This window comes from Carassius carassius, chromosome 28 (assembly GCF_963082965.1).
Source record: "Carassius carassius chromosome 28, fCarCar2.1, whole genome shotgun sequence".
NCBI lineage: Eukaryota > Metazoa > Chordata > Actinopteri > Cypriniformes > Cyprinidae > Carassius > Carassius carassius.
The window spans coordinates 14639817-14783995 of NC_081782.1; the positions used below are offsets into that span (position 1 = coordinate 14639817).

Below are 144179 nucleotides of genomic sequence, written 5' to 3' on the forward strand. Positions count from 1 at the left end.
GCCTTCTTTGCCGCCAAGAACAAAAGCAGGCAAGTACTGACATTCCTCTGCATTCTTTATTTGTTGATTTTTCATATTAGGCAGGTTCCGTCAAGCTTAAACCAACCACCCCGTCATGCAAAATAGAAAGGGAAAACTGATTTTTATTTTTTATTTTACATTATTAATGCACACATATATATATATATATATATTTCAGATATATATATATATATATATGTGTGCATTAATAATGCATGTATGCTAGGTGAGGAACTTGACCACATGGGATATCTGCGGCCATTTTGGGCTGAAATTTACCACCTCGTCACATACCACCCCGTCACATGTTTTATTGTGATGGGGTGGTATGTGACGAGGTGGTTCTGCTTCCCATTTGAATGTGTGGAAATCAAGGATTATAATATAGGCTAATCATATTTTTTCTGTTAACATAACCCTGTTCTGTTCATTCTCTCACTCACTATATCACTCAAACACTTATTACTCACTATCATCATCTCTTTAACTCACTCAATCACTGTCACTCAATCACTATCTCTTTCACTCACTCACTCACTCACTCACTCAATCACTGTTACTCACTCACTATCTCTCTCACTCACTTACTCACTCAACCATTGTCACTCAATCACTATCTCTAGCACTCACTTAATCAGTCACTCACTCACTCACTCACTGTTACTCACTCACTATATCTCTCTCTCACTCACTCACTCACTGTTACTCACTCACTATCTCTCTCACTCACTCACTGTTACTCACTCACTATCTCTCTCTCTCACTCACTCACTCACTGTTACTCACTATCTCTCTCACTCACTCACTCACTCACTCACTCACTCACTGTTACTCACTCACTATCTCTCTCACTCACTCACTCACTCACTCACTCAATCACTCTCTCTAGCACTCACTTAATCAGTCACTCACTCACTCACTCACTGTTACTCACTCACTATCTCTCTCACTCACTCACTCACTCACTCACTCACTCAATCACTCTCTCTAGCACTCACTTAATCAGTCACTCACTCACTCTCACTCACTCACTGTTACTCACTCACTATCTCTCTCTCACTCACTCACTCACTGTTACTCACTCACTCACTCACTATCTCTCTCTCTCACTCACTCACCATCTCTCAGTCACTCACTCACTCACTCACTCACTCACTCACACATTCTTGGTGTTAAATGAAGAATGTTACATTTTATAACGTGCAGATAGAAGCAGTGGAGCAGGCAATGGAAAAGATGCCAGGCCAGATTCCACCAGTGCCATCCACAATGAAAACCCACCAAGTGGTCACAATTACTCCAGGAGAAATCCTTTACCGGGAATTTAGTTGCATGTGCTCCACACAAAACTAAGATGTCAGTGCTTCCCCACACAGCATTTCTCTTTTAACAAAACGGTCCAAAAGGTGCAAACAGAAGCAATTGCTTGGGATAGTAAAGTTCTCATTGGGAAGTGGTGCGTGCTTAAATATGGTAATGACCTGTATCCTGGGATCATCATGGAAACAGACGAAACACATGCCCTTGTAAAGTGTATGCACCGTGTTGGTGCCAATAGGTTCTTCTGGCCTCCAAGAGATGACTTCCTCTGGTATCTCTTCGATGATGTGCTTGAAATCATTCAAGCACCACAGCTTGTGACTTCACGCCACATGGAAATACAGAGGGATGTGTGGATGCGACTCTCCCTGTCACTGATATGATGCTCTTTTTTTTTCAGAGCATCACCAATGTTTTCCATTAAATCTCTAAGTTTAATGTTTCCCTACCCCAGTTGTATAAAGTTTAAAACAAGCATATCATATAGATAAATGCATTGTCCATACCACCCTGTCACAGTGAACCACTCCGTGACATCAGTCACCACCCCGTCACAGGGTCATTTTGTTACAATTGTATGTAAAATAAGTGAAATTTTACAAAAATTAATGTTGAATGATGTTGTTGTTGTTTGAACTAATCAAATAAATGTAACTTTATTTGTATTTTTTAAGTGTATTCGTTTTTTCAGTATAAACAATGAGGCCATTGAAATGTCAAATTCATATTTCAAGATAAAAAAACTAAGAATAAAAAAATGGATTAACTTACAGACTTTCTATTGATGGCTTCCAAAAAAGGGACATTTTACTCAGAGGTGGGTAGAGTACCCAAAAACTGTACTCAAGTAAAAGTAAAAGTACTAGTCTTGAATAGTTACTTGAGTAAGAGTAAAAGAGTATCGGATAAAAAATCTACTCAAGTAGTTAGTTACTAGTTACTTTGGGTCATATATACTGAGCCTATTTTTATTTAGATATATAGATAAAATGTAGGTAATGTATGTGTGCGTGTATAAATGTATATATTTCATCAGCCTTTACTCCAATTTATGTAATTTATTATAAAACCCTGTCTGTTTACTTAAGTAACAGATATAGGTGTCATGCCATAACATATTTTTAATACGACTGACTTTATATTAAATGTGAATTTAACATTGAAAGTTAATGTGATATAAATATAGCTACTAATCTTTCATTGTTCAGAAAGAGAGCAAATAACATTTACATTATTAAAGATAATTTTCACTGACAGTCTAGATTTCAATCACTCTCAGAAACTCCCATTAAAATCACTGAAACTGTTAACACTGTGAAATAAATATCTTAATTAAAGATTTGTACACACATCTGCACTTTGTTGTTTCTGACGAGAGAATTCGCCAGAAAGAGGTATTCAGTCAGTGAGCGAGTGAAGGAAGCACCGGCATTTTTGCGATGACTCATCTGAACGCCTCTGATTGGCCAATGCTTTAATAAGCCCAAAAGAATCATGTGTGATTGGTTATAATGCGCATTGCTGTAAAAACGCATCTATCTCTGGCTCAGCGCCAGCAAGCAATCACAGATCTGAATTTAGCAGCTGATAATATGACTCGCTGAACGTACTTGCACCAGTGTGATTGTATTAAAATTAATAAAATCTTAATCGGCTATTTTCTGTCTTTTGGAAGCTGCATTCAACTTGACTCCCCTCTGTTATAAGCCACACACGTACAACAAACTAATGTCACAGTGGTATCGTGTACTGTAATCGAATGTAGCCCAAGTTATTACCTGTTAAACAGTAGACAGCACACGCGGTGTTCATCTAATAAGGATCTCCATCGCTAGCAAATAATAGCCTTTGCAGATTTCAATTCAGTGCAGTTCCAGCCACGTTTTCAACGCTCTTTCTGTTCTTAAACGTTACAACTCCCGAGTGAACCACTTCAGATGCTCAGCGCGTGCGGCAGGGAACAGAACGACTCATTCAAACTGATTCATGAACCTTCACTCGTTTGCCAATTGGTTTGATCAAGCCTTTGAACAGAATTGACTCAAAAGAATGAATCATTCGCGAATGGGCATCGCTCATTGCCCAGAGAAAAGTAGACGGCGCGCTTGGAATAAACTGAAGCATTTATAACATTTATTGCATTAAGATAAAGTAACGAGAGGAGCGTCGCCCACAGTAACGAAGTAAAAGTACAGATTTTCCCCCAAAAATTTACTCAAGTAAGAGTATAAAGTACCCATCTTTAAATATACTCCGAAAAGTATTCGTTACCCCCAAAAATTACTCAAGTAAATGTAACGAAGTAAATGTAACTCGTTACTACCCACCTCTGATTTTACTATTAGGAAAACATTAGATTTAAAAAATAAATTTCTTGTTTTACTACTCTACTGGCATACATATTGTCCGTGATGGGGTGGTAAAAGAAAGACTCCCTTGCCTCAATAAAAAGGATAATATTATCAAGGATTTTGTGCTTGAGGTGGGAAAATATGTTTTTTTGGAGGATTAACATATCTTTAAAGTTGTAAGAAAAAGAAAAAAAAGTTTGTTCTTCATGAAAATTTGGAAAACTGCTACATGGAAATGGCACCCGTTTCGTAGAATGACTCTGCTGCACGCAGAGCTGCAATTGAAAAAAAATAATTAAATAAGTAAATGAAAATCTAAAAATAAATAAACCGCAATGAGTCTTGAGTTATTTAAATAATATAAAGATATCGCTGTCCCTAACTTGCAACCTCCCACTTTATTCACTTCCTAAATTAAATGAAAAAAAAAAAAAAACCTTGGACGCTTACATCTATCTGGCAACACGACTGAGGCTGAGCTCGCGTCCTCAATCACAACTCGCTCAAAGGACGAGGCCATGTAACCTTTTCACAATAATAATATTTATTTATTTTTTAAAACCCAGATAGCTTGCTGAAATACATCTGCGGCTTCCTCATCTACCTCAGCCATTCTGATCAAGACCTCTCACGGTGAGCCTGATCGCGCCTAACCTGCCTTCCGTTTCAACTAAACGCCTTCCGTTTCCACTATACTCCTTCCGTTTCAACTAAACGCCTTCCGCTTCCACTATACTCCTTCCGTTTCAACTAAACGCCTTCCGTTTCCACTATAATCTCTCTCGCACATACATACATTCTTCTCTCTCTCTTGGGGGGGATTTCCAAGATGGCGGAGTGAACGGTTGTGTTTATGCAGGCTCTGAGGGAAGTAGCTTAAAATCGTCCTAATGTTATCTTTGACATAAAAAAACCAACCAATAGTAAACGATGGCAAACACCAACCAAGTAACATTAGATCGAGGGCTAGTGGAGCATGACTACAACTTAAATGCTCTTGCAGAGGCATGTGATGAAGAAGAAATTGAAGACATGATGGTGGAAACTGCCAAAACAAGACATGATCATACACCTCTGCCCAGCCCAAATCCTAAGAAAGTAAGATCAAAGGCTAAAGACAAAGTTAAAGAAACAGACGAAATAACAAATGAAGTGATTTTTGATGCAATTCAAACTCTAATTAAGAGATTTGACGAGCAGGATCAGAGACTGAAAATCATTGAAAAGACAATGGAGGAAAATGCTCACGCAGTTAAAAAGAATAAAGAAGACATTGGCGAACTGAAAAAGGAAGCAGCAGACTTGAGGAAAGAGAACATGTCATTGAGACAGCAGTGTTTAGTGCATGCCAGGTACAAAAGAAGATGGGATCTCAGACTGATCGGTCTTCCAGAAAAGAAAAATGAAGACCCAAGAGAAACGGTGATCGGAATTCTTACCCGGGTGATTCTGTGGTCAGTGGAGAAGCTCCGGCAATCGGTAGATACCGTACATCGCTTAGGAAAAAGAAACGACGCTGCTACTAATAAGTTACCCAGGCCAGTGATCATCCAGTTTGCAATGAGGACTGTGCGTGATGAAGTGTGGAAAAAATCAAGAGAGGCAAGGGTGTGTAAAGACATGAACATTCAATTTAAAGAAGACTTTTCAAAGGAAGATCGCGAAGCTCGTGCTAAGTTATGGCCAAAAGTGCAAGAAGCCAGGAAAAATGGGAAGAGAGCTTTCCTAAAAGAGGGCTATGCACTTGTTGATGGAATCAGAGTTGACCCTGACTGAGGTTCACAAGGTAACTAACACGTAGACTCGTTAAAGTATTCAGGATTGCCGCATACTAGATGAAAATAATCTGTTAAAACTGATTAAGAATGGTGTTTAACTAAAAGCAATACTACATGTTCAGTTTGTTTGGTTTGGTTATAGAGTTAAGGACAACATGTTCATTCCTGTGTATACTGTTGAGTGTGTGCTGAGAGTTGAGAACGTTATACATATAATTTAATTTATGTCTATTTCTTTTCTATCTTTGAATGCTAGGGGGTTAAAAAACAGTGTTAAGCGTAAAGCTATTTTTTTATTTTGCAAGGAACAAAAGGCAAGCTGTGTTTTCTTACAAGAGACTCATTCTAATTCAATTGATGAAAAATTCTGGAAAGTTCAGTGGGGTGATTTAGCCTTGTTTGCACATGGATCTTCACATTCGGCCGGAGTGATGGTATTATTTAACAGATTTGAAGGCTCTGTAATTGTTCATAAAGGGGACACAGAAGGCCACTGGTTAATGATAACAGTAGAAATACACGACAAATGTTATATATTACTCTGTATTTATGGTTATAATAACAAAGTGACTAATAGAGAAATGTTTGAGAAACTTGGTAAATTGGTAAATGAATGGAAAAAAAGTATAATGCAGAAAATGTGATAATAGGAGGTGACTTTAATATAGTCCCTGATTTATGGCTAGATAGAAGACCTCAAAGAGGTCCACATTCTGTGTATAATGATACTATATTGAATTTTTGTAAAACTGTCAATGTTGTTGATTATTGGAGGGTATCTAACCCAAACAGCACTCAGTTTACATGGTTTAACTCCTCAGGAAATGGTCAATGTTCGAGATTAGATTATTGGCTTATTTCTTGTGATCTATGTAAAATTGTCACAGAATGTGAAATAACAGCTGCCCCACTTACAGATCACTGTATGGTTACTCTGTCCTTATCAAGTTTTAAGAAACCTGATATTTCTCCTAATATTTGGAAGTTTAATAATGACTTGTTAAAGAATGATAGATTCTATGATGAGGTGTTGACTCTTATTGAGGAGATTGAAAATCTAGACATGTCTAACATAAATAAATAGGAATGGTTTAAATTTAGGGTTAAACAAATAGCAGTTGATATAGGCAAACATTTATCAGTGAGGAGGAAACAGAAACAAAGGGAACTGATTGGAGAAATAAACTCATTGGCAGTTAATACACAAGTAGAATCACCAGAAGATTCTGCAAAATTAAAGTCACTACAATCTCAACTAGATGAATTGTACTCAGAAAAAGCAAATGGCGCTTATATTCGATCAAGGGCGCGGTGGATTGAAAAAGGAGAAAAAAGTTCATCATATTTTTTCGGCCTGGAAAAACAAAGAAAATCAAAGAAAAACATTTGTAAGCTTAAGATTAATGAAACTATAACAGGTGATCAAAAAGAAATTCAAAATGAAATTTTGCTTTTCTATTCTAACCTTTATAAATCAAATTACCAAAAAGCTGACTGTGATTCTTTATTTGCGATTATAAGAGATAAAATATGTAAACTGAATGAAGAAGATAAATCCTTAACTGATGATGAGTTGACTTTAAAAGAAATGGATGTAGCTTTAAAACAGATGAATAATAATAAATCACCAGGTATAGATGGATTAACTACTGAATTCTTAAAACATTTTTGGAAAGATATTCGGAAATTATTATATAATGCATTTTTAGAATGCATTCAGGAAGGAAGCTTATCACCTACTATGAAAACAGGTTTGATAACCTTGCTACCTAAACCCAATAAACCTTTGATATTATTAGATAATTGGAGACCAATAACTTTATTATGTACAGATTATAAATGACTTGCCCTTGTGTATGCTAATCGTCTCAAACAGGTTCTTGGGAAACTGGTAGAGGAGTATCAATCAGCATTCATTAAAGGAAGATATATTCAAAACCATATTAGACTAATCCTGGATATGATAGACTATCAATCATTGATACAATCAGAGAGCTTAATTTTATTTATAGATTTTTTTAAAGCATTCGATACGGTGGAGCATGAATTTATATTTACAACACTTAGAATGTTTGGGTTTGGGGAAGGGTTTTGCAAGGTTATTAAAATGTTTTATAACAATATTTATAGTTATATATCCCTTAATCCAGGTATGACACCCAGAATTGAAATTCTGCGTGGAATTAGACAAGGATGTCCTATCTCTCCAAAATTGTGTATATTATGCACTCAAATGTTATCTTATTTAGTTGTCAACCAGCCCCAGTTAAAAGGAATAACCATTTCTGATTACGAATATCGAATTAGTCAATTTGCTGATGACACAGTAATATTTTTAAAAGATACATCTATAATTAAAAAAGCCCTGAACATTATTTCAGTATTTTCAAGAGCTTCAGGCTTATGCCTAAATTTAAAAAAATGTGAACTTTTTCCTTTGTTTTCATGTAATGAAGATAATATAGAATCCATTCCTGTTAAATCTGAAGTGAAATACTTAGGTTTAATAATGTCTAAGGAAATACAAACGCGAGAATTAGTAAACATTGATGAGAGAATTGACAGTATGAAAAAATCCCTTAATCATTGGCTTATGAGAGATCTGTCTATTATGGGCAGAATCCTCTTGACTAAAGCAGAAGGCATATCTAAACTAATTTACCCATGCTACTCCCTTTATGTTTCTCCTCAACTGATAAAAAAGGTTAACTCTATTGTGTTTAATTTTATATGGAAAAACAAAACTCATTATATTAAAAAATCTCAGATGATTAAAGAATATAAAAATGGAGGTCTAAAAGCCACTGAATTTGAATCAACGGTTGGAGTTCTTAAAATGAATCGGATTAAAATGTATTTAGCACAGCCCAACTCAATGTGGTTTCAGATACCAAAGTATGTATTCAAGGAAATTGGAGGGTTAGAATTTTTGTTGAAATGTGATTTTGAGGTTTCCAAATTGCCAATTAAGCTTTCAAAATTCCACAAACAGGTTTTGTTTTATTGGAAAATGTTATTCACACAAAATTTTACTCCGCATTGTTCTACCTTGTGGAATAACAGAACCATTACAATAAATAGAAAGACAGTATTCAAACAAGAGTGGTATGAGACAAATGTTTTATATGTTATAGACCTTTTAGATGGAACTGGGCAAATTATTCAACATAATTCATTCATGGAGAAGTTTGAAATAAAATGTTCCTTTAGAGAATTGAATACTTTGTGTAAAGCTATCCCTCTTGCTTTAAAACAATTAATACAAAACACTCTTACGTATTCAAGTGTGTCTGTTAAATTGCCTGAGTTAAAGATTGGAGACTTATATATTTGGGACAAAAACTGTAAGAACAAAGTAATAGGGAATGTATTAAAATGTAAATTATTTTCAGACTTCAATATACCTTCAAAATTAAAACAATTTGAAAATGAAATATTTAAAAACAAATTCAGTAATTATCTTAAATGGCCAGTTCTACCTAAAATGAAGGATATTCAGTTTAGGATTATTAATAATGTGTATCCAGCAGCTGAAATATTACGAAAAAGATTCCGTTTTGAGGTAGATCCTTGTGTTTTTTGTTTAGAAGAGCGTGAAACCATTGAACATTTATTTTTCTCTTGTCCAATCACATTAAAGTTCTGGCAGGAACTTTACAGCTGGCTAAATATTGATATCAACACTGGTATTCCATCAATAAATTTGTTTCAGGTTTTGTTTTTTGCCGATGTAGATGGTCTTTCGAAAAATATGTCATTGATGTTAAACATTATTATCACAATGGGTAAATATCATATACATAAAAGTAAGTGGAATAACAGTAAACCCTCTTTAAACTGCTTTAAAAATGAATGTCATAAATACTTAGAATCTTTGAAACTCTTATCCAAAGATAATCATTACCATGAAGATCCGTATAAAACCATGTATGAGTCTCTTTGCTTTTAAGACTGGTAAAAAAAATGTGCCTTTTTTTTTTTTTTTTTTTTTTGCAACCCCCTGAAATGTTTAAAGTATTTTTGTTTTGCTTATTGTTATATATATACACAGTCATTTATGTATGATGGAGATGTGACTGGAATAGTGTATATTTTGTCATATGCAAGTTACTGTTCCCCATTTGATATTGTTCTAATAAAAAAAAAAAAAAACATTCTTCTCTTACATACATCTATATATGTATGTGTGTATATGTATGTGAAAGGAGAATGTATGTGTGTGAGAGTAGAAATATATGTATAAGGAGAATGTATGAGTTTGAAAGCAAAAATATATGTATTTGTAAGGAGAATGTATGTGTGCGTGAAAGCAAAAATATATGCATATGAAAGGAGAATGTAAGTGTGTGTAAGAGTAGAAATGTATGCATGTGTAAGAAGAATGAAAGTGTGTGAAAGAAAAAATATATGTATCTGAAAGGAGAATGTAAGCGTGTGAAAGCAAGAATATATGTATGTGAAAGGAGAATGTAAGCGTGTAAGAGTGCCAGAATAAATTAAGTCTTGCACGGCCCCTCATAGCAGCCTGTAGTTTCTTACAATACCTTGGGAAATGTTGTTATATTTTAGCTCTGCTTTTTAATCATATTAAATTTATGATGCCCATTTTTTTTTATTTTGTGAAAGTGAAGTGAAAGTCATGACATTTGCCAAGTAGCCTATGGTATCTCATACTCGGAACTGGTGCTCTGCATTTAACCCACCCATCCAAGTGCACACACACAGCAGTGAACACACACCCGGAGCAATGGGCAGCTAGCTATATATCCTTCGCACAGGGAACAACTGGGGGTTCAATGCCTTGCTCAAGGGCACTTCAGCCATGGGTATTGAGGGTGGAAGAGAGCGCTGTTCATTCACTCCCACCCCCCCCCCCCCCCCCACTACAACTCCTGCCAGCACCGAGACTCGACCTGTGACATTCGCGTTTTATTTCATATGATTCAATGCAAGAGCCTGCAATAACGCGGTTTGACCAGTGTGGCGTAATTCAGTCATCCCAGATGCAATTCAAGAGAAGGAGACAGCGCTTCAGAGAAGAAAACGCAGCAGAGCGGAACTTGAGACTGCTGAGGGGCGTTTGGATGATTATGTAAACATGTGCTGCGCAATTTCATCTCAATAACATAATAAATACAACAAAAACTGATTGCAGTGTGAAAGCAGCAGTCTAAAACGCATCTGATTACAGCGATCTGGATGTTTGCACGAGCTCTTGCAGTACGGTAAAGTACTCCAGTTAAATCATGTCACGTTTATTATACTGTATCACGTTAGTACTTTACGCAATATATAGTGTTAAATCAAGCAGCTTTAGAGTCAGTGTTGCTTTCATTTAGAATTACAACTTGATTTTCTGTTATAAAGCAGCTCTGCAGTGTGAAGTTAGCTAATGATTAGGGCTGGTCCGAATACTATGGAAGCGTATGGGTAGCGTAATTCAATTTGGGATGTAGTATGCAAAATGACCATGCAATATGTAAAATGACAATGCATTTCTGTATTTACATTTACATTTTCCAATACATTGGTGCAACGTTTGGTGCAAAATGAAAATGAAATTACATAATTTTCATTTGCCATTTCATACACCAGTTTTAATATGTAAAATGAATACTAATTTTAACGCTTTATAAGTTGCAAAATTAAAATGAAAATGTATTACAGAAATGATTAGATATGTATAACATGTTCAAGCAAAAACTGTGGCAAAATTATCATTTAAATGCTATTTTTCTTAAATGCATTAACACTCACAGTCAAGACACTTCGATTGAATTTTCATTCAGTGTCCCGCGATGAATGTAGCAAAATTCAATGTGCACATTGAAAATGCATTCCGAGCCGACCACGTGTCCGCCCCCTTCCGCCATGTGAATCACTGCGTGAACAAGGCGGGGCTTGCAGAAGTTCTGAGACTCAAATCTCAAGAAGAGGATTCAACTGAGAGAACATGGACAAGACAGTTGGTCCGTGTACGTTTTGATCATTTCAGTTTATGGCTTTAATATTTCATTCGCACTGGTGGGCGGAGCTGAAACGCTGCTTTCATCTGATTGGTCGAATCGCTCCACCTTCAACTCGGTCTTTTCATTCTTTCAGGCAGAATAAGAGTCAGTGCGAGTGTGACACTGTAATAATGTCTGAAACCACCGCTCACTGTTAATTAGCATAATATTTGAATCAGATGTAGCTGTATAACTGGCCAGACTTACCTTCTCCTAGCATTTTTAGTCGTGACATTTGAATGGCCCCTTAGACATTTTTTATTTTCTCTATTGAGCGTAAAGTCGTTTACTTGGCTGATTGATCAAATAGCGCGCTTCTGCGTAGACAGGCAACAGAGTGGTGACGTCACGCACTCTAACTGTGCGTTCACACTGCCACCGTAGATAGCGTCAAAGTGGAAGTCAATAATTTTCTATCTGAGCCGGCGTCGAGCAGCGGTGCGGCGCGACTTGGTCATTGAGAGTGTCGAGGAGAGTTGAAATCAGGGCAACTTTATGGTAATGAGTTATGACGCGGTTTCGGAGGCAACAAATCGGAACGTAGAAGTCCACCACTTGAGAAGATTCCAGAGAACGCAGCTCCGACCACTTTAGTTCTCAAGCAAAATAGAGGACATGTTGATTATTGCTGTGGTGGGTTTGCAATAAAAATGATACGTGGAGCAATGTGTCTGAGATTGTTCATGTTCCTGCTGAGTTGCTGGTGCAGTAACGTTATAGGAATAATAATCTAATGATATAATAAATAATAGTACAGTAGTCCCAGTTTACTTTTAAACAAATTTCCCTGCTTATACTTACATAAAAAAAATGTTTATACTTGATTATATTTAAGTAACATTTTCAATGCAGGACTTTTACTTGTATCAGAGAGTATTTTTACAGTGCTTTATACATTATTAGGTAAAGGATCTTAATACTTCGTCCACAACAACATTTAATGAGGATAACTTATAACATTACCCTTATTGTGGTTAGTCTGCACAAGATCAACAAGCTTGTTTGACAATTTTTGACGCTCTCATCTGCGGCGGTGTGAACGCACATTAACAGCACTGTCTCCTGAGATGCCTTCGGCTGCCCGATGTAGGCAGCATAGATGTATCCTTTACTGCCTTTGATATCCCACAATCCTGTGCATTCCAATCTGTAACAGTTAAGACAAAAAAATAAAGATGGTGTCTGAAAGCTGTGGTCGGGGGTCCGTTTTTTTGTGTAAATATTTGTTTTTGGTCAATGTTATATTGCAGTAATTAAATATCCACTTAGTTATCACCAAAGTTCTCTGTATTTTTCTGTAGATCATTAAACCATTACACTGCCTCAGAAGCCTGTCCGAAATCAGTTTCATGAGGTGCCTTCGTGCAAAAATGCTGATGAAAAATGAATCTCAAAATTGAAAATCGAATGCCAACCCACTGAACGCATATTCGAATAATCGAATATTCTGATCCAACCCTGCTAATGATAAAATATTTTTATTAGTGGGAAAAAAAATATTATTTAATTAAAGTGAAAGTAAGGTAAGTTGTGGCCTAGTGGTTAGCCCTAGGGTTGTGGGTTCGAGTCTTGGGCTGGCAATACCACGACTTAGGTATCCTTGAGCAAGGCACTGAACCCCAAACTGTTCCCCTGGCACCGCAGCATAAATGGCCACTGTTCTGTGTGTGTGTTCACTGCTGTGTGTGTGTTCACTGCTGTGTGTGTGCACTTTGGATGGGTTAAATGCAGACTTGGCTGTATGTCACTTTTCACTTTAGTTTGGTTTGCAGAGATCAAAACTTGATCTAGCTCAGGATTGTTTTGATTATCATGTCCCTTTAAGGTATTTTAAGAGTAATTTTGTTGCGAAGGTTATGCTTGAATAAAATAGTTTATCCAAAAATAAAGCATCTCATCCCTTACCTCTATTTTGTTTCATATCTATATGACTTACAAAAGGAGATGTCAGGCAGAATAATGTCATTCAGTGACTTTTTCATATGTCTAACTAAATGGTGAATGAGAGAGTTTATCTGTTTATCATCTCATTTAGTGCCAAATACATTTATTTGTATTAATTAATTGTATAATAATTGTAATTACATAATATGATTTTCAAAAGCTAATTACCTTCATTTATTCATTACAGTAGGCTATGTATAACTCAATATTTTAACCAATTGCAAAAGCTGAATAATCAAATTCTACTGATTAATCAGTGAAATAATCAACGATTAGTCGATTAATCATAATCATTATATTGATCGATTATTAAAATAGTATTTTGTTGCAGCCCTAATCTTGAGTATTATCAGATTTAAAAAAATAAATAAATAATGAGCTGAGGTTTCAGAAGCTATATTAGAAGAGGTCAAAGGATTTGCAGATATGAAGAAACATTTACTCTGAGTGGGTGTAGGGGATTCTTGATCCTTGATTTCAGTATTGTATGTTGACTCTGGAAAGAGCCCTAGGAGTATTTTGTGTGTTTGTGTGTGTGTGTGTGTGTGTGTGTGTAGTTTGTTCAGATGATGATGATATGTTACCATTGAAAAACAATCTAAAATAAAATATAGATATAAATATAAATTTTCTCATATAATGGCAGCATAAATTCATTGTATAACTTTAAGTTGTTTCACTGTAAAATGTTTCTAAATATCTATATTTATAACATAATGTGTCATTTATATTTTGCTGCATAGATAATCATTTTAATATTTACTGTAGCACAGATGTATTTTTCAGGTTTTAGTAGTGCTTATATTGCACAGGTTTTCAAATGTTATTGCCTACATGGTTGAATCATTAATCAAATTATCAATATAAATATTTTTGATGGTCCACCTTTAGCATGCGACTCCTTTATAAGAGACGGCTCAGTTTATGTCAAGACCTGGATATCACTCGTCATCATGGATCTGAACATTAGCCCCTGTTGGAAACAGCTCCTTCTGTTCTCTCTCCTTCTTGTCTGTGTCAATGGACAAATGTCAGGGCCGTAAGTAGTGCTTCTATAAAAAAAAAAATAATAATATATAAATCATCTTGACGCTTTTTCTCATTTAAAAAATGGGCAACTAAATCAACTCATTAACTTTGATGTTTTGCAAAAAAATCCATTTCAGAATAAAAAAAACTTACTACTCAAAATGATTGAATGCCTTATCATATCTTTACAGATCTTTCACAGTGACGTTTCCTGCAGTGATCGAGTCAGGATCTGAGGCCAGACTGTGTGCAAGTCTTCTCAAGCCCAATGAAAGCCTTGTCATGAACATTTATCTGGTTGATGGTGATCAGAGCACTTTACTGCTGCAGGAGAAAGCTGAGGAAGAGTTTCACCGCTGCTTTAACTTCAAGGTCTGCCATCAGCACATTACAATAAATATATTTGTTTCATCATAATTAATCTAGTTTTTTGAGATGGTCTGTTTGCAGAGGTTGTGAATACATGATAATATTTCTCATCAGGCTCCTCTGATAGAAGCAGAATCTGTGCAGAAAATGAAGGTAGAACTTCAAGGAGAGTCTTTAAAGATGTCTGAAGAAAGAAAAGTCATGTTCAGACCTTACCATCCTCTGACCTTTATCCAGACTGATAAACCCATCTATATTCCAGGACAGACAGGTGAGGTGTGAATTGTTCAAAGTTTTAAAAAAGGTGAATGCTGATGTCATCATATGCCCTCCTTGACAAAGTGTCAAATGTGTACGGTGTAAAACGATGCAGTGCTTATAAAAAAAGGTGCCCAAATGCGTGCCTCTTTATTTACGAGCTTCGGACAGTCACTGATATACCGTGCATTGTATAAACAGTCGTTTTAGCTTTTGAGATAAAAAATGTCAAATGTTGATGGAAAACACGCAGGAAGAGTATGTTTTATTCTTATCTTTTTAGTCTCCATAAACGTCCATCCAGGAAAATGTACTCGGTTACTAACGTAACCTCGGTTCTCTCTAGAAGAGCGAACGAGTACTGCGTCTTAGCTAAGACGCTACGGGAAAAGTCTCTTTTCAGGAAATACTGAAGCAAAAAATTATCCTTAATTTTGTATTTTTGTAAAGCGCATTTGCAGCAGTACACAGCCATAGGCGAGACGGCTAACTCGCTCATTGGCTGTTCTGCGGCAACTGCACAGCCTATCGAGCGTAGGCTGATGCAACATCAGACCAATGAGGGCGCTCCATGCCACTTCCCGCCGAAACGGGTGTGGCCCAACCTATAAAAGGAGCTCGAAAAGGCTGACTCACCTGATTTATTTCATCGCCGAAGCGAACCAGAGTGAATCGTACGCACGGCAGAGAACGCAGTACTCGTTCGCTCTTCTAGAGAGAACCGAGGTTACGTTAGTAACCGAGTACGTTCTCTTACGAGAGCTCTCTCGTACTGCGTCTTAGCTAAGACGCTACGGGAACCCTATGTAAAACGCCGTGCGCGCAGGGATCACACACCAATAAACCTGAAGCAACGCCCAGGATTTACAGTGCACAGTCACCCGAGGGACTCACAGAGAGTCCAGGACAGGAAGGGGGAAAGCCCTCCATCCCATATCTAGCAGCATCCGCAGATGCGGCAATATGACATCACACAGCCGAGGCAAGGCCTGACCAATGTGGCAATGCGGGTCTTACGCAATACTGCCCATATAACAGTCGGCAGCGCATAACGCTCACAAACTCAGAGTTCCCCGCAGGGCCCTGATTCGACTATACCGACAGCAGCCTTGCTTGCAGGTTATAGAACCTTATAAATGTAGACGGCGAGGCCCAACCTGCCGCCATACATATATCCTGCAAGGAGATCCCAGTAGACCACGCCCACTACGAGGCGACGCCCCTTGTGGAGTGTGCTCTGACGCCCAATGGGCACTGAAGGCCCCTGGAAGCATAAGCTAATGCTATGGCGTCAACTATCCATCTGGATAGAGTCTGTCTCGAAACAGCCATTCCCTTTGAACGTCCACTGAACGAGACAAACAGCTGCTCAGTCTGTCTGAAGACAGCGGAGCGAGACACATAAGCTCTTAAAACCCTAACAGGGCAAAGAAGACTCGAGTCTCTATCCTCTCCTGACACCGACAGGGCAGACAGGGCAATAACCTGAGCCCGAAACGGCGTGTTGAGGGACTTCGGCACATAACCGTGCCTAGGTTTGAGTATGACCCTTGAGTCATTAGGCCCAAACTCCATGCACAACCGGCTCACCGAGAGCGCGTGCAGGTCACCCACACGCTTCACTGAAGCGAGAGCCAACAAGAATACTGTCTTGAACGACAGATGCTGGAGGCTAATTGATTGGATAGGCTCAAAAGGGGGACCCTTCATGGCCTCCAAAACCGCCGCGAGGTCCCACATAGGGACTGACGGAGGTCTGGGAGGATTCAGCCTCCTAGCTCCTCTAAGGAAGCGGATGACCAAATCGTTCCTTCCTATTGACTGACCGAGCGCTGTTTCAGAAAACGCTGCAATGGCCGCCACATAAACTTTGAGCGTGGATGGGGCTCTGCCCTTATCCAACAGCTCCTGTAGGAAGGAGAGAACCTCCGCCACCTCACAACTAAGGGGTGAACATCCCCGAGCTGTGCACCAGCTGGAGAACACCGACCTCTTCGAGGCATACAGTCGTCGTGTCGACGGAGCTCTGGCCTGAGTGATGGTATTTAGCACTCCCACTGCGAGATCAGCGGGTAACCGTTGAGCGCCCACACATGGAGGGACCACAACTCCGGTTGAGGGTGCCAAATCAAACCCCTGGCCTGCGAGAGGAGGTCCCTCCTCAACGGCACTGGCCACGGGGCGACATCTGCTAACTGCATCAAATCTGGGAACCATGGTTGGTTCTTCCAAAAAGGTGCTACAAGCAGTATTGAACATCTCGTTTCTCTCACCCGTTCTATCACCTGCGGAAGGAGGGAGACGGGAGGGAAAGCATAAAGCGGGCAGCACAGCCATTTCCGTGACAGCGTGCTTTTGTTCTTGGAAAAGAACGCGGGGCAGTGAGCGTTTTCGTGGGACGCGAAGAGGTCCACCTCCGCCCTGCCAAATCTCTCCCACAACAGCCGGACTGTTTGCGGGTGTAAAGACCATTCGCTCGTGGGAACATTGTCTCTGGACAGCCTGTCTGGACCCAGATTCTGTAGCCCAGGCACATGAACTGCCCTCAGCGAGCGCAAGTTGCGCTGAGCCCAAACCAGGAGGCGTTCCGCCAGCCTGTACAGGTTTCGGGACCCGAGACCGCCCTGGCGATTTATGTAGGACACCACAGACATGTTGTCCGAACGGACTAAGACGTGGTGGCCCTTGATTTGGGGACAAAAGCGCGTCAGCGCGTTCTCCACTGCCAGCATTTCCAGACAGTTGATATGATGGAGCTTTTCCCGTTCTGACCACAGGCCAAAGGACGGTCTGCCCTCGAGCAGCGCTCCCCATCCCGAAGTGGAGGCGTCCGTTGACACCATCTTCACATTCGAGGAAGTCCCCAGGCTTACACCTGATTGGTACCAGCCGTTTGCTGTCCAGGGTTTCAGGGCTGTGACGCAGCCCTGATCGACCTTGAGACGCAGTCGGCCAGATACCCACGCTCCGCGCGGTACCCGCGCTTTCAACCAGAGCTGCAGGGGGCGCATGCGGATAATTTTTTGCTTCAGTATTTCGTGAAAAGAGACTTTTCCCGTAGCGTCTTAGCTAAGACGCAGTACGAGAGAGCTCTCGTAAGAGAACCTGATAGTACAGTCTGCAATAAAACGAGGTTCAATAAGATTCAATTCAGGACAAACTGGATTGTGCAATCAGGATTAGCAGTCCATTAGATCTGAAATATTGGTTATCACAATAAAAAACATTATAATTATGTTTGTCACACATTTTTGTTTTTCACAGTGAATTTTAGAGTTGTTACCATGGATAAAAACTTTTCACCGCTTGATCAGAAGGTCGTGTTTTATTTATCTCATATTTTTAAATATGTTCAACACACAAACATGTTGGCTTTTAGTCATGTAAGTTCTACAAATTATTTAATTACACTTTGCTTTTCTTACAGTATAGTACAGTGATACTTGAGGTAAGAACACAAAACCTCCTTCTGTATTCATGACAAGCACAACACTGACTTTTATTTTTGCAGTTATTGTGTTTTCCGTAATTATCAATGTTGCCAAGTATTTTAACACTGTTGTGGGTTGTTTTTCTTTTTTGCGGGTTTAAGTGACACCAATACCTGACATAAAATAAAAAAAATTTGGCATGTGAATTTAACCCAGCCAAAAAAAATTATTTTATTTTTTAAAAATTATAATAATAATTTTAGTTTTATTGTGAAAACCTGGCTACCCTGGTAATTATGTATTTGTTATTTTTTGGGCAGAATATGTGTACTTGGCTGTTACTAACTTCACTTTGTGTTTGGTATTAAATAGGACTGTAAAGGTAACAGAATTGGTCAATGGACAAATGTTTCTTCAACAAGGTGGATTCTGCAGCGTTCTTATGAATTAAACCCGGAAGGCTGTCAAGGCATGTACGAACTGAAGGCTTACATTGGTGACAGGATGATCTCACATGATTTTGAGGTGAAAAAATATGGTAAGTCATAACAAATGATTTGCAGTATTTGCATGGGACAAGTTTCATAAAAAAATCATAATGCGATTAATAATAACTATAACTTTCGTCCTCTGTAGTTTTGCCTAAGTTTGAAGTTACTGTGACAGCACCGAAGACAGTGAGTATAGATGATGAGTCAATGGCAGTTGAAGTTTGTGCAAAGTAAGTAGCATCTTTACTTAAACATATTAAAAGCATAAAGTCCATCTTTGACTTGTACATGTTTTACAGATACACATATGGGCATCCTTTATCTGGTAAATCATGGGTGAAAGTGTGTCGTGATATTCAACGCTTCTCTTACTGGGGTGATATACACAGTCCAATATGTGTGAATGAAACCACTGAGGTTTGTCAGTGCAGTACCAAAAGTGGCATGTGACATTTATTTCTTAAATCCAGATTATTAAGTCACTCTAAAGTATTGTGTTTGTGTTCATTCATTTCCATTAGATGAAAAGGACAGGCTGTGCCATCCATACCTTAGATCTATCCGCCTTTTTAAATTCAACATATGAGGATCAGATGAAAAATTATCTTCATGTTGAAGCAACAGTGACAGAAGAAGGAACAGGTGAACTATTAATTACTGAAATGAGTTTTAAAATCTGATTTCATTAAAATGCAAGTTTCACACTCACCATCTATTTGTATTTCACAGAGATCACCATGACAAAATCTGGAACTATTTCTCTCACTTATGAAATCGGCAAATGCACACTTACTGACCTACCCAAAACATATGAACATGGATCAGTTATAGAAGGAAAAGTAAGTCTAAAATCAGGTTGTCTCCGTTTAACAGCATTAATTGATATGTACAGAATTATTTATTCCTTCAAAACCTTATTTTTTACAGATCAAACTCTCAAATTTCAAAGGCGCACCAATACAAAACAAAGTGGTTTATCTTTTGGAGGGAACCTGGCCCTCAAAACTGCTCCTAAATCTCACTACAGACAGTGATGGACTGGCCAGCTTCTCTCTTAATACATCTAGTCTTCCTAAAGAAGACATTACTCTGATGGTATGACAGTTGCTGCTCATCCAACAAGTGTTTGATCAGTTAATGTTTTCATTACATGAAAATATTGGCACATTCTTTTTCTTTTTTTCCAGGCAAGTGTGTATCCAACATTTCATTATCATGATTACAAAACACCATACTTCTCTACGGACAGAAAAACAGTTAATCTTTTCCGGCCTGCCACTCCATATACCCCATCATTAAGTGAACTGATTATAGAAAATATTGAGCAACCATTAAAGTGTGATGCTGAGTTTACAGTGACCATCAAGTATTATTTTATTGGAGAGACTGCTAAAGACTTCAAAACTGACATTGTCTATATGGTGAGAATGTGCAGTATGTTCATTGATACACTGTTGAAATCATTGTTTGTTAACAGTATTAACTGGCTGCACTGGTCAGTTTGTCATTGGAGTGTCATCTATCTGTCAGGTCTTGTCCAGAGGAGTGATCGTTCATCATGGATATGAGAAGGTTGAAGTCAAGTCTTCTAATGGAGCAGCAAGTGGTACAATGTCATTCAAACTGTCTGTTGGTGCAGATCTAGCTCCTGCAGTGCAGATTCTGGCCTACTATGTTCTGCCCAGTGAAAATGTTGTTGCTCATAGCACAAAATATGACATTGAAAAGTGTTTCAAAAACAAGGTATACATTTTTTTTTTTAAAGCACCCTGAAAAAAAATCTGCCTATTTACACAATCACGGTCATTCTGATTTAATACTGAAATGACTCACTCTACGGTTGTCATCACAGGTTTCTCTGCAGTTTTCTCCTGCTAGAGCAGTTCCTGGTGAGAAAAACACTCTCCAGCTCTCAGCTCAGCCTGGTTCACTGTGCGGCCTCAGTGCTGTCGATCAGAGCGTCCTGATCCTGAAGCCAGGAAAACATCTGGATACAGACAAGGTGTAAAGGCTTTACGATGCTATTGTCTACTATGTTCATCATCATTGTTTAAGGGTTTAAATTTTGATGCAAAATAAAGTGCATCCATTTCATCATAAAAAGTACTCCACATGGCTCCAGTGGGTTAACAAAGGCGTTCTGAAGGGAATTGATGCATTTGTATAAGAAAAATATCCATATTTACAACTTTATAAACCATAATTTCTAGCTTCTGCTGTTGTAAATGTGTTCAAAAAAAGAGTGGCGTTTTAGCGGATGATGTAGGTAAACACCAGAATGTGGAAGAACAGAGCAGAGCACAAAACAAAACACCGGTCACGGAATAGAAGATGGAGAATTTCGTTATAGGCCAAGAGATGACTGTTTTTCTTCTGCTATAATTAAAAACTAGACTAGCAGAGAGACTAGAATATTCTGGAATGCCACTCTCTCGTGAACATGTGTACAACAGTTAGTAGACTCTAGAGATGATGGTTATTTATTGTGGATGTGCTCTCATCACAGATCTTCAATATGCTGCCAGTACAATCAGTATCAGATTATCCTTACAGCGTTAAAGATAAGAAGGAGTGTCTGGGATGGCCGGTTGTGAATCCCCTTCAAGCTGTACTGACAGACCATGCCTTAAAGGTAACAAATGGATTAATATGTGTAACTGCAGTAGATTAGGTGAGTAACTACATGCATAAATATATCAATGCATGTGCTTAAAATTCCTCTTAATCTGAGAGCTACAACTATTTTTTATTTATTTTTTTCTGTTACATGTGATTCATCATTGTTGGATAGAGTGTGGGTCTGAAAATGGCAACAAATTTGGCTTTGCGAGTCTCTCTGTGTCTAACATATTTGGACACTGATTATAATTCAGGTAATATTTGTTACTGTATATATGTATGAGTTCATTCAGACATACATTTGCTCTCAATAATTTAATATGACTGGAATTCACCATTATTAAGCCCTTTTTCACTGCAAGAGCACATATGTATGGCTCTTTATTTGTTTTGTGATAATTGTGACAGTTGTCTGATCTGTAAAATCAGAAGTTTTCAAAATTTGTGACATCAAGGAACTGCTCGAAAGAGCTGCACCACCCAAATTGTAAAGGCCCATTTATTATGTGAGAAAAGTGTAAATGTATGAAGATAACATGTTTAAGTTTAGTTTACTGGCTTTTATATTCTTATTTTACTTATTATTATACTTTTGATTACAAATTACAGTGTATCTGTTTCTACACACTATTTTATGAGGGGCCGTACAAGCCATAATTCATTCTGGGACTCTCACACACATACATTCTCCATTCACATGCATATATTCTTGCTTTCACACACTAACATTCTCTTTTCACATACATAAAATTCTACTCTCTCTCACACACATATATTCTCCTTACACATACATACATTTCTACTCTCACACACATATATTCTCCTTTTACATACATATATTTTTACCTTTTTTGGTATCCATTATTTCCTGTTTAAGCAGGAAGTCACTCTCAGACCAGGAAATACATGTGCAAGACTCAGCTCTTCCTCACAATTTTACAGTTGTGCTATTCAAAGTCATCCTGTTTTCTTTTCAAGTACATATTTTAAGTTTTTAACTTTAAAATATCGTTATTTAACCTATGTGTTCTACAGATCTGTGTATAAGTGTTAAGACACTGATGGTATTAACAGGGCTTTAGGCTAAGGAAATGTACTACTGGTCCGGTTTGGTCAGTGGTTTGAATTTCTTTACTTGCCCTGACAAAATTTTCACAGTACTTGCCACAATCAATCAATCAATCAATAAATTAGAATTATTGTTTTCATTGTTGACTCCAACATTGTATTGTAATAAATAATAACCATTTTGCACAGATAGGTACAATAGTTCAAAGATAAAACTGAAATGAACCATGCTTTTTCAGGTCTTTCAGGTAGGTCTAACTATTCCAGTTAAGGATGCACTGATCAGGATTTTATTTATTTTACAATCAAATGAGCCGATTCTCATTCTTGTTGCCAATTTATTCTTTTTTTTTCTTTTTTTACATTTATTAAATGTTTATTTTGCTCTGTTACTGGCCAAACTAACCTTGAAAAAACTAACAAACAAAAATATATGCAACATGAAGCAAGTGCACAAAACAAAAACATCAGATGGGCTGAATGAATATTTTATTATTACTATTTATTATTATTAGTTTTATTACCTTAATTATATGTGTTTCTGCACTATGTTTGTACTTTCTGTACTGGAAGCTCCTGATAAAATTAATTAATAAAATTTATTCTGTGTGTAAACACTTGGCAATAAAGCTCTTTCTGATTCTGATGAAAATGCAAATTCAATCTCTGACAGCGGGTGTTGCTTATAGAACACTAGTCTAGCACTGAGTTATTGCTGCATGCAGAGCTGCGCTAATTAACACTCCTTTAATGTGTATTTAACAAATAAGAGGTGTATTGTATTTAAGAGTAAAAAGAAAATGCCATCTAAACTTTTCTGAAGACAGTCAGTTCTCCTCAGAAATACATCCATATTAACCTCACCCTAATTACATAATTATGATTTGAAATAATATAAAGATATCACTGTCCCTAACTTGCAACCTCCCATTTAATTCACTTCCTAAATTAAGTGAAAAAATAATTAAAAAAATAAAACACTTGGACGCTTAATTATAGTAAATCTATCTGGTAACACGACTGAGGCTGAGCCCGTGTCCTCAATCACAATTCGCTCAAAGGACGAGGCCATGTAACAATGATAATATTTATTTATTTATTTTTAAACCCAGATAGCTTGCTGAAATACTTCTGCGGCTGCCTCATCTACCTCAGCCATGCTGATCAAGACCTGTCCCGGTGACCCTGTTTCAACTAAACGTATTCCGTTTCATCTAAACGCCTTACGTTTCCACGATACTCCTTCTGTTTCCACTATACTCTCTCTGTTTCCACTATACTCTCTCTCTCGCATATACAAATTCTTCTCTTACATACATACATTATATACATGTATGTGTGCATATGTATGTATGTGAAAGGAGAATTTATGTGTGTGTGAGAGTAGAAATATATGTATGTGTAAGGAGAATGTATGTGTGTGAATGCAAGAATATATGTATTTGTACGGAGAATGTATGTGTGTGAATCCAAGAATATATAAATGTGAAAGGAGAATGTAAGTGTGTGAATGCAATTGGACTATAACCTAAGTATAAGTCGCATCAGTCCAAAAATACGTCATTACGAGGGAAAAAAACATATAAGTCGCACTGGACTATAAGTCGCATTTATTTATAACCAAGAGAAAAAAATTACCGTCTACAGTCGCGAGAGGGCGCTCTATGCTGCTCAGTGTAGATTACAGGAGCACTGGGCAGTATAGAGCGCCCTCTCGCGACTGTAGACAGTAATGTTTTCTCTTGTTTCATTTCTCTTGATTCATGTCAAATTAATTTTGATAAATAAGTCACACCTGACAATAAGTCGCATGACCAGCCAAACTATGAAAAAAAGTGTGAATTATAGTCCAGAAAATGCAGTATGTGAAAGGAGAATGTAAGTGTGAGAGTGCCAGAATGAATTATGGCTTGGATGGCCCCTCATACTATTTGATATGTTAGAATACAAACATAGTTTTTTTCTTTTTTTTACACTTTTTTCATTTACATTTTTGTTCGATTCAACTTCTTTATGTATAAATTATTAATAGGCCCCATGATTTAAAAAAGCAGATTTACAGTATAAACAATAAAAGGGAAAATGGTGTCTTTGTAAAATAACATATTGTAGGGTTTAATGTTGTGAACACAGAATATAGTTTAGATATTTCAGAAAGTATATAATGTGATTGCTACATGTCCTGATTCAAGTGTCACATCTTTACCTGTGCTTTATTTCAGTTGATAATTCTGAAATGGATTGGAATATGAATGAGGGAGACTCTTCAGTTGAAGTGACAGTTCGTACTGTCTTTCCTGAAACATGGATTTGGCAACTTGCTGCAATTGGGTTAGTGACAATATTGTCAACTGTCAACATAATTTAATATCATATTAAAACCCACAATAACTGTAATGCTTCTCTTGGCACTGCACATCCAATGAGTTTTTGTTACACTGTAAAAAATGTAATGAGCTAATTACTTTAAAAAATTTAAGGTAACAATGTTACACATAATATTTTTAAGTATTTTTTCAGACTTTGATTTTTTTTAATGGAATCTAACTGAATAAATAATTTGAAATCTCCTAAATTAATTAATCTATGACACAATGAATTTAATACAGTTAGGGAAATGTTTTCATTTATTTTAAGTTTATTCTGAAAAAAAGTCTGTGATTTTGAGTGAGGTCTGTTTGTATTTTGTTATTTTATACATTTACAATACTGCATACAGCAAAACAGCTCAAGCAGGAAAATACTTGAGAAATACTGGAAAAGTACTGCACTAGCACTAGCAAAGCTACTGCTCATTAAACAAGGATTGATGTCTTAGAGGAGTATTATCCATAACCATAAGCTCTACTCTTCTGCACAGTGGTAACGATTGCACTGTGCAATGGAAACTTCAATGTAACAGAAACTCTTACAATTGTCAAACATAACTGAACATTAAACAATAATAGATCCTTCCCTTCACTCAAAAACATAAAATAGCATTTAATTTCTAAATTTACTCTCCATATCCAGCCATATGCAAAGCATGCTGGGAACTAACAATCACCTAATTGAGCTAATTCTCTTAAAATAAATAAATGTATGCATTTAGCAGACGCTTTTATCCAAACCGACTTACAGTGCACAAATAGGTAGGTTTTATTAGTAAAAAGTCTTCAACATTTTCTATACAACACTGAATCACAATTTCTTTAATCAAATCCACACATTATTTTAAATTATCACCTTAATTTTTTTTTATGAAAATTACAAGACCGATGATTATTTTTTACAGTCTAAGAATATATAAATTCACGTGTAAACGAATGTGTGAATTGGACTGTTTCAGATTCATATAAACAGAACTTTCATTAGATTCATTCAGATTGATGAAAATTAGACAAACTAGAGACCTACTGTGAATCAGATTAACAGTGTTTTATATATGTGCTGAATGTTGTAAAAGCAAAACAGCATATTAAAAGGCCAATCAAATACTCGTGTAATATCAACACAGAGACTCTGGATCAGCTCAGGTTCCTGTGACAGTTCCTGACACCATCACCTCTTGGGAGACGGAGGCCTTCTGTCTGTCCTCCGAAGGTCTGGGTCTGGCTCCTCCTGCTCAACTGACAGTTTTCCAGCCCTTCTTCCTGGAGCTCTCTCTGCCTTACTCCATCATCCGTGGGGAGATCTTTGAGCTGAAGGCTACTGTCTTTAACTATCTGTCCAAGTGCATCATGGTGAGACTTCAGACTCAGTCTTATCCAATCATATCAAATATGCCACTAATCATGTGTGTTTGATTGACAGGTTAAAGTGACTCCAGCTCCTTCCTCAGACTACACTCTCAAAGCCTCCTCTGAGGAACAGTATTCTTCCTGTCTGTGTGCTAATGGAAGAAAAACCTTTAAATGGATCCTCACTCCTTCTGTTCTTGGTGAGTTTTCCAGTCTGAATCATTGTTTCTCTGTGTTTGTGTATGTTTGTATCTTCACAACATGTCTTGTGTTGTAGGAGTCTTGAATATTACAGTCAGTGCAGAGGCTGAGTCGTCCCAGACTGTGTGTGACAATGAGATTGTGAGCGTGCCAGAGAGAGGACGCATTGACACAGTCACACGAAGTCTGCTTGTACAGGTCAGCGCACGTCAAACAGCTCTCAGACGTCATTTCTCCATGATCCTAATGCTGCTCATGTCAGTATAATGTGTTGATGTTACTGTTTTATGCTGCAGGCTGAAGGAACTGAGAAGACAGAGACCTACAGCTGGTTACTGTGTCCAAAGGGTTTGTCTGCAGACAATATTTAGCATTATAGTGTTTCTCTGCTGATCACTGATATGTGTTTCTGTCTCTCTGGTTCATAGGCGACAGTCTCACAGAGGAAGTGGATCTGAATCTTCCTAAAGATGTTATAGAGGGATCAGCCAGATCTACTGTTTCAGTCATTGGTAACATTGACATACACAAGCAGAAATGAGGAGTTTGAGTCTGTGATTCTAAAATGTAATCAGTTTCATTGGTGTTTGGTTTTTAGGGGACATACTGGGTCGTGCACTGACAAATCTTCACGGATTACTACGGATGCCGTATGGCTGTGGAGAACAAAACATGGCTATTCTTTCTCCCAATATTTACATTCTGCAGTATCTGGAAAACACAGAGCAGCTCACTTCAGCCATCAGAGACAGAGCCACTGGCTTCCTTAAGAGTGGTGAGAGAAATTAGTCAGGTCAAGAAAATAAGTCTAGACACTTTTGACGTCAGACACACTTAATCAACCTAAACATTTAATAACTATCAAACTTAACAGGATACCAGAGACAACTGAACTACAGACATACTAGTGGTGGATACAGCACATTTGGACATGGAGATGAGAATACATGGTAAATATTTGTAACCTTTTACTCGCACTTTTTTCTAAATAGTTACAAAGTTAAAATAGTAAGCAGATAGGTGGTATTTTTAATATTTTATGTACAGATTTAATCAACTCAAACAACTAATGATATTATTTAATTTAAAACTTTAAAACACCAGGTTGACTGCCTTTGTCCTGAGGTCTTTTGGCAAAGCACAGAAATACATTTTTATTGATCCACAAATTATTCAGAGTGCAAAGGAATGGTTAATAAGCAGACGGGATTCAGACGGCTGTTTTATCCAACAGGGAAGACTGTTCAACAACAGAATGAAGGTGTGCTATTGGTCACTAAACATTATCACAGAAACAATCAATTATCACAATTATCACAAGTAAAACAAAAATTTTTTATTTAATGTTCCTCTAATATAAAATTGCAGGGTGGAGTGAATGATGATGTGACTATCACAGCCTACATTACTGCCTCACTACTTGAACTAGAAACTCCAGTCACAGTAAGTTCATCTACAGGAAACACAGTATAATCTCATAGTAAAATTACTCACAGCTGCTGTTTCTCTGTTTTTGTCTCAGGACCCTGTCGTCAGTAAAGGTTTGTCCTGCTTGAAGTCCGTCATTGAGGATGTCAAAAACACTTACACCACTGCTCTGCTCGCCTACACCTTCAGTCTGGCTAAAGACACAGACACTCGACAGCAGCTTTTCAAGAAACTGGAGGATGTTGCTATTTCAGAGGGTAAGAGATTTGTTATATATATGTGTGTGTGTACATTTTTTTTCTTTTTTTTTTGAGTTACCATGTCTCTTTTGTCCATGTGTCCTAAAGGGTCTCATCTCCACTGGTCTCAGTCTGCATCTGCTGATGACTCTGATTCTCTGGCAGTGGAGATCAGCTCATATGTGCTGCTAGCTGTTCTCTCTGCTGATTCACTCACTACAGCTGATCTGGGCTTTGCTAACAGGATTGTCAGCTGGCTTGTGAAGCAGCAGAATGCCTATGGAGGATTCTCCTCCACACAGGTGACTCAAGCTACTCAAATCAAACACTTGATTGCTGAATAATGGGTAAAAGACACATTACTGAACACATTTATTTCTCAGGACACAGTGGTGGCTCTTCAGGCTCTGTCTTTGTACGCTACCAAAGTGTTCAGCTCTGACGGCTCCAGCACAGTGACTGTACAGTCAGCAGCAGACACTCACCACTTTGATGTCAATCAGGACAATAAGTTACTGTACCAGGAGAAGCAGCTGCAGGACGTCCCAGCCAATTACAGCATTGAAGTGAAGGGCTCAGCCTGTGTGTCTGTGCAGGTCTGTAGTATATTCAGCTTCATTGACTCAATCTCTCTCTTTTCTTTCTTAGCATTTTGCTGCTGTTCTGTTGTGATATGATTCTTTTTTTTTTTTTTTTTTTCATGTTGACTCTCTCAGGTCGCTCAGTTCTACAACATCCCCACTCCTACTGAAGCTAAAACACTAAGCATTGATGCAAAGATTGAGGGAGATTCCAAAGCACTGGGACAAAATTTCCTTTTGAACTTCACTGTCAAGTAAAAACAGATTTAGATTTTTTCATAGCTACTGTTTCTTTTATTATATATAGATACCTCTTTATTTAATGCCAAAAAAATTTGACACTCTTAGTTTTAAAAGTCTAGAATTGCTTGGATAAAATTTAAATCATAATAAGCATTAAATCAGGGCAGTACATTTATCTTTTTTAAGATATCATGGTCCCCAGGAGACGACTAACATGCTCATTGTGGATATTAAACTTTTATCAGGATTCACAGCTGACACATCATCGGTAAGTTTAGGTGTATAAAGTTATTGTGCATTAAGAAGACACACATTTTTTACACATTTTTACTACTGTTTTTTTTTTTTCATGTTAGCTTTACTTTGCAAAAACTGAAAAAACACCTTGTCATCATCAGCATTTTTTCATATTAGTAATTCTATTTTCCCTATAGCTTACAACGTCAATTAGTTCGGCAGTCCTTGCTCAGAACTATGTGGAGCGGGTTGACACAAAAGAAGACCATGTCATAGTTTATTTAACAGAGGTAAGTAAATAATAACATTTATATAATTAACATGTATTCAATAATTTCCATGACTGGTACTGTATATATGTATTTTTTGTTTATCCTCCTGCAGATTCCAAAACATATTTCTATGAATTACAAGATGCAAATGAAACAGGTTCTTCCAGTGAAGAATCTCAAGCCAGCAGTGGTCAAAGTGTATGATTACTACCAAACAAGTAAGATTTTATTTTAACATTCAGAAAAATGTAAAGGTGATGGTGTGCAGTTTATTGCAATTTTTATTAGATAAATAACAAAACGTTTAATTCACAAACTTTTTGTTTTTATTAATATTTTATCTTGTTTTTTGTATGTTGTTGACACAAAGCCATGCTGTATTTTTTTGCCATCAATTGGCGTCCTCAATTCATTAATCATATTACTCACTATTGTCTAATTAAAGGTCATAGTAACCACTAACAAATGTTACAACTATTTTCATGATAGATGTATTGCATTTTCTAGTATATATATATATATATATATATATATATATATATATATATATATATATATATATATATATATATATATATATATATATAAACGCATGCATATAGAGTCGGGTCCATATATATTTGGACACTGACACAATTTTCTTAATTTTTGCTCTGTATGCTATCAGAATAGAACTAAAATGAAACAATCAAGATTTTATTGAAGTGCAGACTTTGAGCTTTCAATCAAAGGGTTGAACAAAAACATCAAATGCTTAGGAATTACAACCATTTTAATACACAAATGTAATTGGACAAACAAATATAATCATAAATAAAATGTAAAAAAAAATATATATATATATATTTTGTTGAGAATCCTTTGCTTAAAGGTACAGGTTGTAGGACCTGCCATGAGAGGGCGCAATATCAAAACCATAACAATCGCGTGGAATGATGGAATGTGTTGTTTTCTATCAAGCCGCTGACGGCCATCAATCAGACGGAAAGATAAATCATGGATTTAACGCGAGTTCAACGATTTGCGTGAGTAGATTACATACAAAGTCAGTGCAAAGACGCGATCAGACGATGGATCAGACGCGTCCTCGCGTGGGTCTAGAGATGCGATACCCTGCGTTTGGCGTATATGCCCCATAAAACTAATCTTGTTGATCGTTATAATAGCATATGTTTTGTGTAAAGATACGAATCAAAACAACTCACCTGTCGAGTAAAACACAAGCGAGATCGGCATCTCTTTCTAGTTGAAGTTTGTTGCGAAGCTACTTCCACATTTGTCCACGAAAACAGTTGTCATGTGGTTTCTACGTCAGTAAAGGCGGTAACAAAGGGTAACTAACGTCATTGACAGGTGACTACACTGTCCCGTGTCACTGTTCAGAATGGGAATTTTCTCATGATTTACAAGTAGTTGAAAACATTAGAGATATTGTTGATAACTTCAGTTGGTGTTTGTTTGTGGGTCTTTATGCCTTTAGTTTTGTCTTCAGCAAGTGAAAGGCATGCTTGATTGGGTTGACATCAGGAGATTTACTTGGCCATTGCAGAATATTTCACTTTTTTACCTTAAAAAACTCCTGGGATGCATTTGCTGTATGTTTTGGATCATCATCCATTTGTTCTATGAATGTCACAGTGTCTGGTCTGTCTATCCCTGGGTGTCCACTAGTGGTCTCACTTCCCCATATAGTCACCCCACTGCAGGTACTACATTTCCCACAAGCCTTTGTCTGGATTCATCACTGTTAATTGCACACCTGTTAATTGCACTCAGCTGTTCCCACTTTCATCGTTTTCACCTGTCCATATATACCCTTGTCTGTTTCTATCATTTTCATGGAGTCCTTGGTCTATGGCTACGTTCACACTGCAGGGCTTAATGCTCAATTCTGATTTTTTTGAAAAAAATCGATTTTTCTGCAAGGCCGTTCACATTTCCAATTAAATGCGACCTTTTGTGATCTCCTGTGTGAATGTGAAATGACCCAGAAGTGATCCGCATGCGCAGAAGAGTACTCAACGGCCAACGACGTCACTCGTTGTTTGCGGAAGTAGCTAAACATGGTTGTCATAACAACAGTGTAGTCAACAACGGAGCTCGTTTAGCAATATTAAAGTTATTTAAGAAGCATCGTCCGCCATGGTTGTTGTTTATCTTCTCATTCCCTTACTTCAACGCAGAATTATGACGTTTGTAGCGTATCAATGACGTACGGGTCGGATACATGTGACCTGGCCGTTCAGACGGAGGTCACATTTCAAAAGATCGGATTCGTATCGGATTTAGGACCACATACCCAAGTGGCCTGGGTCGCATTTGAAAAGATCGGATCTGTGTCGTTCAGACTGTCATGAAAAGATCAGATACAGGTCGCATAGGGGCAAAAAAATCGGAATTGGGTCATTTTAGCCTGCAGTGTGAACGTAGCCTAAGTCACCCTGCTTTTCTGTGTTCCTATTGTTTGTCGTGTTTCTTGTTTTGGACTGCTTTTCTGGATATTGACCTTTTGCCTGACTGGATTTTGATTCTTGGATTCCCCTAATAAAACACTGCATCTGGATCTCTCTGTTTGTGTTTGCGTTCGTGACAATGAAGCACTGCCCAATCAACTTTGCTGCATTTGTCTAAATCTGGGCAGACAGTATATCCCTTTACACTTTAGTATTCTTCTGGCTGCTTCTGTCCTCTTCGTGCATGCTCATGCCAGCACACTGCTCCACCATGTTTCACTGATGATGTTGTTTGCTTTGGATCATGAGCTGTTCCAAGCCTTCTCCATTCTTTTTTCTTCCTGTTATTCTGGTACAAGTTAATAGTTCTTAATTTCAGCCGTCCAAAGGATGATTTTCGAGAAGTTGGGATTTTTTGGAAGGGTTTTTTTTTTTTTTGACAAGTCTAATTCTGGCCTTGTTTGCACCTTGTGGTTAGCCCGCTGTATTTTTATCTGGTGAAGTCTTCTCTTAAGCATGTACCAAACTGTTGATTTGGCCTCTCTCTGGTGGATTTGTTTTGTTTTTGCAGCCTGACAATTGTCTGTCTCACCTGCATGGGGAGCTATTTGTCTGCATGATGGAAAGGCAAATGGCACACTTAAAATCATTTACAGACCTTTTACCTGGTTACCTGATGTATAAATAACTAAGAAATAGTCCACATCTGTCTGTGAAATAGCTTTTGAGTAAACTGTCCAATTACTTAAGCTCCCTTGTAAAAAACGAGGAGGTACATATTAAAGAGCTGTAATTACTTAACCTTTACTTCACTTTACTTTCACTACAGTTGTGATGAGAATACCCTCAAATTAAAGCACCGGGAGTACACTTTAAGCCCACATTTGTTATATAACTGTAACTTGAATATGTTTTGGTCAACAGCTAGAATAATAAAAATTGTGCCTGTGTACAAAATATTTATGGACCTGACTGTTTCTACATACATACACTATGTTTAATGAAAAAATGTTACAACTATGCATGTAAAGATTTACTACAGTGAGCAACTGTACAATGAACCAGACCAGAGCCTTCTATTAACTTGTGTCTTGATATTACCTTCTTTCTTTAGGTGATCAGTCGGAGACCGAGTACTCTTTCAACCAAGTGTGTAACTTTGGGTCTACCATTGGGGGGTTTAAACTCGCAGCATATTTATTAATTTATGTATTTCTTGAATAATTTTCTTGTGTAAAAGGTACCGTTCCTGTATTAGAAATACATTGTGATACTTTTACTGATTTAGGCTACTTAACATAAACGCAGCTATTCACTTGACTATTTATACCATAACCTGACTGTTTATGGCATGCCTTCCACTGTCAATAAGGTCAAGCATTTCAGTCCTACAGCTCATAGTATAATGACACAGAATACAAAATGTCTTTAATACTGTCTGAGTAGTTATTCTTAGTGGCATTGTTTGATTTCATTTGTAATTTTTATGTATTCTTTTATATGTGTACTCAGTAGCAGCAGCCCACTCACAATTTGTCATTTGTTCTTATCTTTTAAAATAACTTGTTTGAACTTATTATGGAAAATAAAGATTTTAAAGATGTTGCATGCATAAGGAGTCTGACAACAGCCTGCACTCCACATAGAGATCTTATCTCACCATCATCGAGTGTTGGTGGGGCAATGAGTGTTGGGTTGGTTGATTCAAGGTCCTGGACCTCTCTTTAGCATTAAGAGACCCCCATTGTGCCAAAAAAACCTTGGTTTTTCAATAAAGCTATAATAATTGAAACATGAAACTATTGAAAATGAAAATTACGTGAAAAGTGTGGTTTCTGTATTAAATTTAGAGCTGCTCACATATTTATTTTAATGTGATTTTACAGCATTGCACATTAGAACCAATCACACGTGATTCTATTGAGTTTATGAACACAATGGCCTATCAGAGGTGCTCAGATTAGTCATTGCGGAAATCTCAGTTTTGTTCAGTGCGCGCATCCTAAATTCGAATTCATCATAAGCAACAAAGTGCACGTGTATGAACTATATAAGTTATATAGGACATAAAAGAAATTAATTTACAGTGTGGACAGCTTCATTGATTATAATAGGAATTTTGAGTGCTTAAACTCTAGCTAAACTGAAATTAGTAATATTCTTTAATGTGAATGTTCTTTGCTTGCTTTCTCCATAATTTACCTTTGTTAATTAAAGATATTTTGTTTTCACCATAGAATGTTTGTATTGAGTTATGATCACTTTAAATAAAAAATCAGTTGTATTAAATATTTAAAAATAAATTACAAAGTTTAAAAAATTACCTTCTATTAACTAAATCAAATCAATAATTGAAATGATTGTTAATAGCTGACAAATCATTTGCACTAGATCTTCTGGAAAGCTTATTGCTTACATAAAGCAACATTAGCTCAGTCAAATTCTCTGATTGGGCCTGTCCAAATACCCACACTTATGATCCGCTCTTTAACTTAGCTACAAGAATACTTTTTGTATACACCAATAACAGCTTTATTAAACCATTCTTCTCCTGCAAATTACATATTCCAACATTATCAAAGAGTACCATGACACATGCACATGCAATTCCGGTTGTGGCTAGAAAGTGATAAAGCTGAAACAGGAAGCTAACAATAAATTAAATTTTCAACCCCAATAATTAATATGCTACTATTTCATTATATTTTTTTAGTCATGATTGTGCAAGAGGTTGCAGGTTTCAAAATTTCAAAATAATACAAAATATGCAGGGTTGGAATTAGTTTGCAATTTGGATTTTTATAAGATCCCTTGTTTCCTGATAAATGCCATCTCATCTATTTCTGAAGTGCTTCTTGTTGGAAAACAATCTTACCAGAATGTTTTTCTGTTGAAATTGTGTAGGTCCATGTGTCCATTTTTTTTATTTTTTTTATAAGCTGTTAAATTATTAAGCAGTGACTCATGTAAGTTTTTTTTTTCCGTGTTTTATGTGGTGCGCTGGGCATATATTTTTAATTCCTGATTTGTTCCCTGACATGAGGCTTGTTGCAAAGCAAAAGTTAAATTTTTGTAAAATAAAACACTTCTTTTACAAAGAACACCACTTTCTCACATAACAAACTGAAGCAGCTCCTGCATAGATTGCAATATCCATTCTCGATCCAACGATTTCAACTAATTCAGCACCACCCTCATGGACAGCACCTGGTAACATCACACATAAGAAGGTATACCTCTAAGCAATCTCCTAAGGTATAGTTCGTGGGAAAACACCTAGGAATGGTATACCTTTAGTTAAGATATACATTAAGAGTCTTCATAGTGCACTAAAAGGCAACCTTATCGGGAAATACACATCAGTGCAAATACACATTATTGTCATTGCATATAACAACGAAATTTAAATTGCACTTCCCATGGTGGTAACACATAATATAACAAAACTACTGTATATTAATACATAAATACATTATAAGAAAGAACAAACAACATGATAAAATAGCTAAAATATGTCATTAAAATGCTCTAAATGCTCATGAGTTCAGGTATTTTATAGCATTTGGATAAAAACTATTAAAAAGTCTTGAGGTGCGACCCCGGAAAGATCTGTAGCGCCTTCCAGATGGCAACAAAATGAAGAGGCCGTGACCTGGATGGGAACAGTCCTGAATTATATTTTTTGCCCGCTGCATGCATCTGGTGTAATATATGTCCATGAGTGAGGGGAGTTGTGTGTGAATTATATTTTGTGCTGATTTCCTTACTCTGTCCAGCGCTTTTTTGTCAGCAGCGGTGCAGCTACTAAACCACACCAGAATATCGTGTGAGATTATACTTTGGACAGAACAGTTGTAAAAGAATAAAAGCAATTTCTGGGAGAGGTTAATTTTGTTGAGTGACCTGAGAAAGTACAGTCGCTGCTGAGCCTTCTTCACAAGGGCTGTAGTGTTGGTTGCCCAGGTGATGTCCTGTGAAATGTATGTCCCTAGGAATTTGAAGTCCTTAACCCTCTCCACAATTTCTCCATTAATGTAGATGGGGGCAAGGTCAATCTTTTTCCTGCGGAAGTCTACCACCACCTCTTTGGTCTTAGAGGCGTTGAGAGACAGGTTGTTGGTGGAGCACCAGGCGGAGAGTTTTTGGATTTCATCCCTGTAGGCGGACTCATCATTATTGTGAATAAGTCCAACTACAGTGGTGTCATCGGCAAACTTGATAATAGTATTACTTTCATGAACTGGGGTGCAGTCGTGAGTGTATAAAATGTAGAGTAAGGGGCTCAACACACAACCCTGGGGTGCCCAGTCAAAGTTGACACGAACAGAGTCATGGTCATCCGGAAGAACAATGTATTGAATGTTTCATGTTAACTCTGAATTAATTTTTTTAAATGGCTGTTTAAATATAAAGAAATGCTCAATATAATAATGCATTTTGTCAGACCTTGAATTAAAAAAAAACTCTAAATTCTACAGTAAAACCCAGTGAAAGTTGACACAGACAGATTCTTGGGTGTCCTGAAGAATAATTTGTTGAAATTTTTATGTTAATTCTTAAGAAATTAAAAAAATGCATGTAGAAAAAGCAGGAAATAGTCAGTGTTCTGTATTTTAACACTATTTTTCTCCAAAACTACACAGTAAACTTTATATTTTATAATATGCAATATTAATATGCTTTCTTAAATTATTTTTTCTTGTTTTGGGGCACATTTTAATTAAAATCTGCTGAAATATTAGTCTTCCTCAGCTTTTTGGCCACTTCATGTATCCGTACCCTAATTTAACAAATAGGCCTTCAAAACATGTCCACGGTGGCAACAGTGAGAATAAAAGTTATGCCCTGAGATTTTCCTCTGAAATGCAACTAACACCTCAAAAATGCAGAACATGCCTCTGGTTCCACAGCAACCAAAGACAAATTGTCTGATAACACTAGTTTTATGGCTCAAATGAATGCGGGCAAAGCTAATCTTGCTCAATTGTCTCTTAAACAGATTAATTTATAGTAAAACCTTTCTTTGAATGAAAACACATATGTCAGGCTTCCACTGAAATTACCCAGAACAATTGGACCAGGAACTCCACCCCCCTCCCCCCCCCCCCCCCCCCCCCAGACCTGTTGCTTTCTGTGTTTCCACCATGGTCTGAAGTACCGTGAAGACTAGGCAAATACTCTGGTGACGTAGGTCTGCACGCGTTTCTCAATAAAAAGTATGCAAATTTCAGACTTGCATCCTCGGTAGTTCGAACTTTGCGCATTTGACTTGGGAGTGTGATGACGCAAATCTGGTAATTCTGCAAACAGCAGTGTACTTGGTAACATCAGTCAGCTCGCCTTGGCTACTGCAGTTTTCCTCACTGTATATTTACAATAAAACTAAATAGGATATCAAATACCAATGCCTCCTTTTGTTTTAATAATTATAATAATAATAATAATTCATTACATTTTATATAGCGCTTTTCTAGGCACTCAAAGCGCTTTACATAGTCTGGGGGTATCTCCTCATCCACCACCAGTGTGCAGCATCCACCTGGATGATGCGACGGCAGCCATAGTGTGCCAGAACGCCCACCACACACCAGCTTACTGGTGGAGAGGAGACAGAGTGATGAAGCCAATCAGTGGATATGGGGATTGTTAGGAGGCCATGATGGTCAGAGGCCAATGGGCGAATTTAGCCAGGATGCCGTGGTCAAACCTCTACTCTTTTCGAAAGACATCCTGGGATTTTTAATGACCACAGAGAGTCAGGACCTCGGTTTAACGTCTCATCCGAAGGACGGTGCTTGTTGACAGTATAGTGTCCCCATCACTACACTGGGGCGCTAGGACCCACACAGACCACAGGGTGAGCACCCCATGCTGGCCTCACTAGCACCTCTTCCAGCAACAACCTAGTTTTCTCAGGAGGTCTCCCATCCAGGTACTGACCAGGCTCAACCCTGCTTAGCTTCAGTGGGAAACTGGTCTTGGGCTCCAGGGTGATATGGCTGTTTTCATTTAAACATAATAATAGCCGTAGAAATTTACTTAGTTCAGTGAAATTTGTGTATATAGCCATTACAATGAAACAAAATATTATATCAATTGCCTCTTTTTATTTTCATTTAACATAAAGAGTCCCTTGGCTAGTCAGAAGGACTAGCCGAGTTGACACTGCTTTAGACAGATATATGAGCACTGAATATACTGGATATATGAGTCTCCAAAATCGGCGAAACATATTTTAAAATAGGTGCTGTCTTTATAAGTAAACCACAGATTTGAGTTTTAAACAACTATATTCTTGCCTGAAATACTTTTAAAACTACATTTCATGACACAATAACAGTAATATTTTGAAAATGATCCGAATAAATAGTGGTTGAAATCAAAATGCTGCGTGAACTCTACCAATCAGCATGTTTAGTGCCCAAGTCCCGCTCCCGAAAGCTCTGGACCTTTGAAAAAGTACTACCTCGCAAGCAGGGACTTTCTGAGGGGCATTTTTTTTTTTACCAGGAAGTTTATTTAGATCCTGGTTCCTGCGGTGGCAACACATCAAGTACCAGCCCATAGTCCCTAGTTCCTGGGTAAAGTTCCAGCAGTGGAAACGCGGCTATATACTTCAGGTCATTGTGTACTGTATGTTGTTACTCTTCTTGTATGTTGTCTTTTTGTATTGTAAACCGTTTTATGCATGCTTATGATAGAACCACTTGTTCATGTAATCTTATGTGTAATCTTACCATGCTTAATATCTATGAATTTGTCTTTTGATGATCTAAACAAAACTCTATATTATATGTTGGTACATAGACAATATATTAGTGTTCTAAGAGTGTTTGCATTAACACTCAATAGAGTTCCATATAAACTTTCAGCCAAAGGACCGTAAAACTAATATCTCCAACCTCCTGGTTGGAATTTCAGCCTTTCTCATTGGACAAGCCCATCCTGAGAGGCGTGAATCTTCTCAGACCTTAAAATGCTTACGCACAGTTCCGCCCATCTTTTTCTTCTTCTGCTAAGTTTTCTCTCTTAGCCTTTTTTTCACTTTCCACTGGAAAGAAATGATTACCATCAAGTCAGAACATCTTTGGAATTCATCACTCTTCAAACCCAAAAGAACATGATCACAAGTCCAAAAACCTTAAGGCTATCAAGACTTTCATCTGAGGCTGCATCCGGACACTTGTCAACAACCAAGGCAATGCAAGGATCATACATTTAACTAAACTAAACTTTCCCCCTTTTTCCTGACCTTAATTTGTTCATTTGTAAATTCTATGGCTCTAGCTTCTGGCCTCATTTGCGTCCAGCTATTTTTAGATGTACAAAACAGTTTGTTTTGCTGCTTGACATTGACAATTGATGTGTCCTGTCATTTTATTTTAATCTGTTATCTTAATTAAGAACACCTTTTACTCCAGTTTTACCGTTTACTGCACATTGTTATTCTCCTCGTTATTTTCCTATAGCGGCTAATGAAATGGAAGTCTCACCCATAGGCTTACTTCCTACTGAAGAAAAAGTGGATAGACCCCATTATAAATGGCGATGATGGTTTTACTCAGGTGGTTAACTGACTCTTTCCATGAATGCATTCTCTGTTTTTTCTAATGGCTTCATTCATCCACTTTACTCTCCTTTTGTATTTACGCGTGAGTGTATATACAGGTAATTCTCAATAAATTAGAACGTCATGGAAAAGTTTATTTCTTTCAGTACTTAAAATCATATAGTGAAACTCATGTATTAAAGTCAGTACACACATACTGAAGTTGTTTAAGTCTTTGGTTCTTTTAATTGTGATGATTTGGGCTCACATTTAACAGAAACTTTAAAAAATCTTAACAAATTAGAATACTTTATAACACCAATAAAGCATTTTAGTACATTGTTGTCCTTCTGGAAAGTATGTTAATTTATTGTACATACATTTACATTTATTCATTTTAGCTGACGCTTTTATCCAAAGCGACTTACAATTGCTATATATGTCAGAGGTCGCACGCCTCTGGAGCAACTAGGGGTTAAGTGTCTTGCTCAGGGACACACTGGCGGTTCACAGTGGATTCGAACCCGGGTCTCCCACACCACAGGCATGCGTCTTATCCACTGCGCTAACACCACCCCTTAACATGTACTCAATACTACAGTCGTGGCCAAAAGTTTTGAGAATTACATAAATATTAGTTTTCAAAAAGTTGCTGCTAAATTGCTTTTAGATCTTTGTTTCAGTTGTTTCTGTGATGTACTGAAATATAATTACAAGCACTTCATACGTTTCAAAGGCTTTTATCGATAATTACATGACATTTATGCAAAGAGTCAGTATTTGCAGTGTTGGCCCTTCTTTTTCAGGACCTCTGCAATTCGACTGGGCATGCTCTCAATCAACTTCTGGGCCAAATCCTGACTGATAGCAACCCATTCTTTCATAATCACTTCTTGGAGTTTGTCAGAATTAGTGGGTTTTTGTTTGTCCACCCGCCTCTTGAGGACTGACCACAAGTTCTCAATGGGATTAAGATCTGGGGAGTTTCCACGCCATGGACCCAAAATTTCAACATTCTGGTCCCCGAGCTACTTAGTTATCACTTTTGCCTTATGGCATGGTGCTCCATTATGCTGGAAAATGCATTGTTCTTCACAAACTGTTGTTGGATTGTTGGAAGAAGTTGCTGTTGGAGGGTGTTTTGGTACCATTCTTTATTCATGGCTGTGTTTTTGGGCAGAAATGTGAGTGAGCCCACTCCCTTGGATGAGAAGCAACCCCACACATGAATGGTGTCAGGATGCTTTTGTCACGTACGGTGATACAAGAAACACAGGAGAGATCCAATTGCAGGTGTGAGATTTATTACAAGGGCAAATCCAAAGGGGTAAACAGTCCAGGCAGGGTCAAAACCAGAAAATCCAATAACATCAAAACAAACAAGAACACACGGGAAGAGCAGACTCTGGGAGGTATCATACATACGACAAGGACTCCGTGACAAAGACTCAGACAGATCGGGTTTAAATACACAGAAGGATAATGGGGAAACAGGAGACAGGTGGGGAACAATCAATTAACTAGAACAAGGAGGAAGGTGACCAAATAAGGGAACAGGAAGTGATGATATGATAGACACAGTGGGAACTGAGGACACCTAGTGGATACCCAGGGAACACAACCCAGACACTGTGACAGAACCCCCCCTCTACGGAGCGGCTTCCAGACGCTCCACGATAGACAAAACAGAGACCAGGAGGGAGGCGGACAGGTGGAGGCTCAGGGGGAGGGACGGAGGGCCAGAAAAGAAAAACATGGGGAACAGGCACCAGAATGTAAACACAAAACAGGAAGACCAGGAGGGAGGAGGACCGGAGGAGGTTCAGGGGAAGGGACGGAGGGCCAAATTAACAGAAAGGAACGGGGACAGAAGTGAAGAAAAAAAAAAAAAAGGCAAAAACAACAACATGAAGCCCCCCAGGGCGGAGCAGAAGACCACCACATCCTTGTGGTCGACGCCAGAGTCCTCCAGGGCGAAGCGGAAGACCACCACAACCGTGTAGTCAGGGCAAGCGCCCCCCAGGGCGGAGCAGAAGACCACCATGTCCGTGTGGTCAGAGCGGAAGCCCCCCAGGGCGGAGCAGAAGACCACCACGTCCGTGTGGTCAGAGCGGAAGCCCCCCAGGGCGGAGCAGAGGACCACCACGTCCTCGTGGTCGACGCCAGAGTCCCCCAGGGCGGAGCAGAGGACCACCACGTCCTCGTGGTCGACGCCAGAGTCCCCCAGGGCGGAGCAGATGACCACCACGCCCCTGTGGTCGATGCCGGAGTCCAACAGGGCGGAGCAGCAGACCACCCAGTGACTTGACTTGACTCTGAAAGTTCAACGGTGACCCGCCTTGTCTCTGGAAGGTCCCTGGTGACTAGTCCTGACTCTGGAAGGTCAGCAGTGACTGGCCCTGACTCTGGAGGGTCAGCGGTGACTGGCCCTGACTCTGGAGGGTCAGCGGTGACTGGCCCTGACTCTGGAGGGTCAACTGGAAACTGACTCAACTCTGGAGGGTCAACTGGAACCTGACTCGACTCTGGAGGGTCAACTGGAACCTGACTCGACTCTGGAGGGTCAACTGGACCCTGACTCGACTCAGGAGGGTCAACTGGAACCTGACTCGACTCTGGAGGGTCAACTGGAACCTGACTCGACTCTGGAGGGTCAACTGGAACCTGACTGGACTCTGGAGGGTCAACTGGAACCTGACTGGACTCTGGAGGGTCAACTGGAACCTGACTGGACTCTGGAGGGTCAACTGGAATCTGACTCGACTCTGGAGAGTTCAATGGAACCTGACTCGACTCTGGAAGGTCAACAGGAGCTAGCCCTGACTCTGGATGGTCGACGGTGACTAACCCTGACTCAGGAGGGTCCATGAACACCTGACTCGACTCTGGAGGGTCAACCGGGAACTGACTCAACTCTGGAAAGTCAATGGGCCCCTGACCTGACTTTGGACTGCCTGTGGAGACGTGAGACGCCTCGGCTTCGGGCACCGCCTCTGGAAGGGCCTCGGTAACAGCCTCGGGCACCGCCTCGGCCTCCAGAACAGCAACGGACACTGCCTCGGCATCCGGAACAGCATCGGGCACCGCCTCGGCCTCCGGAACAGCTTCGGTCACCGCCTCGGCCTCCGGAACAGCTTCGGTCACCGCCTCGGCCTCCGGAACAGCTTCGGTCACCGCCTCGGCATCGGTCACCACCTCGGCCTCTGGAAACAGCCTCGGGCACCGCCTCGGCCTCCGGAACAGCATCGGGCACCACCTCGGGAACGGCCTCCGGAACGGCATTGGGCACCGCCTCGGCCTCCGGAACAGCATCGGTCACCGCCTCGGGGGGGGGGGGGGGGACGGCCTGCTCGGGAACGTCCTCCTGGACGGCAGTGGCCCGCTCGGGAACGTTCTCCGGACCTTGAGGAACGGTAGACGCCTGTCTCCTCCTCCTCCGCCCTCTATGATGGCGAGGCGGTGGCACCTTGTCTGGAGACTCAGGCGTTGAGTCGGCCATCTTGTGCTGTGGCGCTGGGCTGGCGGCCATCTTGTGCTGTGGCTCTAAGCTGCTGGCTATCTTGTGCTGTGGCGCTGGGCTGGTGGCCATCTTGTGCTGTGGCTCTGGATTGGCGGCCATTTTGTGCTGTGGCCATTTTGTGCTGTGGCGCTGGGCTGGCGGCCATCTTCTCTGGAGACTCAGGTGTGGTTGCTGCATCCCACTGAGCACGATGGCGCAGGTAATGGGTAAACCCCCAAAAGTCCAGGATCTCCAACCCCTTCATCTCCCATTGAGGTAAAGGGTCATCCAGGCAATTATTAAATAAGTCTTTCAGTGCCACGTCATTATACCCTAATCCGACTGCCATGGTCCAAAACAATTGTGCCAGGCCACCCACCTCACTCCCCCTTTGACGAAGGGTGGTTGTTACATCCATAAATATTCCTGTGAGTGCCTGCTCTCTCTCGCTCCTTCCCTCCTTGGCTGTCAATCTCTTAGGCCCTACTCCTTTTACCCCTAGACCATTTTTAAGAGGGTCGTAACATTTAATGGGGGCTCGTCCGAGATCAATTAATACCAAAAGAGTATGTTAATTGTGGTAACTTTGTAAATGTGTTGGTGGCAAAGCAATGGACATTGCGTTGTTTGTACTGTGACAGTATAGGATTTTCTCATGTGGTGTAGTAGTGTAATTCTTATTGGTTGGTTATTAATTATGGAAGTGTTTAAGTTGCAAGATTTTGTTACCAGTCCATCTGTACAGCAAATTAATTCATGCAGGAAGCAGGATTTATTGCAGATTGCAGACCATTTTCAGATTGTCGTAAGTAAACAGTCTCTTAAAGAAGAAATAAAACAAATACTGATCTTGCGTTTGAATGAGTTGCAGGTGTTGCCTATGTCAAACGTTGGGGGCAGTGAAACAGGTGGAGATGTTAACGTGGATGGTGTGGCTCTGGCGCAATTCAGTTCTGGGGAGGAGGACAAGCGTAGTGGTGGAGATGATGCTGACGTGGAGGCCGAGGTCAAAGCCAAGGCTGGCTTACCACCGTTTGAGCCGTTTTCACCCAGTTCTGTTGATTCACGGGATGGATCGCGACTGAAGGTCCGCCTTGCCCGTTTGCATTATGAAGTGCAAGAGAGAGCCCAGGTACGCCAAGCAGAACTGAATTTGCAGTTGGAAGTACGTAAGCTGGAAATTGAGGCTGAGACGCAGGTGAAGCTGAGGCAGCTTGAGCTAGGTGCATCAAATGTTGCTACCAGCTCAGCTGTACAGCCAGTCCCCGCTCAAGTCTCTTTATTATCGTTAGAAGAGAGTCTGAAATATGAGTCTGTGAAGTCTGCTATCCTGCGAGCATATGAGTTGGTTCCGGAAGCTTATAGGCAACGTTTTAGGAAACACAAAAAGAGTCCTACACAAACATTTGTGGAATTTGCTAGGGAGAAGGGAGTGTTGTTTGATAAATGGTGCGCTGCCAGTAAAGTGAGTGATTTTGACTCCTTAAGAGAGTTGATATTGCTAGAGGAATTTAATGGATGCTTATCTGAACGCGTAGTAGTATACCTTAGTGAACAGAAGGTGACCACTTTGTCACACGCAGCGGTACTTGCAGATGAGTTTATTTTAACCCACAAGAATGTATTTGCCTGTACACGTCCTGAAAAGTTACAGATTGACAGTTCGCAATCTCAAACGTCACATTCCAGATTTAGTCCACCTCATAATAAAGAGGAGCGTGAATGTTTTTACTGTCACAAAAAAGGGCACGTGATCGCGGATTGCTTGGCGTTGAAGTGCAAGCAGCAACCACAACCAAAGAGTGTGGGGTTTGTGAAGGCTCTTAAATCTGCAGTCGCTGTGCATACTGAGGAAAGAATTGATGAGAGTTATCGGCCCTTTGTGTCGAAAGGGTTAATCTCACTGAGTGGGATAAGAGAGGACCAGGAAGAAGTAAGAATACTTAGGGACACTGGTGCCATGCAATCATTTATTTTGGCAGGTAAATTACAGCTGTCTGACAACACTTTTTGTGGCTCTAGCGTGATTGTCGTACTTGTCATAGCTGTCAGATTGTCGGGAAACCGAACCAGAGAATTCCACCTGCTCCTTTGTCTCCTATACCTGCGATTGGAGAACCGTTTGAACATGTGATGGTAGACTGCGTTGGTCCATTACCTAAGACTAAGTCTGGTAACCAATTTTTATTAACCATGATGTGTGTGGCTACCAGATTCCCAGAGGCAATTCCACTACGAAAAATCACTGCGCCTGTCATCATAAAAGCATTGGTGAAGTTCTTTTCCACGTTTGGACTTCCAAAAGTAGTGCAAACGGATCAAGGTACAAACTTTTTATCAAAACTTTTTAAACAAGTACTTGAATCACTGGCAATCTCTCACAGAGTCTCAAGTGCATACCATCCGCAGAGTCAGGGTGCACTTGAGCATTTTCACCAAACTCTTAAATCAATGCTTAAGAAATACTGCCAGGACACTGCTAAAGACTGGGATGAGGGGGTTCCCTTAGTTTTATTTGCTGTCAGAGAGACCAGTCAAGAATCTCTTGGTTTTAGCCCAGCCAAACTTGTGTTCGGACACCAAGTTAGAGGTCCACTCAAAATTCTTAAAGAACAGATTTTAGAACCCAAGTTGAGTTCAAACACTAATGTATTAGATTTTGTATGCAAAATTGTCTTCATACTGCTTGGTCGCTAGCTAGAGAATCGCTTGCTAATGCTCAGAAAGACATGAAGAGTAAATACGATAAGCAAGCGGTAGTGCGATCATTTCAACCAGGTGATGAAGTGCTTGTGCTGTTACCTGTCCCAGGATCATCTTTGTCTGCTCGTTTCTTTGGTCCTTATGTTGTGAAAAAGAGAATGAGTGAAACTGATTACATGTTGTACACACCTGATCGAAAACGAAAAACCCGTGTTTGTCACCTAAACATGTTAAAAGCTTATCATACTAGAGAGTCGTCAATCTCAAGTGCTGTGGGACAGACTGCAGGGCCCGCGGTCTCTTCTGTTGCGATAGCTGTGGATTTGGCGCCATCTCCTAGTATCTTGGGTGTGGACACAGATGGTGTGGTGCTTCGCCAGGCTTTTCAGCAGGGTACAAGGTTAGCAAATTCAGAGATTTTAGAAGATCTACGCTCCTATCTTGATCATTTGACTGTGGATCAGAGGATAGACATTGTAACATTACTTTCTGATTTCAAATGTCTGTTTGGTGATGTTCCTACACAAACAAATGTCCTGAAACATGATATTAAGGTGAATGGAGCTCGTCCTATTAAGCAACTTTCTTATCGTGTTAACTCCGTAAAAAGATCTGTTATGCGTCAAGAGGTAGAGTATTTGCTGGAAAATGATTTAGCCAAGCCCAGTTGCAGTCCCTGGATCTCTGTGCCTGCTTGTTCCCAAACCCGATGGCACCTTCAGATTCTGCACTGATTACCGTAAGGTAAATGCTGTGACTGTGCCAGACAGTTACCCGTTACCTCGATTGGAGGATTGTATAGATAACATCGGTTCTGCACGTTTCGTTACAAAACTTGATATGCTGAAAGGATATTGGCAAGTTCCACTCACCCAACAAGCTTCGGAGATTTCAGCCTTTGTAACCCCAGATAACTTCCTCCAGTATACAGCGATGTCTTTCGGGCTTAGAAATGCCCCAGCAACATTCCAGCGCCTCGTTGATATAGTTTTACGTGATGTACCAAATTGCAATGCATATCTTGACGATCTGGTGTTGTATTCGTTGAGTTGGACAGAACACATTGGACTGTTAAGAACAGTATTTGAACGACTGGTTAAAGCAAATTTAACGCTTAACCTAGCAAAATGTGAATTTGGCAAAGCAACGGTCACTTACCTGGGTAAGGAAGTTGGTCAAGGCCAAGTATGACCAGTAGAGGCCAAGGTCACGGCAATAACGGAATTTCTGGTTCCTACTACCCGTAGAGAGTTGCGGAGGTTCTTGGGTATGGCAGGCTATTATCGTAGCTTCTGTAAGAATTTATCTACTGTCGTGAGTCCACTTACTTCATTACTCAGCCCTTCTAAAACTTATGAGTGGTCTGCTGAGAGTCAGCATGCTTTTGATTCAGTCAAAACTTTGATGTGTAATGCCCCTGTTTTAATGGCACCTGATTGTACTCGCGTTTTTAGATTGGAGGTTGATGCCAGCGCCGTGGGTGCTGGTGCCGTTCTTATTCAGGAGGATGAGAATGGGATAGAACATCCCATTAGTTATTTTTCTCGTAAGTTTAATAAACATCAGCTAAATTACTCAACAATTGAAAAAGAAGCTCTTGCTTTATTGTTCGCATTACAACACTTTGTCTACCTTGGTTCCAGTAGTCTTCCGATTGTGGTTTATACAGATCACAATCCTCTTGTGTTTTTAACTCGAATGTGCAACCACAATCAGCGTTTAATGCGCTGGGCTCTTATTGTCCAGAGCTACAATTTAGAAATCAGACATAAGAAGGGTTCAGAGAATGTCTTAGCTGATGCTCTCTCAAGAGCATAGTTGGGTATGGTGTTTATTTTTACAAATGAGTTTGTTCTTAAGGATGGGAGTGTTACATCCATAAATATTCCTGTGAGTGCCTGCTCGCTCTCGCTCCTTCCCTCCTTGGCTGTCAATCTCTTAGGCGCCTCCCTTGTCTGCTGATTGGCTCTGGAAGCTGTCCGTCTGCATTAATCAATGTGACACCGACCTATCCAGTGCCAGTAAAGTTTCCACCATCAGATAAAAGGACCTGCAAGGAAGTGAACTGGAGACCTTTTTTGCTTCCTGGGGTTTTGTTGTTACTTGTTTCTTGATTTGATTTGTTTCTTTGTTTATGCCAAATTTCAATTTGTTTGTTTTAACCATTTTTCTTTTGAACCTTTCCTCTTTTTGATTTGCCATTTTGTTTGTTTTTGTCACTTTGTGACTTGGATGGTGTTGCTCTTTGAGCTTTGCTGAGCTTAGGCTCTAGGACGTTTACTCCTTACCCAAGAGGAAGGTGGATAGAAAAGATGTCGTGCGACTTCCATTGTGCAACATTTAGGTAACTCGATCTGTTTAGACACCCTAGGTAAGAGGTGAACGCCACCCCTTGTTTGTTTGGTTTTTATTAGTTGAGAATAGGGAAGTTTATAGTGCTTGGCGCTCTTTAATGATTTATATTCTTTTTGGTAGTTATTTGGGTTTTCACGTTGTACAATAAATCACATTTGTTGGCAACTGGTGTCTCTGCATTGTATCTTGCTGCCTCCATCAGTTTTACAGGTTTACCGCAAAATTTTTGAATGTTACTCCTTTTACCCCTAGACCATTTTTAAGAGGGTCGTAACAGTGGTCAAGTTTCGGAATCTCCCCCTCCGTTCCTCCATGGTGGCTGGGGAACAGATTTCGAAATCCCACACCGCTGGATCTAGGCATGACGGAGTCCTTCTGTCACGTACGGTGATACAAGAAACACAGGAGAGATCCAATTGCAGGTGTGAGATTTATTACAAGGGCAAATCCAAAGGGGTAAACAGTCCAGGCAGGGTCAAAACCAGAAAATCCAATAACATCAAAACAAACAAGAACACACAGGAAGAGCAGACTTTGGGAGGTATCATACATACGACAAGGACTCCGTGACAAAGACTCAGACAGACCGGGTTTAAATACACAGAAGGATAATGGGGAAAAAGGAGACAGGTGGGGAACAATCAATTAACTAGAACAAGGAGGAAGGTGACCAAATAAGGGAACTGTCAGGGCTCAGGTTTGATCTGTCCCTCGCTCCTGCTGGAGCCTTTGTTTTTGTTTCTGTTTGCACGTGTCTGCCAAGATCAGCTGTTTGCTTTTTGCGATCGACGTGGTTGTGCACGTGTTGATTTGTTTTGTTTTTCACTTGCGCGTGCCAGCCGCATTCAGCTGATTGCGCTTTGCAATCAGTGCGGTTGTGTATGCGTTCTCAGCTGTTTGTCATTTCCTCAATTATTTTTTCCTTATTTAAATCTCATGTTTTCTCTTTGTCTTTGCCAGTGTGTTTTGTTGTTGACGCTTTTTATGCGTTTCTTGTTTTGATTCATCAGTTATAGTTTTGTATTTTTTTTCTCAGTTTCTCTTTTTTTTCTGCTCAGTTATTTCAACTGCTGTCTGGATTGTCTATGCTCCTTGACCAGTGGTCTGTTCATCGGGGCTTTTTGGATTGTTTGCTCTGGATTATTATCTAGATTTGTGGATCTCTCTGAATCTGCCTGGGCTATCATCTTTAATGACCATCGCCTGATACTGACTACCGCTCGCCTGGAACATATCTGTTTGGACTCTGATCTCCTCTATTGAGTTCTGGTATTGTGGATCTGGAATTCAGCAGTTCGAATTACCAATGAATAAAACTCTTGTTCCATTTCTACTGCATCTGGGTCCTTCATTTCAGCAACACCTGACAGGAACAGGAAGTGATGATATGATAGACACCGTGGGAACTGAGGACACCTAGTGGATACCCAGGGAACACAACCCAGACACTGTGATAGCTTTACTGTTGGCATGACACAGGACTGATGGTAGCGCTCACCTTTTCTTCTCCGGACAAGCCTTTTTCCAGATGCCCCAAACAATCAGAAAGGGGCTTCATCAGAGAATATGACTTTGCCCCAGTCCTCAGCAGTCCATTCACTGTACTTTCTGCAGAAGATCAATCTGTCCCTGATGTTTTTTTGGAGAGAAGTGGCTTCTTTGCTGACCTTCTTGACACCAGGCCATCTTCCGAAAGTCTTGGCCTCACTGTGCGTGCAGATGCGCTCACAACTGCCTGCTGCCATTCCTGAGCAAGCTCTGCACTGGTGGCACTCCGATCCAGCTTTAGGAGACGATCCTGGCGCTTGCTGGACTTTCTTGGACGCCCTGAAGCCTTCTTTACAAGAATTTAACCTCTTTCCTTGAAGTTCTTGATGATCCTATAAATTGTTGATTTAGGTGCAATCTTAGTAGCCACAATATCCTTGCCTGTGAAGCCATTTTTATGCAACGCAATGATGGCTGCACGCGTTTCTTTGCAACTTAACTTCTTTTGCAAACTTAACTTCATTTCCAATATTTATGTAATTCTCAAAACTTTTGGCCACGACTGTAGGTAGGGGCTCCTTTTGCTTCAATTACTGCCTCAATTCAGTGGGGCATGCAGGTGATGAGTTTGTGGCACTACTGAGGTGGTATTGAAGCCCAGGTTTCTTTGACAGTGGCTTTCAGCTTATCTGCATTTTTTGGTCTGTTTTTTCTCATTTTCCTCTTGACAATACCCCATAGATTCGCCAACTTTTGGTGCTTTTGGCAGTGTGGGCAGTTGCCAATTCCTGCTAGAAAATGAAATTAGCATCTTCAAACAGCTGGTTAGCAGAAGGAAGCATGAACTGCTCCAAAATGTATTGGTAAATTGGTGAAGTGACTTTGGTTTTCAAAAACACAATGGGCAAACACCAGCAGATGGCATTGCACCCCAAATCATCACAGACTGTGGAAACTCAACACTGGACTTCATGCAACTTGGGCTATGTTTTTCTCCACCCTTCCTCCAGACTCTAGGACCTTGGTTTCTAAATGAAATACAAAACTTGCTCTCATCTGAAAAGAGGACCACTGGGCAACAGTCCAGTTCTTCTTCTCCTTAGCCCAGGTAAGATGCCTCTGACATTGTCTGTGGTTAAGCAAATTCCTTGACACGTTTGTGTGTGGTGGCTCTTGATGCCTTGACCCCAGGCTCAGTCCATTTCTTAGGAAGTTCACTCAAATTCTTGAATCGATTTTGCTGGATAATCCTCATATGGTTCCAGTTCTCTCAGTTGGTTGTGCATCTTTTTCTTCCACACTTTTTCTGTTAACATGCTTGTTAATACAGCACTCGGTGAACAGCCAGCTTCTTTGGCAATGAATGTTGAATTACTGAAACAAACTAACTTTTCCACAACATTCTAATTATATGTTTGTTAGACTATCCATCCATCCATCCATCCATCTTCTTCCGCTTATCCGGGGCCGGGTCACGGAGGCAGCAGTCTAAGCAGAGAACCCCAGACTTCCCTCTCCCTAGACACTTCCTCCAGCTCTTCTGGGGGGACACCGAGGCGTTCCCAGGCCAGCCGGGAGACATAGTCTCTCCAGCGTGTCCTAGGTCTTCCCCGGGGTCTCCTCCCAGTGGGACACGCCCGGAACACCTTCCCGGGAAGGCGTCCAGGAAGCATCCGGAACAGATGCCCGAGCCACCTCAACTGACCCCTCTCTATGTGGAGGAGCAGCGGCTCTACTCTGAGCTCCTCCCGGGTGTCTGAGCTTCTCACCCTATCTCTAAGGGATCGCCCAGCCACCCTGCGGAAAAAGCTCATTTCGGCCGCCTGTATCCGGGATCTTGTCTTTTCGGTCATGACCCAAAGCTCATGACCATAGGTGAGAGTAGGAACGTAGATTGACCGGTAAATCGAGAGCTTCGCCTTGCGGCTCAGCTCTTTCTTCACCACGACAGACCGGTACATCGATCGCATTACTACAGAAGCTGCACCGATCCGTCTGTCAATCTCCCGTTCCATCCTTCCCTCACTCGTGAACAAGACCCCAAGATACTTAAACTCCTCCACTTGAGGCAGGAACTCTCCACCAACCTGAAGTGGGCAAGCCACCCTTTTCCGACTGAGGACCATGGCCTCGGATTTGGAGGTGCTGATTCTCATCCCAGCTGCTTCACACTCGGCTGCAAACCGTCCCAGTGCATGCTGAAGGTCCTGGCTTGATGAGGCCAACACGACAACATCATCCGCAAAGAGCAGAGACGAAATCATGTTGTCACCAAACCTGACCCCCTCCGGCCCCTGGCTGCGCCTAGAAATTCTGTCCATAAAAATCATGAACAGAACCGGCGACAAAGGGCAGCCCTGCCGGAGTCCAACACGCACCGGGAACAAGTCTGACTTACTGCTGGCAATACGAACCAAGCTCCTGCTCCGGTCGTACAGGGACCGGATAGCCCTTTGCAAAGGGACCAGGACCCCATACTCCCGGAGCACCCTCCACAGGCCGCCGCGAGGGACACAGTCGAATGCCTTCTCCAAATCCACAAAGCACATGTGGACTGGTTGGGCAAACTCCCATGAACCCTCCAGCACCCTGTAGAGGGTATAGAGCTGGTCCAGTGTTCTACGGCCTGGACGAAAACCACACTGTTCCTCCTGAATCCGAGGTTCTACTATTGGCCGGATTCTCCTCTCCAGTACCCTGGCATAGACTTTCCCAGGGAGGCTGAGAAGTGTGATCCCCCTGTAGTTGGAACACACCCTCCGGTCCCCCTTCTTAAAAAGAGGGACCACCACCCCGGTCTGCCATCCCAGAGGCACCGTCTCCGACTGCCACGCGATGCTGCAGAGGCGTGTCAGCCAAGACAGCCCCACAACATCCAGAGACTTGAGGTACTCAGGGCGGATCTCATCCACCCCCGGTGCCTTGCCACCAAGGAGTTTCTTGACTACCTTGGTGACTTCAGCTTGGGTGATGAACGAGTCCACATCTGAGCCCTCAGCCTCTGCTTCCTCAATGGAAGACGTGACAGCGGGATTGAGGAGATCCTCGAAGTATTCCTTCCACCGTCCAACGACATCCCCAGTTGAGGTCAACAGCTCCCCACCTCTACTGTAAACAGCGTTGGTAGGGCACTGCTTCCCTCTCCTGAGGCGCCGGACGGTTTGCCAGAATCTCTTCGAGGCCGACCGATAGTCCTTCTCCATGGCCTCACCGAACTCCTCCCAGGCCCGAGTTTTTGCCTCCCCAACCACCCGGGCTGCAGTCCGCTTGGCCTGCCGGTACCTGTCAGCTGCCTCAGGAGTCCCACAAGCCAACCAGGCCCGATAGGACTCCTTTTTCAGCTTGACGGCATCCCTTACTTCCGGTGTCCACCACCGGGTTCGGGGATTGCCGCCTCGACAGGCACCGGAGACCTTACGGCCACAGCTCCGAGCGGCCGCTTCGACAATGGAGGTGGAGAACATGGTCCACTCGGACTCAATATCTCCAGCCTCCCTCGGGATCCGGTCGAAGCTCTGCCGGAGGTGGGAGTTGAAGATCTTTCTGACAGGAGACTCGGCCAAACGTTCCTAGCAGACCCTCACAGTACGTTTGGGTCTGCTGAGTCTGTCCAGCTTCCTCCCCCGCCATTGGATCCAACTCACCACCAGGTGGTGATCAGTTGACAGCTCCACCCCTCTCTTCACCCGAGTGTCCAAGAGATACGGCCGGAGGTTGGATGAAACGACCACAAAGTCGATCATCGACCTACGGCCTAGGGTGTCCTGGTGCCACGTGTACTGATGGACACCCTTATGCTTGAACATGGTGTTCGTTATGGACAAGCTGTAACTAGACCAGAAGTCCAATAACTTAACACTGCTCGGGTTCAGATCAGGGGGGCCGTTCCTCCCAATCACGCCCCTCCAGGTGTCACTGTCGTTGCCCACGTGGGCGTTGAAGTCCCCCAGTAAAACGACGGAGTCCCCAGTCGGAGCACTTTCCAGCACCCCTCCCAGAGACTCCAAGAAGGCCGGGTACTCTGCACCGCCGTTCGGCCCGTAGGCACAAATGACAGTGAGAGACATATCCCCGACCCAAAGGCGCAGGGAAGCGACCCTCTCATTCACCGGGGTAAACTCCAACACATGGCAGCTGAGCTGGGGGGCTATAAGCAAACCCACACCCGCCCGCCGCCTCTCACCATGGGCAACTCCAGAGTGGTGAAGAGTCCATCCTCTCTCGAGGAGTGTGGTTCCAGAGCCCAAGCTGTGCGTAGAGGTGAGCCCGACTATCGCTAGTCGGAACCTCTCAACCTCACGCACAATCTCGGGCTCCTTCCCCGCCAGTGAGGTGATGTTCCACGTCCCTAGAGCTATTTCCATGTCCAGGGATCGGGCTGTCGAGGCCCCTGCCTTCGACTGCCGCCCGATTCTCTACGCACCGGCCCCTTATGGTCCCTCCTGTAGGTGGTGAGCCCACGGGAAGGCGACCCCACGTCGCTCCTTCGGGCTGAGCCCGGCCGGACCCCGTGGGGGGAGGCCCAGCCACCAGGCGCTCGCATACGAGCCCCAACCCCGGGCCTGGCTCCAGGGTGGGGCCCCAGCTGCACCATACCGGGCGACGTCACGGTCCTATGATTTAATTTCCTCATAAGGGGTTTCTGAACCGCTCTTAGTCTGACCCGTCGCCTAGGACCTGTTTGCCTTGGGAGACCCTACCAGGGGCATATAGCCCCGGACAACATAGCTCCTAGGGTCATTCGGGTACTCAAACCCCTCCACCACGTTAAGGTGGCAGTTCAAGGAGGGGTTTTTCTAGTGTTGTTAGACTAGTTTGTGTTATTGTTTAGTTAATAAAACTCTTGTGCATTTCTGATTCTGGCTTGCAAATCAATTGTCCCTTTATGATTTGATCCTTGCTATATGCTCTAATGCATTATTAGACTACTGTATGAAGGTTGTTTTCTGTGGCCACAAAAATATCCTTTCTTAGATTTTATATGAAATTACACTAAATGTTTACTGGACGAACAGATAAGTTGATGGCACTTTAATTCTGCTACTACTGGCAGCTCATATAAATAGTTGTAATTAATCATAATTAATTGTAATTATTTATATACATTTCCCTTTTGAGCTAATTTACTACAATCTCTTTGTATTTGAGACTTTAGTCTTTGCAACTTTACAGATCTTCATGCACCAAGAGCTTGTAACACTCCAAAGAGAAAGGAAAAATTAAATTGCATCATATGATCCCTTTAAACCCAATACAATTTCCATTACAGGCAGTAAAATCATTACAAATTATGTGATGCTTTCTATTTTTTTTTTTTTTTCATCAGAGGATCGAAATAAATGTATTTTTGTATGAAATAAAATACTTGAAATCTTCATAAAAAGAGCAGAATGCAAAAATATATAACAATAAAAAACATAAACATAGAATCTAGAAACCTGATACAACAGAAATTTTCAATTTGATTATGTATGTGTGTGTGTCTGTGTGTCTGTCAAACTAATCAGACTAATCACTTTATTGGCTACTTCTTTTACTGCATTTTCTTACTCAATAGCTCTCAAATGTAATCCAAATCTAGGATCGCTACTTTATGAAGGTATATTAATGCCAAATAGATTTGCATACGGAGGGTATGAGTTGTGGAAGTGTACAAAAAAACTTTGAGCGTAAATTAAATTTGCATGTGCAAAGGTAAGCTTTGTGAAGGTGTAAATTGCCTTTCAAGCCTGAGAAAAAAATTATTTGTTGTTTTCCCTAAAAATACAGTCAGAAGTACCGCAAGTCTGTGAACAGTGATTTGCAAGTGAAAACAACAGTGTGTGTGAAAAAACTTACTGTTGCAAATGTCTAAATGACGTGTTGTGCACGTGGGGCAAAAAGTTCCTTAAATAAACCGATATGTACACCTTTCTTTTCTCTGCACTTACAATTTTGGCATGGTTCTCTCACTGACTGAGTTTTGCAAGCGTGAGGCTCTCGCTGACTCTCCATTTACTCTTATCTGATTAGTAAATAAACATATCATATGCCAAAACATTAATCTTAATTTAGTTCCGGATCGTTTTCGCTGCCAGAATGGTACTTTTAATGGACACATAGGCGACATTAAAGGGATAGTTCACCCAATAAAAGAAAATTATGTCATTAATGACTCATCCTCATGTCGTTCCAAACTCGTAAGACCTCAGTTCATCTTCGGAACATATTTAAGATAAGATATTTTAGATTTAGTTCGAGAGCTCTCAGTCCCTCCTTTAAAGGGACTCTGCTTATCTATAGTTAGAAAGACAATAAAAACATCTTCAAAGTAGTCCATATGACATCAGAGGGTCAGTTAGAATTTTTTGAAGCATCAAAAATACATTTTGGTCCAAAAATACTTTTTGAACCAGTTCACCAAATCAAACTGAATCGTTTGAAACGGTTTGCGTCTCCAATACGCATTAATCCACAAATGACTTAAGCTGTTAACTTTTTTAATGTGGCTGACACTCCCTCTGAGTTCAAACAAACCAATATCCCGGAGTAATTCATGTACTCAAACAGTACACTGACTGAACTGCTGTGAAGAGAGAACTGAAGATGAACACTGAGCCGAGCCAGATAACGAATGAATGATTGACTCGAAGAATGCAGATCATATTTATTTTGCTTTAGCATGAAGCTGCAGTTTCACAATACTTTAATTACACTTATGAGTAACAGTAAAATGCTCCAGCCACTTTTATCTTCATGTCTTTTGCTTGCCATCACAAGCCCACTCTCCTTTGTGTCAGTTTTAGTTTCTTAAAAGCAATAAGTGCATTAGCCTTTTATCTGACACTTTTTCTTTGATGTTGAACCACTCCGCCCCTGCCCAGCAGTCAAAGCGGCATTTTGTTGCAAAAGTGTGGTCTCAGAAGAAGGCTGCAAGGGTTAAGGGTGACATTTGGTACAGGGCCATACAAGTGCTGCAAAATCCAGGTTGTGGCTCACTTGACCACAGTAGTTTTGCGGCACTGTTAAGCCTAAAAAAACATGGTTCAACAGTATTTTCCATATAAATGTTATCTTAAGCATTTTAGCACTTCGGGTTTTCTCTCAGAGTCAATGGTTTTTTTGAAAGTGAGTTTGGTTATTATTATATTGTACACTTAACTTTTTTAAGTGAAAGTGACGTGACATTCAGCCAAGTATGGTGACCCATACTCAGAATTTGTGCTCTGCATTTAACCCATCCGAAATGCACACACACAGAGCAGTGAACACACACACACACACCCGGAGCAGTGGGCAGCCATTTTTTTTATGCTGCGGCGCCCGGGGAGCAGTTGGGGGTTCGATGCCTTGCTCAAGGGCACCTAAGTCGTGGTTTATTGAAGGTGGAGAGAGAACTGTACATGCACTCCCCCAACCCACAATTCCTGCCAGCCCGGGACTCGAACTCACAACCTTTCGATTGGGAGTCCGACTCTCTAACCATTATGCCACATTCAAGGCGCCATCCAGATTGTCGGGAGCAGCTGGGGTTAGGTGTCAAGGTGCTCAAGGACACCTCGACACTTGGTCAGGTGGAGCCGGGGATTGAACCACCAACCTTCCAGTTTGTAGACAACCTACATGAACCACTGAGCCACTGCCGCCCAAATCCCCTAAATCCCCTAAATCCCCTAAAATAAGGTCCGGAGTTCACACAAGCTCAAGATACTTTCACGTTTTATTATATGACATAAAACACACCAGTTTCACCCCACTCATTATTTTTAAACTGATACATTTCTTTAAAAAAATCAGGTTGCTAATGAGTTGCTAAATGGGACTACAGGCACTGTCAGAGACATATATGGCTGTATCATACACCCGGTGCCAGGCACAATGTGAAGTGTTTTTTGATAGTTTCAGCCCGACGCAGTTATCATTTTCATGTCCTGTGTCACGTTGTTTAAATAGCAAATGCATTTGTGCGCTCATGGGCATGCTGGCCTGAAAACGAGGTGTGTTCAGGCGCATTATTAGCGTGTTGCTATTTTGAGGCAACTGAAAATGGACTTGGCTTTAGACCAGGTTTTAGTTAGTCAGTTGCACAGTCTATTTCAGTTGCCTTTCTTTTCTTTTTTTTGGTATTTAAAGAGTGCGTTCGTATAGGTGGGTCCACAACGCATCCACAACCATACACTCTGCTTATTACACACAGACCCACATGGAAAAAATACTATAGTAATTTATAGTAAATCCTTTAGTGTTTTTAAACCATTCTATAGTAAAGTACTTTAATTAATTTTTTGTGGTATTTCTATAGTTGCTGTGGTAATATAACAACTATAGTAATGTAAACAAATTACTTTACTTTTGAAACATTTAAAGCAGGCAGGGTTAATGTTACAGTGGTACTCAACACTGATTACTGTCAGTCCTTCTTCACTTGAATTAAGGTTATAATAATTTAATTGTAAAGTACAACCACCTCAGAATTGGACTTTAGCAGCTCTTTTTACTTTTTCTTTTACTTTTTAAGGTTAAATACATGTTTAAAATCATAAGATAAAGTTTAATAGCTTTTTTTTTTTTAATTAAATCTTTGCATAGTCATGACAGGAAACACTGGCATCTAACAATGCATTAAAGAATAATAATAATAATAATATACATAAACCAAAATAGGAAATGAAGCAGTTATCGAATAAGCATGTGTCCTATTCTGTGTCCTCAACTCCTGAAACATTGGTGTCTCATATTTTAAATATGTATGTGTGAAAATATTAAGATGCAACTCCCTTTGTAATCATTAAAATTTTCATAATTAACTGTGATTTAATTCCACATTTTTTTCTAAGTAACTGTAATAGATTACAGTTACATTCATTTCATAATTAAATTACGTAATTTAGTTACTCCTGTTTGCTGGGGAACACACCATCCAGAAGCGGTGCACTCATGGGGGTAGGGATAATATGATCCGAGAATGAAACTACACTCGTGATATAAAACACACAGGTCTGTTAAGAACAATACTTTTAATATAGACCGATTATTATTAGTATCATGTGTAAAATTACTGATTAACATGGCGGATAAAAGCAGCTTGTTTATAAATACTTGTTTATATATATATATATATATATATATATTTATACCAACATTATATTACTACAGAGCTCAGGTAATTTTTCAAAATTGTGGTTTGCCAGTTTCAATTCTCATATATGGCACACTGCCTTTGTCTTGTCCTCACTCAGTTTAAAGTGCTCCCACACAGCTGAGGTCTTCAGCATTTTTGTCTTCTCTTCCAGATGAACTTTATCATGACGTTCATGATTTTCCACTGTAATGCTTATAACGCAGCTCTTTGGAATGTAATACAAATGCATAATTTTAATGAGCTGAGGTTTCAGAAGCTATATTAGAAGAGGTCGAAGGATTTGCAGATATGAAGAAACATTTACTCTGAGTGGGTGTAGGGGATTCTTGATCCTTGATTTCAGTATTGTTTGTTGACTCTGGAAAGAGCCCTAGGAGTATTTTGTGTGTGTGTGTGTGTGTGTGTGTGTGGTTTGTTCATATGATGATGATGTGTATATTTTACAATTTTCTGTAGGGTGTGTTTGATAAAAACAATATAAAATAAAATCTAAAAATAAATAAAAACGTTCTCTTATAATGGCAACATAAATTCATCATAAACTTTGAGTTGTTAAACCGTCAAATGTTTTGTAAATATCTAGAGTTGTTCCGATTCCGATACTAGTATCGGAAATATCTCCGATACCACAACAAATTCTGGCATTGGCCTGGACATTGGAGTACATGAACCCATATACCGATCCGATACCATTTTCAAGACCTAGTTATGAACGCTAGCTTTGCCTAACCGCTGCACGGTTCTTCTTCGCTGCTCAGAATGCATTGCAAACACAGGACGATGTGCTGTAATGCCACAAGCAACCCCTGTTTAGAGCAGCGAAGAAGAAATGAAAACGCGTTAGCAGCACTGATCTATATATGACTGGATCGCTCATCGCGTTCTAAACTGCCAACAGACAGTGAAGCCGCTTCTATATTACAGATCAGTGGTTAGCAGTATGTCCGCTGTTTAGCAGTATTTCAGACTGGACCAACCAGACAGTAAAACGGCGACTAGGGATGCCACAAGTACTGGCACTTCACTACCAAGACGGTGCTGAAAATTTTAAAATGTGATGATACCAGCGTCTCTGTAGAACCGGTAGTAAGTTTGAGTATATTCGTTACCCGCAGCTGCGTTCAGTCGCTTCCGTGTTAGTCTAAGCGCAGGGCTCCAGACTGTAGCCGAATATATATACTAGTGTCTGTGAATATTAAACTGCAAAATACTATTTAAATATTACTCCTGCAAAGTCTACATCTCTGTGGGAGACGGGCGCAGATGCACGGGAGCTCGCTGTTTTGTGGCTTCTGCCGTGTGTCACTATATGAGGACATGAACGCATAAACCGTCACTTCATGAGAATTTAACGTTTCATTTGAGAAAACTGTCATATCATAAACACAGACACTCAAAGATCTTCATAGCGAGTAAATTGACGATATATTAAGCTACTGTTGTAGCCTACAGTAGATTTAGCTACGTCTCTATGTAGTAATAATACGTCTCTATTAATAATAATAATTATGCCTAGACGGTTGCTTGTTTTTTTACTTGTTTTGTTGTAAAGAGATTATCTGATTAATATAGAATTTTTTATATTCCTAGACTTATTTGTTGCAGTTTTTTATACACTAATATTGTAAAACTAAAATACTAAAATACCTTTTTTAGTTTGCGGTGTTAGATTTTTGGCTGCATTTGAAGTTCTTTTTCGCTTAAGAAATTAAATAATATTACTGTCAAATTCATGTCAGATAATAAAAATACTGTAATAAATACAGTAGTTAACCATGTATTTGTTCATGTTTTATCAAGGGATAAGTCTGGAGCACACCATAAAATAATTCTAGAAATTTACACAGGGCTAGTAGTATATACAGCTGTATATACAGATACACACCCAGGTATCGGATCAGTACTCGGTATCGGCCGATACCCTGAGCCCAGGTATCGGAATCGGTATCGGGAAGAGAAAAAGGGTATCGGAACATCTCTATAAATATCTGTATAAGTATTTATTACATAATGTGTCATTTATTTTTTACTGCATAAATAATTATTTTAATATTTACTGTAACACAGATGTATTTTTCAGGTTTTAGTAGTACTTATATTCCACAGGTTTTCAAACGTTATTGCCTACATGCATGGTTGAATCATTAATCAAGTGATCAATATAAATGTTTTGATGGCCCACCTTTAGCATGCGACTCCTTTTATAAGAGACGGCTCAGTTCATGTCAAGACCTGGATATCACTCGTCATCATGGATCTGAACATTAGCCCCTGTTGGAAACAGCTCCTTCTGTTCTCTCTCCTTCTTGTCTGTGTCAATGGACAAATGTCAGGGCCGTAAGTAGTGCTTCTATAAAAATTTTATATATAAAATAATATATAAATAAAAAAGAGTCAACTAGATCAACACATTAACTTTGATGTCTTGCGATAAAATCCATTTCAGAAAAAAAAATCATACTACTTAAAATGATTGAATGCCTTATCATATCTTTACAGATCTTTCACAGTGACGTTTCCTGCAGTGATCGAGTCAGGATCTGAGGCCAGACTGTGTGCAAGTGTTCTCAAGCCCAATGAAAGCCTTGTCATGAACATTTATCTGGTTGATGGTGATCAGAGCACTTTACTGCTGCAGGAGAAAGCTGAGGAAGAGTTTCACCGCTGCTTTAACTTCAAGGTCTGCCATCAGCACATTACAATAAATATATTTGTTTCATCATAATTAATCTAGTTTTTTGAGATGGTCTGTTTACAGAGGTTGTGAATACATGATAATATTTCTCATCAGGCTCCTCTGATAGAAGCAGAATCTGTGCAGAAAATGAAGGTAGAACTTCAAGGAGAGTCTTTAAAGATGTCTGAAGACAGAAAAGTCATGTTCAGATCTTACCATCCTCTGACCTTTATCCAGACTGATAAACCCATCTATATTCCAGGACAGACAGGTGAGCTGTGAATTGTTCAAAGTTTTAAAAAAGGTGAATGCTGATGTTGACAAAGTGTCAAATGTGTAGTGTAAAACGATGCAGTGCTTATAAAAAAAAAAGGTGCCCAATCGCGTGCCTCTTTATTTTCGAGCTTCGGACAGTCACTGATATACCGTGCATTGTATAAACAGTCGTTTTAGCTTTTGAGATAAAAAATGTCAAATGGTGTTTGAAAACACACAGGAAGAGTATGTTTTGTTCTTATCTTTTTAGTCACCATAAACGTCCATCCAGGAAAACATAGTACAGTCTGCAATAAAACGAGGATGTGCAGAGCGGGAGCCGTTGTGTAAACAGGTCGTCATGCTAGTGTATTCATGCAGTCAATGACACTGACTCCACAAAAAGGCAAATAGAACATTAAACTCAGGACTTAGAAATGCACAGTGTGAAACGTAAGATAATGAATATAATCTTGAGTGAATCATGAGCATCGAAACATTTTAAGCAAGATAAACCAAGATTCAATTCAGGACAAACTGGATTGTGCAATCAGGATTAGCAGATCTGAAATATTGGTTATCACAATAAAAAACATTATAATTATGTTTGTCACACATTTTTGTTTTCACAGTGAATTTTAGAGTTGTTACCATGGATAAAAACTTTTCACCGCTTGATCAGAAGGTCGTGTTTTATTTATCTCATATTTTTAAATATGTTCAACACACAAACATGTTGGCTTTTAGTCATGTAAATTCTACAAATTATTTAATTACACTTTGCTTTTCTTACAGTATAGTACAGTGATACTTGAGGTAAGAACACAAAACCTCCTTCTGTATTCATGACAAGCACAATACTGACTTTTATTTTTGCAGTTATTGTGTTTTCCGTAATTATCAATGTTGCAGAGTATTTTAACACTGTTGTGGGTTGTTTTTCTTTTTTGCGGGTTTAAGTGACACCAATACCTGACATAAAATACAAATATTTTGGCATGTGAATTTAACCCAGCCAAAAAAAAATATTTTATTTTATTTTTAAAAAATTATAATAATAATTTTAGTTTTATTGTGAAAACATAGCAACCCTGGTAATTATGTATTTTTTATTTTTTGGGCAGAATATGTGTACTTGGCTGTTACTAACTTCACTTTGTGTTTGGTATTAAATAGGACAGTAAAGGTAACAGAATTGGTCAATGGACAAATGTTTCTTCAACAAGGTGGATTCTGCAGCGTTCTTATGAATTAAACCCGGAAGGCTGTCAAGGCATGTACAAACTGAAGGCTTACATTGGTGACAGGATGATCTCCCATGATTTTGAGGTGAAAAAATATGGTAAGTCATAACAAATTATTTGCAGTATTTGCATGGGACAAATAATAGCGACTAATAATAACTATAACTTTCGTCCTCTGTAGTTTTGCCTAAGTTTGAAGTTACTGTGACAGCACCGAAGACAGTGAGTATAGATGATGAGTCAATGGCAGTTGAAGTTTGTGCAAAGTAAGTAGCATCTTTACTTAAACATATTAAAAGCATAAAGTCCATCTTTGACTTGTACATGTTTTACAGATACACATACGGGCAGCCTTTATCTGGTAAATCATGGGTGAAAGTGTGTCGTGATATACACAGTCCAATATGTGTGAATGAAACCACTGAGGTTTGTCAGTGCAGTACCAAAAGTGGCATGTGACATTTATTTCTTAAATCCAGATTATTAAATTACTCTAAGGTATTGTGTTTGTGTTCGTTCATTTCCATTAGATGAAAAGGACAGGCTGTGCCATCCATACCTTAGATCTATCTGCCTTTTTAAACTCTAAATATCATGATCAACTAGAAAATTATCTTCATGTTGAAGCAACAGTGACAGAAGAAGGAACAGGTGAACTATTAATTACTGAAATGAGTTTTAAAATCTGATTTCATTAAAATGCAAGTTTCACACTCACCATCTATTTGTATTTCACAGAGATCACCATGACAAAATCTGAAACTATTTCTCTCACTTATTAAAATCGGCAAATGCACTCTTACTGACCTGCCCAAAACATATGAACATGGATCAGTTATAGAAGGAAAAGTAAGTCTAAAATCAGGTTGTCTCCGTTTAACAGCATTAATTGATATGTACAGAATTATTTATTCCTTCAAAACCTTATTTTTTACAGATCAAACTCTCAAATTTCAAAGGCGCACCAATACAAAACAAAGTGGTTTATCTTTTGGAGGGAACCTGGCCCTCAAAACTGCTCCTAAATCTCACTACAGACAGTGATGGACTGGCCAGCTTCTCTCTTAATACATCTAGTCTTCCTAAAGAAGACATTACTCTGATGGTATGACAGTTGCTGCTCATCCAACAAGTGTTTGATCAGTTAATGTTTTCATTACATGAAAATATTGGCACATTCTTTTTCTTTTTTTCAGGCAAGTGTGTATCCAACATTTCATTATCATGATTACAAAACACCATACTTCTCTACGGACAGAAAAACAGTTAATCTTTTCCGGCCTGCCACTCCATACACCCCATCATTAAGTGAACTGATTATAGAAAATATTGAGCAACCATTAAAGTGTGATGCTGAGTTTACAGTGACCATCAAGTATTATTTTATTGGAGAGACTGCTAAAGACTTCAAAACTGACATTGTCTATATGGTGAGAATGTGCAGTATGTTCATTGATACACTGTTGAAATCATTGTTTGTTAACAGTATTAACTGGCTGCACTGGTCAGTTTGTCATTGGAGTGTCATCTATCTGTCAGGTCTTGTCCAGAGGAGTGATCGTTCATCATGGATATGAGAAGGTTGAAGTCAAGTCTTCTAATGGAGCAGCAAGTGGCACAATGTCATTCAAACTGTCTGTTGGTGCAGATCTAGCTCCTGCAGTGCAGATTCTGGCCTACTGTGTTCTGCCCAGTGAAAATGTTGTTGCTCATAGCACAAAATATGACATTGAAAAGTGTTTCAAAAACAAGGTATACATTTTTTTTTTTAAAGCACCCTGAAAAAAAATCTGCCTATTTACACAATCACGGTCATTCTGATTTAATACTGAAATGACTCACCCTACTGTTGTCATCACAGGTTTCTCTGCAGTTTTCTCCTGCTAGAGCAGTTCCTGGTGAGAAAAACACTCTCCAGCTCTCAGCTCAGCCTGGTTCACTGTGCGGCCTCAGTGCTGTCGATCAGAGCGTCCTGATCCTGAAGCCAGGAAAACGTCTGGATACAGACAAGGTGTAAAGGCTTTACGATGCTATTGTCTACTATGTTCATCATCATTGTTTAAGGGTTTAAATTTTGATGCAAATTAAAGTGCATCCATTTCATCATAAAAAGTACTCCACATGGCTCCAGTGGGTTAACAAAGACGTTCTGAAGTGAATTGATGCATTTGTATAAGAAAAATATCCGTATTTACAACTTTATAAACCATAATTTCTAGCTTCTGCTGTTGTAAATGTGTTCAAAAAAAGAGTGGCGTTTTAGCGGATGATGTAGGTAAACACCAGAATGTGGAAGAACAGAGCAGAGCACAAAACAAAACACCGGTCACGGAATAGAAGATGGAGAATTTCGTTATAGGCCAAGAGATGACTGTTTTTCTTCTGCTATAATTAAAAACTAGACTAGCAGAGAGACTAGAATATTCTGGAATGCCACTCTCTCGTGAACATGTGTACAACAGTTAGTAGACTCTAGAGATGATGGTTATTTATTGTGGATGTGCTCTCATCACAGATCTTCAATATGCTGCCAGTACAATCAGTATCAGATTATCCTTACAGCGTTGAAGATGATGAAGAGGAGTGTCTGGGGTGGCAGGTTGAGAGTCCCCATCAAGCTGACAAAGCCTATGAATCCTTAAAGGTAACAAATGGATTAATATGTGTAACTGCAGTAGATTAGGTGAGTAACTACATGCATAAATATATCAATGCATGTGCTTAAAATGCCTCTTAATCTGAGAGCTACAACTATTTTTTATTTATTTTTTTCTGTTACATGTGATTCATCATTGTTGTTGGATAGAGTGTGGGTCTGAAAATGGCAACAAATCTGGCTGTGCGAGTCTCTCTGTGTCTAATATATGTGGAAACTTATTATTATTCAGGTAATATTTGTTACTGTATATATGTATGAGTTCATTCAGACATACATTTGCTCTCAATAATTTAATATGACTGGAATTCACCATTATTAAGCCCTTTTTCACTGCAAGAGCACATATGTATAACTCTTTATTTGTTTTGTGATAATTGTGACAGTTGTCTGATCTGTAAAATCAGAAGTTTTCAAAATTTGTGACATCAAGGAACTGCTCGAAAGAGCTGCACCACCCAAATTGTAAAGGCCCATTTATTATGTGAGAAAAGTGTAAATGTATGAAGATAACATGTTTAAGTTTAGTTTACTGGCTTTTATATTCTTATTTTACTTATTATTATACTTTTGATTACAAATTACAGTGTATCTGTTTCTACACACTATTTTATGAGGGGCCGTACAAGCCATAATTCATTCTGGGACTCTCACACACATACATTCTCCATTCACATGCATATATTCTTGCTTTCACACACTAACATTCTCTTTTCACATACATAAAATTCTACTCTCTCTCACACACATATATTCTCCTTACACATACATACATTTCTACTCTCACACACATATATTCTCCTTTTACATACATATATTTTTACCTTTTTTGGTATCCATTATTTCCTGTTTAAGCAGGAAGTCACTCTCAGACCAGGAAATACATGTGCAAGACTCAGCTCTTCCTCACAATTTTACAGTTGTGCTATTCAAAGTCTTCCTGTTTTCTTTTCAAGTACATATTTTAAGTTTTTAACTTTAACTTTAAATGTGTTCTACAGATCTGTGTATAAGTGTTAAGACACTGATGGTATTAACAGGGCTTTAGGCTAAGGAAATGTACTACTGGTCCGGTTTGGTCAGTGGTTTGAATTTCTTTACTTGCCCTGACACAATTTTCACAGTACTTGCCACAATCAATCAATCAATCAATCAATCAATAAATTAGAATTATTGTTTTCATTGTTGACTCCAACATTGTATTGTAATAAATAATAACCATTTTGCACAGATAGGTACAATAGTTCAAAGATAAAACTGAAATGAACCATGCTTTTTCAGGTCTTTCAGGTAGGTCTAACTATTCCAGTTAAGGATGCACTGATCAGGATTTTATTTATTTTACAATCAAATGAGCCGATTCTCATTCTTGTTGCCAATTTATTCTTTTTTTTCTTTTTTTACATTTATTAAATGTTTATTTTGCTCTGTTACTGGCCAAACTAACCTTGAAAAAACTAACAAACAAAAATATATGCAACATGAAGCAAGTGCACAAAACAAAAACATCAGATGGGCTGAATGAATATTTTATTATTACTATTTATTATTATTAGTTTTATTACCTTAATTATATGTGTTTCTGCACTATGTTTGTACTTTCTGTACTGGAAGCTCCTGATAAAATTTATTCTGTGTGTAAACACTTGGCAATAAAGCTCTTTCTGATTCTGATGAAAATGCAAATTCAATCTCTGACAGCGGGTGTTGCTTATAGAACACTAGTCTAGCACTGAGTTATTGCTGCATGCAGAGCTGCGCTAATTAACACTCCTTTAATGTGTATTTAACAAATAAGAGGTGTATTGTATTTAAGAGTAAAAAGAAAATGCCATCGAAACTTTTCTGAAGACAGTCAGTTCTCCTCAGAAATACATCCATATTAACCTCACCCTAATTACATAATTATGATTTGAAATAATATAAAGATATCACTGTCCCTAACTTGCAACCTCCCATTTAATTCACTTCCTAAATTAAGTGAAAAAATAATTAAAAAAATAAAACACTTGGACGCTTAATTATAATAAGTCTATCTGGTAACACGACTGAGGCTGAGCCCGTGTCCTCAATCACAATTCGCTCAAAGGACGAGGCCATGTAACAATGATAATATTTATTTATTTATTTATTTATTTATTTATTTATTTTTAAACCCAGATAGCTTGCTGAAATACTTCTGCGGCTGCCTCATCTACCTCAGCCATGCTGATCAAGACCTGTCCCGGTGACCCTGTTTCAACTAAACGTATTCCGTTTCATCTAAACGCCTTACGTTTCCACGATACTCCTTCTGTTTCCACTATACTCTCTCTGTTTCCACTATACTCTCTCTCTCGCATATACAAATTCTTCTCTTACATACATACATTATATACATGTATGTGTGCATATGTATGTATGTGAAAGGAGAATTTATGTGTGTGTGAGAGTAGAAATATATGTATGTGTAAGGAGAATGTATGTGTGTGAATGCAAGAATATATGTATTTGTACGGAGAATGTATGTGTGTGAATCCAAGAATATATAAATGTGAAAGGAGAATGTAAGTGTGTGAATGCAATTGGACTATAACCTAAGTATAAGTCGCATCAGTCCAAAAATACGTCATTACGAGGGAAAAAAACATATAAGTCGCACTGGACTATAAGCCGCATTTATTTATAACCAAGAACCAAGAGAAAAAAATTACCGTCTACAGTCGCGAGAGGGCGCTCTATGCTGCTCAGTGTAGATTACAGGAGCACTGGGCAGCATAGAGCGCCCTCTCGCGACTGTAGACAGTAATGTTTTCTCTTGGTTCATTTCTCTTGGTTCATGTCAAATTAATTTTGATAAATAAGTCACACCTGACAATAAGTCGCATGACCAGCCAAACTATGAAAAAAAGTGTGAATTATAGTCCAGAAAATGCAGTATGTGAAAGGAGAATGTAAGTGTGAGAGTGCCAGAATGAATTATGGCTTGGATGGCCCCTCATACTATTTGATATGTTAGAATACAAACATAGTTTTTTTCTTTTTTTTACACTTTTTTCATTTACATTTTTGTTCGATTCAACTTCTTTATGTATAAATTATTAATAGACCCCATGATTTAAAAAAGCAGATTTACAGTATAAACAATAAAAGGGAAAATGGTGTCATTGTAAAATAACATATTGTAGGGTTTAATGTTGTGAACACAGAATATAGTTTAGATATTTCAGAAAGTATATAATGTGATTGCTACATGTCCTGATTTAAGTGTCACATCTTTACCTGTGCTTTATTTCAGTTGATAATTCTGAAATGGATTGGAATATGAATGAGGGAGACTCTTCAGTTGAAGTGACAGTTCGTACTGTCTTTCCTGAAACATGGATTTGGCAACTTGCTTCAATTGGGTTAGTGACAATATTGTCAACTGTCAACATAATTTAATATCATATTAAAACCCACAATAACTGTAATGCTTCTCTTGGCACTGCACATCCAATGAGTTTTTGTTACACTGTAAAAAATGTAATGAGCTAATTACTTTAAAAAATTTAAGGTAACAATGTTACACATAATATTTTTAAGTATTTTTTCAGACTTTGATTTTTTTTAATGGAATCTAACTGAATAAATAATTTGAAATCTCCTAAATTAATTAATCTATGACACAATGAATTTAATACAGTTAGGGAAATGTTTTCATTTATTTTAAGTTTATTCTGAAAAAAAGTCTGTGATTTTGAGTGAGGTCTGTTTGTATTTTGTTATTTTATACATTTACAATACTGCATACAGCAAAACAGCTCAAGCAGGAAAATACTTGAGAAATACTGGAAAAGTACTGCACTAGCACTAGCAAAGCTACTGCTCATTAAACAAGGATTGATGTCTTAGAGGAGTATTATCCATAACCATAAGCTCTACTCTTCTGCACAGTGGTAACGATTGCACTGTGCAATGGAAACTTCAATGTAACAGAAACTCTTACAATTGTCAAACATAACTGAACATTAAACAATAATAGATCCTTCCCTTCACTCAAAAACATAAAATAGCATTTAATTTCTAAATTTACTCTCCATATCCAGCCATATGCAAAGCATGCTGGGAACTAACAATCACCTAATTGAGCTAATTCTCTTAAAATAAATAAATGTATGTATTTAGCAGACGCTTTTATCCAAACCGACTTACAGTGCACAAATAGGTAGGTTTTATTAGTAAAAAGTCTTCAACATTTTCTATACAACACTGAATCACAATTTCTTTAATGAAATCCATTTTTTTAAATTATCACCTTAATTTTTTTTAATGAAAATTACAAGACCGATGATTAATTTTTTACAGTCTAAGAATATATAAATTCACGTGTAAACGAATGTGTGAATTGGACTGTTTCAGATTCATATAAACAGAACTTTCATTAGATTCATTCAGATTGATGAAAATTAGACAAACTAGAGACCTACTGTGAATCAGATTACCAGTGTTTTATATATGTGCTGAATTTTGTAAAAGCAAAACAGCATATTAAAAGGCCAATCAAATACTCGTGTAATATCAACACAGAGACTCTGGATCAGCTCAGGTTCCTGTGACAGTTCCTGACACCATCACCTCTTGGGAGACGGAGGCCTTCTGTCTGTCCTCCGAAGGTCTGGGTCTGGCTCCTCCTGCTCAGCTGACAGTTTTCCAGCCCTTCTTCCTGGAGCTCTCTCTGCCTTACTCCATCATCCGTGGGGAGATCTTTGAGCTGAAGGCTACTGTCTTTAACTATCTGTCCAAGTGCATCATGGTGAGACTTCAGACTCAGTCTTATCCAATCATATCAAATATGCCACTAATCATGTGTGTTTGATTGACAGGTTAAAGTGACTCCAGCTCCTTCCTCAGACTACACTCTCAAAGCCTCCTCTGAGGAACAGTATTCATCCTGTCTGTGTGCTAATGGAAGAAAAACCTTTAAATGGATCCTCACTCCTTCTGTTCTTGGTGAGTTTTCCAGTCTGAATCATTGTTTCTCGGTGTTTGTGTATGTTTGTATCTTCACACCATGTCTTGTGTTGTAGGAGTCTTGAATATTACAGTCAGTGCAGAGGCTGAGTCGTCCCAGACTGTGTGTGACAATGAGATTGTGAGCGTGCCAGAGAGAGGACGCATTGACACAGTCACACGAAGTCTGCTTGTACAGGTCAGCCCACGTCAAACAGCTCTCAGACGTCATTTCTTCATGATCCTAATGCTGCTCATGTCAGTATGATGTGTCGATGTTACTGTTTTATGCTGCAGGCTGAAGGAACTGAGAAGACAGAGACCTACAGCTGGTTACTGTGTCCAAAGGGTTTGTCTGCAGACAATATTTAGCATTATAGTGTTTCTCTGCTGATCACTGATATGTGTTTCTGTCTCTCTGGTTCATAGGCGACAGTCTCACAGAGGAAGTGGATCTGAATCTTCCTAAAGATGTTATAGAGGGATCAGCCAGATCTACTGTTTCAGTCATTGGTAACATTGACATACACAAGCAGAAATTATATGTTGGTGTTTGGGTTTTCAAAATGTAATAAGTTTCATTGGTGTTTGGTTTGTAGGGGACATATTGGGTCGTGCACTGACAAATCTTCACAGATTACTACAAATGCCGTACGGCTGTGGAGAACAAAACATGGCTATTCTTTCTCCCAATATTTACATTCTGCAGTATCTGGAAAACACAGAGCAGCTCACTTCAGCCATCAGAGACAGAGCCACTGGCTTCCTTAAGAGTGGTGAGAGAAATTAGTCAGGTCAAGAAAATAAGTCTAGACACTTTTGACGTCAGACACACTTAATCAACCTAAACATTTAATCACTATCAAACTTAACAGGATACCAGAGACAACTGAACTACAGACATACTAGTGGTGGATACAGCACATTTGGACATGGAGATGAGAATACATGGTAAATATTTGTAACCTTTTACTCTCACTTTTTTCTAAATAGTTACAAAGTTAAAATAGTAAGCAGATAGGTGGTATTTATTTTTAATATTTTATGTACAGATTTAATCAACTCAAACAACTAATGATATTATTTAATTTAAAACTTTAAACCACCAGGTTGACTGCCTTTGTCCTGAGGTCTTTTGGCAAAGCACAGAAATACATTTTTATTGATCCACAAATTACTCAGAGTGCAAAGAAATGGTTAATAAGCAGACGGGATTCAGACGGCTGTTTTATCCAACAGGGAAGACTGTTCCACAACAGAATGAAGGTGTGCTATTGGTCACTAAACATTATCACAGAAACAATCTATATGTAACAAAAATTTTTTATTTAATGTTCCTCTAATATAAAATTGCAGGGTGGAGTGAATGATGATGTGACTATCACAGCCTACATTACTGCATCACTACTTGAACTAGAAACTCCAGTCACAGTAAGTTCATCTACAGGAAACACAGTATAATCTCATAGTAAAATTACTCACAGCTGCTGTTTCTCTGTTTTTGTCTCAGGACCCTGTCGTCAGTAAAGGTTTGTCCTGCTTGAAGTCCGTCATTGAGGATGTCAAAAACACTTACACCACTGCTCTACTCGCCTACACCTTCAGTCTGGCTAAAGACACAGACACTCGACAGCAGCTTTTCAAGAAACTGGAGGATGTTGCTATTTCAGAGGGTAAGAGATTTGTTATATCTGTGTGTGTGTGTGTGTGTGTGTGTGTGTGTGTGTGTGTGTGTGTGTGAACATTTTTTTCTTTTTTTTTTTTTGAGTTACCATGTCTCTTTTGTCCATGTGTCCTAAAGGGTCTCGTCTCCACTGGTCTCAGTCTGCATCTGCTGATGACTCTGATTCTCTGGCAGTGGAGATCAGCTCATATGTGCTGCTAGCTGTTCTCTCTGCTGATTCACTCACTACAGCTGATCTGGGCTTTGCTAACAGGATTGTCAGCTGGCTTGTGAAGCAGCAGAATGCCTATGGAGGATTCTCCTCCACACAGGTGACTCAAGCTACTCAAATCAAACACATGATTGCTGAATAATGGGTAAAAGACACATTACTGAACACATTTATTTCTCAGGACACAGTGGTGGCTCTTCAGGCTCTGTCTTTGTACGCTACCAAAGTGTTCAGCTCTGACGGCTCCAGCACAGTGACTGTACAGTCAGCAGCAGACACTCACCACTTTGATGTCAATCAGGACAACAAGTTACTGTACCAGGAGAAGCAGCTGCAGGACGTCCCAGCCAAATACAGCATTGAAGTGAAGGGCTCAGCCTGTGTGTCTGTGCAGGTCTGTAGTATATTCAGCTTCATTGACTCAATCTCTCTCTTTTCTTTCTTAGCATTTTGCTGCTGTTCTGTTGTGATATGATTCTTTTTTTTTTTTGTTCATGTTGACTCTCTCAGGTCGCTCAGTTCTACAACATCCCCACTCCTACTGAAGCTAAAACACTAAGCATTGATGCAAAGATTGAGGGAGATTCCAAAGCACTGGGACAAAATTTCCTTTTGAACTTCACTGTCAAGTAAAAACAGATTTAGATTTTTTTATAGCTACTGTTTCTTTTATTATATATAGATACCTCTTTATTTAATGCCAAAAAATGTGACACTCTTAGTTGTAAAATTCTAGAATTGCTTGGATAAAATTTAAATCATAATAAGCATTAAATCAGGGCAGTACATTTATCTTTTTTAAGATATCATGGTCCCCAGGAGACGACTAACATGCTCATTGTGGATATTAAACTTTTATCAGGATTCACAGCTGACACATCATCGGTAAGTTTAGGTGTATAAAGTTATTGTGCATTAAGAAGACACACATTTTTTTACACATTTTTACTACTGTTTTTTTTTTTCATGTTAGCTTTACTTTGCAAAAACTGAAAAAACACCTTGTCATCATCAGCATTTTTTCATATTAGTAATTCTATTTTCCCTATAGCTTACAACGTCAATTAGTTCGGCAGTCCTTGCTCAGAACTATGTGGAGCGGGTTGACACAAAAGAAGACCATGTCATAGTTTATTTAACAGAGGTAAGTAAATAATAACATTTATATAATTAACATGTATTCAATAATTTCCATGACTGGTACTGTATATATGTATTTTTTGTTTATCCTCCTGCAGATTCGAAAACATATTTCTATGAATTACAAGATGCAAATGAAACAGGTTCTTCCAGTGAAGAATCTCAAGCCAGCAGTGGTCAAAGTGTATGATTACTACCAAACAAGTAAGATTTTATTTTAACATTCAGAAAAATGTAAAGGTGATGGTGTGCAGTTTAATGCAATTTTTATTAGATAAATAACAAAACGTATAATTCACAAACTTTTTGTTTTTATTAATATTTTATCTTGTTTTTTGTATGTTGTTGACACAAAGCCATGCTGTATTTTTTTGCCATCAATTGGCATCCTCAATTAATTAATCATATTACTCACTATTGTCTAATTAAAGGTCATAGTAACCACTAACAAATGTTACAACTATTTTCATGATGGATGTATTGCATTTTCTAGTAGATATATCTAGTAGTATATATATATATAAACGCATACATATAGAGTCGGGTCCATATATATTTGGACACTGACACAATTTTCTTAATTTTTGCTCTGTATGCTATCAGAATAGAACTAAAATGAAACAATCAAGATTTTATTGAAGTGCAGACTTTGAGCTTTCAATCAAGGGATTGAACAAAAATATCAAATGCTTAGGAATTACAACCATTTTAATACACAAATGTAATTGGACAAACAAATATAATCATAAATAAAATGTAAAAAAAAAAAAATATATATATATATTTTGTTGAGAATCCTTTGCTTAAAGGTACAGGTTGTAGGACCTGCCATGAGAGGGCGCAATATCAAAACCATAACAATCGCGTGGAATGATGGAATGTGTTGTTTTCTATCAAGCCGCTGACGGCCATCAATCAGACGGAAAGATAAATCATGGATTTAACGCGAGTTCAACGATTTGCGTGAGTAGATTACATACAAAGTCAGTGCAAAGACGCGATCAGACGATGGATCAGACGCGTCCTCGCGTGGGTCTAGAGATGCGATACCCTGCGTTTGGCATATATGCCCCATAAAACTAATCTTGTTGATCGTTATAATTGCATATGTTTTGTGTAAAGATACGAATCAAAACAACTCACCTGTCGAGTAAAACACAAGCGAGATCGGCATCTCTTTCTAGTTGAAGTTTGTCGCGAAGCTACTTCCACATTTGTCCACGAAAACAGTTGTCATGTGGTTTCTAAAGGCGGTAAAGGCGGTAACAAAGGGTAACTAACGTCATTGACAGGTGACTTCACTGTCCCGTGTCACTGTTCAGAATGGGAATTTTCTCATGATTTACAAGTAGTTGAAAACATTAGAGATATTATTGATAACTTCAGTTGGTATTTGTTTGTGGGTCTTTATGCCTTTAGTTTTGTCTTCAGCAAGTGAAAGGCATGCTTGATTGGGTTGACATTAGGAGATTTACTTGGCCATTGCAGAATATTTCACTTTTTTACCTTAAAAAACTCCTGGGATGCATTTGCTGTATGTTTTGGATCATCATCCATTTGTTCTATGAATGTCACAGTGTCTGGTCTGTCTATCCCTGGGTGTCCACTAGTGGTCTCACTTCCCCATATAGTCACCCCACTGCAGGTACTACATTTCCCACAAGCCTTTGTCTGGATTCATCACTGTTAATTGCACACCTGTTAATTGCACTCAGCTGTTCCCACTTTCATCGTTTTCACCTGTCCATATATACCCTTGTCTGTTTCTATCATTTTCATGGAGTCCTTGGTCTATGGCTACGTTCACACTGCAGGGCTTAATGCTCAATTCCGTTTTTTTTTTTAAAAATTCGATTTTTCTGCAAGGCCGTTCACATTTCCAATTAAATGCGACCTTTTGTGATCTCCTTTGTGAACGTGAAATGACCCAGAAGTGATCCGCATGCACAGAAGAGTACTCAACGGCCAACGACGTCACTCGTTGTTTGCGGAAGTAGCTAAACATGGTTGTCATAACAACAGTGTAGTCAACAACGGAGCTCGTTTAGCAATATTAAAGTTATTTAAGCAGCATCGTCCGCCATGGTTGTTGTTTATCTTCTCATTCCCGCCTACTTCAACGCAGGATTATGACGTTTGTAGTGTATCAATGACGTACGGGTCGGATACATGTGACCTGGCCGTTCAGACTGAGGTCACATTTCAAAAGATCGGATTCGTATCGGATTTAGGACCACATACCCAAGTGGCCTGGGTCGCATTTGAAAAGATCGGATCTGTGTCGTTCAGACTGTCATGAAAAGATCAGATACAGGTCGCATAGGGGCAAAAAAATCGGAATTGGGTCGTTTCAGCCTGCAGTGTGAACGTAGCCTAAGTCACCCTGCTTTTCCGTGTTCCTATTGTTTATCGTGTTTCTTGTTTTGGACTGCTTTTCTGGATATTGACCTTTTGCCTGACTGGATTTTGATTCTTGGATTCCCCTAATAAAACACTGCATCTGGATCTCTCTGTTTGTGTTTGCGTTCGTGACAATGAAGCACTGCCCAATCAACTTTGCTGCATTTGTCTAAATCTGGGCAGACAGTATATCCCTTTACACTTTAGTATTCTTCTGGCTGCTTCTGTCCTCTTCGTGCATGCTCATGCCAGCACACTGCTCCACTATGTTTCACTGATGATGTTGTTTGCTTTGGATCATGAGCTGTTCCAAGCCTTCTCCATTCTTTTTTCTTCCTGTTATTCTGGTACAAGTTAATAGTTCTTAATTTCAGCCGTCCAAAGGATGATTTTCGAGAAGTTGGGATTTTTTTTGGAAGGGTTTTTTTTTTTTTTTTGACAAGTCTAATTCTGGCCTTGTTTGCACCTTGTGGTTAGCCCGCTGTATTTTTATCTGGTGAAGTCTTCTCTTAAACATGTACCAAACTGTTGATTTGGCCTCTCTCTGGTGGATTTGTTTTGTTTTTGCAGCCTGACAATTGTCTGTCTCACCTGCATGGGGAGCTATTTGTCTGCATGATGGAAAGGCAAATGGCACACTTAAAATCATTTACAGACCTTTTTCCTGGTTAACTGATGTATAAATAACTAAGAAATAGTCCACATCTGTCTGTGAAATAGCTTTTGAGTAAACTGTCCAATTACTTAAGCTCCCTTGTAAAAAAAAGGAGGAGGTACATATTAAAGAGCTGTAATTACTTAACCTTTACTTCACTTTACTTTCACTACAGTTGTGATGAGAATACCCTCAAATTAAAGCACAGGGAGTACACTTTAAGCCCACATTTGTTATATAACTGTAACTTGAATATGTTTTGGTCAACAGCTAGAATAATAAAAATTGTGCCTGTGTACAAAATATTTATGGACCTGACTGTTTCTACATACATACACTATGTTCAATGAAAAAATGTTACAACTATGCATGTAAAGATTTGCTTTACTACAGTGAGCAACTGTACAATGAACCAGACCAGAGCCTTCTATTAACTTGTGTCTTGATATTACCTTCTTTCTTTAGGTGATCAGTCGGAGACCGAGTACTCTTTCAACCAAGTGTGTAACTTTGGGTCTACCATTGGGGGGTTTAAACTCGCAGCATATTTATTAATTTATGTATTTCTTGAATAATTTTCTTGTGTAAAAGGTACCGTTCCTGTATAAGAAATACATTGTGATACTTTTACTGATTTAGGCTACTTAACATAAACGCAGCTATTCACTTGACTATTTATACCATAACCTGACTGTTTATGGCATGCCTTCCACTGTCAATAAGGTCAAGCATTTCAGTCCTACAGCTCATAGTATAATGACACAGAATACAAAATGTCTTTAATACTGTCTGAGTAGTTATTCTTAGTGGCATTGTTTGATTTCATTTGTAATTTTTATGTATTCTTTTATATGTGTACTCAGTAGCAGCAGCCCACTCACAATTTGTCATTTGTTCTTATATTTTAAAATAACTTGTTTGAACTTATTATGGAAAATAAAGATTTTAAAGATGTTGCATGCATAAGGAGTCTGACAACAGCCTGCACTCCACATAGAGATCTTATCTCACCATCATCGAGTGTTGGTGGGGCAATGAGTGTTGGGTTGGTTGATTCAAGGTCCTGGACCTCTCTTTAGCATTAAGAGACCCCCATTGTGCCAAAAAAACCTTGGTTTTTCAATAAAGCTATAATAATTGAAACATGAAACTATTGAAAATGAAAATTACGTGAAAAGTGTGGTTTCTGTATTAAATTTAGAGCTGCTCACATATTTATTTTAATGTGATTTTACAGCATTGCACATTAGAACCAATCACACGTGATTCTATTGAGTTTATGAACACAATGGCCTATCAGAGGTGCTCAGATTAGTCATTGCGGAAATCTCAGTTTTGTTCAGTGCACGCATCCTAAATTCGAATTCATCATAAGCAACAAAGTGCACGTGTATGAACTATATAAGTTATATAGGACATAAAAGATATTAATTTACAGTGTGGACAGCTTCATTGATTATAATAGGAATTTTGAGTGCTTAAACTCTAGCTAAACTGAAATTAGTAATATTCTTTAATGTGAATGTTCTTTGCTTGCTTTCTCCATAATTTACCTTTGTTAATTAAAGATATTTTGTTTTCACCATAGAATGTTTGTATTGAGTTATGATCACTTTAAATAAAAAATCAGTTGTATTAAATATTTAAAAATAAATTACAAAGTTTAAAAAATTACCTTCTATTAAATAAATCAAATCAATAATTGAAATGATTGTTAATAGCTGACAAATCATTTGCACTAGATCTTCTGGAAAGCTTATTGCTTACATAAAGCAACATTAGCTCAATCAAATTCTCTGATTGGGCCTGTCCAAATACCCACACTTATGATCCGCTCTTTAACTTAGCTACAAGAATACTTTTTGTATACACCAATAACAGCTTTATTAAACAATTCTTCTCCTGCAAATTACATATTCCAACATTATCAAAGAGTACCATGACACATGCACATGCAATTCCGGTTGTGGCTAGAAAGTGATACAGCTGAAACAGGAAGCTAACAATAAATTAAATTTTCAACCCCAATAATTAATATGCTACTATTTCATTATATTTTTTTAGTCATGATTGTGCAAGAGGTTGCAGGTTTCAAAATAATACAAAATATCCAGGGTTGGAATTAGTTTGCAATTTGGATTTTTATAAGATCCCTTGTTTCCTGATAAATGCCATCTCAACTATTTCTGAAGTGCTTCTTGTTGGAAAACAATCTTACCAGAATGTTTTTCTGTTGAAATTGTGTAGGTCCATGTGTCCATTTGTTTTTTTGTTTTTTTATAAGCTGTTAAATTATTAAGCAGTGACTCATGTAGGTTTTCTTTTTCCGTGTTTTATGTGGTGCGCTGGGCATATATTTTTAATTCCTGATTTGTTCCCTGACATGAGGCTTGTTGCAAAGCAAAAGTAAAATTTTGATGTCCTGTGAAATGTATGTCCCTAGGAATTTGAAGTCCTTAACCCTCTCCACAATTTCTCCATTAATGTAGATGGGGGCAAGGTCAAACTTTTTCCTGCGGAAGTCTACCACCACCTCTTTGGTCTTAGAGGCGTTGAGAGACAGGTTGTTGGTGGAGCACCAGGCGGAGAGTTTTTGGATTTCATCCCTGTAGGCGGACTCATCATTATTGTGAATAAGTCCAACTACAGTGGTGTCATCGGCAAACTTGATAATAGTATTACTTTCATGAAATGGGGTGCAGTTGTGAGTGTATAAAATGTAGAGTAAGGGGCTCAACACACAACCCTGGGGTGCCCAGTCAAAGTTGACACGAACAGAGTTATGGTCATCCGGATGAACAATGTATTGAATGTTTCATGTTAACTCTGAATTATTTTTTTTAAATGGCTGTTTAAATATCAAGAAATGCTCAATATAATAATGCATTTTTACAGACTTCGAATTAAAAAAAACTCTAAATTCTACAGTAAAACCCAGTGAAAGTTGACACAGACAGACTCTTGGGTGTCCTGAAGAATAATTTGTTGAAATTTTTATGTTAATTCTTAAGAAATTAAAAAAATGCATGTAGAAAAAGCAGGAAATAGTCAGTGTTCTGTATTTTAACACTATTTTTCTCCAAAACTACACAGTAAACTTTATATTTTATAATATGCAATATTAATATGCTTTCTTAAATTATTTTTTCTTGTTTTGGGGCACACTTTAATTAAAATCTGCTGAAATATTAGTATTCCTCAGCTTTTTGGCCACTTCATGTATCCGTACCCTAATTTAACAAATAGGCCTTCAAAACATGTCCAAGGTTGGCAACAGTGAGAATAAAAGTTATGCCCTGAGATTTTCCTCTGAAATGCAACTAACACCTCAAAAATGCAGAACATGCCTTTGGTTCCACAGCAACCAAAGACAAATTGTCTGATAACACTAGTTTTATGGCTCAAATGAATGCGGGCAAAGCTAATCTTGCTCAAGTGTCTCTTAAACAGATTCATTTATAGTAAAACCTTTCTTTGAATGAAAACACATATGTCGGGCTTCCACTGAAATTACCCAGAACAATTGGACCAGGAACTCACCCCCCCCCCCCCCCCCCCCAAGACCTGTTAGATTTTATATAGCGCTTTTCTAGGCACTCAAAGCGCTTTACATAGTCTGGGGCTATCTCCTCATCCACCACCAGTGTGCAGCATCCACCTGGATGATGCGACGGCAGCCATAGTGTGCCAGAACGCCCACCACACACCAGCTTACTGGTGGAGAGGAGACAGAGTGATGAAGCCAATCAGTGGATATGGGGATTGTTAGGAGGCCATGATGGTCAGAGGCCAATGGGCGAATTTAGCCAGGATGCCGTGGTCACACCTCTACTCTTTTCGAAAGACATCCTGGGATTTTTAATGACCACAGAGAGTCAGGACCTCGGTTTAACGTCTCATCCGAAGGATGGTGCTTGTTGACAGTATAGTGTCCCCATCACTACACTGGGGCACTAGGACCCACACAGACCACAGGGTGAGCACCCCCTGCTGGCCTCACTAGCACCTCTTCCAGCAACAACCTAGTTTTCTCAGGAGGTCTCCCATCCAGGTACTGACCAGGCTCAACCCTGCTTAGCTTCAGTGGGAAACTGGTCTTGGGCTCCAGGGTGATATGGCTGTTTTCATTTAAACATAATAATAGCCGTAGAAATTTACTTAGTTCAGTGAAATTTGTGTATATAGCCATTACAATGAAACAAAATATTATATCAATTGCCTCTTTTTATTTTCATTTAACATAAAGAGTCCCTTGGCTAGTCAGAAGGACTAGCCGAGTTGACACTGCTTTAGACAGATATATGAGCACTGAATATACTGGATATATGAGTCTCCAAAATCGGCGAAACATATTTTAAAATAGGTGCTGTCTTTATAAGTAAACCACAGATTTGAGTTTTAAACAACTATATTCTTGCCTGAAATACTTTTAAAACTACATTTCATGACACAATAACAGTAATATTTTGAAAATGATCAGAATAAATGGTGGTTGAAATCACAATGCTGCGTGAACTCTACCAATCAGCATGTGTAGTGCCCAAGTCCCGCTCACGAAAGCTCTGGACCTTTGAAAAAGTACTAACTCGCAAGCAGGGACTTTCTGAGGGGCATTTTTTTTTTTACCAGGAAGTTTATTTAGATCCTGGTTCCTGCGGTGGCAACACATCAAGTACCAGCCCATAGTCCCTAGTTCCTGGGTAAAGTTCCAGCAGTGGAAACGCGGCTATATACTTCAGGTCATTGTGTACTGTATGTTGTTACTCTTCTTGTATGTTGTCTTTTTGTATTGTAAACCGTTTTATGCATGCTTATGATAGAACCACTTGTTCATGTAATCTTATGTGTAATCTTACCATGCTTAATATCTATGAATTTGTCTTTTGATGATCTAAACAAAACTCTATATTATATGTTGGTACATAGACAATATATTAGTGTTCTAAGAGTGTTTGCATTAACACTCAATAGAGTTCCATATAAACTTTCAGCCAAAGGACCGTAAAACTAATATCTCCAACCTCCTGGTTGGAATTTCAGCCTTTCTCATTGGACAAGCCCATCCTGAGAGGCGTGAATCTTCTCAGACCTTAAAATGCTTACGCACAGTTCCGCCCATCTTTTTCTTCTTCTGCTAAGTTTTCTCTCTTAGCCTTTTTTTTCACTTTCCACTGGGAAGAAATGATTACCATCAAGTCAGAACATCTTTGGAATTCATCACTCTTCAAACCCAAAAGAACATGATCACAAGTCCAAAAACCTTAAGGCTATCAAGACTTTCATCTGAGGCTGCATCCGGACACTTGTCAACAACCAAGGCAATGCAAGGATCATACATTTAACTAAACTAAACTTTCCCCCTTTTTCCTGACCTTAATTTGTTCATTTGTAAATTCTATGGCTCTAGCTTCTGGTCTCATTTGCGTCCAGCTATTTTTAGATGTACAAAACAGTTTGTTTTGCTGCTTGACATTGACAATTGATGTGTCCTGTCATTTTATTTTAATCTGTTATCTTAATTAAGAACACCTTTTACTGCAGTTTTACCGTTTACTGCACATTGTTATTCTCCTCGTTATTTTCCTATAGCGGCTAATGAAATGGAAGTCTCACCCATAGGCTTACTTCCTACTGAAGAAAAAGTGGATAGGCCCCATTATAAATGGCGATGATGGTTTTACTCAGGTGGTTAACTGACTCTTTCCATGAATGCATTCTCTGTTTTTTCTAATGGCTTCATTCATCCACTTTACTCTCTTTTTGTATTTACGCGTGAGTGTATATACAGGTAATTCTCAATAAATTAGAACGTCATGGAAAAGTTTATTTCTTTCAGTACTTAAAATCAAATAGTGAAACTCATGTATTAAAGTCAGTACACACATACTGAAGTTGTTTAAGTCTTTGGTTCTTTTAATTTTGATGATTTGGGCTCACATTTAACAGAAACCTTAAAAAATCTTAACAAATTAGAATACTTTATAACACCAATAAAACATTTTAGTACATTGTTGTCCTTCTGGAAAGTATGTTAATTTATTGTACATGTACTCAATACTACAGTCGTGGCCAAAAGATTTGAGAATTACATAAATATTAGTTTTCAAAAAGTTTGCTGCTAAATTGCTTTTAGATCTTTGTTTCAGTTGTTTCTGTGATGTACTGAAATATAATTACAAGCACTTCATACGTTTCAAAGGCTTTTATCGACAATTACATGACATTTATGCAAAGAGTCAGTATTTGCAGTGTTGGCCCTTCTTTTTCAGGACCTCTGCAATTCGACTGGGCATGCTCTCAATCAACTTCTGGGCCAAATCCTGACTGATAGCAACCCATTCTTTCATAATCACTTCTTGGAGTTTGTCAGAATTAGTGGGTTTTTGTTTGTCCACCCGCCTCTTGAGGATTGACCACAAGTTCTCAATGGGATTAAGATCTGGGGAGTTTCCAGGCCATGAACCCAAAATTTCAACATTATGGTCCCCGAGCCACTTAGTTATCACTTTTGCCTTATGGCACGGTGCTCCATCGTGCTGGAAAATGCATTGTTCTTCACAAACTGTTGTTGGATTGTTGGAAGAAGTTGCTGTTGGAGGGTGTTTTGGTACCATTCTTTATTCATGGCGTGTTTTTGGGCAGAAATGTGAGTGAGCCCACTCCCTTGGATGAGAAGCAACCCCACACATTAATGGTGTCAGTATGCTTTTGTCACGTACGGTGATACAAGAAACACAGGAGAGATCCAATTGCAGGTGTGAGATTTATTACAAGGGCAAATCCAAAGGGGTAAACAGTCCAGGCAGGGTCAAAACCAGAAAATCCAATAACATCAAAACAAACAAGAACACAAGGGAAGAGCAGACTCTGGGAGGTATCATACATACGACAAGGACTCCGTGACAAAGACTCAGACAGACCGGGTTTAAATACACAGAAGGATAATGGGGAAACAGGAGACAGGTGGGGAACAATCAATTAACTAGAACAAGGAGGAAGGTGACCAAATAAGGGAACAGGAAGTGATGATATGATAGACACCGTGGGAACTGAGGACACCTAGTGGATAACCAAGGGAACACAACCCAGACACTGTGACAGAACCCCCCCTCTACGGAGCGGCTTCCAGACACTCCACGATAGACAAAACAGAGACCAGGAGGGAGGCGGACAGGTGGAGGCTCAGGGGGAGGGACGGAGGGCCAGAAAAGAAAAACCTGGGGAACAGGCACCAGAATGTAAACACAAAACAGGAAGACCAGGAGGGAGGAGGACCGGAGGAGGTTCAGGGGGAGGGACGGAGGGCCAGACTAACAGAAAGGAACGGGGACAGAAGTGAAAAAAAAAAAAAAAAAGGGCAAAAACAACAACATGAAGCCCCCCAGGGCGGAGCAGAAGACCACCACATCCTTGTGGTCGACGCCAGAGTCCTCCAGGGCGGAGCGGAAGACCAACACAACCGTGTAGTCAGGGCAAGCGCCCCCCAGGGCGGAGCAGAAGACCACCATGTCCGTGTGGTCAGAGCGGAAGCCCCCAGGGCGGAGCAGAAGACCACCACGTCCGTGTGGTCAGAGCGGAAGCCCCCCAGGGCGGAGCAGAGGACCACCACGTCCTCGTGGTCGACGCCAGAGTCCCCCAGGGCGGAGCAGAGGACCACCACGTCCTCGTGGTCGACGCCAGAGTCCCCTAGGGCGGAGCAGATGACCACCACGCCCCTGTGGTCGATGCCGGAGTCCAACAGGGCGGAGCAGCAGACCACCCAGTGACTTGACTTGACTCTGAAAGTTCAACGGTGACCCGCCTTGTCTCTGGAAGGTCCCTGGTGACTAGCCCTGACTCTGGAAGGTCAGCGATGAATGGCCCTGACTCTGGAGGGTCAGCGGTGACTGGCCCTGACTCTGGAGGGTCAGCGGTGACTGGCCCTGACTCTGGAGGGTCAGCGGTGACTGGCCCTGACTCTGGAGGGTCAACTGGAAACTGACTCGACTCTGGAGGGTCAACTGAAACCTGACTCGACTCTGGAGGGTCAACTGGAACCTGACTCGACTCTGGAGGGTCAACTAGAACCTGACTCGACTCTGGAGGGTCAACTGGAACCTGACTCAACTCTGGAGGGTCAACTGGAACCTGACTCGACTCTGGAGGGTCAACTGGAACCTGACTGGACTCTGGAGGGTCAACTGGAACCTGACTGGACTCTGGAGGGTCAACTGGAACCTGACTCGACTCTGGAGAGTTCAATGGAACCTGACTCGACTCTGGAAGGTCAACAGGAACTAGCCCTGACTCTGGATGGTCGACGGTGACTAACCCTGACTCAGGAGGGTCCATGAACACCTGACTCGACTCTGGAGGGTCAACCGGGAACTGACTCAACTCTGGAAAGTCAATGGGCCCCTGATCTGACTTTGGACTGCCTGTGGAGACGTGAGACGCCTCGGCTTCGGGCACCGCCTCTGGAAGGGCCTCGGGCACCGCATCGGGAACAGCCTCGGGCACCGCCTCGGCCTCCAGAACAGCAACGGACACTGCCTCGGCATCGGGCACCACCTTGGCCTCTGGAACAGCATCGGGCACCGCCTCGGCCTCCGGAACAGCATCGGGCACCGTCTCGTCATCCGGAACAGCATCGGGCACCGCCTCGGCCTCCGGAACAGCTTCGGTCACCGCCTCGGCCTCCGGAACAGCCACGGTCACCGCCTCGGCCTACGGAACAGCCTCGATCACCGCCTCGGCCTCCGGAACAGCATCGGACACCGCCTCGGCCTCCAGAACAGCATCGGGCACCACCTCGGAAACGGCCTCCGGAACGGCATTGGGCACCGCCTCGGCCTCCGGAACAGCATCGGTCACCGCCTCGGGGACGGCGACGGCCTGCTCGGGAACGTCCTCCTGGATGGCAGCGGCCCGCTCGGGAACGTCCTCCTGGACGGCAGTGGCCCGCTCGGGAACGTTCTCCGGACCTTGAGGAGCGGTAGACGCCTGTCTCCTCCTCCTCCGCCCTCTATGATGGCGAGTCGGTGGCACCTTGTCTGGAGACTCAGGCGTTGAGTCGGCCATCTTGTGCTGTGGCGCTGGGCTGGCGGCCATCTTGTGCTGTGGCTCTAAGCTGCTGGCTATCTTGTGCTGTGGCGCTGGGCTGGCGGCCATCTTGTGCTGTGGCTCTGAGCTGGCGGCCATCTTGTGCTGTGGCTCTGGGTTGGCGGCCATTTTGTGCTGTGGCGCTGGGCTGGCGGCCATCTTCTCTGGAGACTCAGGTGTGGTTGCTGCATCCCACTGAGCACGATGGCGCAGGTAATGGGTAAACCCCCAAAAGTCCAGGATCTCCAACCCCTTCATCTCCCATTGAGGTAAAGGGTCATCCAGGCAATTATTAAATAAGTCTTTCAGTGCCGCGTCATTATACCCTAATCCGACTGCCATTGTCCAAAACAATTGTGCCAGGCCACCCACCTCACTCCCCCTTTGACGAAGGGTGGTTGTTACATCCATAAATATTCCTGTGAGTGCCTGCTCTCTCTCGCTCCTTCCCTCCTTGGCTGTCAATCTCTTAGGCGCCTCCCTTGTCTGCTGATTGGCTCTGGAAGCTGTCCGTCTTCATTAATCAATGTGACACCGACCTATCCAGTGCCAGTAAAGTTTCCACCATCAGATAAAAAGACGTGCAAGGAAGTGAACTGGAGACCTTTTTTGCTTCCTGGGGTTTTGTTATGTTACTTGTTTCTTGATTTGATTTGTTTCTTTGTTTATGCCAAATTTCAATTTGTTTGTTTTAACCATTTTTCTTTTGAACCTTACCTCTTTTTGATTTGCCATTTTGTTTGTTTTTGTCACTTTGTGTCTTGGATGGCGTTGCTCTTTGAACTTTGCTGAGCTTAGGCTCTAGGACATTTACTCCTTACCCAAGAGGAAGGTGGATAGGAAAGATGTCGTGCGACTTCCATTGTGCAACATTTAGGTAACTCGATCTGTTTAGACACCCTAGGTAAGAGGTGAACGCCACCCCCTGTATGTTTGGTTTTTATTAGTTGAGAATAGGGAAGTTTATAGTGCTTGGCGCTGAAGATTTGCTTTCTTTTCTTTAGTAAGGTTAGAGGTTTAAAATAAGTTAGAAGTGCTTTTGTTTTGTTTCTTTCTTTCGGCGTCACTAGCGTCCTCTTTCTCTTGGGTTTATTTGTATTGTTCTTTTGTTTTTGTTTTCTGAGTTGTAAAAATTTGTATATATTGGTTGTCTCTTTAATGATTTATATTCTTTTTGGTAGTTATTTGGGTTTTCACGTTGTACAATAAATCACATTTGTTTGCAACTGGTGTCTCTGCATTGTATCTTGCTGCCTCCATCAGTTTTACAGGTTTACCGCAAAATTTTTGAATGTTACTCCTTTTACCCCTAGACCATTTTTAAGAGGGTCGTAACATTTAATGGGGGCTCGTCCGAGATCAATTAATACCAAAAGAGTATGTTAATTGTGGTAACTTTGTAAATGTGTTGGTGGCAAAGCAATGGACATTGCGTTGTTTGTACTGTGACAGTATAGGATTTTCTCATGTGGTGTAGTAGTGTAATTCTTATTGGTTGGTTATTAATTATGGAAGTGTTTAAGTTGCAAGATTTTGTTACCAGTCCATTTGTACAGCAAATTAATTCATGCAGGAAGCAGGATTTATTGCAGATTGCAGACCATTTTCAGATTGTCGTAAGTAAACCGTCTCTTAAAGAAGAAATAAAACAAATACTGATCTTGCGTTTGAATGAGTTGCAGGTGTTGCCTATGTCAAACGTTGGGGGCAGTGAAACAGGTGGAGATGTTAACGTGGATGGTGTGGCTCTGGCGCAATTCAGTTCTGGGGAGAAGGACAAGCGTAGTGGTGGAGCTGATGCTGACGTGGAGGCCGAGGTCAAAGCCAAGGCTGGCTTACCACCGTTTGAGCCGTTTTCACCCAGTTCTGTTGATTCACGGGATGGATCGCGACTGAAGGTCCGCCTTGCCCGTTTGCATTATGAAGCGCAAGAGAGAGCCCAAGTACGCCAAGCAGAACTGAATTTGCAGTTGGAAGTACGTAAGCTGGAAATTGAGGCTGAGACGCAGGTGAAGCTGAGGCAGCTTGAGCTAGGTGCATCAAATGTTGCTACCAGCTCAGCTGTACAGCCAGTCCCCGCTCAAGTCTCTTCTACTCCTCCGCAGGTTGGTTTAGCCCCAGATGCTTTTGATGTGGGTAAACACATTGCACTTGTTCCTCAATTTAGAGAAACAGAGGTAGATACTTACTTCAGTGCGTTTGAACGCATCGCAACTTCTCTTCATTGGCCTAAGGAGGTTTGGTCTCTGCTTTTACAATGTAGATTGTTTGGTAAAGCGCAAGAGGTTTGTTCTACATTATCATTAGAAGAGAGTCTAAAATATGAGTCTGTGAAGTCTGCTATCCTGCAAGCATATGAGTTGGTTCCGGAAGCTTATAGGCAACGTTTTAGGAAACACAAAAAGAGTCCTACACAAACATTTGTGGAATTTGCTAGGGAGAAGGGAGTGTTGTTTGATAAATGGTGCGCTGCCAGTAAAGTGAGTGATATTGCTAGAGGAATTTAATGGATGCTTATCTGAACGCGTAGTAGTATACCTTAGTGAACAGAAGGTGACCACTTTGTCACATGCAGCGGTACTTGCAGATGAGTTTATTTTAACCCACAAGAATGTATTTGCCTGTACACGTCCTGAAAAGTTACAGATTGACAGTTCGCAATCTCAAACGTCACGTTCCAGATTTAGTCCACCTCATAATAAAGAGAAGCGTGAATGTTTTTACTGTCACAAAAAAGGGCACGTGATCGTGGATTGCTTGGCGTTGAAGCGCAAGCAGCAACCACAACCAAAGAGTGTGGGGTTTGTGAAGGCTCCTAAATCTGCAGTCGCTGTGCATACTGAGGAAAGAATTGATGAGATTTATCGGCCCTTTGTGTCGAAAGGGTTAATCTCACTGAGTGGGATAAGAGAGGACCAGGAAGAAGTAAGAATAGTTAGGGACACTGGTGCCATGCAATCATTTATTTTGGCAGGTAAATTACAGCTGTCTGACAACACTTTTTGTGGCTCTAGCATGATTGTTCAGGGCATTGATATGGGTTGTGTGAAATTCCCGCTTCATCGTTTGCACTTACAAAGCGAGTTGTGTACTGGTTTCGTGAGAGTTGCGGTGTGTCCTTCACTTCCTGTGAAGGGTGTTGATTTTATCCTTGGAAATGACCTGGCAGGTGGAAAGGTAATGCCTGTTATTGAAGTTGTTGATGAAGAGAATTATTGCTGCGCAGAAGGAGGATAAAACTCTTGTGACTTCTTTTAATTCCGCTCTTTCCCTTGATGCGGCTAAGGAAAATAAATTTGCTTATTTTATTGACAATAACTTATTGATGAGAAAGTGGTGTTCTCATGTTGACAAGAATTCAGACTGGAATGTTGTTTATCAAATTGTTGTTCCGTTTTCCTATCGTCAACATGTCTTGTGCTTGGCTCATGATCACCAGCTTGCTGGTCATTTAGGAGTTACGAAGACCTATAATAGGATTTTGAGCCATTTCTTTTGGCCAGGATTAAAAAAAGATGTCACTCATTATTGCCGTACTTGTCATACCTGTCAGATTGTCGGGAAACCGAACCAGAGAATTCCACCTGCTCCTTTGTCTCCTATACCTGCGATTGGAGAACCGTTTGAACATGTGATGGTAGACTGCGTTGGTCCATTACCTAAGACTAAGTCTGGTAACCAATTTTTATTAACCATGATGTGTGTGGCTACCAGATTCCCAGAGGCGATTCCACTACGAAAAATCACTGCGCCAGTCATCATAAAAGCATTGGTGAAGTTCTTTTCCACATTTGGACTTCCAAAAGTAGTGCAAACCGATCAAGGTACAAACTTTTTATCAAAACTTTTTAAACAAGTACTTGAATCACTGGCAATCTCTCACAGAGTCTCAAGTGCATACCATCCGCAGAGTCAGGGTGCACTTGAGCGTTTTCACCAAACTCTTAAATCAATGCTTAAAAAATATAACCAGGACACTGCTAAAGACTGGGATGAGGGGGTTCCCTTAGTTTTATTTGCTGTCAGAGAGACCAGTCAAGAATCTCTTGGTTTTAGCCCAGCCGAACTTGTGTTCGGACACCAAGTTAGAGGTCCACTCAAAATTCTTAAAGAACAGATTTTAGAACCCAAGTTGAGTTCAAACCCTAATGTATTAGATTTTGTATGCACATTTCGAGATCGTCTTCATACTGCTTGGTTGCTAGCTAGAGAATCGCTTGCTAATGCTCAGAAAGACATGAAGAGTAAATACGATAAGCAAGCGGTAGTGCGATCATTTCAACCAGGCGATGAAGTGCTTGTGCTGTTACCTGTCCCAGGATCATCTTTGTCTGCTCGTTTCTTTGGTCCTTATGTTGTGAAAAAGAGAATGAGTGAAACTGATTACATGTTGTACACACCTGATCGAAAACGAAAAACCTGTGTTTGTCACCTAAACATGTTAAAAGCTTATCATACTAGAGAGTCGTCAACCGCAAGTGCTGTGGTACAGACTGCAGGGCCCGCGGTCTCTTCTGTTGCGATAGCTGTGGATTTGGCGCCATCTCCTAGTATCTTGGGTGTGGACACAGATGGTGTGGTGTTTCGCCAGGCTTTTCAGCAGGGTACAAGGTTAGCAAATTCAGAGATTTTAGAAGATCTACGCTCCTATCTTGATCATTTGACTGTGGATCAGAGGATAGACATTGTAACATTACTTTCTGATTTCAAATGTCTGTTTGGTGATGTTCCTACACAAACAAATGTCCTGAAACATGATATTAAGGTGAATGGAGCTCGTCCTATTAAGCAACTTTCTTATCGTGTTAACTCCGTAAAAAGATCTGTTATGCGTCAAGAGGTAGAGTATTTGCTGGAAAATGATTTAGCCAAGCCCAGTTGCAGTCCCTGGAGCTCTCCGTGCCTGCTTGTTCCCAAACCCGATGGCACCTTCAGATTCTGCACTGATTACCGTAAGGTAAATGCTGTGACTGTGCCAGACAGTTACCCGTTACCTCGAATGGAGGATTGTATAGATAACATCGGTTCTGCACGTTTCGTTACAAAGCTTGATATGCTGAAAGGATATTGGCAAGTTCCACTCACCCAACAAGCTTCGGAGATTTCAACCTTTGTAACCCCAGATAACTTCCTCCAGTATACAGCGATGTCTTTCGGGCTTAGAAATGCCCCAGCAACATTCCAGCGCCTCGTTGATATAGTTTTACGTGATGTACCAAATTGCAATGCGTATCTTGACGATCTGGTGTTGTATTCGTTGAGTTGGACAGAACACATTGGACTGTTAAGAACAGTATTTGAATGACTGGTTAAAGCAAATTTAACGCTTAACCTAGCAAAATGTGAATTTGGCAAAGCAACGGTCACTTACCTGGGTAAGGAAGTTGGTCAAGGCCAAGTACGACCAGTAGAGGCCAAGGTCACGGCAATAACGGAATTTCTGGTTCCTACTACCCGTAGAGAGTTGCGGAGGTTCTTGGGTATGGCAGGCTATTATCGTAGCTTCTGTAAGAATTTCTCTACTGTCGTGAGTCCACTTACTTCATTACTCAGCCCTTCTAAAACTTATGAGTGGTCTGCTGAGAGTCAGCATGCTTTTGATTCAGTCAAAACTTTGATGTGTAATGCCCATGTTTTAATGGCACCTGATTGTACTCGCGTTTTTAGATTGGAGGTTGATGCAAGCGCCGTGGGTGCTGGTGCCGTTCTTATTCAGGAGGATGAGAATGGGATAGAACATCCTATTAGTTATTTTTCTCGTAAGTTTAATAAACATCAGCTAAATTACTCAACAATTGAAAAACTTGCTTTATTGTTCGCATTACAACACTTTGAAGTCTACCTTGGTTCCAGTAGTCTTCCGATTGTGGTTTATACAGATCACAATCCTCTTGTGTTTTTAACTCGAATGTGCAACCACAATCAGCGTTTAATGCGCTGGGCTCTTATTGTCCAGAGCTACAATTTAGAAATCAGACATAAGAAGGGTTCAGAGAATGTCTTAGCTGATGCTCTCTCAAGAGCATAGTTGGGTATGGTGTTTATTTTTACAAACGAGTTTGTTCTTAAGGGTGGGAGTGTTACATCCATAAATATTCCTGTGAGTGCCTGCTCTCTCTCGCTCCTTCCCTCCTTGGCTGTCAATCTCTTAGGCGCCTCCCTTGTCTGCTGATTGGCTCTGGAAGCTGTCCGTCTTCATTAATCAATGTGACACCGACCTATCCAGTGCCAGTAAAGTTTCCACCATCAGATAAAAGGACGTGCAAGGAAGTGAACCGGAGACCTTTTTTGCTTCCTGGGGTTTTGTTGTTACTTGTTTCTTGATTTGATTTGTTTCTTTGTTTATGCCAAATTTCAATTTGTTTGTTTTAACCATTTTTCTTTTGAACCTTACCTCTTTTTGATTTGCCATTTTGTTTGTTTTTGTCACTTTGTGACTTGGATGGCGTTGCTCTTTGAGCTTTGCTGAGCTTAGGCTCTAGGATGTTTACTCCTTACCCAAGAGGAAGGTGGATAGGAAAGATGTCGTGCGACTTCCATTGTGCGACATTTAGGTAACTCGATCTGTTTAGACACCCTAGGTAAGAGGTGAACACCACCCCCTCTATGTTTGGTTTTTATTAGTTGAGAATAGGGAAGTTTATAGTGCTTGGCGCTGAAGATTTGCTTTCTTTTCTTTAGTTAGGTTAGAGGTTTAAAATAAGTTAGAAGTGCTTTTGTTTTGTTTCTTTCTTTCTTTTGGCGTCACTAGCGTCCTCTTTCTCTTGGGTTTATTTGTATTGTTCTTTTGTTTTTGTTTTCTGAGTTGTAAAAATTTGTATATATTGGTTGTCTCTTTAATGATTTATATTCTTTTTGGTAGTTATTTGGGTTTTCACGTTGTACAATAAATCACATTTGTTGGCAACTGGTGTCTCTGCATTGTATCTTGCTGCCTCCATCAGTTTTACAGGTTTACCGCAAAATTTTTGAATGTTACTCCTTTTACCCCTAGACCATTTTTAAGAGGGTCCTTACAGTGGTCAAGTTTCGGAATTTCCCCCTCTGTTCCTCCATGGTGGCTGGGGAACAGATTCGAAATCCCACAACGCTGGATCTAGGCATGACGGAGTCCTTCTGTCACGTACGGTGATACAAGAAACACAGGAGAGATCCAATTGCCGGTGTGAGATTTATTACAAGGGCAAATCCAAAGGGGTAAACAGTCCAGGCAGGGTCAAAACCAGAAAATCCAATGACATCAACACAAACAAGAACACACAGGAAGAGCAGACTCTGGGAGGTATCATACATATGACAAGGACTCCGTGACAAAGACTCAGACAGACCGGGTTTAAATACACAGAAGGATAATGGGGAAAAAGGAGACAGGTGGGGAACAATCAATTAACTAGAACAAGGAGGAAGGTGACCAAATAAGGGAACTGTCAGGGCTCAGGTTTGATCTGTCTCTCGCTCCTGCTGGAGCCTTTGTTTTTGTTTCTGTTTGCACGTGTCTGCCAAGATCAGCTGTTTGCTTTTTGCGATCGACGTGGTTGTGCACGTGTTGATTTGTTTTGTTTTTCACTTGTGCGTGCCAGCCGCATTCAGCTGATTGCGCTTTGCAATCAGCGCGGTTGTGTATGCGTTCTCAGCTGTTTGTCATTTTCTCATTTATTTTTTCCTTATTTAAATCTCATGTTTTCTCTTTGTCTTTGCCAGTGTGTTTTGTTGTTGACGCTTTTTATGCGTTTCTTGTTTTGATTCATCAGTTATAGTTTTGTATTTTTTTTCTCAGTTTCTCTTTTTTTTCTGCTCAGTTATTTCAACTGCTGTCTGGATTGTCTATGCTCCTTGACCAGTGGTCTGTTCATTGGGACTTTTTGGATTGTTTGCTCTGGATTATTATCTAGATTTGTGGATCTCTCTGAATCTGCCTGGGCTATCATCTTTAATGACCATCGCCTGATACTGACTACCGCTCGCCTGGAACATATCTGTTTGGACTCTGATCTCCTCTATTGAGTTCTGGGATTGTGGATCTGGAATTCAGCAGTTCGAATTATCACTGAATAAAACTCTTGTTGCATTTCTACTGCATCTGGGTCCTTCATTTCAGCAACACCTGACAGGAACAGGAAGTGATGATATGATAGACACCGTGGGAACTGAGGACACCTAGTGGATACCCAGGGAACACAACCCAGACACTGTGATAGCTTTACTGTTGGCATGACACAGGACTGAGGGAAAGGGGCTTCATCAGAGAATATGACTTTGCCCCAGTCCTCAGCAGTCCATTCACTGTACTTTCTGCAGAAGATCAATCTGTCCCTGATGTTTTTTTTGGAGAGAAGTGGCTTCTTTGCTGACCTTCTTGACACCAGGCCATCTTCCGAAAGTCTTGGCCTCACTGTGCGTGCAGATGCGCTCACACCTGCCTGCTGCCATTCCTGAGCAAGCTCTGCACTGGTGGCACTCCGATCCAGCAGCTGAATCCTCTTTAGGAGACGATCCTGGCGCTTGCTGGACTTTCTTGGACGCCCTGAAGCCTTCTTTACAAGAATTTAACCTCTTTCCTTGAAGTTCTTGATGATCCTATAAATTGTTGATTTAGGTGCAATCTTAGTAGCCACAATATCCTTGCCTGTGAAGCCATTTTTATGCAACGCAATGATGGCTGCACGCGTTTCTTTGCAGGTCACCATGGTTAACAATGGAAGAACAATGATTTCAAGCATCACCCTCCTTTTAACATGTCAAGTCTGCCATTCTAACCCAATCAGCCTGACATAATGATCTCCAGCCTTGTGCTCGTCAACATTCTCACCTGAGTTCTCACCTCAGCAGGTCCTTTAATGACAGCAATGAAATGCAGTGGAAAGGTTTTTTTGGGATTAAGGTAATTTTCATGGCAAAGAAGGACTATGCAATTCATCTGATCACTCTCCATAACATTCTGGAGTATATGCAAATTGCTATTATAAAAACTTAAGCAGCAACTTTTCCAATTTCCAATATTTATGTAATTCTCAAAACTTTTGGCCACGACTGTAGGTAGGGGCTCCTTTTGCTTCAATTACTGCCTCAATTCAGTGGGGCATGCAGGTGATGAGTTTGTGGCACTACTGAGGTGGTATTGAAGCCCAGGTTTCTTTGACAGTGGCTTTCAGCTTATCTGCATTTTTTGGTCTGTTTTTTCTCATTTTCCTCTTGACAATACCCCATAGATTCGCCAACTTTTGGTGCTTTTGGCAGTGTGGGCAGTTGCCAATTCCTGCTAGAAAATGAAATTAGCATGTTCAAACAGCTGGTTAGCAGAAGGAAGCATGAACTGCTCCAAAATGTATTGGTAAATTAGTGAAGTGACTTTGGTTTTCAAAAACACAATGGACAAACACCAGCAGATGGCATTGCACCCCAAATCATCACAGACTGTGGAAACTCAACACTGGACTTCATGCAACTTGGGCTATGTTTTTCTCCACCCTTCCTCCAGACTCTAGGACCTTGGTTTCTAAATGAAATACAAAACTTGCTCTCATCTGAAAAGAGGACCACTGGGCAACAGTCCAGTTCTTCTTCTCCTTAGCCCAGGTAAGATGCCTCTGACATTGTCTGTGGTTAAGCAAATTCCTTGACACGTTTGTGTGTGGTGGCTCTTGATGCCTTGACCCCAGGCTCAGTCCATTTCTTGTGAAGTTCACTCAAATTCTTGAATCGATTTTGCTGGATAATCCTCATATGGTTCCAGTTCTCTCAGTTGGTTGTGTGTCTTTTTCTTCCACACTTTTTCTGTTAACATGCTTGTTAATACAGCACTCGGTGAACAGCCAGCTTCTTTGGCAATGAATGTTGAATTACTGAAACAAACTAACTTTTCCACAACATTCTAATTATATGTTTGTTAGACTATCCATCCATCCATCCATCTTCTTCCGCTTATCCGGGGCCGGGTCGCGGGGGCAGCAGTCTAAGCAGAGAACCCCAGACTTCCCTCTCCCTAGACACTTCCTCCAGCACTTCTGGGGGGACACCGAGGCGTTCCCAGGCCAGCCGGGAGACATAGTCTCTCCAGCGTGTCCTAGGTCTTCCCCGGGGTCTCCTCCCAGTGGGACGCGCCCGGAACACCTTCCCGGGAAGGCGTCCAGGAGGCATCCGGAACAGATGCCCGAGCCACCTCAACTGACCCCTCTCTATGTGGAGGAGCAGCGGCTCTACTCTGAGCTCCTCCCGGGTGACTGAGCTTCTCACCCTATCTCTAAGGGATCGCCCAGCCACCCTGCGGAGAAAGCTCATTTCGGCCGCCTGTATCCGGGATCTTGTCCTTTCGGTCATGACCCAAAGCTCATGACCATAGGTGAGAGCAGGAACGTAGATTGACCGGTAAATCGTAAATTTCTTCACCACGACAGACCGGTACATCGACCGCATTACTGCAGAAGCTGCACCGATCCGTCTGTCAATCTCCCGTTCCATCCTTCCCTCACTCGTGAACAAGACCCCAAGATACTTAAACTCCTCCACTTGAGGCAGGAACTCTCCACCAACCTGAAGTGGGCAAGCCACCCTTTTCAGACTGAGGACCATGGCCTCGGATTTGGAGGTGCTGATTCTCATCCCAGCCGCTTCACACTCGGCTGCAAACCGTCCCAGTGCATGCTGAAGGTCCTGGCTTGATGAGGCCAACACGACAACATCATTCGCAAAGAGCAGAGACGAAATCATGTTGTCACCAAACCTGACCCCCTCCGGCCCCTGGCTGCGCCTAGAAATTCTGTCCATAAAAATCATGAACAGAACCGGCGACAAAGGGCAGCCCTGCCGGAGTCCAACACGCACCGGGAACAAGTCTGACTTACTGCTGGCAATACGAACCAAGCTCCTGCTCCGGTCGTACAGGGACCGGATAGCCCTTAGCAAAGGGCCCCGGACCTCATACTCCTGGAGCACCCTCCACAGGCCGCCGCGAGGGACACAGTCGAATGCCTTCTCCAAATCCACAAAGCACATGTGGACTGGTTGGGCAAACTCCCATGAACCCTCCAGCACCCTGTAGAGGGTATAGAGCTGGTCCAGTGTTCTACGGCCTGGACGAAAACCACACTGTTCCTCCTGAATCCGAGGTTCTACTATTGGCTGGATTCTCCTCTCCAGTACCCTGGCATAGACTTTCCCAGGGAGGCTGAGAAGTGTGATCCCCCTGTAGTTGGAACACACCCTCCGGTCCCCCTTCTTAAAAAGAGGGACCACCACCCCGGTCTGCCATCCCAGAGGCACCGTCCCCGACTGCCACGCGATGCTACAGAAGACAGCCCCACAACATCCAGAGACTTGAGGTACTCAGGGCGGATATCATCCACCCCCGGTGCCTTGCCACCAAGGAGTTTCTTGACTACCTCGGTGACTTCAGCTTGGGTGATGAACGAGTCCACATCTGAGCCCTCAGCCTCTGCTTCCTCAATGGAAGACGTGACAGCGGGATTGAGGAGATCCTCGAAGTATTCCACCGTCCAACGACATCCCCAGTTGAGGTCAACAGCTCCCCACCTCTACTGTAAACAGCGTTGGTAGGGCACTGCTTCCCTCTCCTGAGGCGTCGGACGGTTTGCCAGAATCTCTTCGAGGCCGACCGATAGTCCTTCTCCATGGCCTCACCGAACTCCTCCCAGGCCCGAGTTTTTGCCTCCCCAACCACCCGGGCTGCAGTCCGCTTGGCCTGCCGGTACCTGTCAGCTGCCTCAGGAGTCCCACAAGCCAACCAGGCCCGATAGGACTCCTTTTTCAGCTTGACGGCATCCCTTACTTCCGGTGTCCACCACCGGGTTCAGGGATTGCCGCCTCGACAGGCACCGGAGACCTTAAGGCCACAGCTCCGAGCGGCCGCTTCGACAATGGAGGTGGAGAACATGGTCCACTCGGACTCAATATCTCCAGCCTCCCTCGGGATCCGGTCGAAGCTCTGCCGGAGGTGGGAGTTGAAGATCTCTCTGACAGGAGACTCGGCCAAACGTTCCCAGCAGACCCTCACAGTACGTTTGGGTCTGCCGAGTCTGTCCAGCTTCCTCCCCCGCCATCGGATCCAACTCACCACCAGGTGGTGATCAGTTGACAGCTCCGCCCCTCTCTTCACCCGAGTGTCCAAGACATACGGCCGGAGGTTGGATGAAACGACCACAAAGTCGATCATCAACCTACGGCCTAGAGTGTCCTGGTGCCACGTGTACTGATGGACACCCTTATGCTTGAACATGGTGTTCGTTATGGACAAGCTGTAACTAGCACAGAAGTCCAATAACTGAACACCGCTCGGGTTCAGATCAGGGGGGCCGTTCCTCCCAATCACGCCCCTCCAGGTGTCACTGTCGTTGCCCACGTGGGCGTTGAAGTCCCCCAGTAAAACGACGGAGTCTCCAGTCGGAGCACTTTCAAGCACCCTTCCCAGAGACTCCAAGAAGGCCGGGTACTCTGCACCGCCGTTCGGCCCGTAGGCACAAACGACAGTGAGAGACCTATCCCCGACCCGAAGGCGCAGGGAAGCGACCCTCTCATTCACCGGGGTAAACTCCAACACATGGCAGCTGAGCTGGGGGGCTATAAGCAAACCCACACCCGCCCGCCGCCTCTCACCATGGGCAACTCCAGAGTGGTAAAGAGTCCATCCTCTCTCGAGGAGTGTGGTTCCAGAGCCCAAGCTGTGCGTAGGGGTGAGCCCTACTATCGCTAGTCGGAACCTCTCAACCTCACGCACAATCTCGGGCTCCTTCCCCGCCAGTGAGGTGATGTTCCACGTCCCTAGAGCTAGTTTCCGTGTCCAGGGATCGGGCTGTCGAGGCCCCCGCCTTCGACTGCCGCCCGATTCTCTACACACCGGCCCCTTACAGTCCCTCCTGTAGGTGGTGAGCCCACGGGAAGGCGGCCCCACGTCGCTCCTTCGGGCTGAGCCCGGCCGGACCCCGTGGGGGGAGGCCCGGCCACCAGGCGCTCGCATACGAGCCCCAACCCCGGGCCTGGCTCCAGGGTGGGGCCCCGGCTGCGCCATACCGGGCGACGTCACGGTCCTATGATTTAATTTCCTCATAAGGGGTTTCTGAACCGCTCTTAGTCTGACCCGTCGCCTAGGACCTGTTTGCCTTGGGAGACCCTACCAGGGGCATATAGCCCCGGACAACATAGCTCCTGGGGTCATTCGGGTACTCAAACCCCTCCACCACGTTAAGGTGGCAGTTCAAGGAGGGGTTTTTCTAGTGTTGTTAGACTAGTTTGTGTTATTGTTTAGTTAATAAAACTCTTGTGCATTTCTGATTCTGGCTTGCAAATCAATTGTCCCTTTATGATTTGATCCTTGCTATATGCTCTAATGCATTATTAGACTACTGTATGAAGGTTGTTTTCTGTGGCCACAAAAATATCCTTTCTTAGATTTTATATGAAATTACACTAAATGTTTACTGGACGAACAGATAAGTTGATGGCACTTTAATTCTGCTACTACTGGCAGCTCATATAAAAAATTGTAATTAATCATAATTAATTGTAATTATTTATATACATTTCCCTTTTGAGCTAATTTACTACAATCTCTTTGTATTTGAGACTTTAGTCTTTGCAACTTTACAGATCTTCATGCACCAAGAGCTTGTAACACTCCAAAGAGAAAGGAAAAATTAAATTGCATCATATGATCCCTTTAAAACCAATACAATTTCCATTACAGGTAGTAAAATCATTACAAATTATGTGATGCTTTCTATTTTTTTTTTTTTTTCAACAGAGGATCGAAATAAATGTATTTTGTATGAAATAAAATACTTGAAATCTTCATAAAAAGAGCAGAATGCAAAAATATATAACAATAATAAACATAAACATAGAATCTAGAAACCTGATACAACAGAAATTTTCAATTTGATTATGTATGTGTGTGTGTCTGTGTGTCTGTCAAACTAATCAGACTAATCACCTTATTGGCTACTTCTTTTACTGCATTTTCTTACTCAATAGCTCTCAAATGTAATCCAAATCTAGGATCGCTGCTGTATGAAGGTATATTAATGCCAAATAGATTTGCATACGAAGGGTATGAGTTGTGGAAGTGTACAAAAAACTTTAAGCGTAAATTAAATTTGCATGTGCAAAGGTAAGCTTTGTGAAGGTGTAAATTGCCTTTCAAGCCTGAGAAAAAAATTATTTGTTGTTTTCCCTAAAAAAACAGTCAGAAGTACCGCAAGTCTGTGAACAGTGATTTGCAAGTGAAAACAACAGTGTGTGTGAAAAAACTTACTGTTGCAAATGTCTTAATGACGTGTTGTGCACGTGGGGCAAAAAGTTCCTTAAATAAACCGATATGTACACCTTTCTTTTCTCTGCTTTTACAATTTTGGCACGGTTCTCTCACTGACTGAGTTTTGCAAGCGTGAGGCTCTCGCTGACTCTCCATTTACTCTTATCTTTAGTTCCGGATCGTTTTCGCTGCCAGAATGGTACTTTTAATGGACACATAGGCTACATTAAAGGCATAGTTCACCCAATAAAAGAAAATTATGTCATTAATGACTCACCCTCATGTCGTTCCAAACTCGTAAGACCTCAGTTCATCTTCGGGAACATATTTAAGATAAGATATTTTAGATTTAGTCCGAGAGCTCTCAGTCCCTCCATTGAAAATGTGTGTACGGTATACTATCTATAGTTAGAAAGACAATAAAAACATCTTCAAAGTAGTCCATATGACATCAGAGGGTCAGTTAGAATTTTTTGAAGCATCAAAAATACATTTTGGTCCAAAAATACTTTTTGAACCAGTTCACCAAATCAAACTGAATCGTTTGAAACGGTTTGCGTCTCCAATACGCATTAATCCACAAATGACTTAAGCTGTTAACTTTTTTAATGTGGCTGACACTCCCTCTGAGTTCAAACAAACCAATATCCCGGAGTAAATCATTTACTCAAACAGTACACTGACTGAACTGCTGTGAAGAGAGAACTGAAGATGAACACTGAGCCGAGCCAGATAACGAATGAATAATTGACTCGAAGAATGCAGATCATATTTATTTTGCTTTAGCATGAAGCTGCAGTTTCACAATACTTTAATTACACTTATGAGTAACAGTAAAATGCTCCAGCCACTTTTATCTTCATGTCTTTTGCTTGCCATCACAAGCCCACTCTCCTTTGTGTCAGTTTTAGTTTCTTAAAAGCAATAAGTGCATTAGCCTTTTATCTGACACTTTTTCTTTGATGTTGAACCACTCCGCCCCTGCCCAGCAGTCAAAGCGGCATTTTGTTGCAAAAGTGTGGTCTCAGAAGAAGGCTGCAAGGGTTAAGGGTGACATTTGGTACAGGGCCATACAAGTGCTGCAAAATCCAGGTTGCGGCTCACTTGACCACAGTAGTTTTGCGGCACTGTTAAGCCTAAAAAAACATGGTTCAACAGTATTTTCCATATAAATGTTATCTTAAGCATTTTAGCACTTCGGGTTTTCTCTCAGAGTCAATGGTTTTTTTGAAAGTGAGTTTGGTTAAATCCCCTAAAATAAGGTCCGTGGTTCACACAAGCTCAAGATACTTTCACGTTTTATTATATGACATAAAACACACTAGTTTCACCCCACTCATTATTTTTAAACTGATACATTTCTTTAAAAAAATCAGGTTGCTAATGAGTTGCTAAATGGGACTACAGGCACTGTCAGAGACATATATGGCTGTATCATACACCCGGTGCCAGGCACAATGTGAAGTGTTTTTTGATAGTTTCAGCCCGACGCAGTTATCATTTTCATGTCCTGTGTCACGTTGTTTAAATAGCAAATGCATTTGTGCACTCATGGGCATGCTGGCCTGAAAACGAGGTGTGTTCAGGCGCATTATTAGCGTGTTGCTATTTTGAGGCAACTGAAAATGGACTTGGCTTTAGACCAGGTTTTAGTTAGTCAGTTGCACAGTCTATTTCAGTTGCCTTTCTTTTCTTTTTTTTTGGTATTTAAAGAGTGCGTTCGTATAGGTGGGTCCACAACGCATCCACAAAGATACACTCTGCTTATTACACACAGACCCACATGGAAAAAATACTATAGTAATTTATAGTAAATCCTTTAGTGTTTTTAAACCATTCTATAGTAAAGTACTTGAATTAATTTTTTGTGGTATTTCTATAGTTGCTGTGGTAATATAACAACTATAGTAATGTAAACAAATTACTTTACTTTTGAAACATTTAAAGCAGGCAGGGTTAATGTTACAGTGGTACTCAACACTGATTACTGTCAGTCCTTCTTCACTTGAATTAAGGTTATAATAATTTAATTGTAAAGTACAACCACCTCAGAATTGGACTTTAGCAGCTCTTTTTACTTTTTTTTTTTTACTTTTTAAGGTTAAATACATGTTTAAAATCATAAGATAAAGTTTAATAGCTTTTTTTTTTAATCAAATCTTTGCATAGTCATGACAGGAAACACTGGCATCTAACAATGCATTAAAGAATAATAATAATAATAATAATAATAATATAATACATAAACCAAAATAGGAAATGAAGCAGTTATCGAATAAGCATGTGTCCTATTCTGTGTCCTCAACTCCTGAAACATTGGTGTCTCATATTTTAAATATGTATGTGTGAAAATATTAAGATGCAACTCCCTTTGTAATCAATAAAATTTTCATAATTAACTGTGATTTAATTCCACATTTTTTTCTAAATAACTGTAATAGATTACAGTTACATTCATTTCATAATTAAATTAATTCATGGGGGTAGGGATAATATGCTCCGAGAATGAAACTACACTCGTGATATAAAACACACAGGTCTGTTAAGAACAATACTTTTAATATAGACCGATTATTATTAGGCTGGGATTTTTTTTTGGCTGGGAAGTATTTTCCAAGCAAATTAAGTGCAAGTTTTTATCATGTGTAAAATTACTGATTAACATGGCGGATAAAAGCAGCTTGTTTATATATACTTGTTTATATATATATATATATATATATATATATATACCAACATTATATTACTACAGAGCTCAGGTAATTTTTCAAAATTGTGGTTTGCCAGTTTCAATTCTCATATCTGGCACACTGCCTTTGTCTTGTCCTCACTCAGTTTAAAGTGCTCCCACGCAGCTGAGGTCTTCAGCATTTTTGTCTTCTCTTCCAGATGAACTTTATCATGACGTTCATGATTTTCCACTGTAATGCTTATAACGCAGCTCTTTGGAATGTAATACAAATGCATAATTTTAATGAGCTGAGGTTTCAGAAGCTATATTAGAAGAGGTCAAAGGATTTGCAGATATGAAGAAACATTTACTCTGAGTGGGTGTAGGGGATTCTTGATCCTTGATTTCAGTATTGTTTGTTGACTCTGGAAAGAGCCCTAGGTGTGTGTGTGTGTGTGTGTGTGTGTGTGTGTGTGTGTGTGTGTGTGTGTGTGTGTGTGTGTGTGTGTGTGTGTGTGTGTGTGGTTTGTTCATATGATGATGATGTGTATATTTTACCATTTTCTGTAGGGTGTGTTTGATAAAAACAATATAAAATAAAATCTAAAAATAAATAAAAATGTTCTCTTATAATGGCAACATAAATTCATCATAAACTTTGAGTTGTTAAACCGTCAAATGTTTTGTAAATATCTGTATAAGTATTTATTACATAATGTGTCATTTATATTTTACTGCATAAATAATTATTTTAATATTTACTGTAGCACAGATGTATATTTCAGGTTTTAGTAGTGCTTATATTCCACAGGTTTTCAAACGTTATTGCCTACATGCATGGTTGAATCATTAATCAAGTTATCAATATAAATGTTTTGATGGCCCACCTTTAGCATGCGACTCCTTTTATAAGAGACGGCTCAGTTTATGTCAAGACCTGGATATCACTCGTCATCATGGATCTGAACATTAGCCCCTGTTGGAAACAGCTCCTTCTGTTCTCTCTCCTTCTTGTCTGTGTCAATGGACAAATGTCAGGGCCGTAAGTAGTGCTTCTATAAAAATTAAAAAATTAATATATAAATCATCTTGACGCTTTTTCTCATTTAAAAAATGGGCAACTAAATCAACTCATTAACTTTGATGTTTTGCAATAAAATCCATTTCAGAATAAAAAAAACGTACTACTCAAAATGATTGAATGCCTTATCATATCTTTACAGATCTTTCACAGTGACGTTTCCTGCAGTGATCGAGTCAGGATCTGAGGCCAGACTGTGTGCAAGTCTTCTCAAGCCCAATGAAAGCCTTGTCATGAACATTTATCTGGTTGATGGTGATCAGAGCACTTTACTGCTGCAGGAGAAAGCTGAGGAAGAGTTTCACCGCTGCTTTAACTTCAAGGTCTGCCATCAGCACATTACAATAAATATATTTGTTTCATCATAATTAATCTAGTTTTTTGAGATGGTCTGTTTGCAGAGGTTGTGAATACATGATAATATTTCTCATCAGGCTCCTCTGATAGAAGCAGAATCTGTGCAGAAAATGAAGGTAGAACTTCAAGGAGAGTCTTTAAAGATGTCTGAAGAAAGAAAAGTCATGTTCAGACCTTACCATCCTCTGACCTTTATCCAGACTGATAAACCCATCTATATTCCAGGACAGACAGGTGAGCTGTGAATTGTTCAAAGTTTTAAAAAAGGTGAATGCTGATGTCATCATATGCCCTCCTTGACAAAGTGTCAAATGTGTACGGTGTAAAACGATGCAGTGCTTATAAAAAAAAAAGGTGCCCAATCGCGTGCCTCTTTATTTTCGAGCTTCGGACAGTCACTGATATACCGTGCATTGTATAAACAGTCGTTTTAGCTTTTGAGATAAAAAATGTCAAATGTTGATGGAAAACACGCAGGAAGAGTATGTTTTATTCTTATCTTTTTAGTCACCATAAACGTCCATCCAGGAAAACCTGATAGTACAGTCTGCAATAAAACGAGGATGTGCAGAGCGGGAGCCGTTGTGTAAACAGGTCGTCATGCTAGTGTATTCATGCAGTCAATGACACTGACTCCACAAAAAGGCAAATAGAACATTAAACTCAGGACTTAGAAATGCACAGTGTGAAACGTAAGATAATGAATATAATCTTGAGTGAATCATGAGCATCGAAACATTTTAAGCAAGATAAACCAAGATTCAATTCAGGACAAACTGGATTGTGCAATCAGGATTAGCAGTCCATTAGATCTGAAATATTGGTTATCACAATAAAAAACATTATAATTATGTTTGTCACACATTTTTGTTTTCACAGTGAATTTTAGAGTTGTTACCATGGATAAAAACTTTTCACCGCTTGATCAGAAGGTCGTGTTTTATTTATCTCATATTTTTAAATATGTTCAACACACAAACATGTTGGCTTTTAGTCATGTAAGTTCTACAAATTATTTAATTACACTTTGCTTTTCTTACAGTATAGTACAGTGATACTTGAGGTAAGAACACAAAACCTCCTTCTGTATTCATGACAAGCACAACACTGACTTTTATTTTTGCAGTTATTGTGTTTTCCGTAATTATCAATGTTGCAGAGTATTTTAACACTGTTGTGGGTTGTTTTTCTTTTTTGCGGGTTTAAGTGACACCAATACCTGACATAAAATACACATTTTTTGGCATGTGAGTTTAAACCAGCCAAAAATCTTTATTTTATTTAAAATAAAATATTATAATAATTTTAGTTTTATTGTGAAAACCTGGCAACCCTGGTAATTATGTATTTTTTATTTTTTGGGCAGAATATGTGTACTTGGCTGTTACTAACTTCACTTTGTGTTTGGTATTAAATAGGACAGTAAAGGTAACAGAATTGGTCAATGGACAAATGTTTCTTCAACAAGGTGGATTCTGCAGCGTTCTTATGAATTAAACCCGGAAGGCTGTCAAGGAATGTACAAACTGAAGACTTACATTGGTGACAGGATGATCTCACATGATTTTGAGGTGAAAAAATATGGTAAGTCATAACAAATCATTTGCAGTATTTGCATGGGACAAGTTTCATAAAAAAGGTAGCACTTTATTTTACAGTCCTGTTCCTCATGTACATACTATGTACTTATTATAGTAATTACAATAACTATGTAATAACTAGGTACTAACCCTGAACCTACCCCTAAACCTAACCCTACCCCATGTAGTTACCTTGTATTACCAGAACTTTCTTAGATAAATACACTGTAAGTATACTATAAGTACATGTTAGTACACGTACTGTAAAATAAAGTGCAACCAAAAAATCATAATGCGATTAATAATAACTATAACTTTCTTCCTCTGTAGTTTTGCCTAAGTTTGAAGTTACTGTGACAGCACCGAAGACAGTGAGTATAGATGATGAGTCAATGGCAGTTGAAGTTTGTGCAAAGTAAGTAGCATCTTTACTTAAACATATTAAAAGTAAAGATGCTATCTTTCCATCTTTGACTTGTACATGTTTTACAGATACACATACGGGCAGCCTTTATCTGGTAAATCATGGGTGAAAGTGTGTCGTGATATTCAACGCTTCTCTTACTGGGGTGATATACACAGTCCAATATGTGTGAATGAAACCACTGAGGTTTGTCAGTGCAGTACCAAAAGTGGCATGTGGCATTTATTTCCTACATCCAAATTATGAAATTACTCTAAGGTATTGTGTTTATGTTCATTCATTTCCATTAGATGAAAAGGACAGGCTGTGCCATCCATACCTTAGATCTATCTGCCTTTTTAAATTCAACATATGAGAATCAGCTGGAAAATTCTCTTCATGTTGAAGCAACAGTGACAGAAGAAGGAACAGGTGAACTATTAATTACTGAAATGAGTTTTAAAATCTGATTTCATTAAAATGCAAGTTTCACACTCACCATCTATTTGTATTTCACAGAGATCACCATGACAAAATCTGGAACTATTTCTCTCACTTATGAAATCGGCAAATGCACACTTACTGACCTGCCCAAAACATATGAACATGGATCAGTTATAGAAGGAAAAGTAAGTCTAAAATCAGGTTGTCTCAGTTTAACAGCATTAATTGATATGTACAGAATCATTTATTCCTTTAAAATCTTATTTTTAACAGATCAGACTCTCAAATTTCAAAGGCGCACCAATACAAAACAAAGTGGTTTATCTTTTGGAGGGAACCTGGTCCTCAAAACTGCTCCTAAATCTCACTACAGACAGTGATGGACTGGCCAGCTTCTCTCTTAATACATCTAGTCTTCCTAAAGAAGACATTACTCTGATGGTATGACAGTTGCTGCTCATCCAACAAGTTTTTGATCAGTTAATGTTTTGATTACATGAAAATATTGGCACATTCTTTTTCTTTTTTTTTTTCAGGCAAGTGTGTATCCAACGTTTCATTATCATGGTTACAAAACACCATACTTCTCTACGGACAGAAAAACAGTTAATCTTTTCCGGCCTGCCACTCCATACACCCCATCATTAAGTGAACTGATTATAGAAAATATTGAGCAACCATTAAAGTGTGATGCTGAGTTTACAGTGACCATCAAGTATTATTTTATTGGAGAGACTGCTAAAGACTTCAAAACTGACATTGTCTATATGGTGAGAATGTGCAGTATGTTCATTGATACACTGTTGAAATCATTGTTTGTTAACAGTATTAACTGGCTGCACTGGTCAGTTTGTCATTGGAGTGTCATCTATCTGTCAGGTCTTGTCCAGAGGAGTGATCGTTCATCATGGATATGAGAAGGTTGAAGTCAAGTCTTCTAATGGAGCAGCAAGTGGCACAATGTCATTCAAACTGTCTGTTGGTGCAGATCTAGCTCCTGCAGTGCAGCTTCTGGCCTACTGTGTTCTGCCCAGTGAAAATGTTGTTGCTCATAGCACAAAATTTGATGTGGAAAAATGTTTCAAAAACAAGGTATGAAAAAAAAGAAAAAGAAAACCCATCTGCCTATTTACACAATCACGGTCATTCTGATTTAATACTGAAATGACTCACCCTACTGTTGTCATCACAGGTTTCTCTGCAGTTTTCTCCTGCTAGAGCAGTTCCTGGTGAGAAAAACACTCTTCAGCTCTCAGCTCAGCCTGGTTCACTGTGCGGCCTCAGTGCTGTCGATCAGAGCGTCCTGATCCTGAAGCCAGGAAAACGTCTGGATACAGACAAGGTGTAAAGGCTTTACGATGCTATTGTCTACTATGTTCATCATCATTGTTTAAGGGTTTAAATTTTGATACAAAATAAAGTGCATCCATTTCATCATAAAAAGTACTCCACATGGCTCTGGGGGGTTAATAAAAGCCTTCTGAAGCAAATCGATGCATTTGTATTAGCAAAATATCCATATTTACAACTTTATAAACCGTAATCTCTAGCTTCCGCTGTCATACATGTCTTTACGAAAGAGTGGCGTTTTAGCGGATGATGTAGGATGTAGGTAAACACAGAACGTGGAAGCACAGAGTAGAGAGCAAAACAAAACACTGGTCACAAATTAGAAGATGGAGGATTTCGATATAAGCCAAGAGATGACTGTTTTTCTTCTGCTATAATTACAAACTAGACTAGCAGAGAGACTAGCATATTCTGGAATGCCACTCTCTCGTGAACATGTGTACAACAGTTAGTAGACTCTAGAGATGATGGTTATTTAGTGTGGATGTGCTCTCATCACAGATCTTCAATATGCTGCCAGTACAATCAGTATCAGATTATCCTTACAACGTTGAAGATAAGAAGGAGTGTCTGGGATGGCCGGTTGTGAATCCCCGTCAAGCTGTACTGACAGACAAAGCCTATGAATCCTTAAAGGTAACAAATGGATTAATATGTGTAACTGCAGTAGATTAGGTGAGTAACTACATGCATAAATATATCAATGCATGTGCTTAAAATGCCTCTTAATCTGAGAGCTACAACTATTTTTTATTTATTTTTTTCTGTTACATGTGGTTCATCATTGTTGTTGGACAGAGTGTGGGTCTGAAAATGGCAACAAATTTGGCTTTGCGAGTCTCTCTGTGTCAAATACATATTGTCTATAGTATGTCAGGTAATATTTGTTACTGTATATATGTATGAGTTCATTCAGACATCCATTTGCTATCAATAATTTAATATGACTGGAATTCACCATTATTAACCAATTTTTCACTGCAAAAGCACATATGTATAACTCTTTATTTGTTTTGTGATAATTGTGAAAGTTGTCTGATCTGTAAAATCAGAAGTTTTCAAAATTTGTGACATCAAGGAACTGCTCGAAAGAGCTGCACCACCCAAATTGTAAAGGCCCATTTATTATGTGAGAAAAGTGTAAATGTATGAAGATAACATGTTTAAGTTTAGTTTACTGGCTTTTATATTCTTATTTTACTTATTATTATACTTTGGATTATGTTGACAGTGTATCTGTTTCTTCACACTATTTGATATGTTAGATGTACAAAGCTCACTTACATTTTTGTTAAATTAAACTTTTTTATTTATAAATTATTAGGCCCCATGATTTAAATTAATAAGCATATAACAAAAGAAAACTTGAAATAAATAGTTACAGTATAAACAATAAAAGATATTGTAGGGTTAATGTTGTGAAAACAATACAGTTTAGATATTTCAGAAAGTATATAAGATACAAGATACAAAATTGTGATTTTGTACAGTATTTGTGTACAAAATTGCTATATGTCCTGATTCAAGTGTCACATCTTTACCTGTGCTTTATTTCAGTTGATAATTCTGAAATGGATTGGAATATGAAGGGAGGGAGAGGGAGAGGGAAGGAGGGAGAGGGAGACTCTTCAGTTGAAGTGACAGTTCGTACTGTCTTTCCTGAAACATGGATTTGGCAACTTGCTCCAGTTGGGTTAGTGACAATATTGTCAACTGTCAACATCATTTAATATCATATAAAAACCACAATAACTGTAATGCTTCTCTTGGCACTGCACATCTGAGTTTTTGTTAAGAATACATAAATTCAGTTGTAAACGAATATGTGAATTGGACTGTTTTGGATTCATATAAACAGAACTTTCATTGAATTCATTCAGATTGATGAAAATTAGACAAACTAGAGACCTACTGTGAATCAGATTACCAGTGTTTTATATCTGTGCTGAATGTTGTAAAAGCAAAACAGCATATTAAAAGGCCAATCAAATACTCGTGTAATATCAACACAGAGACTCTGGATCAGCTCAGGTTCCTGTCATGGTTCCTGACACCATCACCTCTTGGGAGACGGAGGCCTTCTGTCTGTCCTCCGAAGGTCTGGGTCTGGCTCCTCCTGCTCAGCTGACAGTTTTCCAGCCCTTCTTCCTGGAGCTCTCTCTGCCTTACTCCATCATCCGTGGGGAGATCTTTGAGCTGAAGGCTACTGTCTTTAACTATCTGTCCAAGTGCATCATGGTGAGACTTCAGACTCAGTCTTATCCAATCATATCAAATATGCCACTAATCATGTGTGTTTGATTGACAGGTTAAAGTGATTCCAGCTCCTTCCTCAGACTACACTCTCAAAGCCTTCTCTGAGGAACAGTATTCATCCTGTCTGTGTGCTAATGGAAGAAAAACCTTTAAATGGATCCTCACTCCTTCTGTTCTTGGTGAGTTTTCTAGTCTGAATCATTGTTTCTCGGTGTTTGTGTATGTTTGTATCTTCACAACATGTCTTGTGTTGTAGGAGTCTTGAATATTACAGTCAGTGCAGAGGCTGAGTCGTCCCAGACTGTGTGTGACAATGAGATTGTGAGCGTGCCAGAGAGAGGACGCATTGACACAGTCACACGAAGTCTGCTTGTACAGGTCAGCCCATGTCAAACAGCTCTCAGACGTCATTTCTTCATGATCCTAATGCTGCTCATGTCAGTATGATGTGTTGATGTTACTGTTTTATGCTGCAGGCTGAAGGAACTGAGAAGACAGAGACCTACAGCTGGTTACTGTGTCCAAAGGGTTTGTCTGCAGACAATATTTAGCATTATAGTGTTTCTCTGCTGATCACTGATATGTGTTTCTGTCTCTCTGGTTCATAGGCGACAGTCTCACAGAGGAAGTGGATCTGAATCTTCCTAAAGATGTTATAGAGGGATCAGCCAGATCTACTGTTTCAGTCATTGGTAACATTGACATACACAAGCAGAAATGAGGAGTTTGAGTTTGTGATTCTAAAATGTAATCAGTTTCATTGGTGTTTGGTTTTTAGGGGACATACTGGGTCATGCACTGACAAATCTTCACGGATTACTACGGATGCCGTATGGCTGTGGAGAACAAAACATGGCTATTCTTTCTCCCAATATTTACATTCTGCAGTATCTGGAAAACACAGAGCAGCTCACTTCAGCCATCAGAGACAGAGCCACTGGCTTCCTTAAGAGTGGTGAGAGAAATTAGTCAGGTCAAGAAAATAAGTCTAGACACTTTTGACGTCAGACACACTTAATCAACCTAAACATTTAATCACTATCAAACTTAACAGGATACCAGAGACAACTGAACTACAGACATACTAGTGGTGGATACAGCACATTTGGACATGGAGATGAAAATACATGGTAAATATTTGTAACTTTTTATTCTCACTTTTATCGAAATAGTTACAAAGTTAAAATAGTAAGCAGATAGGTGGTATTTATTTGTAATATTTTATGTACAGATTTAATCAACTAAAACAACTAATGATATTATTTAATTTATAACTTTAAAACACCAGGTTGACTGCCTTTGTCCTGAGGTCTTTTGGCAAGGCACAGAAATACATTTTTATTGATCCACAAATTACTCAGAGTGCAAAGAAATGGTTAATAAGCAGACGGGATTCAGACGGCTGTTTTATCCAACAGGGAAGACTGTTCAACAACAGAATGAAGGTGTGCTATTGGTCACTAAACATTATCACAGAAACAATCTATATGTAACAAAAATGTTTTACTTAATGTTCCTCTAATATAAAATTGCAGGGTGGAGTGAATGATGATGTGACTATCACAGCCTACATTACTGCCTCACTACTTGAACTAGAAACTCCAGTCACAGTAAGTTCATCTACAGGAAACACAGTATAAACTCAGAAAAATTACGCTCCCAGCTGCTGTTTCTCTGTTTTTGTTTCAGGACCCTGTCGTCAGTAAAGGTTTGTCCTGTTGTAAGTCCGTCATTGAGGATGTCAAAAACACTTACACCACTGCTCTACTCGCCTACACCTTCAGTCTGGCTAAAGACACAGACACTCGACAGCAGCTTTTCAAGAAACTGGAGGATGTTGCTATTTCAGATGGTAAGATATTTGTTTCTGATGACTTTCTGTTGTCCTATATGACTATACATTTTTATAGAGTTACTGGTGTCTCTTTTGTCCATGTGTCCTAAAGGGTCTCGTCTCCACTGGTCTCAGTCTGCATCTGCTGATGACTCTGATTCTCTGGCAGTGGAGATCAGCTCATATGTGCTGCTAGCTGTTCTCTCTGCTGATTCACTCACTTCAGCTGATCTGGGCTTTGCTAACAGGATTGTCAGCTGGCTTGTGAAGCAGCAGAATGCCTATGGAGGATTCTCCTCCACACAGGTGACTCAAACTACTCAAATCAAACACTTGATTGCTGAATAATGGGTAAAAGACACATTACTGAACACATTTATTTCTCAGGACACAGTGGTGGCTCTTCAGGCTCTGTCTTTGTACGCTACCAAAGTGTTCAGCTCTGACGGCTCCAGCACAGTGACTGTACAGTCAGCAGCAGACACTCACCACTTTGATGTCAATCAGGACAATAAGTTACTGTACCAGGAGAAGCAGCTGCAGGACGTCCCAGCCAAATACAGCATTGAAGTGAAGGGCTCAGCCTGTGTGTCTGTGCAGGTCTGTAGTATATTCAGCTTCATTGACTCAATCTCTCTCTTTTCTTTCTTAGCATTTTGCTGCTGTTCTGTTATGATATGATTCTTTTTTTTTTTTTATCATGTTGACTCTCTCAGGTCGCTCAGTTCTACAACATCCCCACTCCTACTGAAGCTAAAACACTAAGCATTGATGCAAAGATTGAGGGAGATTGCAAAACACTGGGACAAAATTTCCTTTTAAACTTCACTGTCAAGTAAAAACAGATTTAGATTTTTTTTATGGCTACTGTTTCTTTTATTATATATAGATACCTCTTTAGTGAATGCCTAAAATCATTGACAATCTGAGGTGTAAAATTCTGTTGTACAATTCTGTAATTGCTTGGATAACATTTTAATGCATTTGCTAGTTTAAGTGTATAAGTTGTTCTCTTGTTTCTTTGTGTTGTTAACATTAAATCAGGGCAGTACATTTATCTTTTTAAGATATCATGGTCCCCAGGAGACGACTAACATGCTCATTGTGGATATTAAACTTTTATCAGGATTCACAGCTGACACATCATCGGTAAGTTTAGGTGTATAAAGTTATTTTGCATTAAGAAGACACACACTTTTTACACATTTTTACTACTGCTATTTTCATTTTAGCTTTACTTTGCAAAAACTGAAAAAAAAACACTTAGTCATCATCGTCATATTTTCATATTAGTAATTCTATTTTCCCTATAGCTTACAACGTCAATTAGTTCGGCAGTCCTTGCTCAGAACTATGTGGAGCGAGTTGACACAAAAGAAGACCATGTCATAGTTTATTTAACAGAGGTAAGTAAATAATAACATTTATATAATTAACATGTATTCAATCATTTCCATGACTGGTCCTGTGTAAGTATTTTTTGTTTATCCTCCTGAAGATTCCAAAACATATTTCTATGAATTACAAGATGCAAATGAAACAGGTTCTTCCAGTGAAGAATCTCAAGCCAGCAGTGGTCAAAGTGTATGATTACTACCAAACAAGTAAGATTTTATTTTAACATTCAGAAAAATGGAAAGGTGATGGTGTGCCGTTTAAAGCACTTTTTATTAGATAAATAACAAAACGTGTAATTCCCAAACTTTTTGTTTTTATTAATATTATATCTTTTTTTTATGTTGTTGACACAAAGCCATGCTGTATTATTTTGCCATCAATTGGCGTCTTCAATTAATTAATCATATTACTCACTATTGTCTAATTAAAGGTCATAGTAACCACTAACAAATGTCATGACTATTTTCATGGTAGATGTATTGCACTGTCTAGTAAAATGTTTATTTATATATATATATATATATATATATATATATATATATGGGTTCATATATATTTGGACACTGACACAATTTTCTTAATTTTGAGAAATAAGCTTTCATTCAAGGGGTTGAAAACAAATATGAAATGCTTAGGAATTACAACCGTTTTGATACACAAATGTAATTGGACAAACAAATATAATCATAAATAATATGTAAAAAAAAAAAAAAAAAAAAGATATTGTATTTGTTGAGAATCCTTTGCTTAAGCCACCAGAGACTGGGTTTCCTCTTTGTGATGCCTTTACTGAAGCTGACTTCAGTTGGTGTTTGTTTGTGGGTCTTTATGACTTTGTTTTGTCTTCAGCAAGTGAAAGTATGCTTTATTGGGTTGACATCAGGAGATTGACTTGGCCGTTGCAGAATATTTCACTTTTTTACCTTCAAAAACTCCTAGGGATGCATTTGCTGTATGTTTTGGATCATCATCCATTTGTACTATGAAGCACTGCCCAATCAACTTTGCTGCATTTGTCTAAATCTGGGCAGACAGTATATCCCTTTACACTTTAGTATTCTTCTTCACACTGCTCCACCATGTTTCACTAATGATGTTGTTTGCTTTGGATCGTGAGCTGTTCCAAGCCTTCTCCATTCTTTTTTTCTACCTGTTATTCTGGTACAGGTTGTTCTTAATTTCAGCTGTCCAAAGGATGCTTTTCCAGAAGTTGGGCTTTTTTGGAAGTTATTTTTTTTATTTATTTTTTTATTTTATTTTGACAAGTCTAATTCTGGCCTTGTTTGCACCTTGTGGTGAGCCTGCTGTATTTGATCTGGTGAAGTCTTCTCTTCAAAATGTACCAAACTGTTGATTTGGCCACTCCGAATGTTCTTGCTATCTCTCTGGTGGATTTGTTTTGTTTTTGCAGCCTGACAATTGTCTGTCTCACCTGCATGGGGAGCTCATTTGTCTGGATGATGGAAATGCAAATGGCACACTTAAAATCATTTACAGACCTTTTACCTGGTTAACTGATGTAGAAATAACTAAGAAATAGCCCACATCTGTCTGTGAAATAGCTTTTGAGTAAACTGTCCAATTACTTAAGCTCCCTTGTAAAAAAGGAGGAGGTTCATATTAAAGAGCTGTAATTGCTTAACCTTCACTTAAGTTTACCTTCAATACAATTGTGATGAGAATACCCTCAAATTAAAGCACAGGGAGTGCACTTTAAGCCCAAATTCATTATATAACTGTAACTTGAATATGTTTTGGTCCACAGCTAAAATGATAAAAATTGTGCCTGTGTACAAAATATATGGACCTGACTGTATCTACATACATACACTATGTTTAATGAAAATCTGTTGCAATTATGCATGTGAAGATTTGCTTTACTACAGTGAGAAACTGTACAATGAACCAGACCAGAGCCTTCTATTAACTTGTGTCTTGAAATTACCTTCTTTCTTTAGGTGATCAGTCGGAGACAGAGTACTCCTTCCACTGTCAATAAGGTCAAGCATTTCAGTCCTGCAGCTCATAGTATAATGACACAGAATACAAAATATCTTTTTAATACTGTATGAGTAGTTATTCTTAGTGGCATTGTTTGATTTCAGTTGCAATTTTATGTATGCTTTTATATGTGTACTCAGTGGCAGCAGGCCAGTCACAATTTTATTTGTAATTTGTTCTTATCTTTTAAAATAACTTGTTTGAACTTATTATGGAAAATAAAGATTTTAGAGATTTTTCATGCATAAGGAGTCTGACAACAGCCTGCACTCCACATAGAGATCTTATCTCACCATCATCGAGTGTGGGGGGGGGGGGGGGGGGGGGGTTGATTCAAGGTCCTGGACCTCTCTTGAGCATTAAGAGACCCCCGTTAAGGCCCAAAAAGTGAACTTGGGGAGTTTTCCCCTGGTTTTTCAATAAAACCATCATAATTGAATTGAATAATTGATAAATGCAATTTCAACTATTTCTGAAGTGCTTCTTGTTGGAAAGCAATCTTAACAGAATGTTTTTCTGTTGGACTTTTTTTGTTTTTATTTTTTGGTAAAACTTGTTAAATTATTAAGCAGTGACTCATGTAAAAAAAAATAATTATTTGTGTTTTATGTGGTGACCACTGGAAGGTGCGCTGGACATATATTTTAAATTCCTGATTTGTTCCCTGACATGATGCTTGTTGCAAAGCAAAAGAACAATTTTCACGCAAGTTTGTTGCATTCAAGGATTTTTGTGTCTATATTTAAAATCAACACTTCTTTTACAAAGAACACAACTTTCTCATATAACACACTGAAGCAGTTCCTGCATAGATTGCAATATCCATTCTCGATCCATCGATTTCAACTAATTCAGCACCACCCTCATGGACAGCACCTGGTAACATCACACGTAAGAAGGTATAGTTTGTGGGAAACACGTAACCTCCAAAGGTATAGTTTGAGGGAAAACGCCTAAAAAAGGTATACCTTTTTTAGGATATACCTTAAGAGTCTTCGTAGTGCACTAAAAGGCAACGTTATGGGGAAACACACACCAGTGATAAAATGTATTGTGACAGACTTTGTCTTCAATTTTCTCCAAAAACTCTAAAGTAAAACCCAGTTAAAGTTGACACAAACAGAGTCATGGTCATCTGGAAGAACAACGTATTGAAAGATTCATGTTAACTCTGAATTAATTGGCTGTTTAATTATCAAGAAATGCTCAATATAATAATGCTTTTTGTCAGACATTACATTTAAAAAAAATTCTAAATTCTACAGTAAAACCCAGTGAAAGTTGACACAGACAGTGTCTTGGGTGTCCTGAAGAATAATTTGTTGAAATGTTCATGTAAATTCTCAAGACATTTTTAATCTGTGTAAATAATCAGTGTTATAATGTATCTTAACACTTTATTTTTTCTCCAAAACGACACAGTAAACTGTATATTTTATCATATGCAATATTAATATGCTTTTTCTTGTTTTGGGGCACATTTAATTAATTACAGCTGAAATATATGTCTTCCTCAGCTTTTTGGCCATTTCATGTATCTGTACCCTTATTTCACAAATAGGCCCTGTCCCAAATGGAACACTTTATGTGCACTTGCTGTCTGCCAGACTTGGACAATGGCCGCTGGGTGCCCATGAGACCGTAGGGTGTCCCGTTTCTCATTTAAGCTTTCAGAAGGGTGCTCACAAGTGCCCCCTTTGCGACTTTTATGCACTCTTGATCCACACTTCTGGCAGACTTCTACCTGACAGCAAGAACAGACTGGGACCTACAAACAGTCACTACTGTTTCACAATATTACAGCAGTCCTATCACATTTATGGCAAATAATATTACAAAACCCATGATGACCCTGCTGAAAGACAATAGAAACAATCACAGGAATTTGAATGATTTCCACTACTAATACCACTAAAAACATTACAAACCAACTTTTAAAGCATTAAAACTATTAAATGGTTTCCTGTAGTATGTTTTGGGACATGTTACATTATGATTTAGTGGCTTTAACAAAAGAATAATCACCAGTAGAGACCAACAGGCTCCATTACAGTTTCCATTAAAGGGGTCATATGTTGTTGATAAAAAAATTAAAAACATTATTTGGTGTAATGCAATGTGTTTATGTGGTTTAAAGTAAAAAAATAAATAAATATATATATATTCTATATAATAAAAATTATTGTTGCAATTATGTGGCAAATTAACTGTTTACCAATAAAAGACTTTATTGGTAAACAGGGGATTAATCTGAATTTCCGCTATGTACATTAGTCTAAGTAGAAGCGACCCGGCCCGCCGCTCCTTAAATGTGTACTAAACGATTTTTGAAAAGACACTTTTGACCGCAGTGTCTGACCGAGTCCCAAAACACACTTGTAGCCAATCAGCGGTAAGGGGGCGTGTCTTGTCCTGATAGCGAGAAGACAGCGCTCAATTTGAGTGCACAGGACGCATATTACATTACATTTACACTTAGCAGACACTTTTATTCAAAATGTGCATATTAGCAGATCGACTACAGATTGAGAGAGATGGCAGATAAAAAAGAGGGTTTACAATCAGGCAAGAGGCAGGACCCGTGTAAATATCGGGCAGCTTTCCAGCGGTGGAGAGAAACATCTCGGTTACGTATGTAACCTTGGTTCCCTGAATAGGGAACGAGATGCTGCGGTGACGTCACCACGTATGGGAACACCTTCGGTGTGACGAATGTCTGAAGCCCTATACCATCCCGCCAATCCTATTGGCCAAATAGCGCGTGGCACCGCCCAGTCATGCGTAGGCATATATATACCTGGTGCCGCGCGCCATTTACCTCAGATTTCATGACGAGAAGGGAAGAAAACTATCAAGGTACGGCACGGCCAGAACCGCAGCATCTCGTTCCCTATTCAGGGAACCAAGGTTACATACGTAACCGAGATGTTCCCTTTCATAGGTCACTTCGATGCTGCGGTGACGTCACCACGTATGGGAACGCTATACCATCACGCCTGACGTACCTGATAGCTTGGATCCAAGGAAGCATCTGCTCAAGCGGAGAGAACCCGGGAGCCAGGGGCCATCCTCACATCCAGACTGTAAGACCTGATAAAAGTGCTCGGTGAGGACCAGCCTGCCGCAGCACAGATATCATCCATAGAAGATCCACTGAGAAAGGCTTGAGAAGAAGCCACTGCTCTTGTGGAATGACCTTTTACTCCTAAGGGCGAAGCGAGCCCGCGCGCCTCATAGGCCAAGGAAATAGCCTCCACCAGCCAATGGGACATGCGCTGTTTCGTAACTGCATGGCCCTTATTCTTATGTCCAAAACAGACAAACAGCTGGTCAGACTCACGCCATGGGGCAGTGCGATCCACATAAGTCCTCAACGCCCTCACAGGGCAAAGACTTAGATCTCCAGACTCTGTCGCAGCAGGAGAAAAGGCCTCCAGGACCACCTGCTGAAAATGAAAAGGATTAGACGCGACCTTAGGAACATAATTAGGCCTAGGTCGCAACAACACTTTCACAGAGCCTGGTGCAAACTCCATGCACGAGGGTGAGACAGAGAGAGCCTGTAAATCCCCAACTCTTTTAAGGGAGGATAAAGCCATGAGAAGAAGTGTCTTCAGAGACAGGAGCTTATCCGATACAGTTTCCAGGGGCTCAAACGGATGCCCTGACAAACCCAGTAACACAATGGATAAATCCCATGAAGGAACTCGCACAGGGCGGAAAGGCCTCAACCGTCGCGCACCCTGTATAAAGCGAGAAACCAGTGGATGACGACCCACTGAAACACCACCTATATGCTCATGGTGAGCTGAGATAGCTGCCACATAAACCTTCAGGGTGGCTGGTGTCAATCCCTCCGAAAAACGGTCTTGAAGAAACTCCAGTACTGAAGCCACAGGGCAGTAAACTGGATCCACATCATGAGTTTCACACCATGTCATAAACAGTTTCCACTTGAAAGCATATAAGCGTCTCGTAGAAACTGCTCTAGAGTTCAATATAGTCTCGGTAGTTTCAGCAGAAAGACCGGGACATATCAACTCACTCCGCTCAGAGGCCACGCCCACAGGTTCCACAGATCTGGTCTGGGATGCCAGATCCGTCCCTGTGCTTGCGATAATAAATCCCGTCTGAGGGGAATCTCCACCGGAGAGCCCGCTAACAGATTGATGAGATCCGCAAACCACGGCTGTGTGTGCCATCGCGGAGCCACCAGCAACAGCTGTCCCACTCTGTCCCGCCGTATTCTGCATAATACCGCTGGGACTAGCCGAATCGGAGGAAACGCATACAAGCTGGTCCTGGGCCAGCTGTGAGCTAGCGCATCCAGACCCAGGGGTGATGGAGGGCTTAGGGAGAACCATAGCGGGCAATGCGTAGTCGTGCTCGACGCGAATAAATCCACTTCCGCTTCCCCGAAAATATGCCATAGGTGATTCACCGTTTGGGGGTGTAATCTCCATTCCCCTTGTTCCAGAGTCTGCCTGGATAATAAATCCGCTCCGAAGTTCAGTCGTCCGGGGATGTGAACAGCCCGGATCGACAGAAATTTGTCGTGAGACCAAAGAAGAATCCGCCTCGCCAGTCTGCACAGAGGGCGAGAACGTAATCCTCCCTGATGGTTCAGATAAGCCACGACCGCAGTGTTGTCCGTTCTGAGAAGCACATGACGGCCGGTCAGTAGACTCGAAAAATACTGGAGAGCCAGAAAAACCGCCAGTAATTCCAATTTGTTTATGTGCCAGCTGCGTTGTGCCGCTGTCCACACTCCGTGGGCTGGGCGCCCCTGACAAACAGCTCCCCACCCGGTCAAAGACGCGTCTGTCGTGACAGTCTCTCGGGAAGCACAAATTCCCAGCCGAACCCCGGTGAGGAGAAATTCGGCTGATGTCCATTGCTTTAACGACATCACACACCTCCGCGTCACCGAGATCGTTCGATGCGGAGAACAACGGGGTGAAATATTCTGTCGTTTCGTCCACCACTGAAACGGGCGCATGTAAAGCAAACCCAGATGAATCACGGGAAGCGCCGCCGCCATTAGACCTAGTAGTCTGAGGCACAGTCTCACTGTCACTGTGTGACCCGCCCTGAAGTGCTGAACGCATGACGTAATCGACTGAGCGCGCGGGACAGAAAGCTTTGCTGTCATCGCGCGAGAGTCCAAATCTACTCCCAGAAAGGTAATCCGTTGAGAGGGGATTAATACACTCTTCTGGAAGTTTGTGCGTAAACCCAGGCTGTGTAAATGATTTAGCACAATATCTCGATGAGAGTGTGCTTGAGTCTGAGAGTGCGCTAACACCAGCCAGTCGTCCAGATAGTTTAACACACGGACGCCCCGGAGCCGCAACGGGGCCAGAGCTGCGTCCATGCATTTTGAGAATGTACGGGGAGCTAGCGCTAAGCCAAAGGGAAGAACGCGGTACTGATACGCTTTGCCCTCTAAAGCGAATCTGAGGAACTTCCGGTGTCTCTCGATGATCTGAATATGAAAGTAGGCATCCTTCAGATCGATCGTGACAAACCAGTCGTTTGGTTGAATCTGAGACAAAATAGATTTTACCGTCAGCATCTTGAATTTGCTCGACCTGAGTGCAAGATTTAGACGGCGTAAATCCAGAATGGGTCGTAATCCGCCGTCCTTTTTTGGTACCACAAAATAACGGCTGTAAAACCCTGACTCCATCTGAGAGGGGTGTACTTCTTCTATAGCCCCTTTGCTCAGTAGAGCTAACATTTCCTGTCTCAGCACCGCCATGTCCATCGGTTTCATCACCGTGGAGAGAATTCCGCGGAAAGGGGGCGGGCCTTTCCGAAACTGAATGGTGTATCCGTGACAAATTGTGCGTAACACCCATTGAGAAATGCCGGGCAAGCGTTCCCACGCGGCCCGAAACAATATTAGCGGTTTCAACATGTTCGTTTCCTGCAACGCTGTTGCACACATAGGAATGTCCGGGCACGAAAGACTCATGGTGTTCGTGCACAGGGGAAGTATATGCAGAGCAGGCGTTGTATCTCGTTGTACGTAATCCTGAAACGTGTCCACGGCAGGAATTAGGCCAACAGATTGAGCATCGGGCTCTGCCGCTAGCGAAACAGCGGCGGCTGAGCGAGCCGTCATGACGGGCCGTTCGATGAAGACCCTTTGAAGCGCTCCTCGAGCTCTGAAAACTGGATCGTGCATAGTGTCTAAGGAAGCGATTGGTGTTACAGTTGGCTCCAATGCTGTTCGAGGCGCTGTTTGCGGCGAAACAGTCAGGGTTTGAGCGTGGGGACTGCAATGAGAGTGTTGGATGCGCGAAAGCGGTCCAACAGCGCTCTCTAGCGGAGGGCACAGTCCCTGGCAGGCAGCGAAAAAATCAGGAGCTGCTGTTATGTGCCCGAGGGCGAGAGGCCTTGGCCGTCGAACTCAGGTTCAATCTTTTTCGCTGGCGTTGTTGAGCCGGTGGAACAACCCTAGGGCCCCAGTCCTTGCGAGGGGGCGCCATAGGTGAAGGCTCTTCCCGAGAGGGCACTTGCTGGCGGTGAGAGGAGGTTGAGCGAGAACGCGCGGGCGCCTGACGGCGTTCAACCTCTCTGGGTCTGCGGGGAATCAGCTGGCGGAAAGCGGCTGATTGTTGTTTCGCTGCTGTGAACTTCTCCACCACTGAAGTGACCGCCTCTCCAAATAAACCGTCCTTAGACACAGGGGCATCCATGAGGAAAGATTTATCCTTTTCCTTTATATCGGTGAGATTAAGCCAGAGGTGGCGCTCAACCGTAATTAATCCAGCCATGGAACGGCCCACTGCTCGAGCAGTATGTTTGGTAGCACGAAGCGCCAAATCAGTAGCTCGCCGTAGTTCCTTGACCGCCTCAGGTGTAATGCCGTCCCCCTCGTCCAATCCTTTTAACAGCTCCGCTTGGTAGGCCTGAAGGATCGCCATGGAATGAAGCGAAGCAGCCGCTTGACCAGCGGCCATATAGGATTTTCCCACTAAGCTAGACGTGACTCGACACGCCTTCGAGGGGAGGAGGGGGCGGGACTTCCACGCCGCGGCCGAATTAGGCGCAAGATGTTCGGCGAGAGTCTCTTCTATCGGCGGTATCGCTGTATAGCCGTGACTCGCCATGCTCGAAATGGTGGCGAAATCCGCGGCCGCAGCGTTCGTGATGCGCGCCGCAAACGGCTGTTTCCAGGACCTCGAAACCTCCTGGTGGAGGTCCGGGAAAAAGGGTAAAGGCCTCCGGGGCTGCGCAGGTGTCCGACTAGTTAGAAAACGGTCATCCAGCTTCGAAGAAGGTTGGGCCTCGGCCTTCTCAACCTCCCATTCCAGCCCCAATGTACCCACTGCACGGGAAACCACATCCAACAGCTCACTGTAGGAGGGGGAAACACGCCTCTCCTGTCCACTAGGAGGGAGAGGGCTCGTGTCGGCCGCGAAGTCCTCGGACCCCGAGGCCGCAGTGGAAAGAACGTCGTCATCATGGCGGTCACAACCGAAGGAGATGGCACTACATGCCCCCGGTGTGGGCCGTAAATCCTCACAGGAGAAAACGACAGGTTCAAAAGTTTTCCTGTGTATTAGGGTAGGGGAGAGCGAACGATGTGGAGAGTAATTTTCCATCGCTGAACTGTCCTCGAGCTCCATGTCACACGTGTCACCCCAAGCTATCACCTCGTGCGGTGCCTCGGCAGTCGCAGAAGTGGTGTGGCGGGGGTTAGACACGGCGACATCGGAGAACACATCTACCCTCGAGCGAAGGACCCTGAGTCGCAGGCCATCGCAATGGGGGCATGAAGAAAGGCCGCTAAGCGCCTCCTGTGCGTGGTGTAAGCCTAGGCAGACTACGCACCTGTCATGAGTGTCCCCCTGAACGATGTACCTGGTACACGGGTCCTTGCACTTCTTGAAACTCATCGCGTCCGCGGAGAGGAGTATACTGCTCGTGACGATTCGCTGAGAACGCGAGACAATAGGGCACAGAAGATTCGCTTCGTACTGAAGGAATGAAATCTGAGGTAAATGGCGCGCGGCACCAGGTATATATATGCCTACGCATGACTGGGCGGTGCCACGCGCTATTTGGCCAATAGGATTGGCGGGATGGTATAGGGCTTCAGACATTCGTCACACCGAAGGTGTTCCCATACGTGGTGACGTCACCGCAGCATCGAAGTGACCTATGAAAGGGAACTCAAGGATTGGGAAGGGCTCGATTCGGACGCTGAGGTTTCTTTGTTTCTTTTTGATAGGTGATTAACGTTGATTTTGCGTTGTTTCACACAACTTATCCATGTTGGCTTTTGTTTCAATACGCTTGTGTGTCATCTTCGCTTGTTTCCGCAATCGTCGTTGCCATGGTTGCGCATGTACGTGTGGGGTGAGGATTTCAAAATAGAGCATCACAGTCCCGCCCACAGCCCGAGAGAGCTCTGGTGCCGGAAGTAAATTTCCCATTAATTTCTCCCATTGACTTTCGGAAAAATCCGTATCTAAAGAGTTTTAGAGCATGTGTGAGGATAACCAGCTACGGCTGAACTCATAAGCATATAACATATCATTTCGAGTGAAAAAATTAAGAGAAAATCCAAAAAAAGTCAAAGGTACAAGACTGTGTACATATTTTCATTTTGAGTGCAGGAACTACTCATCCCATAAACCACCGCGCCTCATTGAATTCGACTGAAGCCACAACCGCGAACGAGCCTTTTGAGCAACTTCCAAATCTGATGATGGCCGCTCGCGCGAACTTTTTCCTCCAGTGAATTTACAATCGTGTAAATAAATAGTGTTTTATATAGGTATTGTGTATTGATTTTTATATTTATCATCGTGTATTTTATATATTGTGTGCGTGTGTGGAAATTGTTAACAATAACGTCAGCAACATGGTGCAGTGCTTTGTACCTGACTGCAATCACCACTCAGTCGTCAACACATGTCATTCACCACTCAGTCGTCAACACATGTCATTGCCATTACACAAATGTTCAGTAAATGCACAAAAAGGTATGCCTAGGCTAAATATTGTTTTGACAGTGGCATTGTGGGCAATGAAGTACTTAGGCAAGACATTGCGAATAAAAGGCATTTATATCAAAACAAGGTTAGTGCCCCATGATCCTTTTGCATTTATAATTGGATATACTATCGCTTAGTACAGCCGTAGCTGGTTTTAAGTCTACCATGTATGGTTACGTTTTTATGGCTTATACCCCAAATGTCAATGCAGAAATTACATAGAATTTTTACTTCCGGCACCAGCTGTGGGCGGGACTTTGATGCTCTATAGGGGCGAAGCACGGTGGTCGAGAGAGCTCAACGTGCTGCAACTTCACAAAACACGTTTAAATAGAAAAAGCACCAGCAAATTAAGAAAACATCTTCATCAGTTTGACAGCACACGTGCTGCAAATACTCACAACACAAACAAAATTACCCCAACAAAAAGAAAATTTAAATAAGGTTTTTATTTTTGAGTATTAATTGCCATTTGTATAACCATTAGTTATACAAATAACATGGTTAAACTATGGTTAGAGTAGTAAATCCATGGTTAATTTGTTAATGATTACAGTAACATTTTTTTTTTGCTTTTTTATATCATAAATGTATTTATTAATTAATTCATTTCAATAGTAAAACCATAGGCTATGTTTAGTTTTTGTGAGGTAAGTTGTAAAAGTAAGTTAGCCAGCTTACATAACCTTTCACAGTTACAGTAATTGTGTATTTAGTCATCTTATTTAGGCTAATAATATTTTTTTAAAGCTAGGGAATCTATGAATAGGATTGTTAAAATAAACAAAGGTCTTTTCATTGATAAATAATGTCCCAGCCATGTTTGTCACTTTACGGTTCCCTTAAATATTACATTTCTTTATTTGTTTGTATTGTGAGTATTTGCAGCACGTGTTGTCAAACTGATGAAGATGTTTTTATAATTTGCAGGGATTTTTGTCATTTGCAGCACGTTTAGCTCTCTCAGCCACCGTAGCAGGTCCTGTTGGGGTATGGGTGTGTTTGTTTTGGTGCTAAAGAATCGGGTCAGGGCAGATGCAGGCTAAAGCGCAATAATAATCTAACCATTACTTTGTACCCACCTTCTCACTACACGCTGTTCTGTTGTCAAACACACGACAATGGTGCTGCCACTGACATTTATGTTCTCTGTGTGTGTATGTGCTATGACTCTTGACCCCGGGTCCTACGAGGAGCTGGTAGCTGCCTCAATTGTGCCTGTAGCGGTAACTATAGCGATCTTACACAGGTGCATCTCCAAAAATTTGAATGTCATATAAAAGTTATTTATTTTTTGTAATTTAATTAAAAAAGCTAACTTTCTTATATTCTAGAATCACAGACTGAAATATTTTAAGAGTTTTTTGTTTTAATTCTGATGGTGACTTCCAGCTTAGAAAAATTAAAACTAGGAAACTTTGAAAGAAAAAGAAAAATTAAAATCCAAAGTAGGTTTAATTATGCACTCAATACTCAAATACAACCCGGGCTTCAGTGTGGCATGAAGGCAATCAGTCTGTGGCACTGCTGAGGTGTTACTGAAGCCCAGGTTGCTTTGATAGCGGCCTTCAGCTCCTCTGTATTGTTTGTCAGATGTTACTTATCTTCCTCTTCACAATACCCCATAGATCCTCTGTGAGGTTCAGGTCAGGTGAGCTGGCTGGCCAATCAAGCAGAGTAGTATCATGGTCAGCAAACCACTTGGAAGTGGTTGTGTCACTGTGGGCAGGTGCTAACGTCCTGTTGGAAGAGGAAATCGGCATCTCCATAAAGCTTGTCAGCAGATGGAAGATGGAAGTGCTCTCAAAATCTCCTGGTAGATGGCTGCATTGACTCTGGACTTGATAAAACACAATGGAGCAACACCAGCAGACATCACAGCACCCGAATCATGTCTGACTTGAGAAACCTCACACTGGACTTTGGATTCTGTGCCTCTCTAGTCTTCCTCCAGACTTCAGACGTTGATTTCCAAATGAAATGCTAAATTTACTTTCATCTGAAAAGAGGACTGTGGACCACTGAGCAACAGTCCAGTTCTTTTCCTCCTCACCCCAGGTGAAATGCTTCAGATGTTATTCTCTGGTTCAGGAGTGGCTTGGTTTTAGGATTGTGACGGCTGTACCTCTTTTCCTGAAGATGTCTTAGTGTGGTGACTCTTGATGGACTGACTTCGGCTTCAGTCCACTCCTTGTGAAGCTCTCCCAAGTTCTTGAATCAGCTTTTCCTGACAATCTTCCCAAGGCTGTGGTTCTGTGATCTTAACTCTTAAGATCTGTATCTTTTAATTTACTTTTCTAAGGTTGAGACCATTGTACCAGTTGCCCTGAGACAATAGAAATGACACCAAACATGACTGTAAATATCACTAGCATTAATGCAGAATATTATACTATTGGCAATTCTGAGTGAAACTAAGTGGAGGGAGTGTGATGGTGAGGTGTGAACTGCTAGGTGTGGTGCATCTTCGATGGCACCGTTATTTATGATGGAGGGTATTCAAGAGAGTGTTCAAATGTTAATTATCAGGAAAGTCCTTTAGTTTCTTAGAGAGAAGTCGTCCCTCAGTCCAGACGGTCTGGCTCCAGTCTTACAGTACATAGACAATATATTAGTGTTCTAAGAAGCTTTAGTAATTTTGCATTAACCCTCTGGAGTCTGAGAGGCGTGAATCTTCTCAGACCTTAAAATGGTCACACACAGTTTTTTCTTCTTCTGCTAAGTTTTCTGTCTTCCAGATAAGGATGTGCTCTAGAAAGCTTCTAAGGTCACCCTAAGCACATGCCAGGCCCTCGGCCTTAACTTTCCATTCACCAAAGATTTTCCATTCACCTAGGATCTCAGCTGGTGTCTCTCTTAGCTTTTTTTTTACTTTCCACTGGGAAGAAATAATCACTATCAAGTCAGAACGTCTTTGGAATTCATCATTCTTCAAACACAAAAGAACATGATCACAAGTCACAAAACCAAAAGCCATAAAGAGTTTCATCTGAGACTGCATCCGGACACTCGTCAACGACCAAGGCAATGCAAGTAACGTACATTTAACTAAATGAAACTATAGATCCCATTATAAACGGCGACACTTTATGTGCACTTGCAGTCTGCCGGACTTACAATGGCCGCCGGGTGTCAGTTAAGTCCATAAGACTGTAGGGTGTACCATTTCTCATTTAAGCATTCAAAAGGGTGCTCGAAAGGGTGCAAGACAGACGTTGTGTAAATGGTGCTTCCAGGATTGGTCACGTCTGAGGCGATTCACATAATGAGATAGCTCAGTCATGTTATCAGGGAACATGGGTTACGTGAGTAACCTACAGTTAATCATGATTGAGGTCAAGTGACCAGTCAAATAAACAAATACTGTGTTTGTAAAAGCTAAAAGACATTTGTACACTCTTGTTCTTCACATCCCTTCATGATGGCTTTTTTTCTTGTGTTACTCAAAAGAGTAATATTAATAACATGTGTTCTAATGATTTCTGTCTATCAAGGAACCTCTAGGCCTTAAGTGTTATAACCTTTTTTGTTAATATAATCTATCCTTTCATGTGTGTTTGTATGCATGCTCTTATCTCAGAGTAACTATAATTAGTTTCACACATTAAAAAGGTGGTTATTAAGCACATGCAGTATTTCTTTGCAGAATGTTCATGGTGACATTTCCAGGTGTTATAAGATCAGGCTCTGAAGCTAAACTATGTGTAAGCCTTCTGAAACCAGAAGAAAATTTGCAGCTTACTATTTCTCTGGTTTACTTTAACCAGAAGAGAACACTTCTACAGGAGATGACTGAGAAGGAATTCCACCACTGCCTTGACTTTCAGGCCTGCTATTACATTTATATTATTCATTGAATGATCTACTTGTTTAAAACAACATATCAGTTTACAAACTACTTTTGTAAATATTGTAGATATAGAAGAAATTTGAGCATTCCATGTAATATTGTTATGAAAAAATATGGTTTATCGAGACTGGCAAAACAATAATCAAAGAATATTTTCAAGTTAAATATTTTAATATCAAATAGATTAATATAAACTAAAAAATAATCACTATGATACTGATTTGTAATACAACTGCATGTGATCAACAGGCTCCTAAGTCTGATTCAGTGCAGGAGATCCAAGTGGAAGCTCAAGGGAAAAACACTCAAACGATTGAAAAGAGAAAAGTCAAATTCATGTCATATAATCCACTTACAATAATTCAAACAGATAAACAAATCTACAATCCTGGACAAACTGGTATTTTTTTCTTTATATTCAGCTTCATTGCACTCTGAATACAGTCTGCTTTCATGCTTTGCTGGCCTTAATGTTTTATGTCTTCCTCAATTTTACAGTTCAGTTCAGGATTTACACAGTGGACCTAAATTTTATACCAGTTGATGAAACAGTAGGTTTTGGATTTTGGGTAAATATGGCATAATATTGGTCAAATCTTTAGCTGACCTCATTAGTCATGTTTGCATTTCAATGTGTACAAAAATATACAGGACCTGAAATGCACTTTCAGACTTGGACCTCAGAGTAAACAGCCGCAGGTTAAAATGTAATATCTGATCAATGAGTGTTATGCAAACCATGTCTAATGTTATGTGTTTTCATCCACAGTACAAACTCAGGTAAGGTAAACTTCTTTATTTGTTTTCCCCTTTTCAATAACTCATTTCCCTGCATAAATGTTCCCGTTATTGCCATGTTGGTTGTCTTCAGTGCCTTCTCATATAAGCAGGATAATCGAATGAACCGGATTAATCAGTGGATTAATGCCACATCCACCCATGGCAAGATTCTGCAACTATCCCATATGTTGAATCAAGAGGCACCTGTTGGTTCATGTGATCTTTTTGTAGAGACTAGCAAACAAACAATTACAAAAAAAATTCATGTTAAGGAGTATGGGGAGTAATAGCTTACTTTTACAGTACGCTCTATAAAATAAAGTTTCCCTTTCAGTTGGTCACTTACGACGTCACGTCATGACCGACGAATTGGGAATCTAGTCAATTGAATCCGAATTGAATATCAATCTACTTTGAGTGTAAACTAAATGAGTCAATGCACGTTGACATGCAATATTTGCATCTGCTACGTCCTGCAGTGTGGGTATGAATAGGCAGAAGGTGCAATGTAATACATTTTCAGAAGGCAATTCCATTCTCTCTGGGTATGGTAGCATTGTCTGAATCAGACCCAGAGATGATGGCTAGGCTTTCCCAGGCTGCCAAGAGGGCAGGCTCATGTGTAAACCTAAACCGTGTTTTGTAGCTATCCAGTGTGCAGAGGATCACTTTTCTAGGGATGGAGCAGCATTCGGTCGAACAGACAGCACACCTCACAGAGGAATGTGCTTAGTCAGTGTTGAGCTGCTTGAATTCGTTCAAGGACAGGTCAGCAGTGCCACTGACATTCTTTCAGAGGCTCCTGGGTCATAGGGCAGCTGCAGCAACAGCATTAGTAACACCCCTCTATTTCCCTCAATGTGACTCCTCTGTTTGCTTCATGGCCAAGTCCAGAGATGGGTGTGGTAATGCAGCACTTTAACAGGTGAAAACCCCACTGGCCTCTCACCAAACCTTTAGCTTGTGGGTTAATTGAATGTCTTTCTTCTCAGCTACATGATCAAGGTCCCTACCACTCCCTTCAGGGACCAGGTGGTAAACCTGCAAGCTCTGCCCCTGGAAAAGGCAGACCCAGTCCTAGCTTTGCTCTGCCTGTCTGCACTCTGCAACTGTACATGGACCTAACACAAAGCTTTAGGACCTCAGAGCAGTTCTTTGTCTGTTACAGAAGCCACCAGAAAAGGAAGGCTGTCTCCAAGCAGACGATGGCCAACTGGATAATGGATGCTGTCACCTTGGCTTACCAAGCACAAGGCGTGCCCTTCATACTCGTGTTGCGAGCTCACTCTACCCAGAGTATTGCATCCTCCTGGGCGCTGGCACTTTGTGCCTCACTGACAGAAGTTTGTAGGACTTCAAGCTGGATGACCCTTAACATGTTTGCTAGATTCTATAGCCTTCGTGTTGAGCTGGTATCCTCCCATGTTCTCACCTCGAACAGGTTGAAGCACCAAGAGTAAAATCACCACTTTCCTTGTAAAGTCTCAAGGAGTGGATTGTGCAGGAAGAGCAGTAATTGACCTTCTCTGCATAAGACCTTTCCCATTTATCGAGGTATCGGAAGGCCTAGACAGAGCACTGGAAGGGGCAGCATCAGTGGCACTTTAATAGGAATTCCCAATTCATCAGTCATGACGTGAGATAGAAAGTGACCAACTTGACTAACCTTCATTTCTTGAAGGAGGGAACAAAGACGTCACGTCCTGTCACCACAGCTGCTGTACCACTACTAAGTCACCGAGTTGTGGGCTCGGCTCCTCAGTGAAAACCATATTATGCATTTCACCTGCTGCATATTTATACCCACGCTGCAGGGCACAGCAGTCAGATGCAAATATCACATGAAGACTGAAGCAGATTGGTCTCTCTGGTGAGATTCCAAACTCATTGGTCACAACATGTCGGCTCAGTTCCCCCCTTCATGGAATGAGGGTTACACAAGTAACAAAGATTTTCCATAAAAGGGGTTCTCTTACGAGAGTTCTCTCGTACTGCGTCTTAGCTAAGACGCTACGGGAAAAGTCTCTTTTCACGATACACTAAAGCAAAAAATTATCCTTAATTTTGAATTATTGTAAAGCGCATTTGCAGCAGCACACAGCCATAGGCGAGACGGCTCGCTCGCTCATTGGCTGCTCTGCGGCAACTGCATAAGCCTATCGAGCGCAGGCTGATGCAACAGCCTTACCAAGCACAAGGCGTGCCCTTCATACTCATGTTGCGAGCTCACTCTACCCAGAGTATTGCATCCTCCTGGGCGCTAGCACATTGTGCCTCACTGACAGAAGTTTGTAGGACTTCAAGCTGGATGACCCTTAACATGTTTGCTAGATTCTATAGCCTTCGTGTTGAGCTGGTATCGTCCCATGTTCTCACCTCGAACAGGTTGAAGCACCAAGAGTAAAATCACCACTTTCCTTGTAAAGTCTCAAGGAGTGGATTGTGCAGGAAGAGCAGTAATTGACCTTCTCTGCATTATACCTTTCCCATTTATCGAGGTATCGGAAGGCTTAGACAGAGCACTGGAAGGGGCAGCATCAGTGGCACTTTAATAGGAATTCCCAATTCATCAGTCATGACGTGAGATAGAAAGTGACCAACTTGACTAACCTTCATTTCTTGAAGGAGGGAACAAAGACGTCACGTCCTGTCACCACAGCTGCTGTACCACTACTAAGTCACCGAGTTGTGGGCTCGGCTCCTCAGTGAAAACCATATTATGCATTTCACCTGCTGCATATTTATACCCACGCTGCAGGGCACATCAGACCAATGAGGGCACTCGTGCCCTCCATGCCACTTCCCGCCGAAATGGGTGTGGCCTAGCCCTATAAAGGGAGTTTGAAAAGGCTGACTCAGCGAATGCTGACTTTCATCTCTTCAGCGAAGCTCACGCATCGTTGGATCACGAGAGGAAGCAAGCGTCGTCCGATAGCATCTCAGCGGGACGAGCCATTCCTGAAGCCACTGGCCAATGCCGCCTTCCACTGCCGTTCCTGTTGCGCGTTCCGGCGCCTATATCCTTTTTCATATCCTCATGTGTGTGTTCGCCCTGCGACACACACTCGTAAAAGAGCTGCGTCTTTTTAAAGATGCCCTCTTGCGGCTCGTGCAGAGCCCCGCTCATCGAGGGAGACCGTCACGTCATCTGTGTCTCCTGCCTGGGTGAGGATCATGCAGCGCTCGCGCTCGCTGACGGCGGCTGCCCTCACTGCGAGCTGTTGCCAATGGTGACTCTGAGGACTTGCTTGGCATTTTTCTCCGAGCCTGCATTCCCCGCTGCGCTGCAGCGCCGTAAAAAGCGCCGCTCCCAGCGGATTCTGGAACCGTCTCCAGCTCAACCGAGCTCGCCGGTTCGCCCTGCTTCACCGGCCTCCCCTGCATCGCTTCCCGATGGTCAGCGCCCGCTGTCTGCCGCCGCGTCTTCCGAGGAAGTCGATCTCAGGGCCGCGTCAGGGGAAGAGGACATGTGCTCTCTGCTAGCTTCGGGCAGTGAAGGCTGGGCGAGCTCCGGGGGTCTCGCGCTTTCTGCTCAGAAGCCCAGCAGATGAGCTGACATCGAGAAGGAGCTGATGCGAGTGCTCACGCTGGCCGCGACGAGCCTCGGCCTCGAGTGGTCTGCACCAGTGCCCCCCTCTCATTCCCGGCTGGATGGTAGTTTTCTTCCGGATGAGCATACTTCTCCGAACTCAAAGCCCGCCCCATTTCTTCCTGAGCTTCACGAAGAGGTGGCAAAGGCTTGGAACGCTCCATATTCAGCGCGAACTCGTTCGTCTGTCTCACCAGCATTCTCCACACTGGATGATGCTAAAAAAAGGGGCTACCAGTCACTTCCACCGGTGGAACAGGCGATAGCGACGCACCGTTGCCCGCTCTCTGCTGGACGGCGGACGAAAGCGGTGTTGCCATCTAAAGCCTGCCGCATGACGTCATCTCTGCTTGCGCGGATCTTTTCTGCTGCTGGGCAGGCTGCGTCTGCACTACACACCATGGCCACGCTGCAGATATTCCAGGGTGATCTCCTCCGTAAGCTGGACGAGATGGGACCTGAGACTGTCTGTCTCGCGGATTTGAGGAGTGCTTCGGATCTCTATCTTCGCGCTACTAAGTCCGCTGCACAGGCCATGGGACGAGTTATGGCTTCCGCTACTGTGGCTGAGAGGCATCTATGGCTGACGCTGTCAGACATGGCAGAGTCTGAACGCACTGCGTGGCGGGGTCGAGGACGAGCGATCTGCCCGCTGTGATCAGCGTGTTCCCCACCTCAAATGTCACAGGCATAACGCCCATGTTACAGCACATCGAAGCGCTGCTGTTTCCCAGCCAACAGAGCGCGCTTCGCATCCAACCCTTAGCCATTCATGCAGACGCATGGTCAGCGCTTCCAGGGGTTTCGGATTGGGTGCTAGACATTATAAAGAGAGGCTACTCGCTACAGTTTTTTCGATGTCCTCCGCGCCTTTTAGCGCGTGTCGAAACTACGGTGAAAACAGAAGTAGCACACCTACTTCGAGCCAAAATATCAAAACTGTTGAGCAAAGGGGCTGTGGAGCCTGTATCTCAAGCTCAAAGCGAAGGGGGGCTGTACAGCAGATACTTTCTAGTGCCCAAGAAAGACGGGGGTTTCAGACCCATACTGGATCTAAGACAGCTGAACAAGGCATTGGTGAAATGCAGTTTCAAAATGCTTACAACCAGGAAACTCCTCGCGCATATTCACAGAGGAGACTGGTTCATGTCGATAGATCTGAAGGACGCGTATTTTCAAATACAGATAGCGTCACGTCACAGGCGATACTTGAGATTCACCTTTGAGGGCCAGACATACCAGTATACAGTCCTGCCGTTCGGCTTGTCCATGGCTCCTCGTACGTTTACGAGGTGCATGGACGCAGCGCTTGCTCCTCTCAGACTCAGAGGCATGCGAGTGCTGAACTATTTGGACGACTGGCTGATTCTGGCTCAATCACGATCAGAGCTCGTGGAACACAAGGCCATTTTACTCGATCACCTCGAGAAACTCGGTCTCAGTGTCAACTGGAAGAAGAGTTCGCTGAACCCCAGTCAGACGATACTGTTTTTGGGTATAGCTCTGGACTCACGCTCCATGATGGCGCGGCTGTCGCCACAGCGCGCGTTGGGCATTCGGCGCGCAGCGAGCTCTCTCCGCTGCGGCGCGACCTTCTCGCTCAGAGAATTTCTCTCTCTCTCTCTCTCTCTCTCTCTCTCTCTCTCGCTCTCTGAGAAACATGACCCTCATCTCAAAATGGCAAAAAACAATTACTAAAACTCTAAAACGATGCATTTTCAAATCTATACATATTTGATACATGCATTGCTCCTGACTGCACTGTGGCAACATATAGCCTAGCAGTTGTGTACGGAAGACCCTTAGCATCTCAGGTTCAAAATTAACACTTGTCAAGCACCAGACACTACTAAAAATGACTTGTGGCTAGTATATGAAACCAGTTAGGGCAATTGTGAAATTGCAAGGGCATCATTTTTGTTCCATAAATGTGAAATTAAAACTAGGGCTGGTAAGCGATTAAAATGTTTAAAAATCGAATTAATTACTGTACATGATGTGGTGATTAATTAATCAAATTAATCGCACATCAAATTTGGAGAAATTACTCACAAAATATAATTTAAAGTAATTTTTGTTTAAAGCATCATGCATTACAAAAAGTAGGTTCAGCAAGAAATTTTTAGAAATTTTTGAAATTTATTCCATATAGCCTACTCTTTTGGACCATGTGAGTAAATGATGACAGAATTGTCATTTTTTTGTTGCGTGAACTATAACTTTAATTATATATTTTCTTAATTTTATTATTATTACTATGAAAATATTAAATTATTTAATGAAATGATACTCTAAATAATAAACTAAAACAGCCAGTAGGTGTTGGTAAAGTCATCGAGTCATTTATTCATTCAATTGATTCGTTCAAATGGCTGATTCATTGAGGAGTGAAGTAAAGTGTTCTTTATGTACAGTATGGTTCGTTTAATCATTAGGCTTGTTCAGCTTGAGGCGTCATCACCATCAGACCAATCGGTGTGTGACATCAAAGTACCACAAGAGCTTAGAGAGCAGCCAACTCCTTGTGCTTTTGAATCGCTCTTGCGGTACTTTGATGTCAAACACCTATTGGTCTGTGCAGCGCCACTTTAAAGCCAACACATATGCCAATGTTTCAACGCGCGAAATGGTTCACCAAATTCATTCAAAACATAGATTAAGAAATGAAATGCTGCTGTGGGTTGCTTGGAGATAAACAATTCTGCTTTATCTTCTGTTTGGCCAAATAAAGCAAAGCAGACAACATTGTGTCTAAAATAACACAATATTAACTTCATAATGAACTGTTGTGATGAGTATCACATTTGCACTAGTGTGATATTGCGCTTAGCCTACAGCTCGTGTGATATTTCTTAACTATGTAATGTAAATATGAGACACAATCTCAAACTGGCATTTTGCCCCATATCTTGAATTTTTGGGATATTCTCTAGGCTCCATGACGCAGTAAGTTGTTGCCCTGTATCATATTAATCATCAATCGACTGTATGAAATGGCACATGATACACACAGGTCTGGGGCGGAGCAACTGTGTTAAATAGCCTTTATATAAACATCATATAATACATATTGATTGGATTAAAATATGTCCTGTTTGACAGTGTCACTATATATATAAAATAAATAAAAAGCTTAATCAACTATTTAAAATAGTATTTTTTTATAATTATTTGAATAATTAACTAAATATAGACAAAGCAGAACCCCTGTAAAATACATTCATCTGAAATACTTTGTCTATGATTTACATAGCATTTTTTGAATATTTACTTGAACAGATTTTAATTGAAGATACAGTATGTCATCAAAGCAACACTATGAATGCAAATTGAATGACCTAGCCTATATGTTATTAGCCTATAAGCTATAATTAAAAAATAATAATAATAAAATACCCCTCACCGAAAACTACTCGCAGAATGTGCTTTTAGTTTTGATTTTGCAGTGATAAAATACTTGATGGCTCGAACATTCATCTTATGAGATACACTAGCTTAAAGATAAGGTTAATACACAAGTTATATAAAATTATAGTTAGCTGAGTTTGCAGTTAATGTTCCAAACCATTTTCTAAAATTTTAGTGAGAATAGTATAGAAATGTGGTTTTCTACATTTAAAAAGCGAAAATTAAGGCATTAATAAATAATAGGATTGTTTTTTTATGTAAAATACAACAACAACATCAGTAATAATGAGAATAGTAATAATTACTTACAGTAGATAATGGAGTGATTCAGAATTTCCTTGTTTATTTGTTTATTTATTTATTTTATTATTATTATTTTATTTTATTTTTTTATTTTTTTTGATAAATGGTCAATTTCATGGATCTGAAACATCCCAGGTGCAGAAACTGAAAACACACCTCTCATTCCTGAAGAAACCGTTCGCACATTCTTCCCAGAAACTTGGATCTGGGAACTTGTTGAGATGGGGTGAGTGAATGATGAGTTAAATGTCTGAAGGTGCTACCCACCAACATAAAATATTTTTAGTACTCGATTAGTATAAGTCATGTTCATAAATTACTCTTCAGGGACTCTGAATCAGCTCAGGTTCCTGTCACGATTCCTGACACCATCACCTCTTGGGAGACGGAGGCCTTCTGTCTGTCCTCCGAAGGTCTGGGTCTGGCTCCTCCTGCTCAGCTGACAGTTTTCCAGCCCTTCTTCCTGGAGCTCTCTCTGCCTTACTCCATCATCCGTGGGGAGATCTTTAAGCTGAAGGCCACTGTCTTCAACTATCTGTCCAAGTGCATCAAGGTAAGACTTCAGACTCAGGGCCCTATTTTAACGATCTAAATGCAAAGTGTAAGGCGCACGGCGCAGGTGCACTCTGTGTCCAAATCCATTTTTTGCTATTTTAACGACGGAAAAATGGTTGGCGCTCCCAGGCGCATGGTCTAAACGGGTTGTCCCTATTCTCTTAATGAGTAATGGGTGTTTTTAGGCATAACGTGCAATAAACCAATCAGAGTTTGATCTTCCATTCCCTTTAAGACCCAGTTACGCTTTACACGGCAGAATTTGGCAAGCGCAAAGATAGAGCGCGTCTCCGAGATGAAACTGAGCTGCTCGTGTGCGAGCAAATAGCCTAATTGTGACATGCGATGATTATCCATTATGATATTTAGGCATATATATATATATATATTTAATTAGCCTACAAAAAAAATCTTATGCATTGCAATCCTTAAATTTTTAATATTTGGCATGTTTGCTGCTGCTCTCTTAATGGGTAATGGGTGTTTTTTTGGGGCATAACGTGCAATAAACCAATCAGAGACTCATCTTCCATTCCCTTTAAGGCAATGTTTAATAACCAGCGTGTATGCTCTTTAAATAACAAAGAAAAAACATTGTGCCAGACGTTAGACCAGGTTTGAGTTGGTCTATGGCGCAGATTAAATTTTCAGCTCCTTAAAATAGCATTGCGCCAGCAACCTCTTTTTTAGGCCAGCACGCCCATGGGCGCAAAAATGAGCACAAATGCATTTGCTAATTAAACGACGTGCCGATGGGTGGGAAAATGCGAACGCGCCGGACTGAAACTAGCAAACACACTTGCACTGCGCCTTGCGTCGCATTGTCACGGGTGTATTATAGGGCCCCCCTCAGTCTTATCCAATCATATCAAATATGGCAAAAAATCAGCTGGTCAATAGGGGGCGCCGCCCCTATTAATTTAGCCAAGGAAGAAGCCTACTTCACCATGTTAAAACTAAGTTAAATATATTGCAAAAAATAATAAAATTGCAATATTTATTCATACTATTGAATCCTATTGAAATTTGTACCATTGTGTACGAAATGTGCTAGATAAATAAACTTGCCTTGCCTAGCCTATTCAACAGGTTGTAATGTTAGCACCTATTAAAAATCAAAAATCAAAACTGTATTTCGAGCACCAATTCCGAGTATGGGTTACCATACTTGGCTAATGGCATGACTTTCACTTAATTTTTTTTTACAAATGGTGTCTATTAGGTCTGAGTGTCTGAGTTCTGATTGGCTTGTTTCAGACAGTCCGCTCTGCGCCTTAGACCCTAGCACTTTTGATTTTAGTGATCATTCAGTTATGCCTGACAACTTGGCAAATGTATTGTCAATACCATTAAATTTAAGATTTAAAAAAAAAGAAGTAAGTTATGGCCTATAAGTAATTAGTGTCACGGTTCATGAATTCACTCTCTCTCTTTCGTCTAGCGTGCTGTTGTGTGTGTGTGTGTGTGTGTGGGCATGGTCACTGATCAGCGATGATCAGCAGCGCCAGCTGGTTTCAATTGTTTGTTCCTATATAAGTTCAGTAACTGGTGTTTCATGTTGTCAGATCGTTGTTTCTCCCCGGTGTGCTCCCGTGCTGTTCCTGTGTTCTCTGTTCCTGCCTAGTCTTCCTGTCTTCGTCGTTCGTTCCTGGATCGTCACTCAACACTGGATTACAGCTTCGTCACTAGGATTACTCACTCACCGGGATTCAAGGGATCATCACTGGACCGAGCACCACCACCTGTTGTCCACCGAAGTCCCTGCGTCATCTGTCCATCAGCCTTGTGTCCGCCAGCCTGTGTCTCCTGTGATCTTGCTCATTTTCCTGACCTTTCAGCTGTTTGTCAATAAATACGCCTTGCGTTTACATCCTGTGTCTGTCATACGTTACATACGTTACAGAACGATCTGACCATTATGGATGTAGCAGGCGCTTCTACGTGGGACTAGTTCGCGGCTCGAAGTATCGCTAGAATGGACACTCAGGAGGAGAACATCTCCCTCACAGAGAGGGCGGTCCAAGCGCTTGTGATGCAGGAGTCCGAGCTCACCCAGCAGATACAACAGCTCCGAGTCTCCACTGCGCCACCCTCCACTCCACTGCGCCACTTCCAGAGCCGCAGCCGCGGCGCGAACCGAGACTACCGACACCCGAAGGTTATTCAGGTGAACCAGAGTTTTGCAGAGCTTTTCAGACCCGATGTTCTATGCACTTTGCATTACAGCCTCAGACGTTCATCCAAGAGCGATCCAAGGTGGCGTCTGTGCTGACGCTACTCTCCGGCCGGGCGGCTCTCTGGGGAACGGCGGTGTGGGAGAATCAAGACCCATGCTGCGCCTCGTTCCAGGCACTCTCCGAGGAGATGAAGAGGGTTTTCGATCGGGCGGCGGCGGGTAGGGAGGCTCGCCAATCTTCGCCAAGGTCACGGTTCGGTGTCGGAATATTCCATCCAGTTCCGCACCCTGGCAGCAGGGTGCCGATGGAACGAGGAGGCGCAGTGGGACAGATTCCTGCATGGGTTGGCTGACCGTATTCAGAGGGAGATTTACATGCTGGACCTTCCTACTAGTCTCAATGGACTCATCGAATTAGCACTTTGAGTAGATGCTCGGCTGAACAGAATGGGCCATCTCCAACAAGATCATCCAGTTCGCGGCATGGAGAATCGACGTTCTGAATTCCTGGATACGGTCAGCCCCTCTTACGATCCGGAACCCATGCAGGTGGGTAGAGCTCGGCTTTCCCGGGAGGAGAAGGAACGGCGAAGATCCCACGGACTGTGCCTGTACTGCGGGAGGGCGGGCCATTTCATCCACTCATGCCCGTTTAAAGGACCAAGCCCGGTAGTGACTATGAGGCTACTATCGGGCGGGATCTCCACCGGGAATACCTCATCCTCACCATCATCATCTACTCTCCTTCCGGTAAGACTAAGGTGGGCAACCAACACTCACGACACCCAGGCTTTATTGGATTCAGGGGCAGAAGGTAATTTTATGGATATTGAACTGGCTCACCATCTCCACATTTCTACCACCCCTCTCACATACAAGCTCGCTGTCAATGCTCTCAACGGACAACAACTCTCCAACATTACACATGCCTCTGAACCCATCACTCTCATCACGTCTGGCAACCACACTGAGACAATAACATTCCTCCTCATAAACTCACCTCTGGCACCCATAGTACTTGGTCATCCTTGGTTCACACAACACAATCCCAGAGTCGATTGGGGGCACAACACTATTTCTATGTGGAGTAATAAGTGTCATGAGTCATGTCTGGTTTCTGCGTGTTCGTCTGTACCTGTGTCTGTTTTCCAGAAGGAGGTGGTGAATTTATCTAACATGCCCGAAGAGTACCAGGACCTGAGAGAAGTGTTCAGTAAGTGTCGTGCTGCTTCTCTTCCTCCACATCGTCCCTATGACTGTGCTATAGACTTAGTACCAGGTGGGTCTCCGCCAAAGGGCAAGTTATATTCACTTTCTGTTACAGAGAGGGAGGCTATGGAGAAATACATTTCTGATTCTCTAGCATCCAAATTCATTAGACCTTCCTCATCTCCAGTGGGGCGGGGTTCTTTTTTGTGGGGAAGAAGGATGGGTCTCTGCGACCGTGTATTGATTACCGAGGGTTGAACAACATCACGGTAAAGAATACTTATCCTTTGCCGTTGATGTCTTCAGCTTTCGAACGATTGCAGGGAGCATCTATCTTTACAAAATTGGATTTACGTAACGCTTATCATTTGGTTCGCATAAGGAAGGGAGATGAATGGAAGGCCGCATTTAATACCCCCAGAGGGCACTTTGAATACTTGGTTATGCCCTTCGGGCTCTCCAACTCGCCCGCGGTCTTCCAAGCACTCGTCAATGACGTGTTGAGAGATATGGTTGATCAATTCATATATGTTTACCTGGATGACATATTGATCTATTTCTCTTCTCTCCAGGAACACGTTCAGCACGTCAGACGAGTGCTTCAGAGGTTGCTAGAGAATGGGCTTTTTGTCAAGGCGGAGAAATGCGTATTACATGCACAGTCCGTTCCCTTTTTAGGGTACATCGTCTCGTCTGAGGGAGTGCGTATGGATCCTGACAAGATTAAGGCTGTGATAGATTGGCCAAGTCCAGATTCCCGTAAGGCCCTACAGAGGTTTCTGGGATTCGCCGATTTTTATAGACGTTTTATTCATAACTTCAGCCAACTAGTCGCTCCTCTGACCGCCTTGACCTCCCCCAGAACGACGTTCAGGTGGTCCGATACAGCGGAAGCTGTATTTGCCAAACTCAAGAGCCGCTTCGTTTCGGCTCCCATCCTCGTTGCCCCTGATCCATCACGGCAGTTCGTGGTGGAGGTCGACGCGTCAGAGGTGGGGGTAGGAGCAGTTCTTTCTCAACGTTCTGCCACAGATGATAAGGTTCACCCTTGCGCGTTTTTTTCTCATCGTTTATCACCTGCAGAACGTAATTATGACATTAGTAACCGGGAGTTGTTGGCAGTCAAGTTGGCACTGGAAGAATGGCGACACTGGTCAGAAGGTTCTGGGGTACCTTTTATCGTTTGGACCGATCACAAGAACCTAGAATACATTAGAACTGCTAAAAGACTCAACTCTAGGCAGGCTCGGTGGGCACTTTTTTTCGGCCGTTTTGACTTTTCTCTTTCGTACCGCCCGGGTTCCAAAAACATCAAACCCGATTCCTTATCTCGTATTTTTGACCATTCCGAACGCCCGTCTACTCCCGAGTGTATTTTACCCGAGACATTAGTGGTCTCCACTCTCAGATGGGAGGTCGAATCGAGGGTCATGAAGGCCTTAGAAGGGGTAACGCCTCCGCCCGATTGCCCACCGAACCGATTATTTGTGCCTGAGGAGTATCGGTCTGAAGTCATTCAGTGGGGTCATTGCTCCAGTATAGCTTGTCATCCAAAAGTTAATCGTACCAGTTTTTTGGTTAAGCAACGATTCTGGTGGCCGTTAAGGGCTCGTGATATCCGTAGTTTTGTTTTGGCTTGCTCCGTTTGTGCCACTGGTAAGACGTCCAACCGACCCCCTGATGGGTTACTACAACTGCTGTCAGTCCCTACGAGACCCTGGTCCCACATCGCGCTAGATTTTGTCACTGCCCTCCCGCCCTCCCAGGGCAAGACTGTCGTTTTGACGGTCGTGGACCGGTTCTCGAAGGCGGCTCATTTTATCGCCTTGCCCAAATTACCTTCAGCCAAGGAGACAGCGGTTACTGTCATAGATCACGTCTTTCGTTTACATGGCCTCCCGATGGACGTGGTCTCCGACAGGGGTCCCCAATTTGTGTCCAAATTTTGGCAAGAGTTTTGTAGATTATTGGGGGCAATGGTTAGTCTCTCTTCGGGGTTTCATCCCCAAAGCAATGGTCAGTCAGAGAGAGCCAACCAAGATCTGGAGAGAGTGTTTCAATGTTTGGTTTCCAAGAATCCTTCCTGGTGGAGCCAACAACTTTCTATGGTGGAGTACGCCCATAACTCGTTACCAGTGTCAGCTACGGGCCTTACTCCGTTTGAGTGTAGTTTAGGTTACCAGCCACCAGTTTTTGCCAGTACGGAATCCGAAGTCGCGGTCCCCTCCGCTCACGCCTTCGTCCAGAGGTGTCACCACACTTGGACTAGAGCCCGTGAGACTCTCCTTCAAGTGGGGACGCGCACCAAGGCCAAGGCCGATCGCCACCGGTCAAAGCCTCCCGTATACGTCGTCGGTCAAAAAGTGTGGCTTTCTACTAAGAATATTCCTCTCCGCTCCATCTCTAATAAGCTTGCCCCTAAATTTATTGGCCCGTTTCCTGTCACCAAGATCATTAGTCCGGTGACAGTCCGCCTCAAACTTCCTCCTACGTACAGGAGAATTCACCCCGCCTTCCATGTATCCAAAATCAAACCCGTGTTTTGGGCACCTATTAATCCGCCTGTCCAGGTTCCTCCCCCGCCGCGTCTCGTAGATGGGGAACCTACTTATTTGGTTAGTGCTATTCTGGACTCGAGAAGGAGGGGACGCGGATTTCAGTACCTGGTGGACTGGGAGGGTTACGGTCCGGAGGAGAGAAGTTGGGTTCCCGCTAGAGACATTCTGGATCACTTTCTGATCGATGATTACAATCGGCAGGTAAGTCCGCCTGGGAACGCCAGGAGGCGTTCTTAGGGGAGGGGGTACTGTCACGGTTCATGAATTCACTCTCTCTCTTTCGTCTAGCGTGCTGTTGTGTGTGTGTGTGTGTGTGTGTGGGCGTGGTCACTGATCAGCGATGATCAGCAGCGCCAGCTGGTTTCAATTGTTTGTTTCTATATAAGTTCAGTAACTGGTGTTTCATGTTGTCAGATCGTTGTTTCTCCCCGGTGTGCTCCCGTGCTGTTCCTGTGTTCTCTGTTCCTGCCTAGTCTTCCTGTCTTCGTCGTTCCTTCCTGGATCGTCACTCAACACTGGATTACAGCTTCGTCACTAGGATTACTCACTCACCAGGATTCAAGGGATCATCACTGGACCGAGCACCACCACCTGTTGTCCACCGTTACAATTAGGAGATTACAGTTTTTGCTTATTATTATATTAGGCTTTTTTAAGTGAATTTATTGAACTATTTTCACAGACTTTAAACTAAGATCTTGAAGATTTACTATCCTATGTCCCTCTCGTGTGGACAACATTAGTATTATGGTCTAAATCTTTGTATCACATTAATATAAATGGCTTTTTTTTCTTTTTCTTTTTTTGAATGATTATAAATGTTTAATGATTACTTTACTGATATTAAGATTCACTGATTTGGTATCTTATTTTATGCTTTAACATTTGAATTTTCAACTTCCACTTTTAAGCAGTAATGATTCATTATGGACCCTTTTCACATGACTGTAACGACGCATTTCAATTCTTGGAAGTTTATATATATATATATATATATATATATATTTATATATATATATATATATATATATATATATATATATATATACATATATACACACATTTATAACACTATACTTTGTATTATATCACCTTTGCATCAAATTACAAATAAACTAGTTAAGGCTCATGGGAGGGTGTTTCTAATGTAGCATCTAATGGAGAGACGGTAAATTTGACATCGTTCTCTCTTCTGCGTTATCAGTCTCTCTCTAAATTGTTTTTTATTTTTTGAAAATAGTGAAAACACTATTGTGGTCTGTGGAGTTTTTCTTTTGCTATTTGAGCAAATGTGAATGCAAAAATTTATTTGTAGTATTCCTATTTGCTGCTCTTCAAATTAACCCAACTATG

At 40.9% G+C, this 144179-nt stretch overlaps 2 protein-coding genes and 2 pseudogenes across 2 annotated transcripts; all 4 read left to right on the plus strand.

The window, feature by feature from the left end:
- Positions 1-10555: 10555 nt before the first annotated feature.
- On the plus strand, positions 10556-33662 carry LOC132108037 (alpha-2-macroglobulin-like). Its single transcript, XM_059514492.1, has 35 exons — positions 10556-10695; positions 14314-14461; positions 14643-14823; positions 14935-15091; positions 18343-18395; positions 18506-18526; positions 18882-19047; positions 19146-19230; positions 19300-19417; positions 19522-19642; positions 19730-19839; positions 19928-20095; positions 20188-20421; positions 20531-20743; positions 20853-21002; positions 21507-21632; positions 21792-21888; positions 24910-25018; positions 26184-26409; positions 26480-26606; positions 26684-26805; positions 26904-26955; positions 27036-27119; positions 27206-27382; positions 27482-27557; positions 27712-27868; positions 27976-28050; positions 28130-28292; positions 28383-28576; positions 28658-28870; positions 28991-29109; positions 29285-29366; positions 29533-29625; positions 29720-29825; positions 33175-33662. The coding sequence occupies exons 2-35, from the start codon at positions 14376-14378 to the stop codon at positions 33282-33284; spliced, it is 4371 nt and encodes a 1456-aa protein (XP_059370475.1). The 5' UTR covers positions 10556-10695; positions 14314-14375; the 3' UTR covers positions 33285-33662.
- Positions 10557-77621, plus strand: LOC132108038 (alpha-2-macroglobulin-like; annotated as a pseudogene).
- A 25955-nt stretch (positions 77622-103576) lies between these two features.
- LOC132108044 (alpha-2-macroglobulin-like) lies at positions 103577-115635 on the plus strand. Its single transcript, XM_059514502.1, has 34 exons — positions 103577-103725; positions 103907-104087; positions 104199-104355; positions 105001-105053; positions 105164-105184; positions 105540-105705; positions 106032-106116; positions 106194-106311; positions 106416-106536; positions 106624-106733; positions 106822-106989; positions 107085-107318; positions 107428-107640; positions 107741-107890; positions 108400-108534; positions 108697-108766; positions 109504-109591; positions 109911-110136; positions 110207-110333; positions 110411-110532; positions 110631-110682; positions 110763-110846; positions 110933-111109; positions 111209-111284; positions 111443-111599; positions 111690-111764; positions 111844-112006; positions 112101-112294; positions 112376-112588; positions 112705-112823; positions 113056-113137; positions 113302-113394; positions 113487-113592; positions 115345-115635. The coding sequence occupies exons 1-34, from the start codon at positions 103640-103642 to the stop codon at positions 115383-115385; spliced, it is 4263 nt and encodes a 1420-aa protein (XP_059370485.1). The 5' UTR covers positions 103577-103639; the 3' UTR covers positions 115386-115635.
- A 20818-nt stretch (positions 115636-136453) lies between these two features.
- Positions 136454-144179, plus strand: part of LOC132107611 (alpha-2-macroglobulin-like) — a 9372-nt pseudogene continuing 1646 nt past the window's right edge.

Bases quoted from the DNA above. Each gene is read 5' to 3' on its own strand.
- LOC132108037 (XM_059514492.1), top strand. From the start codon at position 14,376: ATGGATCTGAACATTAGCCCCTGTTGGAAACAGCTCCTTCTGTTCTCT. The intron at 14,824-14,934 runs GTCTGCCATCAG...ATTTCTCATCAG, and splicing joins ACCGCTGCTTTAACTTCAAG to GCTCCTCTGATAGAAGCAGA. The intron at 26,607-26,683 runs GTGAGTTTTCCA...CTTGTGTTGTAG, and splicing joins CCTCACTCCTTCTGTTCTTG to GAGTCTTGAATATTACAGTC.
- LOC132108044 (XM_059514502.1), top strand. From the start codon at position 103,640: ATGGATCTGAACATTAGCCCCTGTTGGAAACAGCTCCTTCTGTTCTCT. The intron at 110,137-110,206 runs GTGAGACTTCAG...TTTGATTGACAG, and splicing joins ATCTGTCCAAGTGCATCATG to GTTAAAGTGATTCCAGCTCC. The intron at 111,765-111,843 runs GTAAGTTCATCT...TTTTTGTTTCAG, and splicing joins AACTAGAAACTCCAGTCACA to GACCCTGTCGTCAGTAAAGG.